General features: G+C 42.9%; 8 protein-coding genes across 11 annotated transcripts in view; 7 read left to right on the forward strand and 1 right to left on the reverse strand.

Moving 5' to 3' along the window:
• The first annotated feature begins 2,152 nt into the window (after positions 1 to 2,152).
• LOC118769242 (histone H2B) lies at positions 2,153 to 2,527 on the forward strand. The gene has a single exon (XM_036516285.1). The coding sequence runs from the start codon at positions 2,153 to 2,155 to the stop codon at positions 2,525 to 2,527; it is 375 nt and encodes a 124-aa protein (XP_036372178.1).
• Positions 2,528 to 12,569: 10,042 nt separating this feature from the next.
• On the forward strand, positions 12,570 to 13,160 carry LOC118769238 (histone H1-like). The gene has a single exon (XM_036516281.1). The coding sequence runs from the start codon at positions 12,570 to 12,572 to the stop codon at positions 13,158 to 13,160; it is 591 nt and encodes a 196-aa protein (XP_036372174.1).
• Positions 13,161 to 13,863: 703 nt separating this feature from the next.
• LOC118769241 (histone H2A-like) lies at positions 13,864 to 14,247 on the forward strand. Its single transcript, XM_036516284.1, has one exon. It carries the CDS (start codon positions 13,864 to 13,866, stop codon positions 14,245 to 14,247), a length of 384 nt encoding a protein of 127 aa, XP_036372177.1.
• A 646-nt stretch (positions 14,248 to 14,893) lies between these two features.
• LOC118769236 (histone H3-like) lies at positions 14,894 to 18,830 on the forward strand. Its single transcript, XM_036516278.1, has 2 exons — positions 14,894 to 15,237; positions 18,518 to 18,830. Exons 1-2 carry the CDS (start codon positions 14,894 to 14,896, stop codon positions 18,828 to 18,830), a joined length of 657 nt encoding a protein of 218 aa, XP_036372171.1.
• Positions 18,831 to 19,833: 1,003 nt separating this feature from the next.
• LOC118768748 (histone H2B) lies at positions 19,834 to 20,208 on the forward strand. The gene has a single exon (XM_036515636.1). The coding sequence runs from the start codon at positions 19,834 to 19,836 to the stop codon at positions 20,206 to 20,208; it is 375 nt and encodes a 124-aa protein (XP_036371529.1).
• Positions 20,209 to 32,019: 11,811 nt separating this feature from the next.
• Positions 32,020 to 82,108, forward strand: LOC118796498 (protein tyrosine phosphatase type IVA 3). Of its 3 annotated transcripts, XM_036555413.1 has the most exons (7): positions 32,020 to 32,089; positions 55,744 to 55,793; positions 73,196 to 73,782; positions 74,425 to 74,517; positions 78,507 to 78,637; positions 80,242 to 80,316; positions 81,107 to 82,108. In XM_036555413.1, exons 3-7 carry the CDS (start codon positions 73,678 to 73,680, stop codon positions 81,222 to 81,224), a joined length of 522 nt encoding a protein of 173 aa, XP_036411306.1. In that variant the 5' UTR covers positions 32,020 to 32,089; positions 55,744 to 55,793; positions 73,196 to 73,677; the 3' UTR covers positions 81,225 to 82,108. The 3 variants fall into 3 exon arrangements, with proteins under 3 accessions (XP_036411306.1, XP_036411304.1, XP_036411305.1); XM_036555411.1 differs by lacking the exons at positions 32,020 to 32,089; positions 55,744 to 55,793 and adding an exon at positions 71,747 to 72,008; XM_036555412.1 differs by lacking the exons at positions 32,020 to 32,089; positions 55,744 to 55,793 and adding an exon at positions 72,044 to 72,349.
• An 8,498-nt stretch (positions 82,109 to 90,606) lies between these two features.
• Positions 90,607 to 108,760, reverse strand: zgc:86598 (STKc_CK2_alpha domain-containing protein). The gene is made up of 13 exons (XM_036515808.1): positions 108,692 to 108,760; positions 99,760 to 99,900; positions 99,158 to 99,269; positions 97,863 to 97,964; positions 97,500 to 97,550; positions 97,302 to 97,361; positions 95,667 to 95,750; positions 94,781 to 94,891; positions 94,357 to 94,458; positions 94,019 to 94,119; positions 93,049 to 93,197; positions 91,603 to 91,692; positions 90,607 to 91,018 (listed from the first exon to the last, which is right to left on the reverse strand). The coding sequence occupies exons 2-13, from the start codon at positions 99,858 to 99,860 to the stop codon at positions 90,903 to 90,905; spliced, it is 1,179 nt and encodes a 392-aa protein (XP_036371701.1). The 5' UTR covers positions 99,861 to 99,900; positions 108,692 to 108,760; the 3' UTR covers positions 90,607 to 90,902.
• Positions 108,761 to 132,045: 23,285 nt separating this feature from the next.
• The window catches only part of stm (starmaker), a 16,866-nt gene continuing 4,732 nt past the window's right edge, over positions 132,046 to 144,179 (forward strand). Inside the window, exons 1-19 of one of the 2 annotated variants that reach the window (XM_036555084.1) lie at positions 132,046 to 132,425; positions 133,314 to 133,375; positions 134,046 to 134,063; positions 134,288 to 134,320; positions 134,988 to 135,038; positions 135,200 to 135,250; positions 137,464 to 137,511; positions 138,163 to 138,207; positions 139,359 to 139,403; positions 139,510 to 139,557; positions 139,645 to 139,686; positions 140,120 to 140,164; positions 140,477 to 140,521; positions 140,622 to 140,657; positions 141,175 to 141,213; positions 142,114 to 142,149; positions 142,299 to 142,364; positions 142,675 to 142,737; positions 142,891 to 143,853. In XM_036555084.1, the coding sequence (XP_036410977.1) occupies positions 132,415 to 132,425; positions 133,314 to 133,375; positions 134,046 to 134,063; positions 134,288 to 134,320; positions 134,988 to 135,038; positions 135,200 to 135,250; positions 137,464 to 137,511; positions 138,163 to 138,207; positions 139,359 to 139,403; positions 139,510 to 139,557; positions 139,645 to 139,686; positions 140,120 to 140,164; positions 140,477 to 140,521; positions 140,622 to 140,657; positions 141,175 to 141,213; positions 142,114 to 142,149; positions 142,299 to 142,364; positions 142,675 to 142,737; positions 142,891 to 143,853 (1,747 nt within the window). In that variant the 5' untranslated portion in view covers positions 132,046 to 132,414. The remainder of the gene's footprint in view (positions 132,426 to 133,313; positions 133,376 to 134,045; positions 134,064 to 134,287; positions 134,321 to 134,987; positions 135,039 to 135,199; positions 135,251 to 137,463; positions 137,512 to 138,162; positions 138,208 to 139,358; positions 139,404 to 139,509; positions 139,558 to 139,644; positions 139,687 to 140,119; positions 140,165 to 140,476; positions 140,522 to 140,621; positions 140,658 to 141,174; positions 141,214 to 142,113; positions 142,150 to 142,298; positions 142,365 to 142,674; positions 142,738 to 142,890; positions 143,854 to 144,179) is intronic. The other variant, XM_036555085.1, reaches the window with a different exon arrangement.

Here is a 144,179-nt window from a genome sequence, read left to right on the forward strand (position 1 = left end):
TTTATGACTTTTGTGCCCCCCAGTGGATTGAAATTGCACCCCTCTGTATTTTCTCCTGGTACCGGGCGTGTTTTCCACTATACTTTGATTGTCCAGGAATTATAGGGAAAGTGAATGAACAAGAACTTGAAAGAGTAGCAAGATGCCTTTAGCAATATTTTATTTCAATTTGGAGACTGTTCTCTACTTTGTCACTTTGAGAGCATTTCTGAATTACAGTACTCACTACTCAAGAAAACTGTTCACTGCTGTGGTGCTGTGGGACAGGATCTCTCCCCATCTCTCAGCTTCCTGACTCCTGTGCTCTGGGGCAGGACCTCTCTTCATGCATGTGTCTCTGACCTGCTGTGTCAGAGCTCTTGAGTGAAGGCTGGCTGTGGTCAGCTGCCTCCCCTCCTGTGGACAGGGGCTCGACCGAGATGGAATTTCTTGGAGTTGTTGTTATCAGAGGGGGACAGGGACGACCGTCTCATGCGATGTGTTTTGACACCTCTGAATTATAATGTTACTTTGACCGTGTACTGTCGCGGTAAACTGTTTTGAGGGTGCTCTTAGGGGGACAAGCAAAGGTAGGCACCATATTTCGATTTGAAAATGTTCGTGTCGAAAGCAACAGATATTCCATTATAGTAATTGTTGCTATGCTAACAATTCGCACGAGTATGACATGCTGGAAAAGCATCGTTGACTCCTTGATCCCTGCTTGAAGGAGGCGGGCTCTAACGCGAACCGCCTTTTCTTTGAGTGTGGGGCCTCAATGAGGTCGTCTTTCAGAGAATATGAGCGTGCACTTAAACTGCCAAACATTACTTCTGTTGCAGTCTGTAACAACCAAGGTGTTGGAAAATGTCTGGAAGAGGAAAAGGAGGAAAAGGTTTGGGGAAGGGTGGCGCCAAGCGTCACCGTAAGGTTCTTCGTGATAATATCCAGGGTATCACCAAGCCCGCAATTCGTCGCCTTGCTCGGCGAGGTGGTGTCAAGCGTATCTCTGGTCTGATTTACGAGGAGACGCGCGGTGTGCTGAAGGTGTTTTTGGAGAACGTTATTCGCGATGCCGTCACCTACACCGAGCATGCCAAGAGGAAGACTGTCACTGCCATGGATGTGGTGTACGCTTTGAAACGTCAGGGTCGCACTCTGTACGGTTTCGGAGGCTAAACGTCAACGTCAATCCTGCAGTGAGACCAGAACTAAAAACCAGTCCAAAGGCTCTTTTCAGAGCCGCCCACTTCCCCATACGAAAGAGTTCGACGTTCCATGTTCACTGACACATTTAAGAAAACATTGTTGCGCTTTACCGAAACGGGCTGCAGCAACCTTGGATTGTTACGTTGTATTTTCTCAAGCAGCGATGTAGCTGAGCGCGTGTTTGTTGCCCCCTTGCCGTCTAACGGGAGCGGATTGCCCGGAGCTTGCCTTTTCCCCCCAAAGACGGAGATCCACACCAGCCACCACAAGGCTTTTATGTCCTATTGCCTGACTGATGAACGCATGGAACGTTTTATGTGATTGCCGTTGGGTAAATGTTGAAATATTCTGTTGTACGAGTTGATAGTATCGAGGGATCGATTTTGATGAGGAAATCAGGTGAAAAAATGTTTTTGGGTTGTTGTGAATGTTGTAAAAATGAAGCTGTGGGGAAACTCACCAAAGAAGGACTTATATTTTTTGTACCAGCTGGTTTGGTTTTTAGACAAGTCCAGGCTTAATTGAATCGTAAACGAACTGTGGATGGTAGGAACGAGAGACCGCTGCCGTGGAATATGGTTTAATTGTAAATCATTAGGAGTGTTTTCTGTTGTATTCGATTGAATATGATTAATGTAAAGTTGAAATGTAAAAATTGTGCATATAATTATATATATATGAAATAATATACATACATACATACATACATACATACATACATACACACACACACACAAATGAAGTTCTTTGTTTCGATAGACGACTAACGTTTAGCCATGTGGTATTCCCGCCCAAGGATGTTAGCCAATCGAATTTGAATTTCATCGGATTCAGAAGAATCTGCCAATGATTTCCTGCGATAACTGGTTGGGCAAAGATCGTGGGCAAATTTGCATACACTTCACATATAGACCACGTATGGTGTGTGAGAGCATTCATTCGTGTCTGCGAAGAAACGAGCATTATGCCTGAACCAGCCAAGTCTGCTCCCAAGAAGGGATCGAAGAAAGCCGTCACTAAGACGGCCGGTAAGGGCGGCAAGAAGCGCAGAAAGTCCAGGAAGGAGAGCTACGCAATCTACGTGTACAAGGTGTTGAAACAAGTTCATCCTGATACCGGCATTTCCTCAAAGGCAATGGGCATCATGAATTCGTTTGTCAACGATATCTTTGAGCGCATCGCCGGTGAGTCGTCTCGTTTGGCTCACTACAACAAGCGCTCCACCATCACCTCCAGGGAGATCCAGACTGCCGTGCGCCTGCTGTTGCCCGGAGAGCTGGCGAAGCACGCAGTGTCCGAGGGTACCAAGGCCGTCACCAAGTATACTAGCTCCAAGTAGAAGGCACGTGATGACAAATCCAACCCAAAGGCTCTTTTCAGAGCCACCCACTCTTTCACATGAGAGACAAAAACCGTTTTACCTGGCCTTACACGTGGTCGATCGCGAATGGGTCAGTAATAAGACACATGTCGGAAATCCGGAATGCAGAGATTGTGAGATCAGGCAATGAATTACTAGCGTATACGCAATTCCATTAAAAAGTCACTGCTTTCGTACCAGTACCTCGCATAAACAGGCTACCATTGGTTAAAACTCATCCGGAAAACATCACGTCACTGTTCTTCTCCAGTCTGCAGCTAGTTTCAACTTTCTGTGAGGCGGTGACCGTAAGTATTTGCGGAGACTGTATCCGTCGATTACTGCACAATAGGCTAGCATGCATTGAAATGGATGGAGCACGGAAGCGAAAGTTGTGAAGGCTGGCGCAGACACAAGCGCAATAGAACGGGGGGTGAAGCAGATGGGCTCTCCCTCTGAGCCGGGTTCTGCTCAAGGTTTCTTCTTGGTAGGGAGTTTTTCCTTGCCACTGTTGCCTTAGGCATGCTTTCAGGGGGTCTCAGGCCTGGGAACAATGTAAGGCTGCTTTGTGACAACTTGTGTTGTAAAAAGCACTATTCAAAAATGAATTGAATGTCTGTTGTCTTAGATAAGTTTATTTGAAGACGTAACCAAAAGGTTGCCGGTTCAATCCCCGCTGGGACACTGATGCTGTACCCTTGGGCAAGGTACTTAACCCACAGTTGCCTCAGTAAATATCCAGCTTTATAAATAGATAACATTGTAAAGAACTGTAACCTATGTAGGATAAAAGTGTTTGCCAAATGAAGAAATGTAAATAAAAATGAATTGAATGTCTGTTGTCTTATAGGTTTACTTGAAGACAGGACTCCTCACACCACGAATGCACACATCCTTGTGGGGAGCCAGTGGAGGAGCAAACTTGGTCAGACAGAATTCCGTTTACCCTCACTCTTTGTGTCCTGTTATTTAAAAAGTCAAGAATCAAGCCGACAAGATTGTTACTCAATTCAAATTGTTCTAAAAGCCTACTAGTTAAATATACTGAGGTTGAATTGTGTTAAAAGCAGAGGAAAAAACAACAACTAGAAGTCTAGCATGAAACCTATTTCCTTCCAAGTGTTCAACAAGTAAATTAAGCAAAGTGACTGTGGCATCCTCTACTCCTCTATGTGGCCTATACGCAAACTGCATGGGATCAAGCGCATGCTCAGTTTACCTTAAGACTTCTGACCTTACCAGTGTTTCGAGGATTTTCATTAAAATTGATGTAAGAGCAACTAGTCTAAAATCATTAAGAGTTTTGGGGCAACTAGATTTAGGAACAGGGACTACCACAGCATCCTTCCAAACCTTAGGTACATGCTGTGCCTGTAGAGACTGATTAAAAATGTAGTGGAATACAGGACTCAGTTCTTTTGCGCAAGATTTAAGTAAACGACCGCAGATGTTATCTTTTGGTCCAGGACTTTTATTTACTCTTACCGAGAGGAAGGCCTTTTCCACATTCTTTTAGTCTATGTCAAAGTGCTGACTATCCTCAAGTTTGTAACTCACTTCCTGAATTTCATTACTAAAATCAAAAGTATCAAAATGATTATTTTTTGAATTGAAGCCATCCAGGGTAACCTGACTGCTGTTCTTTGGATTCTGAAGGCCTGTTACAGTTTTCATGCTAGACCAGGCTGAGCCAAGGTTATTTGCAGCCATCTTGTTCTCTAGTCCAGATTTATAATTCTGTTTTGCTTTTAAGATTTCTATTTTCAGCTCCTTAGTAGCTATATGCAGATCAGAGGATACTCCCTGTTTAAAACCAACTTTCTTGTTCTGTATGCTGGATTTAATGGATTTGGTCACCCATGGTTTGTTATTAGGGTAAATTTTAACTCGCTTACAGGGAATGATCATGTCCCTACAAAAGGCAACATATGAGCATGCTACATCAGCAGGTTTGTCCAAATCATCACCACAAGATTGTTTAAACATGTCCCAGTCTGTGCAGTCATAACATTCCTGCAGACAGAGCACAGATTCTTCAGTCCAGACCTTTATATCCTTATATCCTTTATATCCTTTGTCTGCACTTTCCTTAAATTCGTTTTATATATGGGCAGTAAATGCACACAGTTATGATCCACAGACTGCGCAGAGCCCAGTGGAGGTAGAGGGAGTGATTTATAAGTGTCCTTTACTGTCCCATAACAAAGATCTAATGTCTTATTCCGCCTAGTGGGACAGGAGACATACTGGTAAAAGTCAGTAAGTGTCTTTTTAAGGGACACATGGTTAAAATCACCCAGTATGAAGTTTGGTGCATCAGGTGAAATCGACTGCAGTTTTTGCACCACATCGAAGATAGCGATAGAGGCAGAGGCGGCATTTGCCTTCGGGTGGATGTACACTATTGTCATAAAAAGTTGTGGAAACTCACGGGGCAGGAAGAAAGGACGTAACGATACCGATAAAAGTTCGACATCTGGCGTACAAATGCGTTCTCTGACATTCACGGAGCTACAGTATCGTTTGTTAAAATATAAACATACCCCACCACCTTGTTTTTTCCTCGTCACTTCAGCCTTTCGATCCAGACGAAACGGCGCTCCAAAACCATGTCCTGGTAGTGCTCAGTGAGCCATGTCTCAGTGAAAGCCAAGACGCAGCAGTCTTTGAAGTCCTTCTGAAAACGGAAGTACCCCTGGAGTCCGTCCACTTTGTTCCTCAGGGACTGGACGTTCCCCGTGATCACCGAGGGCAGAGGAATCCTGGTGAGCCGTTGTTTCCTCAAGCGTAGTCTGACGCCTCCTCGTTTACCCCGCTTCCTCTTCTTATCCCTCGTTGCCCCACAGGTTTCATGAGAATCTCTCAGAATACAGTCCAGTAGCTGTAGCGTGATATCTGTCACACGAGCTAAACTCGCAAAGTTCAATTGCAGCAGTACATCTCTAGTGTACTGAGTCCGACCCCGGTAGACAGCCCCGTTGACATCGCAGGCAAGCAATAAATTGAACAGAATCCAGAAAACGGGATGATAGAGAAGATCCATTTTAAATTAGCAAAAATAGGAGCACTCAATCATAACATTCAGACAATTGATTTAAGAAAAGAAAGAACATGTAAAAACCTTTAAAACAAGTATAAAACACCAACATGAGGACGCCAAACTCTCACTGCCAGTCGCCCAATTCGCCTCCAGTAGCTACCATACATAATATTAAGATGTATACTTCTGTAGGCGTTTCTGAATCCCTCTCTGTGGCAGCAGACAACAATGTCTTCATCATCATCCTGTGATGAAGAGCATTTTGTTTCAGTATACATTAAACTACTATATTTGGCAAAATCTTTGGAGTATTGAGTACTTACAACTGCAAGGAGAGGTGTTGTGGCAGGGGAGGATCAGATGACACCATCAGTGACAGTTGGGAGAAATTAAAAACCCAAAAAAGGAATACGTATATATATATGTATAATATATATGTACATATGTATATGTAATATATATATATGTATAATAATATATGGACAAAAGTATCTGGCTACACCTGTTTTTCAGGGTTTCGGCTAGGCCCCTTATCTCCAGTGAAGGGCAATCTTAATGCTTCAGCATACCAAGCCATTTTGGACAATGCTATGCTTCCAACTTTGTGCCAATAGTTTGGGGAAGGCCCTTTTCTATTCCAGCATGACTGTGCCCCAGTGCACAAAACAAGGCCTATAAAGACATGGTTTGATGAGTTTGGTGTGGTAGAACTTGACTGGCCCACAGTATATATATATATATATATATATATATATATACCCACACTATATGGACAAAAGTATTCGGACACCTGACCATTACATTGTATATATATATACAGTATACACACATCTTATGTAGCAGTTGTGTCCTGGGGAATGATTGGCTCAGATGAGCTCCCTTCAGGGATGCCTTCAGCCACTGGTCGCCCAGTATTATGTCTCAGGGCCAGCTCTTTTGCCTTGGTGGTGGCCCTCCACCCATTTTGCGGCCCTCTGCCTTCTTTCTGTTAGCTGAATAGAACTCAAATGTTCATCTACTAAGTAGGATATTAGGCGAGAGGACATTTATGTGTTTTAAAACAGCATTCTGTTGGGGGTTAAAGCTGCTACAAGTTGATATAGCCACTGAATTATACTTACTTTGGCTTTAATCATATTTCAAAAGCCTAAGCCAAATATGGCTTACCTTTTTGAACTATGTTTTTATATTTCATCATTTATATTTCAACTGTTGCCAAGTGCACTTTGTGCACATGGGATTGCACCTAAATGACAACAGAATTTTATTCAATAACATTCCACCACTTTTTCACCTGTAATATTAAAAGGAAGTGTGGTTAAATGTTAAATGAAAAGAGTACTGCATTCAAACTTATGCATTGACTGAGGCAGCAATTCTATCCCGCGCCAATTGTCTCTCTTTTGCCACTGCAGCTGTGTCGCTTTTTTTTGAAAATGTGCTCATACTCGCCATAAGCACATATCACAGCTCCAACACTGTGATAAAGTTTGCTGACGACACCACCAATCATCGGCTGCATCATAGACGGAGACGAGTCTGCCTATAGAGCAGAGGTGAGAGCCCTGACATCATGGTATCAGGACAACAACCTCCTGCTCAACATCAGCAAGACCAAGGAGCTAATCATGGACTACAGGAGGCTGCAGGGAGGGGGGCACGCCCCCATCCACATTGAGGGAACAGCAGTGGAGAGGATCGGCTGCTTCAGATTCCTGGGGATAAATATGAGCGAGGATCTGAGCTGGTCACACCACATAGGTGTGGTCATGAAGGCAGCAAAGCAGTGACTCTTCTTCCTCCGTCAGCTGAGGAGGTTCGGCATGGACTCCAGGATATTATTTTAAGGACCTTCTTCATCCATACCTTCCACAAAGAGCCCTTCTTTCCCAAAATGCCAGGCTTCTCATCATTCCAAGAGTGGGCAAAACTGCTACAGGCGGTAGAGCCTTTTCCTATCGAGCCCCTCTCCTGTGGAACAGTGTACCTACCGAGGTTCGGGGAGCAGACTCTCTCTCCACCTTTAAGTCTTGGAGAAAAACATATCTATACAGTAAATCCTTTAGCTGAGGGACATGGCCTGGTGCTGGCATGGATCATAGAGTCTCTGGTGGACTAAGTGGTCATTGCTGTCATGACATGGACTCTGTGCAGTGAACTGGTGTTGACTGCCTTAGGGTAGCCCTCGTGACTATGCCAGTTCCTTGCCTCCCGTCCCCTAGTTATGCTGCCATAATGTTAGTCTGCCAGGGTTTTTTTTCCTTGTTGCACACTGGCACCTTTTTTCCCTGCCCCTCCTCTCCTAACTCTCTGCTGTACATTCATGTTGTTCTTACCATCCACTAATCATTGTTCTCTATTTGTTTCCTGTCCCTGCTCCGGGCTCCTGCCTGGAGCTGTAGTCCAAGCATCACACCCCGATCTCCAGTCCTGTTACTTCGCTGCCTTGCCTATCAAGCCAACTGCGTGCCAAGAACCGGACATTCTCTAGGATACATTTTATAATTACTGTTATTTACTACAGTCTATGAAAACTCAAATGTCTTAAAATACATTGTAAAATTTCAAGTATTCTATGTAATTCTATCTGCCCAGTGCCGGCTCCCCCTCTGAGCTGGGTTCTGCTCAAGGTTTATTCATGTAAATTAGGGAATTTTTCCTTGCCACTGTTGCCTTAGGCTTGCTCTCAGTGGGCCTCAGGCCTGGGAACAATGTAAAGCTGACTACGATATATACACCATTTCAGAGAAAATAAACTTGACATTTCTAGTACACAGGGAATGAGAAAGTGTGTGCTTACAATTGAACAACAACAGCCCCCCCCCCCCCCCCCCCACCTCAGTTTTCTACACCATTTCAAACCAAACATTTCTTGCAGGAGAGAATTGTTTTCTCACATGGAATGGAGTCAGGAGTGGTGTCATAGTGTTATAAAGGTGCTGCAGATGTCATCCACCTGAGGCCACAGCCGGGGCAGGTTTGCCAATTCAGCACACCCATAGACGAACCGTAAAACAAGCACAATGTGTTACAAATGTGAGAAATACATCTGTAAAGCCCATGCTTGCAGACTTGCATACATACATCTGCTAAACAGAGAAATACACAGCCATGTTCTTGGTGCTTACGCTTCCCAAAATAAGACTTAAATTAAGTCATTATGTTTGCCGAAAAGTTCAAGAATGTTATTGCTGTATTTCCTTTCAATAAAATTCACTGAAACTTCCATGGTCGTCATGTGCTATCTCTTGCTGAAAGAAAAGTGCAATCCATTTTTATACCTTTGCAGGGACTATATAAGAAATAAAGAACGAACATCGATTGTAGCAAAAACAAACAAACAAAAATCAATTATTGTGTGATTTGTAGTAAAACCAAGTAGCGTACAGATAACCATTGCAGTCTCTCCGCACTGTGAAGTACGAAAACAGTTCAAGCTGTTGATGAGTGACATGATGTTCTTCACGCAAAATAGATTTGGGTCTTAAATTTCAGTTAAGAGGCTTTATCATGCGGGTGTGGCGAAGGTGGATCATTTTTGACCCAAATGACAAGGGAAGTATACAGAATATTAAGATCGCACAAGTCCACGGATAGGGGGACGGATATCAGGAACTAGAACAATAGCGGCAGTGTGGTGTTGTGGTAAGGAACCAAAAGGTCGCTGAATCGAATCCCACCGGTGCACTCCTTGGGTAAGGTACTTAACCCACAGCTACCTCAGTAAATAGCCAGCTGTATAAACAAAACTGTGTATATGAGCCTCTGCTGGATGACAATAGTGTAATGGTATGCTGCTTCCTGCGCGATTTCTGGTTTCGACCACAGGCAATGTTGAAAAGGCAATCAGAAAAAAAGTTTGTGTTGCATGCATGTTCAGTTCAGTTCAATTCAGTTCAGTTTACTTTATTGGTACCCGTGGGTAAACTGGTTTTGCAGTTCAAGAGAGAGATGGGTGTCCGTAACATGTAAGCTACAAAAAACACATGACACATGTAACATGGAATTTAAAACATACAATATACACAAAAATAAATATTACAAAGACAGTGCTGACATATGACCTATAACATATATGACATGCACACACACACACACACATACACACACATAAAAAGGTTAAAAATGTTGGAGCGTGTAACTATGCATAACACTTGCCCTACATGACCTTACTGACTTGTTGTTTGCATAGTATAAGTACAATAAACATATCTTACAGTGCAAACTTAGGTGCAATTAAAGTGCTTAAGTGGTTACAGTACATACAGTAAACCTAAAGTGCATTATGCAATTGTAGAGGTAAACAGCAATCTAGATTTACATTTTGTTTAGCAGAATAGTTGCAGCAGGAACAAAGCTGTTTTCAAATCTATTTGTCCTGTAACCTGGTACTGCCAGCCTCTGTCCAAGGGGGAGGTATTGGAACTCACTGTGCAGGGGGTGTTGGCTATCATCTAGGATAGCCATTGCTATCCGCTGTAGTTGACTTGTGTATAGAGAAGAAGGGTGCAGCTGCGACTCACCAGTCAGTTTACTTGACCACTTAACAATTTGATATAGGCGATTCTTGTGTGTAAGGGGAACATTGCCAAACCATGATGCTAAACAGAAGGATATGACTGATTCAATAAAAGTGCGATAAAATAAAGTCATCATGGTCTTATCAACATTAAAGTGGAACAGCTTCCTCAGGCAATGTAACCGCTGTTGTCCTTTCTTGCAAACAGCTTCACAATTCTCCTGGAAGTTTAATTTGGAGTCAATGATTGTCCCTAAGTATTTATAGGATGTGACTTGTTCCACTGTTTCACCTTTCACAGTAGTGGCCTCATATCTTAGGTTTTTTCCAAAATCAATATTCATATCCTTCGTTTTGGATATGTTCAGCTGAAGGTGAGATTCCTCACACCACTGGACAAAATCTTCTATTATTGGCCCATGGCCTCTTTCATTCTTCTGCAGCAGGCTCACAATCACAGAGTCATCAGCATATTTCATAATAGTCCTATTGACATATTTGCTCTGACACATGTTCGTATACAGGATGAACAGAAGGGGTGAGAGGGCGCACCCTTGTGGTGAACCTGTGGAGGAGCAAAGCTGACCAGACATGACTCCACTTACCCTGACTTCCTGTGTCGTATTTGTTAAAAAGTCCAGAATCCAACCAATAAGGTTAAAACTTAAATCAAATTGTGCAAGAAGACGATTTACTAAAATGTGCGGTTGGATTGTGTTAAAAGCAGATGAAAAATCAATAAATAGAATTTGTGCATGAGACCCACTTCCTTCAAGATGTTTAAGAAGCACATGAAGTAGAGTAAGGGTGGCATCTTCTACTCCTCTGTTTGGCCTATAAGCAAACTGCATGGGGTCCAGTGCATGTTCAGTGTGCCTTAAAATTTGTGACCTTACCAACTTTTCAAAATTTGTCATTACAATTGAGGTTAAAGCGATGGGTCTAAAATCATTCAAAGTATTTGGCCTACTACATTTGGGGACAGGGACCACAGCAGCATGTTTCCAGACCTTGGGTACATGTTGTGTCTGTAGAGATTTGTTAAAGATGAAATGGAATATCGGGCTCAACTCTCTTGTACATAACTTAATTACACGCCCACATACATTATCTGGTCCATGACTTTTATTAATTTTTGTCTTAAGGAAGACATTTTCAACATCTGTACATGTAATGTTGGTGTACTGATTATTTTTGAGTTTATATTGAAGTTCTTCAACCTCCTGACTGAAATCAAACTTATCAAAACGGTTATAAAAACAATTCAATGCATTAGCAAGCTCATTATCAGATTTAAAACCCTCAAGGGAGCTATGGCTACTGTTACTCTGGTTCTGAATACCAGCTATAGTTTTCATACTGGACCAGGCAGAGCCAAGGTTGTTCTCAGCCATTCTTTGTTCAAGTTTGGATTTATATCTTTGTTTGGCTTTGGATATCTCAGTTTTCAGCTCTTTGGTGGCTGCATGTAAGTCAGTGGCAGTACCATGTTTCTGGGCCTGCCTTTTTTTCCGCAGACAGTTTTTTATAGACCCATTCACCCATGGTTTATTATTAGGATAAATCTTGATTTGTTTACATGGGATGATCATATCCCTACAAAAAGCCACATATGAACACACCACATCAGTGAGTTCATCCAAGTCATTACAGGATTCCTTAAAAGTGTCCCAGTCTGTGCAGTCATAACACTCCTGAAGGCACATAACTGATTCTTCCGTCCATTCCTTTACTTCCTTGATTTGCACTTGTTCCCTTCTCAAGACAGATCTGTACTTGGGGATGAGTTGAATACAGTTATGGTCCGCAGAGCCCAGCGGGGGCAGTGGAATTGATTTGAGAACCCCCGATAACATATGCGGTCAGGACGACAGAGAGGCAGACGACGGTAGTGATCAAAATCTCATCCACTGGCAGCGAAGAGGAAACGCTGTTTGATGTGTGCTTTAACTGGCACAGAAGGAGTCCGATTTAAAACTGACGTTGGGTTAAGAAACGACTGGCATCGTCTCTTCGAGCTGCACATGGGTCTTGAGCGAATGGATAACACGAAATGAGTGCAGCAAATGTTTTATCCGCTTTAAGTGTGAAAATCTGCACGAAAAGCAGTATGAGGGGTTCTGTCTCCCCGCAAAGTGGCTAGGTTTTGGGCATGTCGCACAAAAATATAGCGGAACTCCGTAACACGGAGTGGTGTGATGCGAGCGGAAAGGCTTTCCGTCAGTATTCCGTGCTATTTTCACCTGTACAACAGTGTCAGGGTTGATTTTTTTACTCTTTTGCACGAAGAGAAAACACAAGCGGACAGAGGTGACGGCAGCACCGAATTGTTGCCGATGAGTTGAGTCTACACGGTTCTCATGTGACGTTTAACATCAACCCCCTGCTTGGCGAACAGCTCTGAATCAGACTGTGCTACAGACTGCGCGCGTATTAGACAAGAGAACCGAGTGAAGAAAAAAATGGCTGAAGTCGCACCAGCTCCCGCCGCCCCCGCGCCGGCCAAGGCCCCCAGAAAGAAAGCAGCAAGCAAGCCCAAGAAATCGGGCCCCAGCGTTGGAGAACTGATCGTCAAGGCCGTGTCCGCTTCCAAGGAGAGGAGCGGAGTGTCCCTCGCCGCCCTGAAGAAAGCTCTGGCGGCCGGCGGCTACGATGTGGAGAAGAACAACTCCCGCGTCAAGCTGGCACTCAAGAGCCTGGTGAAGAAGGAGACCCTGTTACAGACCAAGGGAACCGGCGCTTCTGGTTCTTTCAAGCTCAACAAAAAGCAAGCCGAGGCTGCGAAAAAGAAACCCGCTAAGAAAGCGGCTCCTAAGGCTAAAAAGCCGGCCGCCAAGAAACCCGCTGCCGCCAAGAAGCCTAAGAAGGCAGCGGCGAAGAAGCCCGCCGCCAAGAAGTCACCCAAGAAGGCGACCAAGAGCCCCAAGAAAGCTAAGAAGCCAGTAGCAGCCAAGAAGGCGACCAAGAGTCCCAAGAAAGCCAAGGCCGCCAAGCCCAAGGTGGCCAAACCCAAGACCACCAAAGCCAAGAAGGCGGCTCCCAAGAAGAAGTGAACACTTGAAAGTTCATTTCTCGCACAGCAAAGGCTCTTTTAAGGGCCACCCAAAAGCTTCCTGAAAGCGCAAACACGTTCTGCTTAGCTCTCTTGCTTGTATGCCTGCAGTTGCGAGTGTGCTGTATAGCCAGCTCTATTTCTGTGAGTACGCGTGCAGCTCCCTTAAAGAGCTCTTGTTCAGATCTTCGTGCGCCTCTCCCTTCGTGCTAACTTGCCACTGCTCTCACGCTCTACTTAGCACCTCAGTAACAGCATTTAGTGAATCAATGCTGGATTGCCCCTGCATGTCATTTAGTAACAGTACGGATCCCACTAGTGAGAAACAGGTTTATCACTGTACACCACAAGTAATGCACAGACACGGGGAAAGAAACAGTGCAGAGGAGCAACACAGACTACTTAAAAAGTAAATAACGCATATTCAATAATTGTATCTCTATACATGTCGACTACACGTTTACAAGTGATGAATGGCTCAGTGTGGAGGCTGTTGTATCGATACATTTCAGTGACATGTTGAATTCTCCACCGGTAACATTGTAAAAGTTGAGCGCCCGCGCAAAAGGCCTGTTCCGATGTGATTGGATGGAATGCCATCGAAGCCTTATCCAATGAATGCGTTGCATGTGGCTATAAGGTAGGCTCGTGAGGGGGTAGATGCGTTATTTGACAGTTGTCGAGAGAACGTAGCAAGGCCAAACATGAGCGGAAGGGGTAAAACTGGTGGCAAAACTAGGGCTAAAGCCAAGACTCGTTCGTCCAGGGCTGGACTCCAGTTCCCGGTCGGTCGCGTTCACAGATTGCTGCGCAAAGGAAACTATGCCAAGCGCGTCGGCGCAGGTGCCCCTGTCTACTTGGCCGCCGTGCTCGAGTACCTTACGGCTGAGATCCTTGAACTGGCTGGCAATGCTGCTCGGGACAACAAGACCCGTATCATTCCCCGTCACCTGCAGCTTGCGGTGCGTAACGACGAAGAGCTGAACAAGCTTCTGGGCGGTGTCACTATCGCTCAGGGCGGAGTTTTGCCTAACATCCAGGCTGTGCTGCTTCCCAAGAAGACCGAGAAAGCTGTCAAGGCCAAGTAATTGTCGCAGTGACCACCTCTGGCCCCAGGCCCAAAGGCTCTTTTAAGAGCCACCCACTGGTGTCTTTAAAATGCGCAAAACAATTGACTTGACAACTTGAGTGTACCTGCGGTCAACGTTAAACCAGTTGCCACATATTTATCAACAATATATTTCAGCGGCATCGCGCACTCCGCAACGACTCCCCAACAGCTGCAAAATAAATGAGGTGGATGAAGGCTTCATTAAGTCATCATCCGAGTTGTTGATCTTGTTTAGTGACCTCTCTTGCCCATGATTAGGCGGAAGTGTAGCGTCATTGTGATCAAGTAACTGCAATGATTCGTTAGCTTGTGAAAGCGCATTTGGTACTGGTGAAAGAACGTTACAGGGAGGAGAGCAGTAAAATGGGATTTTATTTTAAAGGGCGTTGTATTTGAGGAAGGCTTGCGAGAAGGTTGGGAAAGAAGGCGGGAGTAGAGAGAAAGATGTTTGAATTTTAGGCGGCAGAAACGATGACCCAATGGCCACAGACAACGAAGTGAGGTGCAGACCAATGAGAGCTCCGTATGAGCTCATCCAATCAGCCTTTGACTGTTACGCGATATAACGATGTGCTGAGCGTATTACTGCTACTTTTCTGTCAACAGGCGAGTGTGGTGTCGAGATGGCTAGAACCAAGCAGACTGCCCGCAAATCTACTGGTGGCAAGGCCCCCAGGAAGCAGCTGGCCACTAAGGCTGCGCGTAAGAGCGCGCCTGCTACAGGCGGTGTGAAGAAACCTCACCGCTACAGGCCTGGCACAGTGGCTCTGCGAGAAATCCGCCGTTACCAGAAGTCCACCGAGCTTCTGATTCGCAAACTGCCTTTCCAGCGGCTGGTGAGAGAAATTGCCCAGGACTTCAAGACCGATCTGCGTTTCCAGAGCTCTGCCGTCATGGCTCTGCAGGAGGCCAGCGAGGCCTATCTGGTTGGCCTGTTTGAGGACACCAACCTCTGCGCCATCCACGCCAAGAGAGTGACCATCATGCCCAAGGACATTCAGCTGGCCCGCCGCATCCGAGGGGAGCGCGCTTGAAGTGCGCCAGTACACGGTCTAAACCGGATATCCAACGGCTCTTTTAAGAGCCACTTCAGTGTGTCTCAGAAGCGCAGATCTCTGTTGTCGTATTCCATGTTTTCATGTGGATTAAGGTGACGTGTAATTGTGTCCTTGGCTTGTGCTTGAAGCGCTACGGCCCCCTCGCCTACATTCCCCAAATACCAAGTGGGTTGAGTGAAGGCACAGGAGGATGATTATTCTCTTGGGTGTTTGGGACTTCCTGGGTCCTTTGTGGTGTTTTGTCCTCGTGACAAGAGAGCTGTTTCAGGTGCATGTTCCATAAGTGTTGCTTTTACTTGTTAACTTTACTTATTATTTAACATACAGCCTGCTGGTTTTCTCAGAACATCACAAATAAATCCTTCATATTCAGGTGGCGCTCCCCTTTGATTCTGAATAACCCAAGCACTGTTATAGTTGGCGGTGGTCCATCCCCTTTCACGGAGACTCCCGTGGACATAGTCATAATAGTCTGAAAAGATCTGCACTCTGAAAGTGTGTTCAGGGACAGGATCGATCCACTCATTTACTCAGAAGAAGTGCCGCTGGGACAGTATAGGTTCCTCAGACAAATTGTCTACTTTTGCAATTTTCTGGAGCCATTTCTAGTAAATGACACCTGCCACAGTTCATCACAAAGCATACCCCAAACCCTCTGCATTATGCTATGTTTTCTGCAAGGTGGTGCTTTTTTACACAGTTGGGAATACTGAACTCGACCATATGCTGGGCAGTACAGAAACAGCACCTTGCTTTGAAAAGATTTTTAAATGTTTAGATGTTACTTTAGACCTTTGTACTGCAAGTGAACTATGCTTCTTTTACAGTGATCAAAACAGGGAATAAGGCCCATGTCTAATTAAGACATTCCATATCTTTGTCAACTTTTAGTATCTTTACAGCTGTGTTCTTAATTTTTTCCATCAATACATTTTGTGTATACCATTCAGCTGGTCTGTTGTGGGAAGTGCAGGTTGTTTGGGGTGGGGGTCTTTTATACAAGGTCCTTCATCTCTGTAGAATATTTGTGTTGATAAACGTTTTTTTAAAAAAAAAAAAAAGTAATAATCACAAGAAAAACACTTTTACTGTCTTCGTCACATCCGCTATCAGCTAAGCAATACGGCACATGGACAATGGCTTTATATGACACTAGGTAAATCTCTGGCCTCCTGGTCAATTGAATTTCATTAGGGAAAACGGAGCATAAATCAAACAGTACACTAATCCAGCCTGGAGAAGTATGAGCAATAAGTGACTGCTTCTCCCATTTAACTGCCATAAATATTATTCATGTCATTATTTGTTATGGTATGTTTACATATATTGTTTATGTAATTTATTTTAATGAATATTGATTCGTTTTGTATTACTACGTCCACTACGCAGGACGTACGTTTGCACAGGGACACATTTAGTTGTTGCAGTCTCCTCCATGAAGAAATGTGAAGCGGGAGAAGTTTTTACACTCCGCTTAAATGTTTGAGTTTAAAATTGATATGGCATTGCCCGTTTGAAGATTTTATGTTTCTTCAAGTGGACTCATTCTCTCATGGTTGTGTGCAGCCAGCGATGTATGTTTATTTATGTTTTATGTTTCGTCGTGCATATTTATAGTTAGGTTTCCACACTTTGTGTGTGATATAAATGCGTGCTTATTCAGTACATTGTCGTGTATCTGAAGAGTTCGACAGTGGATTTGATGACGGTGATGTTGAAGAACCACGGTGTCGTATATTTCCTGGAGGGAGTGAAATCCCAGTTACCTCGTAGTCATGCTGTGCGTGATTTTCATCATGTTGCGACATGCGAGTTTAGCTGTTTGATATTGTGACAGAGGAAAGGTGATGTAGGGCCAGTGCTTCCCCCACTAGTGGCTCCAGCCCTTCCCCACTTCACAGCATGCCCAGTGGCAGCCTGCTTAATCCTATTGGGTCCTTGCCATTTTCCGGGTCCCTTCTTCCCATGGTTTGTTTGCAGCTTGTAGTTCCATTAAGGTGAGGGTAGCTTCCGTTTGTTCGCTACGGTGTCCGTGCTAAAATGTATCATCGGTGGTGTCTTTAGGCTATTGGTGTTATGAGGTGACAACGTACTATTGTTTAAGTGAATCTGAAGAGAAGACGGAATACATGGCTGGATAAAGCATGTATGTATCTACCTGCAGACCGGCGACGTAACTCACAAGAGGGAGTCACCATTGCATTGTTTTACTTATGTTTTCACAGTAGGACATGACCGTGTGTAGCAGTTTTTTTTAGCAGCGGAGTGCTGTAGATCACGTTCCTATCAATGCATGGGGTGGGTGAGTAGGGGTGCATTGCACCCCCAGAAGGACCTCAGTGCACCCCCAGTGCTCTCCTTATATCCCCGTGTCTACGTAGTATTTGACTTTTTGTGCCCCCCAGTGGATTGAAATTGCACCCCTCTGTATTTTTTCCTGGTACCGGGCGTGTTTTCTGCTATATTTTGATTGTCCAGGAATTATAGGGAAAGTGAATGAACAAGAAGAACTCAATTTGGAGACTGTTCTCTACTTTGTCACTTTGAGAGCATTTCTGAATTACAGTACTCACTACTCAAGAAAACTGTTCACTGCTGTGGTGTTGTGGGACAGGATCTCTCCCCATCTCTCAGCTTCCTGACTCCTGTGCTCTGGGGCAGAACCTCTCTTCATGCATGCGTCTCTGACCTGCTGTGTCAGAGCTCTTGAGTGAAGGCTGGCTGTGGTCAGCTGCCTCCCCTCCTGTGGACAGGGGCTCGACCGAGATGGAATTTCTTGGAGTTGTTGTTAGAGGGGAACAGGGACGACCGTCTCATGCGACGTGTTTTGACACCTCTGAATTATAATGTTACTTTGACCGTGTACTGTCGCGGTAAACTGTTTTGTGGGTGCTCTTAGGGGGACAAGCAAAGGTAGGCACCATATTTCGATTTGAAAATGTTCGTGTCGAAAGCAACAGATATTCCATTATAGTAATTGTTGCTATGCTAACAATTCGCACGAGTATGACATGCTGGAAAAGCATCGTTGACTCTTTGATCCCTGCTTGAAGGAGGCGGGCTCTAACGCGAACCGCCTTTTCTTTGAGTATGGGGCCTCAATGAGGTCGTCTTTCAGAGAATATGAGCGTGCACTTCAACTGCCAAACATTACTTCTGTTGCAGGCTGTAACAACGAAGGTGTTGGAAAATGTCTGGAAGAGGAAAAGGTGGAAAAGGTTTGGGGAAGGGAGGCGCCAAGCGTCATCGTAAGGTTCTTCGTGATAACATCCAGGGTATCACCAAGCCCGCAATTCGTCGCCTTGCTCGGCGAGGTGGTGTCAAGCGTATCTCTGGTCTGATTTACGAGGAGACGCGCGGTGTGCTGAAGGTGTTTTTGGAGAACGTTATTCGCGATGCCGTCACCTACACCGAGCATGCTAAGAGGAAGACTGTCACTGCCATGGATGTGGTGTACGCTTTGAAACGTCAGGGTCGCACTCTGTACGGTTTCGGAGGCTAAACGTCAATCCTACAGTGAAACCAGAACTAAAAACCAGTCCAAAGGCTCTTTTCAGAGCCGCCCACTTCCCCAGTCTAAAGAGTTAGACGTTCCACGTTCACTGACACATTTAAGAAAACATTGTTGCGCTTTACCGAAACGGGCTGCAGCAACCTTGGATTGTTACGTTGTATTTTTCCCTCAAGCGGCGATGTAGCTGAGCGCGTGTGTTGCCCCCTTCGCCGTCCACGGGAGCGGATTTCCCGGAGCTTGCCCTTTCCCACAAAGATTGAGATCTACAGCAGCCTTCGCAAGGCTTTTATGTCTTATTGCCTGACTGATGAAAGCATGGAGCGTTTTGAGATTGCCGTTGGATAAATGTTGAAATATTTTGTTGTACGAGTTGATAGTAACGAGGGATTTTGAAGGCGTTTTTGATGAGAAACTGTCCAAAAACATGCTTTATTTTGCATTGTTGAAAAATAAAGAAAAATGAAGCTGTGGGATATTGCCAAAGAAGGACAACTGATATTTTTGTACCAGCTGATTTAGTTTTTAGGCAAGCCCAGACTTGGAACATGCTTTCATTGTAACTGTATACAGTTACATACATTTGTGGCATATCAGTTTGGTGTGTATGAGATGTTTATAGTTTAATCATACACGATAATGTATGCTATGCAGATTTTTGTTTGTCGCTTTTTCATATGCGTCTTGAAAGTATTTCTTGACTAATGTCACCTACTTAATGTAAATTGTCTTGCAAAAAATAAAGATTAATAAATAATGCGAAAGAAAGTCGTAGTCGAAGTGCTTTGTTTCGATAGATGTGCAACTTGTGGTTTTCCCGCCCAAGAAAATCAGCCAATCGAATTTGAATGTCATCCGTTTTAGAAGAATCTGCCAACGAGATCCTGTTTAAACTGATTGGGCAAAGATCGTGGGCAAATTTGCATACACTCTATATGTAGGCCAGGTATGGGAGGTGAGCGCATTCATTCGTGTCTGCGAAGAAACGAGCGTTATGCCTGAACCAGCCAAGTCTGCTCCCAAGAAGGGATCGAAGAAAGCCGTCACCAAGACGGCTGGTAAAGGCGGCAAGAAGCGCAGAAAGTCTAGGAAGGAGAGCTACGCAATCTACGTGTATAAGGTGTTGAAACAAGTTCATCCTGACACTGGCATTTCCTCAAAGGCAATGGGCATCATGAATTCGTTTGTCAACGATATCTTCGAGCGCATTGCCGGTGAGTCGTCTCGTTTGGCTCACTACAACAAGCGCTCCACCATCACCTCCAGGGAGATCCAGACTGCCGTGCGCCTGCTGTTGCCCGGAGAGCTGGCCAAACACGCCGTGTCCGAGGGTACCAAGGCCGTCACCAAGTACACCAGCTCCAAGTAAAGTTACTTGTCACCTACTGTAACACCAAAGGCTCTTTTCAGAGCCACTTACTGTCTCGGTTTAAGATGCAAAAGACCGTTTTATTTCGTCGTGACAGCTGCACCATGAAAGGTTCTGTTTATGTGCTCAGGGATAAAATCAAAACCCTATTTTCGATAAAGGACATCATAGGGGTGTAGGAACCCACGGCGATGGGGATGAATATCAGGATCTAGAGGCACGTAATTGCAGCAGCGTGGTGGAGTGGTAAGTACTCGTCACCAAATGGTCGCTGGTTCGATTCACTGCTAGGGTACTGCAGTTGTACCATGGGCCAGTGGTTTTAACCCATGCACAATTGCCTCAGTAAATATCCGGCTGTATAAACAGATTAATCTGTTTTGTCGCTCTAGTTAAGAGCGTCTGCTAAATGATAGTAATGCAATCCAATGCTGCTTCTTGCACGACCTGATTTCAACCATGATCAACGTTCCCATGAGAAATTGTTGTCAAGAGTTGAATTGCCCAGCAACTCTGCAGTGCTTACCCAGGGCCAGACCTAGACCAATGCTGGCGGCACGAGAGAACAAACACACACCAGCATCGCTCCGACTGAAATCAACCCAGAATAAGAGAAACTTTATTAACACATGCACACTGTTTTATACACGCAGGTCAGCGCAACTCATTGGCTGTTATTTGTCCATCATACAGTACCTGCATTTACTCATTAAGTTTGCCTATGTGATAACACAAAAATAAAGACTTTTACAATTGGCATATATACAATAAGTGTGCTCTCAACACCCCCACTTGCTCTCACATTGTTAGGTTCTTCAAACATCATATGGTTTTCTACCTTGCATCATGTAAACTTTCACTTACATGGTTAATCTCCAAACATAAACTTTGCAAACTTAATCAACTTAAATTTCGTTGCAGGTTTCGCATTACATCTGCTACCATCTGATCTGTTGGGCAACACTCCTGACTTATTTTTCCATCATTCACAGTTGACCTTACGAAGTGATACTTTGTCAACATGCTTACACCTCAGTCTGCTTAAAGGATTCTTTGCTAATGCTATTGTACCTTGGTTGTCCTCACAGGCTTTAGGTCGTGCATACTGACGTCCATCAATACCTTCCAGTAATTGTACTAGGTACATACACTGTTGTATAGTTGCGGCTAACGCCATATACTCTGCCTCACAGGTGGACAGTGCGACAGTGGGCTGCTTTTTGGTTTTCCATGAAATCAAAGGGTCATTTTTATTTAGACTTATACAATAACCAGTTGTACTGCGTCTGTCAGTCACATCAGCTGCCCAATTTGCATCACTGTACACCTGTAGCTGCAGTTCCTCATTGTCACATTCCCTGTAACACAACTTCTTGTCAATTGTGCCTTTCAGATATCTCAGTACGTTTTACAGTAATCCATTGCTCCTCCGTTGGCTTAGCAAATAACTGTGACAGTTTACTTACTACAAAACTTAGACCGGGTCTTGTACACGTAGGCTACCTACTACCTCTCTGTATTTTCTGGCATAACTCATCATTTCTGCATCATCAGTGTAGCTCAATTTTTGTTCGCAAGGTGTTGCCCAAGGTTTACAATCTTGCATGTTAAACCCTTGTAGCATTTTCTCCACATACCTTTTCTGTGACATTTTCACACATTTATCACACTGGTCAAAATCGATACCAAGTAAATGTTTCAATTTACCCAAGTCTTTCATCTTGAATTTTGCTGTGAGCATCTCTTTCACAACTTTCAGTGCATTTTCATCACTGGCAGCAATAATCAAGTCATCAATCCATATTATCATGATCACTTTCTCATTTTCTGTTTCTCTTGTGTAAACACAATGATCAGCTGGGTTTTGCACAAACTTGTTTTCACTCAGATACTCATGCAACATTTTGTTCCAGTTTCTGCCTGACTGTTTTATAGTGCCATATAGTGACTTTTCTAGCTTATACACCAACCTCTCATTTGTACTAGATTTCACCTCATAACCCTCTGGTTGTTCCATGAAAATCTCGCAATCTATTGGTGCATGTAGGTAGGCAGTTTTGACATCCATCTGATGTAAAATCAGGTTTTCCTGTGCTGCTTTTTGCATCAACAGTCTGATACTGGTCAAGTTAGCAGTAGGAGAAAATGTTTCCTCATAGTCTACACCCATCTTTTGACTGTATCCTTTAGCTACATACTGTGCCTTGTATGTGTCAGATCCATCAGCATTGTTCTTAATTGCATATACCCATCTACCCCCCAATGCATTTTTATCCTCAGGTAAGTTGGTCAGGGTAAATGTGTCATTTTCTCTTAACTTTTGCATTTCGTCTTCCATCGCATTAATCCATTCCTTCCAGTTAGTTGAGGTTACAGCTTCTCTGAATGGGGTACATTACACATCAATCTGTGACAGTAATCTATGTTAGTCAGTACCTGATCATCACTCTCCTCATCAGATATACATTCACTTAAATAACTTGTTTTCTTTCTCACTCTAGAGGGGTATCGCTTAGGTTCATGGCTGGTCTCGCCCGTCTGAGCTTGGCTGTTCACCTCAGGCCTAGTTACTGGAACCTGGCCCTGAGTGTGTCCTGGACTCACATCAGTATCTTGCCTGGTCCTGCTAGCCCTATTCTGCACCTCAAAGTCATCGTCATCAGGCGTCACGTCAGTCTGTGTCTGCCGCTCTACAATTGTTTTGGACACAAATTTCACCAGTTTGTGCTTCTGCACTTTCCCATTGTCAAGATAGTAAATCATGTAGGCTGGGCTATTTTTGTCATACCCGACAAAGATTCCTTTCTCTAGCTTTCTTTTGTCTTGTTATAGGCATAACACACTGACCCAAACCTTTGCATCCTAGAAATGTTAGGCCGTCTTCCTGTCAACATTAAGTAAGGCGTCTGTTTTGTGTGATTGTTAAAGCATCTGTTCCTCACTACAGCTGCTGTCTGCACTGCATAGGTCCATTTGGCAACTCACTTTCTATTAGCATACACCAGCCATGTCAAACAAGGTTTGCCAATTTCGTTCATCAGTACCATTCTGGTGTGGTGAGTATGGTGCTGAGGTCTCATGTCTAATTCCACTTCAGACCTGATACACTTAATCTTCCCGTATGGGGCCGTGCCATCAAGAAACCTCTCCGTTGCTTGCACTGTGTCACTCTTATTTTTTAGAAAGTACACAAACACTGCGCTGGAATAATCATCAGTGAATGATAACGCAAACCTATACCCGTCTCTGGACTCCGGGTCTATTGGCCCTGCTAGATCTGTGTGTACCAACTCTAGAGCTGCTTTGGCTCTCACATCAGGTTCCCTGTTCCTAGTTTGTACAAACTTTCCATGAGTGCACACTTCACATTGTAGGGTGGGCTTGTCTACTTTACCCTTGATCGTCATACCATCAACAACATTCTGTGACTTCTGAACATCGTCATAATTACAGTGCCCTAGAATCTCATGCCATGTCTGTATATCATAACACCCCTTACATTGGTCATCACATTCATCATTTACAGTGTGTAAGTAGTATAGTCTATTATGCTCATGAATGTAGAATTGGGTACCGTCTCTGTCTTGTAGGATGTCTTTCCCTTCTTTGAAGATTACGGTCGCTCTGCTGGCAGAAGCTGCTTTCACAGAAAAGATGTCCCGCGGGTATGAGGGGATGTACAACGCCTGTCTCAGCGTCGTGCTGTGGCGTCGCCCTCTGCTGTCGATCAAGCACACCTCCGTGTCTCCTCTGTGGTTCGCGATCCTGTTGCTTCTTGTGCCATCAGCCAACTCCACGCAGTGAGTTCTGGCCTGGAAACTGTCGTCGAGCTTCTTTAACTTTGCTATATCCGTGATGATATGCGAGGTTGCCCCCGTATCAACCATCAGACCTTTCATCTTGATACCGCGTCCTGGCTGGATCTCCGCGTTCCCGTCGCTCATCAGGAATGTATACGCCTTGTTGCTCGCCTCCTCGGGAACTTGTCGCGTGTCGTCCTGCCGCTGTCTCCGTCTGCAGGTTGCGTCCCGATGTTTGGTGCTTTTACGTTGACTACACCACTGTTTGCGCTGACATGTTCTGGCTTTGTGTCCTTTCAGGCCACATCTGAAAGCACATTATGTCCGCACTCTCGGCTCCCCGATCACTTGCACTTGCCTTAGAAGGTCTGGCACTCGGCTGTACTCGCGCTTTCATGATGTTGTCGTCGGATGCTGTTGCGCGCATCTTCTCAGTGTCCTCGTAGCTCCGTAATTTCGTTTTGAATTCGGCAAAAGGCATTGTCTCATCACTTTGCGTGACCTGGATAGCGAACGGATTGAATGATTCTGGCAGTCCTTTCAAAACCATTGCTACTAACAGCCCATCACTTAATGTCACAATTTACCATTTACGGAAAGCCCTGAGAGGATATAAAACATTCATTTCACTCTAATCTCCCTATACTCACCTGATATATAGCCTAACCACGTCTATACGCCCCCCCCCCCCCCTCAAGTTTAAACATCCGCGTTTATAACAAAACACAAAACACCTACCAACAGGGCAAGAAAAAACAATTCAGTGTAACCCCACACTTCCAGGTAAGGCACATACATACACATAGGCTACATTTTGAGTTTGTATTGACATGTTCTTGTCAGGATGGCCGAGTGGTCTCATACCACCAATGGGAATTTGGACTCAGCTGCTTGAATCACTGATACCTTACTGGTGGAACAAAATCATTTACAACTACTCGAAAGTACCATTTGATAGCGTGCCCCTACCTAATGCAGCAGAGTCAAAAGGAAACACAAGGATGTTAATACATTTCACACACCAGTCCATCACCAAACTCTTTATGAGATGCAGACACGTCTATCAAAAAAAGAACCATTAGTGTTTAAGTTACAGTTGTGACATGTGTTTTAGCACATTAAACGTTTTTCTCACCCATCATCTAATCCATTTTACCTAAACTTATCACTAGGAAAACATTTTTATTACCATATTTTTATTAACATATTTTATTACTCCTAGAAAAGTGCATTTCCTGAAGAAAATGCAGAGTGTGCTTGCAACCCGGCAGCAAAAACATGGTAATGTATATGAGACGATCACTAGAATGTGGCTAAGTGGTTCCTAGGGTTTTGCTAGGTGGTTGCTAGGATGTTGCTAAGTGGTTTCTAGCCTGTTGCTGGATGGTTGCTAGGCTGCATCACATGACCCAAAGCACCAAATCAGGTCCCGTGGCTATTGGGCAAATGGTGACCGAGTGGTAAGACTTTGAAAAATGAACTGAAGTGAACGGGAGGATGGAGGGATGAGTGGACAACAAAAAGACGAGTGTGGGTCAGTATGGCTTCAATGAATGTTGGGTGATTTGACCTCAGCCAGCATATGAGGTACTGTGACCATAGGTTGAAAGGTGACCGAGCGGCAAGACCTTAAAAGTGAGCTGAGGTGAAGGAGAAGATGGAGGAATGAGTGAACGACAAAAAGACGAGTGCGGGTCAGTATGGCTTTCAATGAGTGTTGGGTGATTTGACCCGAGGCAGCATATGTGGTACGGTGACTGTTGGGCCAAAGGTGACCGAGCGGTAAGACTTTGAAAAATGAATTGAAGTCAATGGGAGGATGGAGGGATGAATAAACGAGTAAAAGATGAGTGCGGGTCAGTATGGGTTTCAATGATTGTTTGGTGGCATGACCTGAGGCAGCATATGAGGTAGCTTTGCTGACGGCCTAAGTGTGACCGTGTGATAGAGCTTTTACATTTACATTTACATTTATTTATTTAGCAGACGCTTTTATCCAAAGCGACTTACAAAAGTGCATACAGTAGGTACAGCGACAGTACGGGGACAGGATGTGTACAGTTCCACAATGAGACAGTTCTCAGCTGAGAGCAAGGTCTGTTTGAGGACGCAGTACTATCAGATTTTTACAATTACAGCCTAAAGGGCAACTAGTACGATATACTTTCGAACGGCAAACTTCAACAACTTCAAACGGCACAATGAGCGTCAGGGTTAAGGCGGCAACAAGAGACAAAATTTAAAAGCACAATTTAAAAAGCACAGCAATTTACGACAGCATTGATGGGCGGGGGGGGGGGGGGGGGGGGGGGGCAGCAATTGTGTGCTGGGTCAGTCCAGGTAGAGTCTGAAGAGGTGCGTCTTCAGGCCCCGTCTGAAGGACTGGGGTGAAGGAGCTGTCCGTAGCGAGACCGGGAGTTCGTTCCACCACTGGGGAGCGATGTAGGCGAAACGCCGATGTCTGGCAGAACGAGCACCTCCTGCCTTGACCATGCAGGGAGCAAGGCGTCCAGTTGCTGCTGAGCGTAGGGGTCGGGCTGGTGTGTAGGGCTGGATGAGTTCTTGGAGGTAGGCAGGGGCTGTCCTGTTGACTGCAGAGAAGGCGAGGGTCAGGGTCTTGAATCTGATCCTGGCAGCGACAGGAAGCCAGTGGAGGGATTTCAGCAGGGGAGTAACATGGGAGAATTTGGGGAGGTTGAAGATCAGTCGGGCAGCTGCATTCTGGATGAGCTGGAGAGGGTGGGTGGTGCATGCTGGGAGGCCTGCAAGGAGAGCGTTGCAGTAGTCCAGTCGAGGGAGAACTGTGGCCTGGATAAGGAGCTGCGTCGCGTATGTGGTTAGGAACGGGCGAATCCTCCTGATGTTGTGGAGGAGGAATCGGCAGGTCCGTGACGTGCGAGCAATGTACTCCTTGAAGTCCAGGTTACTGTCGAGGGTGATGCCCAAGCTCTTTTAAAAATGAATTGAATGACAGGATGGAGAGATGAATAAATGAGTAAAGAAAATGATTAAAAAAATGACAAAAAGACAAGTGCGGGTCAAGACAGTCTTGGATGAGTGTTGGGACATTTGTCCCGAGGCAACGTGTGAGGTATGGGGGCTATGGGGTGAAAAGTGAAGGGAAGGCCATGAAGTGTGAGGGGGTGATTTTGAAAATGAATGAGAGTCTCTGGGAAAAAAGGGATGAAAAAATGACAAAAAGCGGAGAACGAGTGCGGGTATGGCTTAGCTGTATACAAGCACACCGATCGAGGTCAGACCGGACGGATTACAGTTGGTTTGGGGTCGATATCTCGAAAACTGTGGAAGGAGAAGCGGTACAAAATTTGGTGGAATAAGAAGAAGAAGAAAAAGAAGAAGAAGAAGAAAAAGAATAAAACTATCGGATAACAATAGGCTGCAAGCACACTAATTAATAGACTGTTTTTGAGCCTAAACCATGTTGCTAAATTAATTCTTCTATTGCAATTACAATGTCGACTGACGACATACTGCAATTAGTGCATACCGCACTAATTAAAAAACCCACTCTCAGCAACTATAGACTGGTCTCCCTACTCCCATACCTCTCTAAAGCTATAGAATATGCTGTGTCTAGGGCTGTGCGATATGACGATATATATAGTGTGACAACAGAAAAACTTTTATCGTTTCATATTATGCCCTATCGTTTATTGTGTTGTGTCGTAAATCACACACTTGACAGCAATATTTTTCGTCATTTGGATGACGCTTTGCGTTCTTCCACACCGTATGGATGCAGGCAGAAAATTTTGAAGGCAACACAATCAAACATGGAGGAGAGTAAACGTGACACAGAACTGTAGTTGAAAAGTGTTTTCTATTTACCTTTTTATATTTCCTACATTAATATTTAATATTTTTTTACATGCGTAACCCTTTTGCACATAACTTATTTTTATGCTATGTAGTGCGGGTGTTACATTACATGGTTTGTTATGTTTTCATTGGCATTATTAAGCTTCTCATAGTTTTCAGTTAGCATTTGCTATATTTTTAACGTTAAATCGCTGTTTCCTCAAAGATAAAATTAGCTAGAATTTTCCCAATCTAGTGTTTTAATCGCACCGGTTTTAGCATACTACTAGACGGCTAATCACACCGGTGTGACCTTATGCGCAAAAGGGTTAATTGAAAATTTGCAGGTTCTAAATAAAAGGAGAAAAATAATCAAATATGAGTAAGTACCTTTTATTTGTCGAGTATATAATTCAAAGTGTAATAAGAAATAGGCCTTTCCATGTGGTCATTTTATATAAGCTAATTATTCAATGAATTTACAGAAATTGTGCTATATCGTGATGTGTATCGTAATTGGGATATGAAATGAACTATATCGGGATATGAGATTTTGGTCATATCGCACAGCCCTAGCTGTGTCTAACCAAATCTCCCACTTCCTCACTGTTAATGATTTACTTGACCCTAACCAATCTGGTTTCAAAGGCAATCACTCCATGGAAATCACTCCATGTAACTAACGCACTGCAAGCTGCAAAAGCTGCCTCTCTCTCTTCTGTCCTTATCTTTCTACATCTATCAGCTGCCTTCGACACTGTTAACCAGCAGATCCTCCTGAGCTGCTGGCCCTGGGAATCACTGGAACGGCCCTGGAATGGTTCTCCTCCTACCTCAGAGGCTGCTCCTAAGAGGTCTCCTGGCAGAACTCCACTTCCTCGCCCTGATTCCTGAAGACAGTCGTTCCACAGGAACAGGTTGGACCACTCCTGTTCTCCCTCTGCACCAGAATACTTGGGAAGGTCATAACAGCACATAGCCTGTCGTATCATTCATATGCAGATGATACCCAACTGTACATTACCTTCCCTTCCAGACTTCACCCCCAAAGTCTCAGCATGTCTCCCTGACATCTTGGGTTGGACGAACAAACAACAGCTCGAGCTGAACATTGACAAGACTGAGACAGTCTACGTCCCAGCATTAATGAGCCCTCCAAGGAGCCTCTCAATTTGCGTGGACAACGCAAAGGTAATGGCAACCACAGCTGCCGAAAACCTAGGGGTAACTTTGGACAGTAAACTATCTTTCAAAGAGCATATTGCAGCCACAACCAGGATCTGCAGTTTCCTGTTATTCAACATAAGGAAGATCAGACCTTACCTCTCTGAATACTCAACCTAAGTGGTGATCCAGACCCTCATCCTGTCACGTCTGGACTACTGCAACTTGCTGCTTGCTGGCCTCCCGGCCTATGTCATCTGACCGCTGCAGCTTATCCAGAACGCAGCAGCCCGATTAACTTTCAACCTCCCCAAGCAGGTCCGTGTGACACCTCTCCTTGAGTCCCTCCACTGGCTACCGCCGCCCAAAACATACAGGACATGATAAAATCCTACAAGCCTGCAAGAGTGCTGCACTCTGCTACCTCAGGTCGCCTCTGTGTCTAGACAGGGATCCTATAATAATTTCAGACTCCATATATATGTTGGACTTTGTTTTATCATTGGAAATTTGGTATGAGGTGCATTTTACATTACATTATTGTCATTTTCATTTTAGCAGACGCCCTTATCCAGAGCGACCGCAGTGGGGCAATTGCTCTGTCGTTAGCTTAGCTGCGGTTTAGAGTTTAACACGGTTTTCAACGCGCATGTTGCGTCAAGTCACGTGGCCTCTTAAGCCCCACTGCTGTGTTATCGGTACCTGTGGTTTAACCTACTGCTGAGGTTTAGCTTGATCTCAGTTGCTGTGTCTTCAAGAAATCTCATATCAGCCACTAGAGGTCACTTTTGTGCGTATTTGCTTCAACCTGATACTGAGGTGGTTTAAGGTGAGACTAAACCATCTCATCTGCATCCTACACACAAACTGTAGTAATATTTTGTTAGCCTGATATCTGCCCCCATGTAGGCGTATGTCGTCACTTACTTTGACTGTGTGAAATAAAAGCTATACAGGCATATCTCTTTATTTAGTCCTATAATTAAGGTTTGCGGAGACAACTCTTTACATCTTCTTCGAAAAAATATAGGCTGTTTTTTTTCTAATCGCAAAGACAGACAACAAAACACGCTTAATCTAAATAGTGCATTCTTTATTCATCACCAGGATTTTTGCGCCGTGCAGCACCGTCAATTTTCAACAAAAGGAAATATACAGACGGTCCCCGACTTACGATGGCCTGACTTTTCGATTTTTCGACTTTACGATGGTGGAAAAGTGATACACATTGAGTAGAAACCGTACTTCGAATTTTGAATTTTGATCTTTTCCCGGGCTAGCGATACGCGGTACGATAGCCTACTCTCTCGCGAGGCTGGGCAGCGGAGCTGCAGCTCCCAGTCAGCCACGCGATCACGAGGGTAAACAACCGATATATACTGCCAGCGTACTGTACACAGTATTCCTGTGCCTACAGTATTCAATAAATTAGACTACATGAGATATTCAACACTTTATTATAAAACAGGTTGTGTGTTAGATGATTTTGCCCAACTGTAGGCTTCTGAGCACGTTTAAGGTAGGCTAGGCTAAGCTATGATGTTCGGTAGGTTGGTAGGCTATTAAATGCATTTTCAGTTTAGGCTACGATGGGTTTACCGGGACGTAGCCCCATCGTAAGTCGAGGAGCATCTATATACAACAAACAATTTAGGGATCGAACACATTTATTTAATGTCTATGCACGTCCCTGAGTAATGATAACAATTCAAACACGATCCAGACCAAAATGCCTATAAATAGAGGGTTACAATGAAGTCGTCACTTTAGTTCCTTTTCAGACACTTCAATGACGACAGGATCCAGGAAGGGTCTTAGGCCTATTATTTATTTATTGCAGGGAAATAAACTTTGTTTTTGGCGGATGTGAAGTCAATTGTATAAGAAATATATAAGCCTAATAACAATTACAATAGCCTATAATATTTATATTACATCGAGGATACAACTCGCAAAGAATCCTAAATTATGTCATTAAGTGGCATTCCTGTTAACTCTTAATTCTGGCAGAAAATATCTATATAGACGAGCTCTGGTTCTGGGTAGATCTCCAACTTCCGGTTTCCAGACGGTTTAACTGCGAATCAGCGGAACCGGTGCGTGTTATTACACGTAAATCACGGTTAGCCTAATTAATACACAGCTGCGAGTTAAACTCATGATACTTCCGTTTTAAGTAGGCTACGGTTCTAAAGCGCGGTTAAACTAGCTGACAGAGCAATTGCCCCAACAATTTCTTGAAACATTTTCCCCGATTTCACACTAGATGGAGCACAATGACAGAGTAATCCAGTACGAAAGAAACCTAAATGTTATTCGTCTTTCTGCATAAGTGCTGTTTTTATTTTCGTTAGGGTTTTTAAATTATTATTATTTGACCAAAAATTGACTGGAATTGAGTCTGCAAATTTGCCTTCTGTCTTGCTCTCAAAGGCAATATTTATTTGTACATATAACGTAAAAGATTTTGATCCTTCAGTATCTACATCAGAACAAAGAGTAATGTAACTAGACATGTAACATAGGGCACTGCAAACATACAGCGATTCAAATGAGTTGGCGCGAAATGTAAACTAAACGAATACTAAAGTCGTAAACTTCGCCTTCGTTAAGTAGCAGTGGCGCCACAATGCTCTTTCAACAGTTGTGTGTTCTTGGTGAGGTAGAGATGATGGCTAGATGGCCGCTGAATTCGGATCTTCTAAAAAAAAAAAACAGCGTGCCTGATCCCTACCTGCTAGTAGTGAAACATGTCACTTTGTAGTGTGCCGTAATTGCCAAGGGCTAACACCAGACCAAAATTACCACAAAATATTTGTCATGCACTTTGCTGATTCTTTAACATATACTCCTGTTCGACCTTTCGAACCCTTTTCGATTCCTAGATCTCCATCCTGGCGCGGAGTGATTGTAAGGGGGAGTCACCATGGAGACAGTGGGTGGGATAAAAATGTCATTTTGGTCCAGAAATCACATGTACCGAGTTTGATTCTCAGAGGCAGAGAGACAGCCACATGTTAAAAGGATAAAAAAGTTATACATCTGAAAGCTCGGCGGCTGTGTGCGGAAAAACGAAATCAGTGCATGTTTAGGAATCGGTAAGTAGCCTGCAAACGTTTCATAGTGATAAGTAGGCTATAGCCAGAGCGATTGCCAAACAGATGCTACATGTTAGTTAACCTTAGCTAACTGGATGTTAACGCCAATAATGATTTCGATCGAACGTGAATAGCAAACAACTATGCGAATTTTGGCTTTTTGTAGCAACGTTTCGCGTTCCAAGGCATGGCTAGAAGAAATGTTGATTCTAGCTAGCTACTGGGCTAACGCTAACATCATCATGGAACCCTGCTAACATAATATGGACAGCATGCAGCATACACAGTTCACGAAGGTACGGCTTGGTTTGGCAATAGATAAGGCGAGGGCAACAGGTTTAAGAGACCAGCTAGCTCACTAACCGATAGTTGGCGCGCTAACTAGCCCTTCATTAATCGTTTATCTATGGCTGCAAAGGCTGACTATCTTATCACTTAACAAATCAAGGTGGGACTTGTGACTATGTGGCAAAACTAGCCACATCCCCAAGTGTTTAGCGACAGTAGCTATTGCCAAAAAGGAATTTGATACTGAGAGGTTTTCCAGTTGCCATACCGTTGCTTGCAATTATGTCATTGGTCATAATGTCAGATAGGAAAAATAAGGGTCGTCCCCGTTATTGCATCGATTGTTTTGACATCTTTATCGTTTGCAATTCGGCAATGTTAACATAAATGTTAGCTGTTGTTATTATTAGGTACTTTACAACTTCACACTGCGGTGTGTATTGTGATTATCTATACTTGTTTAGTGCGGTATCCGAGTCTTTGTTCGTAGATATAACTGCTTGTCTTAGCTACCTAACATTAGCTAGCCCCTGCGTGAATCGTGGATAATTGTACATTTACAGTTATTCATTTGGCAGACGCTTTTATCCGAAGCGACTTACATAGGTTACAGTTCTTTACAATGTTATCCATTTATACTGCTGGATATTTACTGAGGTAATTGTGGGTTAACTACCTTGCCCAAGGGTACAGCAGCAGTGTCCCAGCGGATATCGAACCGGCAACCTTTTGGTTACGAGTCCTGCTCCTTAACCTGGGAAACTTGATCACTGGAATTTACATTTTTCTGTATCCATAATTAGTGCCATATATACACTAGGCTAAATCAGAGAATTAAAATCCATTATGTTAACCTTTAGAGCTGTCATAGCAGTACTATCCAGAGGAAAAGTGAAAATTCGGTGCTTCGTGTATTCAGAAACTACTGTACAGATAAAACATCACAGTGTCTTTGTGCACTTTCCTGCTGACCCTGACATGAATGTCAGTGTGAATTTTAAAGGAAAGCAATGGAAGATCACCCCCACCTGTCTAATAACTACAGGCCAAAGTCATTTCATTTGACCCACATGGTAGTTTGAAATCACAAGTCAGATACAGGTTTTGATGGGCGATTTGTGTTAGCAGTTCACATACTGTTTTTTGGCTGATCAGCTCATAGTGATTAAAATTAGGCATTTCACTTTTCAAAAGGCTCACTGCCTGAGAAACTACACATTTTCAAGAACCACATCCTGTTTTGCACAGAGCATAAGACAAATGCCAGTCTCTGCTTATGGTGTTATTTTGTTGTCTGGCAGCTGTTGGACCACGTTTGCGGACGAAAATAAACAAACCTGTGGACACGCCCCATGAAAGTTCAGTCAAGCATGTTTGTTTGGTTCACACCAGTAACAACAGGGGATGCATTTGTTTGTTCATAAAAATGCACAAATTCTATTTACAGACTTCACAATTTCGCCTCATCCCCTCTGAAGTTCTGGGATCCTTTCTTATGAACTGCTTGCCTCCCTAGGGTTCGAGCTTTTGTGTCCCTTCTGGGGTTTGAACCAGTGACCCTCTGGTCAGGAATCCAGAACCACATCTCGCTGTGGACCCATGAGAACAGAGAGTGCTTGGGAGAGACCGTCTGTGGGAATTTCTGTACTATTATCTTGTTCTTTTTTGGATGTTGGTGCAGCACCAACAGATGCATTTTGTCAGCCCCTGGAATCATATTGTATGCGTAAGTGGGTGCGTGGGCTTCTGGATGAACCCCGCAGGGCCCTGGTTTCAGTGTTGTTCCAGGGGTTCCTCAGCAAATATGGCAGTTTGTTTTTCATCCATGAAACAGTACCAAAGTGATATCCCCAGTGGAGAGCGGGAGCACTACAATTTAATCACATTACCTCTATTAGAACCTCACAACATTTGTTGGACTATTATGTCTCTTTGTAACCACTGCATGTGGTTATTACATTTTGCCTACACCATGGAAAACAGCTTATTACTAGTTCGCCCTGGTTCATTTGTGAATGTTTCATTTGTCAATGTATCACTCTAATTATGTCGGTCATATGCATGCTTAATGTTGGCTTGAGGTGCCACACTATGGGCACCTATATATGGATGTGTGGGAAATCTGTGCTCTGTGACCACTGGCTGCAGAAGGCTGTCACCTTGCCATTGTGATTTCTATGCATGCTTAGGGAGGTGTCTCAGGCATTTCACATGGAAATATTATGAGCAGGCATCCACTAAAGCTTCTCTATCCCATTGGGCCTCTTAATTAAAAATGGATTGTAGACTGAGACAAGGCCAGTGTTTTTGGCATATGTATACCAGTAAACTGTTTACCTGACCTAAAGCCCAATGCAAACACTGGGCTAATAGAGTTAATTCGTAAGAGCCAGTTTGAGCTGTAAGGTCTGGGGATTGAGCCCTTGTGTGCTGGGAACGCACTGTAGCCGTCACATGAATACCCAGACAGGCTTTGACTGGCTGGGTGCCACTCACACGATAAGCAGCTTTGCAATCTGACTACCAGTGCTTCGAGTTCAGTACAGCTGTGGGAATAAAATACATCTAACCTATGTCATCATGTGTACAGAAAGCTCCAGATGCTTTCTGCCTCTGGTAACAGACCTGAGATCAGCTTTCATGCCACGCAGTTCTAACCCCACTCATGTAATGTAAAATTTGTTTGTGGCCTGGATGAAAGTGGAAGAAAGTGCCTGAATGGCACAGAAAGCTTTCCATTGGAAACGATTCCGGTTATCTGATGTAAATGAAAATGAATTCATTTCCATTTTATTTCTCTTGGACCCTCAATATGGATAGCTCAGTGGAATAAGAAATTAGAATAAGGGGAATCTACCTGCAAACACACAGATGTGGTATGCAGGCTCAGTACAAACATAACCCCTAATTTTACACAATGTCACCTTGTGCTTGTGCTTTTACCAACAAAAAAGTAGCTACAAATGAATTTGAACCCAGCAGGCACATAAAGAAAAGAAATATTGACAAAACCTTGCATGGCATTTTGCACGTTAATGCTTTATTTTGTTCCAAAAAATGTTCATAGTAAAGGACCAGAGTGATTAACTTAGTCTATATTCAGACAGTAATGATGGGTAGGATGATTGTTTCTTTTGGATGACTAACGGGCAAAATGTGTTACATTACATTGTCATTTAGCAGACACTCTATCCAGAGCGACCTATCCTATTTTCACACGTTATCCATTTATACAGCTGGATATTAACTGAGGCAATTCCACATTAAGTACCTTGCCCAAGGGTACAGCAGCAGTGCCCTAGCAGGGAATCAAACCAGCAACCATTTGGTTATGAGCACTGCTCCTTACCACTACACTGCAGCTCAAGAAGAGATTGCAGCTTCACAAATTCAATGCCATTCTGTCATTCCATGATGTCAATACTCATGCACTGCGTATCCCTTTTCAGAATACAATTGTTGCTTGGTGATATTGTGTAACAGGTCCCTACTGGTTTTAAAACAGTGAATCCTTGGCTTTTGGCTGTTCTCTGAAAATCTGTGCTTTGCCTGAGCTTTACCATGAACATGAATATTCAGGTAAAAAGTAAAAATAAGGTTTATTAATAATGCAAAGAAGTATTTGAAACTGAATGCCAGGCACACTACAGTTCAGTGACACTTAAAAAGATTAGGCTATACAGGCTTGGCACATCTAGGCAAACATTTCTGCAGGGTTTTGTTTTCATGTTGAGCTTGTTATGAAGGAAATCTGAACTCTTGTGCCTTCATGTAAAATCAACTACTTTCAAAAAGCACATGAACAGGGCTGTAATATTGCTGCTGTTGTGTTATGGTATTTTTGAGCTCTCTTTTCAAAGTTTCAGAAAGGTTACGCAGTTCTCCTCCAACTCTGGTCACAGATCAGGAGCTGCCTCTCAATTTCCTCCACTTTGCATTTCCATCCCCATAGTGGGGTTGCTGATTCAGGTTAATTAACTACTGATGAATTATGATGGATGGATACTAACAGGTTCAAGTTGAATGTGTGTCGCGCAATTAATTCTTTCCTGTGCCTGAAAATCTATTTGTTTGTTAATGTCAGCTTTGTCATGACTAAACTCGCATGCAACTACCCATGTTCAGCGGGCTTACCTGAGAGGTTCCTGTGTATTTATGGAAGATGCAGCTTGAATGGCCTTAAAATGATGTGTTCTGCAACAGTATAATTCAGACTTACTATGTTCTCATTGAAAAAAATGCAATGGAATATAATCAATGATTCCTTGGGTGTTGTCTTAAATAGCCACCATGTATAACATTTGCTTCTGAATCAGTTGCCTTAAGGTGTAAAAAGTCCGTTTGGCTGATAACTTTTTAAATAAAGGACAGTGTTTGTCATTTAAACAGGAGCCTTTCCACAGAACTTTGAAATACATTGCCCATTTTCAACCTTTTGCCGCCCAATGATTTATGTAAAATGGTGATAAAGCAGCCTGTTTATTGTATGAATATCAATAGACCTCAGTCACATTCCAGGCATTCCTGAGTCAGAGGTGTGTCAGGTTGGAGTCTTGCTGCTCATCAGGTCTGTGCAGTGGTAGAGTAATGTTTCTGGGAGATGGTAGGACAGGGTCCCTCTTTCAGTGTCCCTCTACCCAAAATTTAATTTCTCATGGTTTCAGTTTACATATCTTCTGGTGTCTGGTGCTCCTCGACCCTGACTTATTGACTCATTGTCTGCTTAAATTTCCATCTTGTCTGATGACACCCATTTTTACTTCACTTTATACTTTATTCTTTAAGGAGCGGAAGACTTTCGTATTTATATTTATTTGGCCAAGCAGCAAACCTCTCATTGTTTGATGTGCTGAGGAATTGGCCGCTGTGGGTGTTTACTGCTGTTGTATGGCATTCATATCGATCACAATCCTCAATCATGTGCCGTTTAGTAGCCTGTCACATGGTGTAAGAGCCCTCCATTCTCAAGTGATTCAAAAATAGAGGCCTATCCCTACGTTGAATATGACTTCCACTTTCTACATCTCTAAAAGACTCTTTTGTGTTTCAGAACGTAGTCCACAGTGGTGTAGTTAGATGTATGTTGAAGTGGCACCAGCTTCTTGGAGGCATCCTCTTCAGTAAGGTCACCCAAGTGTTACCAGTTTATGGAGCCAGCGGAACCTCTTCCCTTCGATGTTTGGCCAGCCCAATGTGTGTGATGCCATGGTGAGGATGTTGACAATTAGCCCTGCCCCCCTTCCCCCATTTCTCAGCAGTCTTCTGCAGGTCCCTTACCCAGACACACCCATTTCAGGCTCTCCCAGCCCCAGGGGTAGAGTGTTTGCAAAGAGGGCCCTTCTGGGAGCAATTAGCACTGTGCTCTGGATGCTGTACGCAATGCTTTGCATCAGCCAAAATTGTGGTTCTGTGCGGTCCAAGCTTTTTTTATTTTTAAGGTTGTGTTTGTATTAGTATGGCTGCCTTTTGCAGCAGGATCAGACTCTGCCAGCAAATGGCTATCTTGTGACATGCAGGCAAATCACAATTAAAGGAAACTGTTAACAGAGTCAAACAGACTCTCTTTTAGATATTTTTAGAGTTTCTAAAAGGAAACCATTACACATGCTAAGATCCAAGGCAGAACTGAATTTAATTTGCTGTTTTAAGGTGTTATAGCTGAAGTAACTGAATCAATTACAGAATCATTTAAATAAGGTGTGATTTAAATACTTTATTTAAATATTGTGTGATTTTGCAGTTCTTTGGTATCTGGGCATTTACACATTTGCCAGGCTAAACAGTTGGTTCACTGTACATGACAGCATCAGTAATTTTGTCCGATGATTATAAAAAATGCTGTAGTGTAGTCAGATTCATTCCAAAATTATTACCAAATTTCCATAACACAGTGCATGCATTATAAAAGCCTCTATACCCAAACCCAACAACCCCTAACGAGCATTCAGAACTCATTATGATTCTGTTAGTGTGAAACATGCCAAGTCATCTGAAACAGTTTGTGTTTTTGGTCATTTCTTTTGAAAAAATCTTGTACCAATCTCATAACAAGACAAGGTGCTTGTCTTGAGTGCAGGCTGGGTCTTATGGTCTGGGTTCAAAAGTAGCTATCTGCAGATTGTGACTGGGAGCCCACGTTCGTGGAATAAATTAGCTTTACTCTGCTAGGGATAGGGGTGGGTATGTTGCCAGGATTTCCTTGTCTCACCATTCTCCCTGCCATTTGTCAAATGCTTGTGAGTTGTTTGGATGACATCACTGAAGTCATGACTATCCTGAAATTGGTGCCTGCTTCTTTGTAGTGCACTGTGGGACGTGGAGTGCAAAAATTAAGTTTTGGCAGTGTGCAAGTGAATCAGAGGATTACATTTTGCAGTGGTGAGATGAGCCTAAAGTACAATTGTCATATCCAAAACGGGGTTGCACGAAGGGGGAACAGATAAGCAAAATACAAAAGTATGATCCCATAACATCAAGCAAGGTGCGACGAGCTAGCAAGATTTATCACATTCTCTCTGTAAAGCAAAAGTTTTTCGTGATGAAAATATATCCATACAACAAAATTGTGCTATGCATTGAACATTGTATATTTGCAAACATTTTCCACGTGGGAGACTTCGTCTGAATTGCTAGATGCACATCATGCTGTCATAGATCTGTGGTAAGTGGAAGCCATGCATTGCTCTTCATTAGCCTCCATTTTGTTGTCTTAACTCTGGCTTGAAAACACACTCAGGCTTCTCTCTCTTTTATAGCGAGCACATTTGTGCAGAAACAATGTTTAATTACACTACCCCTTCTTTCTTTTACTTGCACAGTTATGCATATAGCTGTAGAATATCATTATTTTCAGACCATGATATGGCTGGAATAGTGGTGACCAGGCTTGTTAGTCTCCCTCCATCAGAAATTCTCTGTCAGATTCTCGCAGATTAATAACTGGGCGCTCAGGAGTGGTCGTCTCTCCGAGCGTTCACCTTTGTGAAAATCGAGGGCATTTTTTCAGAGCTGATGAGAATTCTGCAGAATCTCCCTAAAGAGGACTAGAAGCCCTAAATAAATACTTCCACATGACCTCCTTTTCTGCGCCAGACTGCATGGTTCCCCAGCAGATAGTGACATTCGTAAGATTCCTCACAGTCCTCTATGTGGTTGGGGGGTTTGGCCGCGATGCCTGTGCAGTTTTTGATATTCCTGCTTGTTTCTGTGTTTCATGCTGTGGCAGAGGCACCCGAAAGAAAAGTGTGGCTTAGCCACGGTTCCAGAGAGCTTATCAGAAAACATCAAGCCCCTGTGCTGAGAAAACCAAAAATCTTACTGGGTGCTTTATGGAAGTCTCTCAGTATTAAAAAAGGAATGGGGAATATTAGATGAGAACTTGCATCAAAAATAGCTGTGATACAATAAATCAAACAATGTCCTTTAATTATGATGTTTTCATTGTTAGCATTATTGACAGATAATCATAAGAAAATTCCACACATTTTTTTTAATTCCTGCATAGCCCGGTTTCATTGTAAGAAGTCTGAGTAAGGAGTAGTGTTGGTAAAATTCTGATTACCTTGTAATGTCTGTGAAACAGCTTCTAAAGAAGAAGTGGAATTCCCACATGCCATATTTATACAGACCACCTCATGGCTTTAGCTACATTTTATTGTGGGTGATGATTAAGTTAAGATTGGGTCACCGTGGTAATTTCTTTGTACAGTCTGACCTTCATCAGAACATTTTCTTCTTTTGAAGCTGGTTTTATGGTTCTAGTCTGTGACTTAAAGGAGAGCACCCACATAACAAACTCTTCTAACTGTGAAGTTTTTCTTCTGCGCTACTGGCATTTTTAGAGATAGAAGATCACAGGAATATGGTTTCTGAGGGAAATGACAGTGTCATGTATGTATTTTAATGCTACAGCCGTACATAGAGTGCACAACATTGCTACGTTTGGCATTGAGATGGGTTTTGCCACCAAAATGATCAACAAACAGCGCAGCCATTATCATTGGATACACTAATACAATCACACCATGGTGGGAGGGCCCCACCTACCTTTTCTAATACCTTTCCTGGTATTTTCTAGATTCATTGATCCACAGCCTTGAACTAATGGAAAATGTCAACATTTCTCAAGGCAGTCATTCACAGTGTTAATGCACATGCTGAGAGTTTTAATCAAAACCTAAGAGTGGTAAGTCCTCGGTCCAGCTTGCTATCAATTTGAAATTCAGTTACATGGATCCATTTATTTTAACTGGTAAAATGCTGATTTACATAGGTTGCATTTCTTTACAATGTTATCCAATTATACAGCTGGATATTTTCCGAGGCAATTGTGGGCTAAGTACCTTGCCCAAGGGTTTAGCATCAGTGCTCTAGCAGGGATTGAACCGGCAACCTTTTTTCGGTTACAAGTCCTGTTCCTTAACCACTACACTACACTGCCGCCCCTGTCTTGGGGTCATGGTCAAAAAAAATTATTTGAATAAGATCCAGTCTTTCCAAGTTGTCCCAAGAAAAGTGTGGCAGCCAGGCACCCCAGTGTCAGAAGACCAGGCTGCAAGAGGGTCAAAGCGCCCTTGCGCAAGGACAAGATTTCAGCAAATAAGCAGTGTAATTTGGTTTGGATTTCCTTCCCGTGCATGTGATCTTTATCTGTGTCCCTCGAAAAAGCATGAATAAACAATGTCCTGCCACTGACTTTCAAGAGAGCCACTCTTGCAGCAGTTGACCTATAAATGCTTTAGGTCAAATGATCAGTGCCGATAAAGGGTAATTAGCCACACAAGTGTAAGCTACCATGATGTGTAGCGGTAGAGCTGCAGTGTCATGAGAGGTTGCAACCTCTCACCACCTCTCTCTAATTGGTGGATGTGTCTCCTGGATGTTTCTCTGCTTTCCTGGAACTCCCATCACCTGACAAACAAATATTAAATGAAATGTCCCTGTCCCAGCATGTTTTTCACTGGCTGTTGTACTTCATTGCTGATTTTCACTTTTCCTGTCATATATAAATCCTTGAAGTAACATATAGTCCTGTAATGATGCTTGTTTGTAAATGGGCTTGAATGTATTGCTCCACTACCTCTAAATCATCAGTAACACTGAAAAAATGCTCTACTGGCTATGTGAAATACTAACTTCTGACTGTGAAAAAGCTGGGCTTACTGAATTGAGCCTTACCATAATATAACACATTTTATTTAACGCTCAAAATGGCTGCTGCAACGCACACAAAACATATTTGGAGGTGGAACCGGGAGGATTTATTGTTCCCCACCGTTTTTTTCTCAAAGTTTCATTGTTTATTTTAATCATTACTTTTTTCAGCAAACCAGATTGGAAACTTTGGTCCCGAGAGATCAGAATGATGTAAAATGCTAATAAATTTGATCATGTTGCATGTGCAAACCTACACCTGCAGCAGTGTGGTGTAGTAGTCAGTGGCAACCCAGAGGTTGTCAGTTTTTCCCCACGCAACCCAAATTACTGCAATAAATATCAAGCTGTATAAATGGATGAAACTTCTAAGCTATGGAAGTGACTCTGCATGACAGCGTCTGCTAACCAACTGTAATGTGATGCATCCGCCTCTCTGAGCAACATCCACTAGCACTTACAGCAGTCATCTCCTCACTTGCATGGTAATGGTAATCTCGGTTTCACTTGACGTTGTGCGGACCCACATGTGCTGCGAGTGACTGTGTATCAGGTGCACAGATACACCATTTGGAGGCCAAGGTCAGGTTCCAGTCACGCATGCAGCACCGGTGCAGAACATATGTAACAAAAGCATGAGGTGGAGCATGCGGTGGAGCTTGCGTTGGTCACCGCATCTCTGCAGTAGAAGGAAACATCAGGGAGCACGAGCCATGCGCTCCTCCTCCAGGCTATGGGAAGGCTTCTGCAATAAGAAAAGGCCCATAATGAATAGTGTGCTTATTTTTAGATCTCTTGCCTGTAATTTTTACTATATATCCTCAAGTCCTAGCCTGCCTCTATTCCTCTCCGATGCTGTGGAGGGATTGTGTATATGCAGGGATGCAGGGAACATCAGAAGTGTTGTATGGGTTCTAAAGGAGAGATACTTCATTCCATAATACGCCAGAAGTAATTTCTGTCATCTGTGGACTGATGTGTAAGTAAATGGCCTTTGTTTGGAATGCCTTGAAGATCATGATTACTAGCTAAAGATATAAAATGGTGTGGGTCCCCCCCCCCACAATTTAATTGCATTTTAGTATGTATTTTAGTGTGTTTGGTCTGCATTTGGGAGTTGCAGTAATTAGTGGGATTATGTGCAGTTTGTTGGAACCTCAGCACCAGTCACTGGATTGTTTAGGGAGTTTGTGCAACTTTTGCTTGCTTTGCTGGGTACAAAGCAAAACATTTCATTCGGAATTAGCATGCATCCATTGAAAATTTACATCAGGGCTATTCAATTAGTTTGGAATGGGGATAGAGTATGAAAATGATCCCAAATGAGAGACCAGGGAAATATGGCTGAGTCATCACAGTAACGGTTACAAGATACTCTTGTACTGTAGCAAGACACATATGGGAAATGCATGGATCTGTAACAACAACATTTGAATGCATATTGCACTGTAGTTTGTAAAAGCATAGAAAACGACACATGAGTGCATAGTATGGCATTGTATCAAGACACATAAATCATTTGTATATTCAAAGGAGGTAGAACAAATAAGGTTAATAATTGCCATGACAGGGTACATGGTCTGTTTTAACTCGCCACTAAGTTTGGCACACAACAGGCTTTGGTGGTTAAGGCAATGTACCAATCTCAGCTGTGGAGCCACAGCAGCCAACCTAGCAGACAGGCCCTGTGTCTGTTACCCGCTTATCAGTACATTCCAAATCCAACTTGTTCTCCTCAAAGAATGACACAATTATATTAAAAATTGTCTACCTGGCCGTGTGTCCCTCCAAATGAATTAGTCCAAGTAGATCTTCTCGAAAGCATTCATGGTCAAAGAATCTAACATGGAGGGACAACTGTGCTACATCACAGCTATCGGTTGATTCATCCATGGCGAGGGACATCACCTCCGCCTTTCACAGTCTGTCCAAAAGAGTCTTGAAGACATCTTACACAAGGACTTCCACTTTCCTTATGGCTGACGTGTCTGATAATGGAATTTTTTTTAATTGAATCAATCACACTGTTTCAGGTTTTCTCATCAGTAAGCACCTTCTCGATTGATGCCAGCATGCACTCCTTTACAGCCTTCGTGCCCATAAACAGCCTTTTCTTTATGGCTAATATCTATGCCACTTGTGGCAATGAAGATGTAGCTCTCTCTTGCTCTGTAAAAGCCTGAAACATAGCACTGTGACTTTGCTCATAACAGGAGGTTAGCCCCTGAATCTTATGCCCGGTGGGAATGTCATGTAAAAGTTACCATGGTTTGTCTTGAAATGCCTCCAAAAGTTATATTTTTTTGTCACCAACACACACTTATTGCATAGTAAACACACAGGCCCCGTACTGATATAAAAACATACTTCTCTGTCCATTGGCTATTATATTGCCTGTTTTCTGTGTCAACTTTTTGCTTTTTTAAAGTAGAAAGTAACATTTTGGCATGAAACTAGCTAGCAAAAGGTGCCAAGAGAGCGTTGTGCGGGCGACAGAGGTCAGAATGTTTTGAATGTTTAGAGGTGAGACATTAGACGAGAGCAGAACATGGAAACTTGTGTCAGCCAGGGATGACTTGTTTACATTGATTGGGGTGGGACAAACAGGAATAATACTGATGCAGGACCATATAGAAATTATGAACCAGAATTATTTTATTTTACCTCATAGGCAAAAGATCGCAGTAGGAGTGCAAATTAATTATTTACAGTACCATGCTCCTGTATATCCTGCAACAATCACAAGAAATCTGCAAACAAAACCTGCAACATAAGACAAGGCTAATACAAAAGATTTTTTTGACATTTTATACCATGAAATATAAAAACATAGCATAACAGGAAGGTTACACAATAGGGGACAGGTGGATTCTGAAAAGGTGGGTTTTCAGGCTCCTGCGGAAGATGGCAAGTGATTCTGCAGTTCTGATTGGGTGAGGAAGGTCATTCCACCACTGCGGAACAAGGGCAGAAAAAAGACGAGGCCGAGTGGAACGGCTGCCAGGTTCCCGAAGTGAGGGGAGCGCCAGCTGCCCAGAGGAGGTTGAGTGGAGAGATCTGGTTGGAGTGTATGGAGTGATCAGAGACTGAAGGTAGGACGGGGCAGAGCCTCTTGTGGCCTGGTAAGCCAGCACCAGTGTCTTAAACTGGATGCGGGCTGCTACCGGAAGCCAGTGAAGGGCAGTGAGTAGTGGAGTGACATGAGAGTGTTTTGGGAGGTTGAATATGAGGCGCGCAGCAGCATTCTGAACCAGCTGAAGTGACCTGACAGCGCAGTCTGGTAAGCCAGCCAGTAAGGCGCTGCACTAGTCAAGGCGGGAGATGACTAGTGCTGGAGCTGGGCTGCTTCTTGGGTCAGGAAAGGGCGGATCGTCCTGATGTTGTAGAGGGAGAATCTGCAGGACCGGGTGACCGCCACGATGTGGCTTGAGAAGTTTAGCTGGTCGTCCAGGGTCACGCCCAGGTTTTTGGCTGACCTGGAGGGGGTCACCACAGAACCCTCAATGGTGATCAGAGCATCGATTGTTGGGGAGCTCTTAGCTAGAAAAAAGAGAAGCTCAGTCTTCTCTAGACTGAGCTTAAGATGGTTAGTGGACATCCAGGAAGCAATGTCGTTTAGGCAGGCTGCAATGCGTGGCTGGACCTGAGAGTCAGAGGGGGGAAAGAGAAGAACAACTGTGTGTGATCTGCGTAGCAGTGGTAGGAAAGACTGTGGGCAGAGATAATCTGTCCAAGTGATTAAGCGTAAAGGGAGAAAAGGAGTGGGCCAAGTACGGAACCTTGTGGGACCCCGGTCTGGAAAGGGCGGGGACAGGAGACTGATTCCCTCCAAGAGACCTGATAGGAAAAGTCAGACAGGTAGGATTTAAATCATGTGAGCGCAGATCCTGAGAAGCCCATCCCAGCAAGAGACGAGAGAAGAATCTGCTGATTCACGGTGTCAAACACTGTGGAGAGGTCAAGTAATATGAGGACAGAGCTGAGTGACTTCGCTCTGACCAAGTGAAGCTCTTCTGTGACTGCGAGGAGGGCAGTCTCAGTGGAGTGGCCGGCTTTGAATCCTGTCTGGTTCAGGTCCAGGAGGTTATTCTCGAGGGGACAGGGAGAAAGTTGGTTATAGACTGCTTGTTCGAGGGGTTTGGAGAGAAATGGTAGAAGAGATACTAGATGGTAGCTTCTGACATCAGATGGATTTAAAGTGGGTTTCTTTAGCAGTGGCATGACCCATGCCCTCTTCAGAGCAGAGGGAACTACACCGGTAGACAGGCTATTGATTAAGGAAGAAAGAAAGGGAAGAATGTGCTCAGAGATGGACTGAAAGAGAGGCGAAGGGATAGGATCAAGAAGACGGCTAGTGGAACGGTGGGATTTTATTAGTTGTAGAACATCAGAGTCAGTTAGGGGGAGAAGGAGGAGAAGGTAGTGGGAGTGACAGCGGGTGCGGAAATGACAGGACACGACAGAAAAGAGCCGCAGTTGTCTTTTACCTTCTTCCGGAGAAGGAGAAAAAGTTATCAGCAGAAAGGGATGAGGGAGGAAGAGGAGGAGGGGAGAGGAGGGAGGAGAATGTAGAGAAGAGTCTGCGAGGGTTAGAGGAGGCAGAGTGCATCCTGGAGTGGAAGAAGGCAGACGTAGCGGAGGATAGGGTAGATGAGAAGGAAATGTGAAGAGAGTGGAAATGGAAATGGGATAGGTCATCTACTTAAAGGGACAAATTACTTTGCGGGCCAGACCCTGCCCCAGGCTTCTATTTGAATAGGCCGGCTATAAGTGTTTACTCTTACAAGATGTTATGTTGTATTGTTTAATTCCACTTACCCACTGTAATAAATAGTCTTGGTGTTATCTGTGAGCAGCAGTCTCTGTCCTGTGGCCCCAGAAGGCTCAGTCTCGTATAAGGCAGTCACATGGAGCCGCCTGCGAGGTGACTGAGAGCTCACAGCAGAACTTCGAACACAAATGTGGCACAACCAGCAGGCCTGACAGTGAGCTCCCAGATTCCCCTGCCTCCCCCTCTGACTGGCAGCCTGTAATTTCGAGCTCTGCTTAAATGCCTGCAAGATTGCTTTTGAAAATTTCCTGGAAATGCATCCCAGTGGATATAATTCACTGCTGCACAGCCCCAAGAAAGAATATTTTTGGACTTTACTTCTCTGAAACTGTCATCTAACCTTCAGCAGGCTGTCTGGCCGGGGAGAGAGGCATCGTTTGTGACAAGAAATACAGGCAAATCACAATCAAAAGCTGTATGCATCTGCATTCTACCATTAAGAAACAATATCTAATTAAACCGGTACAGATATATGACAATCTGATTGGTTTCACCTTTGCTCACTCAAAATAATGACAAATGAAATTTTAAGAGAAAAATTAATTTGACTTAATCTAAGACCATGTAGCAATCTGAGCAATCAGAGAGGCTCACACTAACAAGACTTGAGAGAATTTAAAAAGGGAAAACCATCATGACAATATTAACAAATGATTTATATCCAAGAACCCATATAAGTAAACTCAACATCTGTCCAGTTCTTCAAAAAGATCTACCAAATGTGACACAATACAGATTTTCTGAGCTGCTTCCTCAGCACCATCAGTTTTGGAAAACTTCTACAGAGAAAATTACAATAGAAAAGGGATTACCTTTCCGAGAAGTAACATGAATCATGCCATTTTCTGGGTAAAATGAAATCCCCTATCCCACATAGATTCACTTTCACAAATACCAAACATGTCAGTTAGTCCTTTCTCCATTGCTACAAAACATGTGATAAAATATAGTCAGTGAACTACTGTCCTTTCTCATTTAAGGAACCTTTAATTTCCTTCATATGCACAATGGTATGGAAACAGTATAACTAGCAGATAGACAACAGAACTGTAGAGATAAGTATTATCTCACAGATTAACACAGGTACCTCCAAAATGAATTCATGCAAACCAGACCGACTTTGGGAAATATTTACTCCTCCAAAAACACAAGAAAATCGCTAAACCTTTTGAATCGAAACAAGCACACACAATCTTAACCTGCAATCCTTTCACCACACACAATGGGGTCACATATATCAGAAATATAATCCATTTGGCTTTGGACCAAACCTCTCAAAATGGGTATTGATCCTATATAACACTACACATACCTCAACATCAGCCTACAGATATGCTGCTAAAACTTCTCAGCTCCAACAAGGAACAAAGTAAGGATGTAGCCCCACCCAATAAGTCTAGCAACAGAACACCTGTATATGCAGAATTCGCCAAAAATGGCCAAGGTCTTCTAAGGTTTTCTGAAGGAACAAAAAGGTTCGCTGTTCATATATGATGCAGTTAATGAATTAATAAATGAGTACTAAATCTGCCACCTTTTGCTGCTGTTAGGAGCATTGCAGATTAGTCATTTTTTCACAAGTTCAAAATCCAAAGACTGGAAATAGACACAGATACTCAATTATGGCAAGATATTCCGCTCCTGTCTTGCCCCCGCCATCTTTCAAGGATAGAGACCAAAACTCGTCATGAATGTTCAGAATGAGTGAGCAAATCACAAGACTTAAGCTTAAACAGTGGCAGAGACAGACCTTTCATTGTGATGTGCACTCAGACGACTATCTGGTCCATGTATAAAGAATCTGAGGTACAGTAGATCTACACAGAGGGCACAAGAATCAAAATGTAAAGCTTAAACTACAGCCAGACCTGTACTAAACTAATAAGAGATTCCAATTCACACAAAATTGTATTTATGTACAAAATATTCCATCAATAAAACCAACAGCCATCAAACTGCTGGTTTGGGAAAACCTTACATTCACAATACTACAAAACCGCTGGAACAACTGGAAATCACTGTGTGATTTAACACCGAAGGATCATGTTAATAAGTACATACCATTTGTAGATAGGGTTAGAAGACAGCTTTGTACAAAGAATTCCAATCACGGCACATTTAAATGAGTAATTATGACAGTGATTCCAACACTTTTCTGTCGAATAGTTAATGCAAATTTAAATATATATTGACAGATACACAGTTACACTTTTTTAAATATCGTAAATAGATAAATAAACAACTAGTTTTATCCCCAAAAATAGGCAGCTGACCTTGAAATTCTTCCTTAAGTCATCTTAACTAGGCAAATATTTATCAGATATGATAATCATTTAGATTAACAACCAACAATCTTATACAATATGACCAGCTTCTTACAGAGCTGATGAGCTTTACAAGATCCTTCACACATTGGTCCTAAATGCACCAACGAGAACAATATACTGTTTCAGAATGTTAAAATTCTAGAAGGTCACAGCAAAGTAAATATTAACCTAGATGAACAGTACCATTGTTAAACCCTGAAAACCCCAAAAACATTAGACTGTCTCACATGCAGGGGAATCTCTTTCTCACAACTTATATCACAACAAACAAAAGACATATTGAGATACTAGATGGACTTTAATTCCTCATTACATTACTTCATTTAGCAGACACACTTACCCAGATCGACTTCCGAATAAGTGCATCACTATGCTAAGAGTAGTTATCACAAAATATTACAAGAGGACAGTAAGATACAAAGTTAAGTGCTAATTAAGTGCTAGGCTAGTGTACAGTAGTTTTTTGTTTTTTTTTTTTTTTTTTACTGAAAATAGCAATCGGTAAGCTAGATAGACATAGATAGGGAGGACAGTAGGCAAGGGTGTAGGTTTGATTTGGAAAGTGGTGGGGACATAAATTTGGCAGGGAGTCTGGAGTCCTACCCCAGAAAATTTAGGAATTTTTCATTGCATTTCCTGAAATTCTACATAGTATATTATGACTATATAGTACTTTCTTGAACACAATAAAAGGTGAGAAATTATCAGTACAATCACAGCATTTTAACTTTTAAACAATGAAATTCATAATATAATTGGTGTTGATACAAACATGCACATCACTTAGCTTTGATAAATTTTGTGTCATGGCCATTTCATAATTTTTTCTACCAGATGGAAAAGCAACAGCACAATAAATGAAGGTTTACTCTATACAGTAGCTTTAAATCAACACATACTGTATTTCTTTGACTACCTTAGCTTGTAGGATTTTATCATGTCCTGTATGCATTGGGGGGCTGATCCGTTAAGTCCCTTAAAGGTTAGTAACAAGGTCTTGAACTTGATCCTTGCTGCAACCGGTATCAGAACCTGCTGTCGCACAATGCACTAATGAGGTAATCCCAGAGGTGAAAATGGATGAAATATATCAGGGGTCAGACAGACAGATGCTATCTGTAGGTCATTGTCATGGTTATTTCTTAGTGCCAGTATTAACACAACAGAGTTACATAATAAGAGCCATCAGCAGTGTCCAAAAAATTAACAAATAAACTAAATTAACAAATAAACAGTCATCTTTTGAGAGGTGGATTCCCACATAATTTTCAGTAATGTAATACTGTCAATCTTCCTTAAAGTGAAATAAGGCAAAATGATGTCTGCACAGATCAGTGGGACTAAAGTGACTTGGCAAGCTTCATACCATTCCTAGTGTTTTTTTCTGTTTTTTAATGGGTCTTGTTCATTGCTGCAGGCTGTTCATTTTAAGATGTATTTTGAAGATGGTTGAAGCCAAATTGCTAATCATTGCTGAGGACCCTGCTTTGAATTTCCCATAACTTTAAAGGCTAAGGCTAATTGTGGGTGGGCGAGCGGCATGGACCTTGTGCGACCTTGAAGGATGTGCTTATATGATGGGTTGAGATAGAGTCTGAATCTGGCTGAGAGGCAACCTCCAACCTCACGTTTATTCCGTACTCATTTCACTGATCGCCGCCAAAAATTGAAAATGCCAACATAAGAGAATCCCAGTGTGACAGTGATTGGATAAGGTTTTTTGCTCCAAATCAGGCTTCAATGTTCAAGTTGCTTCAATGATATTAATACTTCAGAACCCGATGTGTTGTTTAGGGACTCAGTATAGTTGTTTTTGTCGTCTCGAAAGTAGAACTCGGGTGTAATCAGTTTTTGTTCTTCGGTTAGTTTGACTGCAGTATGAAGGCTGAAAGAGTTTATCAGAGGATGATCCAGTCTCAATTCATACCTTAGGCCCTATATGTCTCTCTCTCACCACAAAATAGTTTATTCATAGCCTCACATTCATTCTGAGATGTACTGAAGGCTTTAGATCCTGACATAATGGGTGTGCAGCCCCACAGGCTGGTGCCTCTGACCATCCTATTACTAATGAAGAGTGCAACTTGTAAGTAGGATTTTGCCTAATTTGTGTATTTCTTTTTATACTTGTATTTGTGTCGATGCTTTGATGAAAGACCCATTGCTCTCCCTAATCCTCTGCCCAATCTATAGATGATTAGGTAAAAAATGAAGAACCCAGCCATCTGTCATATAACCTTTACTGGAAACTCCATAAAATCTAGAAGTATAAAACCAGATATGAAGTTTGAAAGTTAAGGTACCCTGCTTCCTCTCTGACTTAATGATGCTCACAGTATGGCAAACACATCAGCCCAAAACTCACCTGTGCATTAATTAAGTAGCTTCAGCAGGACATTCACGGTGGGGGAACACTCTTAGAATGTTATTAGGATCAGAGAGGTGCTTTTAATTATATTTGGTGCATGGAAAGTGCCAGTATTTTTCAGATGGTTTTTACATTTCATACATCATTACCACCTTTTCCATGGAGCTGGTTGGGGTTTCCATGATAATTCAACCTCACAAACATAATGCCTTTGTTGAGACAGTTTGTCTTTTGTGTGTATGAAAAATGATTGAAGCTCAAAGGGGTACTTCAGATTTGTAACCATTTATGGACCATAGTTTTGTCCAGTACTGCACAGAAGAATGAGGTTTTCGGAGCCTCAACTCTGTGTTTATTCGTTTGTGGGAGAATTACCTATGAGGAAAAATGTACAATAAATAAATCATTAAAAACAATCTGAGGTTGGAAGTTTGGAATGGTGGATGGTGAGAAAAATCATTCTTCATATATTTTCTTATTTTTTAGTATTCCTATTTATTATTCCCACTCTCATACCTCAAATAGAGGTTGGTATTCCAACACCAAAACTTGTCCTTGTGATGTCCTCATGTGTCATCTGGATGGAAACTTTACAGCAGGTGTGGGGAGCCTTTTTCTTTTCAAGGGCCATTTCAATTTTTATAACATCCTTCAAGGGCCATACTAAATTATTGAACACATATATCACAATAACCTCTCTAATGCGATGGCTGGAACTGCTTCTCTTTGGCGAGGCATCTGATGTCAGATGGTCGTGATGATGATGCTACTTGCAGCTGGTTTTCCAGGTTGGGCCAGTCATTCTTGAGCGGAATCGAGTCTTTGCAAGAGTCAGTTTTGAAAAGAACTGCTCACAGCAGTAGGTTGTCCCAAACAGAAATGCAAACTTGTTGTACCTAGCTTTGAGCTTGTCGTTGCTCTGCAGCTCAATGATTTTGTGGTGTAGGTTGTCAGGCACATCAGCTGGTTCCACATTAAACGGCGTATCAAATATGTTCTGTTTACTTTTCATGTCGTGAAACCTCTCGCCAAATGCCTGAAGGAGTTTTGCACACTCACCAGCATATTCGGATGTCATAGCAGGCTTGTGTTCTTGCAGAGTAGGAAAATGCACAGTGTTATCTTTTTCCAGTTGCACTTGCCACAGCTTTAATTTCGCTTCAAATGATTTCACGTTTGAAAGCAGATAGCGGAGAAGCTGGTTGGGACCTTGGAGCTTGACGTTCAGCTCTGAGAGGTACTTGGTAATGTCCACCATGAAGGCCAAATCACACAGCCACTTGCTATCACTGAGTTCCACGACAGGTTTTCCCTTCATCTCCATGAATTGTTTTACTTCTTCCCTCAGTTTGTAAAACGGTGTGAGCATATCTGCGTGACTCAGCCATCGCACCTCACAATGGTAAACCAGATCTCCATACTCCGACTCAAGCTCACTCACTAGCTCCTTGAACTGGCAGCTGTTTAGCCCTCTGCTTTTGATGAAATTTATGGTGGAAACGATAGAAACATTGTTGAGTCTTAGGGAATGTGCACATGTATGATACAGTGGCATACAACTAAATCACTTGGATTGAAACTGAGACAACTCATTTCTTTTTTGACCAATGCAGTTAATCCCTTTTCCGGGCCAGCCATGGCTGGGACTCCATCTGTGGCAAGGCCACTTAACTTTTCAAAAAACTTGCTCAAAATAATCCTCACCTTTGGTACTGCCATGCATGACTTTCAAAGACAGCAATTCCTCCCTCGTATCAAACTCAGCAGTAATCCCACACAAAAATGGCTAGTTGGGTGGTATTTGTTATGTCTTGTTTCATCGCAGGCCAGAGAGAAAAACTGGAAATTTCTTGCAGTTGCCTTGCAGTGTTTTTTTCAATATCTTGTGCCATATCAGTAATCCGCTCTGTGATGGTTCTTCGAGACAAACTGACACTTTGGAACAATTTTACTTTGTCCGGTGCTAGCAGCTCCGCAGCGGCAACAAGGCACTCTTTCACGGATTCTCCTTCTGAATGAGGTTTCAGCTTCTTAGCTATTAGCTCGCTCACCACAAAACTTGCCTGCATAACATTGTCTTTGTCAGAATGCGGTCTTGTGAAAGCTGCTTGTTGGGCACCCAAACTCTGCCGAAGAGTGTTAACTTCATCCAAGCGCATTTGTCCTTGCAACTCATCCAGTTTAGCATGTTTCGAGCTGTAATGAAGCTCAAGATTGGCCTTTTTCATCACTGCGAACGCGTCCCCACAAACTAGGCACACTGGCTTGCCTTTTAACAACTTCAACAAAAAAATAATCGTTTGTCCATTTCTCTTGGAAAGTGCACATCTACTTTTCTTGACAGTCACTATCATGCGTGTCAGTGATGACACCTAACCGCCAGAGATCTTAAAATCTTTGTAACCGCTATGTGCGTGTTGTGTTCACCCTGACCGTGACCCGGACAGGCATACAGTCGGAAGGGACCATCCAGACACCTGACTCTACTATTTTATGTTTTTTTCTTTTATCGGAGGAAAAAAGTAATTTTATTAGTATTTCTGTGTTGCTTTTTTGTATTTATGAATTGCCTTGTGGGCCGGATCAAACTGTCTTGCGGGCCGCATACGGCCCGGAGGTTAGAAGCCCCCCACCCCTGCTTTACAGCATTCTTTTTTTGGGGGCTGAAAGTTTGTCTCAGTTTCAGAGATTACAGTGAATGTTTCGTGGGTCTCTAATGCCTTAATACCTGTCAAGCTCCATAGTGCACCCGATGCTAAATCAGTGTAGTCTGTGAACAGCTTGCTCCTGGGGGGGGGGTGCATGTTTGCTGTTGTGTTATTGTAGTTGATTGGGAACCACTGCGTCAGTGGCCCTGTTTGATCAGGCAGAGGGTCGCAGTGTTCCCCACCTCTATATTATGACCATGGGCCCGGGGTGGGGTGGGGGTCCCGCAGGGTCGCGGTCTCTAATCAGCTGCGCAGGAAATGGCACCGAGGGCTGGGTTTCCCCCTCCGGCTGCGTGGCGTATGGGCCGCAGTCCGAGCCGCAGGTAACGCGCGAGCGGTGTCAGCAAGGAGCAGGCCCTGACGTCAGCGGCCGCTGCGGGGGCACGGGGGCAGCTTCCTCCCCAGAGAGCCGGCCACTCCCCTCTTATTGGGAAAATGTGAGCGAGGGGGGTCTGGTGGAGTCCTGCGCTCGGCACCGATCGAGGCCAAAAGCGGGTGGAGGAGGAAGGGAGTGGGGCGACCACTTACAGAGCGCCAGCAGAGGCAGCGGAACCCTTCCGAAACCGCCCCGGGCCGGAAATGGAGACAAACAGAAACAACACACGCACGCATGCCCGCATGCGCACACACACACACACACACGCTTACAGAACAGATTTCCCCAAGCAGTTGCTGGTTTCAGAGCTTCAAACTACTGGCCCAGGAGGTCTCCTCATTTTGGCATTGTCCACTGTTTCCCTTCAAGCTGTTTGCTTTTTTCATGTTGCCTTTTTCCTCCAGAGTAAAGCTTTCTTTTGTCAAAGTTTAAAACCATTAGATTTTATAGGTGATTTTGTAACTTGCATCTTGAGTAGTGTTTATAATAAAATTGTGCTAATTAATCCATTCGAGGAATGAGAACCGTGATTGGTTGCCCTATGCAGCTCTGACGCAGATCGGGGATTTAATGAAACAATGTTTTTTTTTTTCTGTTTTGTTTTGTCGTTCCTTTTTTTAACATGCGGTGTAATTTGCGCTGCATGTGGGTGTTTTCAGGCGTCTTGTCAGACCTGCTCAGTGAACTGTACCTGTCAGAAGAGCTAAAAGAGACAGTTTACATGGACAGTGTCGGGCCCATTACCCTGTGGTAGTCCCCGCTGACCCGGGTTCAGTGCAGAAACAGTGCAGTTGGTCCGAGTAAAACTCAGCACTAAATCTCCTCTCTTTAAAAGACCCTTCCCAGACTATCGCAGATTGCTCCAGATCCTGGCACGTTGCCCAAAACCCGATAAAAAAGTTTGAAAAATAACTAGTGAAGCTTTCAGATTTGTATGGAAGCCAAACGAATGGCCCTGTTTGGCCTCCCAGAGGATCTGGCCTCCCCTGTTCTTTCAGGCTGGCATTTTGGGTCACTAATTGAACACAGACATCATAGCACTTGTGAGCTCAATGCTGCACACAACACTCTCTCTCTCTCTCTCACACACACACACATACACACTCACACACATACACACATTCACACACATACACACACACACGCACGCACACACATACACATACGCGCGCATAAACACACACACGCACGCACACACACACACACACAGAAGCAGGAAGCAAATCGTTTTATAAAGCAGTGCTTTATCTGAACGATTGAGGAGAGCCCTGTCTCATTTGGACTGGCTAGCATCCGACGGTGAGGTCTGGTCTTAATTACAGACAAGCGCAGGAGTATGTGTGTGTGAATGTGTGTGAGTGTGTATGCACGCAAATGTGAGAGATGGAGATTCTGTCTCTTGTGTTGAAAGTGGTTGAGGTTTCCTTTTTTTCCTTTTTTTCTCTTCTTGCTCTGAAAGATTTTAGGTCAAGCTGCGGGTCTTGAGCAGGAAAGCCTTTGACGTTAGCGCGCCAGTGTGAGAGCTCCCAGCTGCATATTCGCGGATTTCCCAAAAATAAAAACAGGATTTTGCTTATTTTTCCCCTTCTTCCTTTCATTGCAGAATTGGTGAGGGGCACATGGTTATGGTCGTCTCCATGGGTTGTCCACAGGGTAAGCTTAAATCTTTTGCCATTTTATAACTCTGGCTGTTGTTGACGTACATGCATTCTTTGATAAATGACCATAATAATAGAAATGGTTTTACTTGGAATCGTTGACGAAAAATCTAAGCAGTAATGTCAGACAGTTGTGTACACAAACTTAATAGATTAACTATGTTGTAACAGTGTGCCGTACATCTCCATTTTTCATTGGGCGTATTGAAAAACGCATTTCATTGCATTATTATTTAGACATTCGTAGTGCAGTGCAGACATTTGAATGCGTCTTTTGGACACAAATCATGTTTGCCTAATTTACATTTGGAGGATTGTGTAGCTTAATATTAATATATATATTATATATATATATATATCCCATTATGTGCCCATTTTCGTTTATGCTATTGTTATTTGTGCTGTCAGTTGCTGAGTCCTTACAGAAGAATCTCATATCATTCCATTCATAGCAAGGGAATGTACTTGCAATTGTATGTCTGTAACTTGATTTTATGGATATGAACCGATTTGAGTTGATCTCAATGTATTTATGAATATGTGTTTGTATACTAATGTGTACATAAATGTTGACATTCAAATTTAAGGTCATATTTCAGTTTAATGTTTGGACCACCAACAGCAGCACAGTAGTAAATATTAATATTACTACTCTCATGCAAGTAATACTTTTCCATATATTCACATATAGCAGTAATGCTAGTTTTAAACCATTCAATATAAGTAATACAAAATAATACATGACCATTCAATTCACTAAGAACACATGTGTGACTAAACTATCACTTAAAAAATGAAATGGGTTGTTCTGTTTCAAATTAGTCCCCTCATTAGTATCTCATGGTATTGGTTGCATTTTCATGAATGACACTTTGCCATCTGCCCTATCCACCAGTGGGTCAAATCTCTAATAGTAGCTAAAAGATCTCACAGTAAAGTGATGTTGTGCAGCAACAATAATCTGTAGAACATTCTACCAAAAAGAAAATTATGTATTTTTCAAATATGGATGTTCATGTTTTTGAAAGTTGCTGCTATAAAGAGCTTTACATTGTCACTGAGGTTGTGTCTGTGTCAGGTGCTGATCTGATGGTTGAGGTTTAAAGGATACCTTTGCAAAAAATAGTTAATCATTTTGAAGTGCAAAGGATTTGTATGGCAACTTTCACTCGAACCTGACAGGGTCCAGCCGGAATGACCCTCTTTTTACACAAATGAACCAAGTGTGTTTCCCCAACCATTTTCTCCAATGACGTCAGAAGTTTCAAGAGAAGCTTCCGTAGGGGATTATGTTGCATCAACTCTCCGTCAATTACATAAATATATTTGACCCCACATTCTTCTCTCTCACGCATATTAGCTTGTGCATGGAATATAAGCCAACATGGACAAACAACTATTTTAAAGGAGACAGGAGACCCTCAGGGGCGGTTCCGGGGCACTTGGCATCATCCGTGACCCGTCATCCTTGGGGTCGGGGGAGCAGGCTTACAGAGACGCGCTGGACGAAGGGGGCCCGGCCTCAGGAGATCCCCAGGCCGAGCGGAGACACAATGAGGGGAAACGCTTCCTGTGGGGGTTCCCGCCAAGTCCTGACGCTCTTTGACTTATGAGTGTGGTGGGAATATTGCCACAGCACAAAAAAAGAGAGAGAGAGAGAGAGAAATAATAATGAACTCAGAGCAATGTCAGGAAAACAAACAAATCTTTCTGGGGTTTTTTCCTTTTTTTGAGGAGGTTTTTTAGTGCCAGTTAAGCCTGCAGCTTTGCTCTCTGAGGAGAGGCAACCGCTGTTGCGGGATGTCAGCTAAGGCCGGTAGGGGTCACAAGAGGTCACGCCAGATGCTTCACCTGTTTACACCTTCTTCATTTTCTCATCTCTTTCATAATCAAGTGGTTTTACTCATTACTCGTTAAAAGTTCAGATTTAGTTCAGTGAACTATGGCACCAAGAGAATTTGCCTTGGCATATTGCATGCACATTTGAAATTCTCTACATTAATTCTGCATCTGAATACTTCCTGCTTTATTTTTAGATGTTGCTGCTGAGAAAGCTTAAGCAGGGTTTGTATCAGTGGATGATGGTGGTCCAGAAGCACAAGTTTTGGGATTTGTCAGTCAGTGGTCTAGGATGAATTTTTCTGTGTGTTGTTTTCTTGAGAAAAAAACTATTTTTCTTGCATGTGATTGTTTTTCTCTCTTTTTTTATTTTGAAGATTCAGTGTCCTTCATGCATCAAGGAGAGACCAGAATATATCATCCTGAATTCAAACCTCTCAAGCATTTGAAAATTTTTGGTTGATTTAGATGATCCTCTGATAAATAAGTCAACAATTAGTATTAGATCTCTTTTCTTAAATGGGTGTGGGAGATCCAAAACACAATGATACAGTTATGAATCTATTGTCACTTCTACCTAATGGTGCAGCAAAGGCCTGGTTACCTTTTCCTCTCCCTCGGATGTTTTGATTTAGAGAGAGGTGAAATCCAAGCAAGCACCCTCGCCCCCAGAAAACGGCATTTATGGACCAGCCTGTTGCAGCTGCTGTGTCCAGAAATCGTATACTGGTGTACTGATTTGGAATGCCCCCTGGAGCCCTGATGGGGGGAAGAGGGGCAAGTGTGCACGGATGCCAGCGTGTATGGCTATCACAGGAGCGCGAGAATGCCGCACATGTTTGGCCCAACATTGAATCCCGGAGACCAGCGCAGTTGACAGGGGGTTCATTGCCATTGCCTATTATAGGGTTGTCTTGGTCAGGTGTGTGTTCAGAGTGGAAGGCCTCAGTAAGCGGGCCCAACAGGTAATGTCTCTTGCGTTTTATTGACGCCACCATAATGAACATGCGTAAGGAACGGCTCACGTCACGAAGAAGGAAACCGATCATTACAGGTCCCCCGTGGGCTGAAACGCGGTGTACCGGGAAGGCTGGTTCCTGCAAACAGGCGTCAGCTGCTGCAAGAGGACCAGTGCAGGCTTGCAGACATGCCCAGGCCGCACCTGACCCCCGGCCTGAATGTGCGTCAGCATGCGTTCATTGCGGCCAGCTCCGAGGCATTCCTGCAGGTGTTTGAGTGACAGAGAGCAGGTGGACTCGACACAGGATCTCTGAACTTGAGTTTAGCTGGAAGGGGAGGCGTGGGACCCACTCCAAAGTGTTCAAAGCATGCTCAAGAGTGGGGGATTCCTCGCTGACGGGTGTGATGACTTTGGTTATCTTATGGGCTGGATGGACCACCTCACTCTTGTGTTTTGGCTGTGGAGAGAAGTGCACAGGGCTCTGCTGTGGGTGTCCAATTTTGTGGTTAGGACCACAGGACGCCGGTCTCACTTTGCGTCTTAATCCCGCGGTAAACTCTGGACACTACCTCACCCTCATCTGTTTGCCTAACGCCATACCTCGTGTGTGGGGCTGTAATGGTTTCGGGTTCGGGCACACCCGTGTGGGTGATTTTGGGATTGAGGGGGGATCCTTTGTCCAGGGTTCATTGGCTTTTATTCCACAATTTTAGAGTGACTTTCCTCTAAATGGATAGTTACCATGCCTCTGGAACCCTCAAAGTAACGGCACTGTGGTAAAACTGCATGACACTACCATGTGCTGTCCTGTGGTGGAATTCGGGGAACTGGAAGAAAGAGAAATGGTTTGTCTAATTTAATAGCCTGCTGCCTCAAAGGCCTAGCATTTTGACTCTTTCCATACGTGTCTGAGAATATAAAATGCAGCCCAGCATCTGGTGGTACAATATGGGAGTCGTATGGTACATTAAGGCAGAAAACGTATTTATATTTATTTTTCTTCTCTCTCTTTTCCTTCTTCTTGCATTTGAATTTCTGTCAGTAACTCCGCAAACAGTTTTTTTAGCTTCACTTACACCCTCAGCTAGTTATGGAATTGCATTGCTCATGCTTTTTGTGTCAATACCTAAAATATTTTTTGGGATATTTATGATTTTACACAAAAGAAATTTCCCATTGACTAATGGGGATAGAACATTCACAATCTGAATCTAATACATGCAACTGTCACAATGCGCCTGCTACAGCAGCCACAGATCCAGACCATCTCTCCAGCAAATTTTGTAGCTAGTAGCTACTACCATGCTACATTTCAAGACAACTTAGTTTTTCATAAAATTTCCTTTCTAGTTTGTATTATATGTTTAAAATATAAAGTCCAGCCCGATGTCCAGTGGTGCACTATAGGAATAATCGTGTGGCAAGCACAAGTCTGTGGGACAACAGTTTAATTCTTTCATTTCATTTTATTGTTTTTACTGGCAGTTTACTGGCAGTCAGTGATGACTAGCCTGTTTTCCCTCTAAATCCAAGTTAGTCATTTGTCTGCAGTTACCACACCTGATGGCCCTCTACCTGAAGTGTATAAGAAGGTGCTTTGCTTCTCAGCCTCACCCAGTTAAAATGCTATGTATAGGTTTATGGTCCCAGTGATAGGGTAACCACAATGTCATGTTGAAGGTGTAATTTGTGGCTTTTTGTGTGGAGTGTAATGTGGGTAATTATAAGAAAGCAGGTGAAGTCACCATTTGGGAGACTCACTGCTGTAAATGAACAGCTACTGAAAATGGTCACACCTTCTAGGTGTTGCTGTCAAGATAATTGTTAGTGCAGGTAGTCAGCAGGATTTCAGACTTTGACTAACAGACACAGGCTGATAGGCTCACCAATTACCAGCTTGTGTCATTGAGAGACTGCAAATTAAACTGAAATGCTACCTCTGTTTGCCTGCACTCTGGAGTAGTTGTTGGAGAACTTGGAATAGGTTGAACACAGCTGATGAAACAGGGATCTACCCTCAAGGGCTTGATGGCTGATGGTGCTGCTGTATAAATGGATAATAGATTAGATGTTAGCAACGTGAGACACCATCCAAAAGGGGGAGATAAAGTAGATTAATGATGTAATTTAATCATAACAAACATTTATGGCCGATAACTCTCAGACTTCAAAAGCTTCTGCATGTGTCAGGAGGAGATGAGGGTGGCCAAGCAGCCAGTGAGGTCACTTCCTGTTTGCCAGCGCAGGGCCCTTCCTGCTGCTGTGCCGGGTCTCTGTTCTCAGAGGTGACCCAGCAAGAGGGTGGTGATCCATTGTGTGGTGTAGGAGGAGGGGGCTGGACTCATCCGGCGGGGCGTGACCTTGCCTGTCCAAGGTCAGGGGTGAAGTATTGGGGCCTATCATGGATTTTAACTGGAGTACACATGACGTCTCGGGGTCATCAAAACTGCATTTAATCCCAGTGGTCAAAGTTTAAAAGCAGCCACGATTTTTCCTAAGATAATCTTGGAAACCTCACATATCATTAACAGTACTGTGAGTTGGATGCCTTTTGCAGTCACACTACACTAGCACACTAGCAAGCAGAACCTGGGGTTACGCAGAAAGGTCAGTGGCATTTTGATACCTGACCTTTCAGGGTGTTCGAATGGAAACATTGACCATAAGATTGAGAAACATGACCCCATTTCCCTCTGTCCCTGGCCCATTGCCCTCCAGTACTGTCAGTGCTTTGAGCCTCCCTGCTCTTTAAAAGTGCCTTGGGTGTGCCTGCATGATGCACACGTATAATAACTGATTTAGCAGGCACAGAGCCCTTAGAAGTCAGAGTCCTGCAATGACAGAGCAGTATGCTGTGGAGTACTTCCTTGAGATTTTAATTGAGGTTTTAAGAGTGTGGTTTATTAAATCACATGTCTGTGCAGCATATTGGTGAAACTCAAAAGAAATGAAAGAGGGTAATGCAGGCCAGCTGCAGTCTGCTGCAAAAATGCAGCATTCGCGATTTCCTCACAAACCTCTACAGGGCAGTCCCGCAAGGCCCATTTTCCACAATTTCTTTGGTTCAGTGCCAATTTGGAACAAATCCCTGGATCATTTACACTTCTAGTGATGTCAGCTTGCATTCTTTCCTTTCATTTGTTTGTTTATTCCACCACTATATTGTGTAATTTGTGTATATTAACTGCAATAAGGCTGAGAGTGATTTGCATGCTCCAGAGTTAGTATGTGTTTAAAGGCTGATATGAAAATGATTTTATGAGTTTCTATACATTGATCTTTAAACTCCCATGTCTGCTGGGTTATGGGATAAGCATTTACTCTTTAAAGGTGGCCATTAATGAAGTACAGCTGGAAGCAGTGGCGCACCATGGATGCCATAGAGTAGGCGTCCTTGTACTTCTTAACTGGTCAGGCTTCCTGACAGTTGCACCTGTGCTGTTTTGGCATAAATTGGATTCCAGTTTAAAACTGATTAGTACCATATAAAACATTTTTATATCATTTTTATTTATTGTTTGTCCTATTTTCCTATTTAAACCTACAAAACATTTTATTCAAACACCGCACTCTGTTCACACTGGAGATTGCTCATCTGACCAATACCATTCAAAATCTGTGCAACTTTTTTACTAAATCAGTTTTCGTCCACTGAACTGTTTAGTTGTAGTGCAATTTGCATGAAAAAGTTAAGCTTTCATTAGATAATCATTACAGCTGTCATATGAACAGCTAGCAGACTGAAATAACACTACTGAAATTAGATGCGATAGCATTCCGCTATTTGGAGATGCACTTGGCCAAGGTCCAGAAGGGGCTCTGAAGGTTTGAACCCTTCAGGTCAGCCCTCAACCTCCTCTTTGTTTTAAGGGCTTGGATAAATGCAGGTTATTTATAAAGGGAGAACCCAACATCCAATGTAAGTATGGAGGTTTTTGGTCGCGGTGGCCTCCTGCCTGTGTGGCAGGGACATGTGGCTGGCTATGTGGAAGTTGTGCCGGATGTGTGCTCAATCCTTTGCAGACTGCTGAAGTAGCCTATGCTGAGGCAGGAAGTAAAGGGTTAAATTACAGCAGCCGGTCATTCAAGACAGGAAGCACAATCAGAAGGAAGTGGGGATGACAGGAAAAATACACCAAAATATGCATGGGTCTCATGTGGGAGAAGGAAATATGTTATCCGTATGTGTGTGTGTGCGTGTGTGCATGTGTGTGAGAGAGAGAGAGAGAGAAATTGAAGCCTGGGTCAAGTCAAGTGTTAGCCACTGATTTCATCCCCAGTGATTTCTGACAGATCGTCAACCTGCAGTTATTTTGTGTCTGTGTCTGTGTGTGTGTGTGTGTGTGTGTGTGTGTGTCTGTGTGTATGTATGTGTCTGTGTGTGTATGTATGCGCAGTGTATAGGATAATTGCTCAGCCATGTATCGCAGGCAAAAATCTCTGCTTGGATGTTCAGTGGATCCATTATCCTTCATTTCTGCTGGGAGCGTGCTCCAGGTGGCGTTTGAGTTTATAGCTGTTGAATGGGCTCTGTTTAATTGGTTAAATATCGTTATTTTGGTAAATGTTTTTTTTCCTGTTTAAACAGTGTTACTTTCAAATTGGAGGGTGGTTGATTCACAGGAGTGAGTTCAAATAAATGATTCATCACAAGGAACAGCCGACAGGCATCAACTGCAGACCAGGCCTCTGTTGAAAATACAAGTGAATAGTAGGGATCATTCATCACATACCGATTCTAGTATTTTATTGCATAGGCCTACTACTGTCATTTACATATTGATTAATTTCCTTGTTTAGCAGATGCCTTTATCATGGGTGAGCCCCACAGCATTTGTGCAACTCATCTTCCTACAATGGCACACTAATGCCCTGTTGCTGTAAAAGTGTGTTTAACATATGTATTGCTTTGTTGAAATAAATTTAAGATGTTTAAGGAAAAAAAAAATGCCGTACCGTAAATTATTCAGTACATTCTCAGTGTGTTTTGGAAATCTCTGGTAAAATATTGTGGACTAGTCTCTTGCAGTGGTTTGGTGGAGTGGTATAAATAGCAGGATGTGGGGATGGGGACACAGCACAGATATCCTGTGAGACTCTGTGCAGTGCGCTGGCTGTTTGGAACACAGTGAGATGAATACTCCAGACTGTTTTACCATTTGCACTCAACTCTGCTCGGTCTGGGAGGACGTTCCCTTTCAAGCTGGCAAAGAGGGCCTCCCAAATTAAACACAGAAGTTAAAGCAGAAGCTGGTTGGAAGTAGGTTGTGCAAAATTAGAGGGACAGCATTGCAGCGGAATTAATTATCATATTACTCCACAACAGGAAAACGCCTAAATATTGTACATTTTTATAGAACATATACTTAATAGAAATATTGTACAGTTTTATAGAACTTTTTATACATTTTACTAGGACTCTCCTGAGCTGTCCCTGAGACATAGGAAATGTTGTCAGACCTCACAGAGTGGGGGAGGTGAGTAGGACCATTTCCTTTATAAACATTCTGCATAATCTACAGGAAATGAAGCAGGGGGCCATCAATATGAAAGTGCCTTCTGCTGGTGGTCTTTTCATCCTGACATTTCTATATTTGCACTCCAGTGCGGCGGCAGCTTCAGAGCTGTCAAAACCTCATAGCGCAGGCGCAACAGCCTGGCTCCTGTTTCCTCTACATGGCAAAATCAGTGGAGCCTGCGGGGTTCCTTCCAGTTCAGCCCGATTAACCAGCCGTGCCCCTCTGGCTCGAGTTTGCTACGAGAGTCAATTCCGCTAGAAAGAGAAAAAAAAACCAAAACAAACAAAACAGCACGTGATTCCGTCCATGTTTTTCCACGGAGTTCCCCTGAAGGGAAGCCCTGTTTGGGCAGTGAATCGTGTCCCTGTGGTCTCAACTCCAGCCACATTGGTGATCATAGGAAATATGTGTGGTACAGACTGGCATCTGAAACACTGTAGGAGGTCAGGGTGCTGCCACTGGTGCATTTGGGTGCAGTCAGTAATGGTATTTTCTTTGAATACCCTGAGGAGACATCCACTGAGGTCTTTGGCTATGAGCTACTATACAGTTTCCCCCAGTAAATAAATAAGAGGTTCAAAATAGGTGAACTGGCACCTGTGAAAATCATTTTAAAAAGAACCAAAATGATTCTAATCCAAGGTACAGACATCCCTTATCAGCCCTTGCTCTGGTCTTCTCATTTATACCAGCTTGGTCTTCCCAGTTGAGTGGTGCGGCCAATTGCCTCAATATCCAATCATCCGATGGCTGCACAGACTCACATTTTCATGCTTCCAAAAACTGCAAGAGGTGAAATTTGTGACAAAACTAATTCATGCTAATTCATGGTTTATCAAATATTCAAATGCAGAGTCCTCATACATACATATGTACACAGTAAATAACTTTCTAAGATGGAGGAAATTGTCCATGTTAGTGAAGATTTCATCATCTTTACACAGAAGGAAAAGGCGCAGGGATGACCTCAGGGCAGCGGCAGTGATTAGAGTAATGTCATGGCTGTTGTGGGCAGAAAAGATGAACTCATTCTGTCTGTTCTGAGGGCAAGCAGAATTTGTGTTGCCATTTGCTTTTGAAGGAAAATATCAGATGCAACAGAGAGGTCTATAGCAATGCTGGGGGTGAGCACTCAATACAGGGAAATGGAAAGGGAAAGAACCAACAGCCTGGAGCTTTGTGAGCCCATACTGAAAATTGATCTCATTTAAAAAGATGTAATATAGATAGTTACTTGAGGTGCAGTTGAAATCAACCGTACACATAAGGTTTAAATCGGTGGTGGTGGTGGTGGGGGGGGGGGGGGTGGTGGTCCTGCTCTTTTGTCTCTCATGGCTTGTCCAAACAAAGTGGAGGCCCCAATGTTGAATTACTCTAATTTATCATGTAAAACATTTTGATGACATTCAAGCCATCTCTTGACTGGTGGCTGGACCGGGCGGACCATTTAGTATTCAGCTTCAATGGGACCAAAGCTGTTTACATTTTAAAAGGTTCATTTAGGATTTGATTGCTTGGTCTCATCCTGTAGCTCCTGGTTGTCTGCATAATCACAATCCTGTAGTGATGTGCTTCAGATCAGAGTATGGAGAAGCACTCTGATTGGTCAGATTCAGATGGGCCCTTGATCCACTGAATGTACAATGCTGTATCAAATCAATGGTTTTATTGGGTATAGCTGTAAAGTGTTTCAAAAAAAATTAAACACATGGCATATCTGCTTGCAAATATTTCTGGAGGTAAAGTTTCTTTTTGTCTGTGGTCGATCTTAGTTAAGGTTGAACAGGGCAATCTTCCTGTGCAGCTCTCATTTTACAAGCAGCCATTCATATTGTTTGTCTCCAACCTTCAGCTAATCAACGAGTATGTTCTACTGCTGCAGTAATGTTTGAAGTGGCATTTTTTCCCCCTTGAGCATTTGTGAAATGTGTTTTGTTTTGTTTTCAAACTTAAAGAAGTTGAGTGTTTACAGTGTCTCTCGAGCAGTCATGACTAATCATGCATCCAGAGTCTTCCACACACAAGAAGCAGGAGGCGAAGCAGCAGGTGGCTTGTTTGTCTGGTGGCATTTGGGGTATGGTGCTTCAGAAAGGTTCTGTTCAAAGGTCAGGTTATGTAAGTTTTAATCAATCCAGTAACTTCCCAGCCAACTCAAGATGGCGAAAGAGAATTTGTGTTATCTTAAGGGCTCTTATTTGGGGTATAACATAACCAGCTATGTCAAAAAGGCATGTTTGGCACAAAGACCACTGCGTACATGAATATTGCCCATTCGCCAAGCGGACCCTGTGGCCTTTGCGAAAGGCATGTGGTAAATAAACTGCATTCTCCCAGCCGTAAGGACCAGGGGGAGACAATCACTTGCCACACAGTGGTGTGTATGTGTGTGTGTGTGTGTGTGTGTGTGTGTGCACAGCAGAAGGAATGGGGGGGGGGTGCTCAGCTGCCGTGTCCCTTCAGGAATTCCTGTTGCGCTGGCATTCCCACCTCTGGGCCTGTCTGGGGACCCTGGCCTTTTCACACATATCAGAATGACTCGACGCCATCCGTCACCCGAAAAACCACGTTCAGGCGTTGCGTAACTCCTCCGCAAGGCCATGTCCCCCCCACCCCTGCCCCCCGGGACGGATCGTCCCGCCATACCCCAGCCTTACACTTCCGCCAGCCTGACCTTCTAGCTGCTTGACGCCCCTCCAAGCCGCCATGAAAAGGTCTTGTCACTCATTGTTACTGCCACTCGTCAAACTGTGAATAAACAGCCTCTCTGATGGAAGACAACCTTATATGTCTCCATGCTGTTTTTTTTTTTTTAAATAAGAAATGAGGGCATCTACCAGTGCCATCATGCTCGCCACCACTTTCATGGAATTTGAACAATGCATTGTCTGCTCTCCAGTACATTGGTGTCGAGCAACCCGTGGTATATCATAATGAACATGTAATGTCTTGATTGATGTCTGTATTCCTTTTGTGGAACATCCTCTTAATGGTGCATTCAAAGCCACTGAGATGTTGCTCTGCTTTGCCTGGTAGCTTTTGAGATGTGGCACACCATGTTCTTATGAGAGTTATAGCTGGTTGCCTTGTTGGGTTCATTTTCCAACTGAATTTACATGGTGCGTTTCCAGGCCCTTAAATTAAGTCCCCATGGAATCAATGTATTTAATAAATGCCTGTCGAAATAGCCCTCAGCCTGGGTGTCCTCCTTTATCAAGGGTACTCGGGTTTCAAAACAAGCCCCCCCCCAGACACAGTGGGTCTGCTTATTATCTTGGACCCTGTTCATTTGAAGCCAGGCTAAATGTGCGAGAAAGCAGCTGGTACTGGTAAATATAGAAAGCAGGTGCGAGAGAGAGTCACATCCCTTTGCTCTTTTTGTGGTGAAGGGGTTTAAGAGGGCTGTGTCAAAACAATTCTGTCTGAGCTGTCCAGCACAGACCCCTCGACCTGACACACGCAGGTCCAGCAGCACCCTCAAATATGAGCATCACTCCTGAGTGCCACAGCCCTTCTGTATTTACAGGTCATGTCCTTTGGCTTCTCCTTTTAGATACTGCCCCTCAGCGCAGTTTAGGCTACTTGGTATGAGTGGATGGCAATGCAGGCTTATTTGATGACACCTCACACCTCTTAATTTCCAAAGTTTGGAGGAGTGAGCAAGCCCCCTGTTTTCTCTGTCTCTCTCCCCCACAACGTGACCATGACTGTTGATGCTCAGAAATAAATCTCTTTAAATACCCATCAGGCGCGTTGTGTCCCACGGGGGTCCATGTGACAGAGAGCTCTAGCGTGGCGAGGCAGCAGCTCCCCCACCCCCATCACCCCCCCCCCCACACACACACACACACACACACACACACACACCCCCCACCCCAGGGTGTTCTGGTCTCGAATTTCCTTGTCTTATAACGAGGTACCCAACAGCGCTGTCCACCCCCATGTTCTAGTGGGCCTCGAGAGATCCCCCCAGAAAGCTGTCCGTCTCCCTCCCCTGTCTCAAACTCAACGCTACAACGCCCTCTCCTCTCCCCGGCCCTCCACAAACCGCTGTCACGCGCAGGTTCCCCGAAGCTCACAGCCTCTCAGAAACCGTCAGCCCGAGCTTGTGTTTACCCGTGCCCGTGGGGAGAAGTTACTTAATTGCACTTTGGGGAATGGGGTACAATTTGATCGTGCGGTCTCCGTCAAACTTTTCAGAAAGTGTAAAGACCAGGCTCCTGCCAGATAAACACACGAGGGTGCTACAGGGGCCCTCGGAAACTGTCATGTCCCTCTGCAGGTTGCCATGCGTGAGCTGAAAGGGAGATATAGAAAGGGCCATGGCTGTCTGCTCCTGTACTTACAGGGCCTTTCCACTACAACACCATACAAGCCCAAAAAGGTGTAGCTGTCCAGCAACAATTCTATTGCCAGAGTCCCACAGCAATATCAGGCTGTAGATCACATACAGGGTTATGGATACTTAAGAGAGAGAGAATGAATGACATAATCTTTGACCACATCAAATTGAGTATTTTCAAAATAAATATCACATCATTTAAATACCAACCTATCTGTGAACATTTAACATGGATACTCAGCCATAAAGGATTTAACTGACTGTATGATAATCAAAATTGCCCTTTCTTTGTATGTTTGTATATATGTGGTTGACAAAAGAAAGACATTACGGTATTTGATAAAATAACAAACTGTACGTGAATGCACCTTGCAATAGGAAACAGAGACCTCTAAAATGAGCAAAGTCTACTTTAACTGTAATACCGCTCACAAACGAGTACCCTTTTAGTCAAGCCTCATTCAGAATAAGGCCTGACACTTGAGTGAGCTGTCTGAACATCAACCTAAATGGCAAACTGCATGTAGTTCAAGAATATGAAAACAAAATGAAAAAAAAGACCGATCAGAATATGCTGCTGATTTTCTTAAGCACTAACTTAGAGGTTAGGTGCCGGTAGCATGTCAGTACCATTGCTAGTCCATCTGAAGTTGTTTACTAATCTGTTGGGGTGCAAAACACGCTTATCTCTCTGTGATCAATCATGTCCCCTGTGCCCTAGAGACCACTCAGTACATGCTCTACCAATTAACACCCTGCTTTAAAGGCAGAGCCAGTACTTCTGAGGACCGTCTCCGGAGGCTCTTGTGTGATAGTCTACCGCTGTTCATCTCTTCTTGCAGTATATTCATTTGTGCATCACTCAGAAGTTTTCTTTATGAAATTGTTCCCACTCCTCTGAAGTATAGCATCAATCAGCTGTGACAGTATTGCCCTTTGTAATTTGTATCAATCTAAAAACTTTGTTGATCTTTCCCTCCTGCTGCATTTTCACATCAAACATAGACAGAGTTCATTTCCAGGAGGGAACAGGTCAAACAGCAGCAAACAGCTAATGCCTCTGAGCCTCATTCAAATCTGGAAGCGAAGCACATTGTAACAGATCAGGGCGACATGCTGGTGTCATGGCACACTGCCGTTTGAATGTTTGCCCATGTTTGTATGAGGGAAACCTAATGGAAACTAAGGAGAAACGGGCCCGCGGGCCTGTAAGCACAACAGCCCCAGTGTTTGTGAAGTGTGGCTGGTATCGCAGGAAGAACGTCACAGTCCCACGCTATAAGAGGTTAGTGTGCGGTGGCTCAAGGATGCTATTGTGCTGCAAATAAAAGCTCACAATTTAAGCGTGTATGGGAGGCTTTGAGGAAAAATCCTTGTTGCTGATGTAGAGGAGCAAGCTGACCACTCTCTGGTCCAGGTCAATGCCAGTGTGCCTGTTCTGTAATGGAAACCGTGCTAGTGGATGTGTCCTTTTTACAGAGAGCAGATGCAGTGCGTTGTGTTGAAATTTCAAGTCTGCGTCTAATCCATCTTGTAATGCCCATCTTAATTGGCTAATTAAGCTAATGGGTTGAATGTAGGTGACGCAGGTATCAGTGTTCTGGTGTGAAATGGCTGCCCTGCAGCTCAGGGGCAAATGTGTTGCCTTATAACCATGGTACCTGAGGTCATGTGGCTCTCTAAAGCATTTTGATGCCTGATAAACAGCACTAGTCAAACTCCAGTGAGTTATGATTGAAGCTCATGCATTTGTTGGCCAGTATGAAGTTTGTATTTACAGACTTGCAACAGAATGAAAGGTTCACTTTCCAGGATCTCTGGATTAGCAAACCATCAGCAGGTCCCATACACTGTTATCTCCGGCTACTTTTGGGCATGTGTGTATCTATGTGGTGTTTTCTCAGTTTAAGTCCTGGTAATTAGGTAAATTAGAGTGCATTTGTGAAATATATGTGTCGCCTTGCATTTTAAACTCATATTGCTCAGTTTGCTACTTTAACTAACAAAATCAGAAAATCAGTTGTGTCATTTCAGCAAAGACCTTAGTATGTAATGGAAGCAGTACGATTTCCAAACCCAAGATGACAGGGGGAAAACGAAGTTAAATTTTGGTACAGAAAAAGAGCCTTTAACTCATTTTAATCTTATTGACAGTTTTAGAATAGCCTGCTCCCCTGACGTCATGTGCCATGGCTTACAGTGCATATGTCTGCTCGGCAGGATCGTTTTAGAGCGTCTCTGAAATTAATTACGTCGAGAACAGCTCAGAGCAAGGGCAATAACATGGACGTCTTAAAGATACTTGATGTCATCTGTTTCCATTATTCATTGTATAATGTCATCAGTTTCCATTAAGCCATATAAATAGATCTTAAACTGACTAATTTAACTGCTTTCGTTTCCATTATGATATGATCTACGATAGCTATTTCGCCCTGCCCGTGGTGTCATGTTAGGCGGCTGTGAAGAAGATGCTTTTCAGGAGTGCTCCCGCCAGCCCGCTAACTGGTTTCTTTTAAGAAAAATCTTTTAAGATTTGCAATTATATGAAACCAGTTAGCGGGCTGGCGGTAGCACTCCTGAAAAGCATCTTCTTCACAACCGCCTAAGAAGTGCGCTTGAAAAATAAGTTTCTATACTGAAGATTAATATCCTTCATTTTTCTCATGAGAAAAATGTTTTTTCTCCACTACAGTTGTTTTTATGCTGATGGTTCTTTTTCTGAAGTTTTTGTCAACTTTAAGAGGGAAAAGGGGTCTGTTGCAACAGAAAAAAATAGCAACCATGTAACAAATTTCATGAGAAAACGAGTGCCTAGACTCTTACGTTCAATATATTTGTGTAATTGCTCTTTGTTGTTACAGATCCACCGCAAATTCGATTCAGTTAGATTATGTAAGTGTGGAGATGTACTGTGCTGTCAGCGTGTTCGTCCAGGTCCTTACTTGTTCAATGGGAAACTTGCACATTGGGATCTGTACCAAGAACACCGAACCTGTGACGTTTCACACGCAGAAAACGTTTTCCATGGTTCCCGTTGCAACCAGAAATGTTCCGCTACTTTTCAGTCTCATTTTCAGAACGACACGTTATATTAAAGTGGTTGAATTAAAAGTTTTTATTTCTAACAAAAAAAGGAAAAAAAAATGCGGTTACAGGAAGATTAAAATCACCAGATCATTATGCCCTTCCTGCTGGTGGGGTCTATTTTGTTCTTGCGAGGATTGTTTGTCATCCGACACTTTTAGCGGCAGAAACAACGCTGCGGAGGAGAAGTGAGCGAACTTCCCCAGTAAGCTCACAACGAAACAGCATTGCGCAGCGGATCAGCGCGGGGGGGGTGGGCTCTGCGCGCTCCTACGAGCATTAAGGGTGCATTTGTTTGTGACACGAGCGGTCGTGCACTGTCAGTGTCATATGGCAAGCTGGGGCAGCCTCAACTGGTTCAGAGCAGAGAGAGTTATTAGTGTCAGCGGTAGAGGCTGTTTACTTCGCGCAATTCCCCCCAGGGCCACGGACTTAATTCTGAGCGGAGCGCAGCGTTCCACAAAGGTAAGAGTGGTGGGGGGCAGAGCACCAAAGGCGGAGGGGTGTGTGTGTCTGGAGAAAGGGGCTAATCGAGCTGGGATCGTCTCCGTTTGTTGAATGCCGCGTCCGTCTCATCTAGCAGTCGCTGGAATCGCGCAGCTCCCCCCGTGCTGCAGAGCGTGTCGCGGACTTTGAGCGGAGAGAGCTGCCGGTGCCGCTGCAGCCACGCGGCCGGCTCCTCCGGGTTGCTCCGGTCGCTTCGCGCCGCCTTGCCCTGGAACGCGTTCATTTCACTTTTCGAAGCAATACGCTGGAGTACCGCTACCGTGCCCCCAGCGCTTTGCGGTCGCGAAAGGTCACCAGAGGTGAGCCTCAGTGGTTATCAGGGTTTCTGTCTGCTGTTTTCCTCCCTGGGAAAGTTTGTAATGCGGGCACTGTGAGTGGGAATCTAAATTTATGGCCAATTCTTTCTACAGTACTTCTCATTTCCTGCAGCAGAGATCTATTCCATATACATCAAACAGATCTATTACTCTAATGTAACAGAAGTACATGATTATTGTTTGTCCTTCTGCTTTTTGTTACAGGGGACTCACTGTAGCATGTATGTGTAGTGGTTTTGTTGTTTTTAGTGAACAAATGGATGGCATTCATTTGGCATTGTTATTTTTGGTATTTTCTGTGAACCTCGCTTTGTGATCCCAGTCTAAAACAATGCGAATCAAAACAAGACCATTAACCAGTAATATAAGTAGCTTTGTTCTTGTCATGAAGATCCTTCTTGAAACTAAATTTCACTTATTTACAGGTACTGTTCCACCCAACTGAGGCTACACATCTTTCTGCTGTTTCATTTCACTCAGTTTTTCATTATTAGTAATAGCGTAAGGGTCACATCTTTTGTTTGGAAACATGTTTCTTTGATTTCACCTAGAACTAATGCTTTGAAGTTGTCATAAAAAAGAAATTAAATGCACAGTGCTGTTTTTGTTTTTCTTGAGATTGAACAGAGAACGTTAAGCCGTCATTTGCGGTTGCTTAATCTCTGGACTCTGCCTTCGGTGTCATTTGCTGAGGATGGTGGGAACAAGGTCCTTTTTAGCCAGGTGGCAGGAGAGTGGACAGAATTTCATGCCCTCTAGGGGTCTCTTCCTCTGCCAAAATCGGCATGGCAAACTCCCTCTCACTGCGTTCTCTCCCTCTCTCTCCAGTGTTGTACCCGGACCAGCAGGACGTTGATGGCGTTCCTGCAGAGCAACGGTGACTACTGCCGTGCCCAACATCCTCACTCCTGAGTCAGGGGAGTATGACCGTCCTGCACTGACACCCCTGGAGGCACCCGCCGCCCCGCCACTCAGAGACCGCCCTCTCCGAACATGCCAATGGGGTAACTTTCACTGGACTAGGCCAGTGCTAGCCACCTGAGAGCGAGCCCTTCCTCTGACCCAGCTGTGAACAGGGATTTAAGAGAGGACCAGGGTGTTAACGACAGAAGAAGTCTGCTGCACTTTCATTCATTGGAGGGGGGGTTGGAAAAGACTGAAAGGAGGCTGACTTTGGCGTGGGGTGAACCCGAGCCGCGAGCAACCCAAGATTTTCTGGGGTTCCGGGTTCTCTTTTGGGGCTGGTTCTACTGGTGTGTGATTTTCCCCCCCTTCTCGGTGTGAGTGGACACACTCACGTACCCCCCACCATGGCCCGGATGAACCGGCCTGCTCCTGTGGAGGTGTGCTACAAGAACATGCGCTTCCTCATTACGCACAACCCCACCAACTCCACCCTCAGCACCTTCATTGAGGTGAGCACCCGCCTGCCCGCGCCTCCACCGTGACTGCTAATCCCACCCACCTGTTCACACAGGTGGGTCCCAGCATTTCCCCCACTGTCGCTGCTAATGGAGAATGTGTTCATTTCTGACAGGTGCTGCTGACAGGGCCATCATTGTTTGCCCTGTCTGCCTGCCTGTCTGTCCGTCTGCTTGCTTGTCTGTCTGGCTGCCTATCTGTCTGCCTGTTTGCCTGTCTGTTTGCATGTCTGTCTGTCTGCTTGTCTGTCTGGCTGTGCTTGAGCCCGCCAAATGCATTATTTTCTAGGCAGTCTACCTTATGCAACAGGTGACAACTGAGTGGAAGCACTCCACATCTGCACATAGCTCCCGCAGGCTGTTTCCATGAAAAAGGGCCTGTTTCAGGAAAAGGCTTGATAACCACTACCACAAATCTCCTGTTGCCATGGACACCAGTCCTAGCACCACTGTCAGATGGCAGGCTGGTGAGAGAGAGGCGCGCGGGATGAAGCCGAGCCTGCTCCGGTGCGTTGCAGGGACGCACGACTCCGGCTGTGAACGGCGAGGGCACACACGCCTCGCCAGCGTTCCCCAGGCTCCCCCAGAATGCCACACTCATGTGCACTGCCACGGCTCCTCTTCTCTCCCCCGCAGGACCTGAAGAAGTACGGAGCCACGACGGTGGTGAGGGTGTGTGAAATCACCTACGACAAGACCCCGCTGGAGAAGGACGGGATCACGGTGGTGGTAAGTGGGGAGCGTCGCACCCCTCGTGTTCCACGGCAGACACTCGTGAGCAGACTGTCGAGGCTCTGCGTTCAGGCATTTTACACACCCTATAAGATGGCGATCCTGAATGTGCGGCCAGCTCGGCACAGAGGTGCGACCCATTTGACATGCTGCAATAGGGAAAAATTGCCAAAAAATAGCCGCCTGCCATTTGGTAGTAAAATGAAGGGGGGAATGAGGAATTGTTTTTAAGAGTAAGGAGGAGGACATGCTTTCATGAAAAGGCAATCACAAACATCTTTGCTAGATGCATCATATGAAGGGGTGGGAGCCCTGCACAAGGTATTCTGGGACAAATATGCTTCCCAGTTGGGTAACTGAGTCAAGAACCGCTTGTAGAAACTACTCCTGACTGCTGAACGGTAGGAAGTGTTGGCCTCAGAGGCCAGTCTAACTTCTTAGAGCACTGGGTAAGGGGGTCATTTGAGTTAGTCTGACTGAAGGCATAGGCAATGGTCATTTGAGTTATTGAGTCTTCGGCCATGGGCAGTGGTCATTTGAGTCAGTCTGGCTTCAGCCATGAGCAGTGGTCATTTGAGCCTCCCTGGCTCAGAGCGTTGGGCAGTGGTCATTTCCAGATGTAATTCATCAATTGGTGCAAGTGTCGAGGGGAAAAGGGTAGGGGCTATATTTTTACACTCTGGGGTGCTTGTCCACCCCCACTACCACACACACACACACACATGCACGCACGCATAGAAAGAAACCCCAGGGGGACAGCCTTTCCCTCTCCCCCCATGCTTTTTCTGATAAGCCTCATCCCCATCCCACAGACAGCGTGGTAAAGGGAGCGTGTGTCAGGCAGGTGTGTTTTGGCAGGGCACGGGGGCATTGTTAAATGTGGGCCGACGCGGAGGGCGCATGACGGCAGCAGAGGGACCCACCCAGCATATGAGCGCCGCTCGCCTACAAGGAACCGCACATGTTTCCAATTTTTTTTTTGTTTTTTTTGCCGTCAACGTTTTGCCCGTTGCCATGGGAGCTAGAAGGTCTCCCGGCAAACGGGCTCTGAGCCAGGGGGCCGTCTCCCGCTGCGGCCCCCACTCTTTTTTGGTTTTCGTTCCTCCTCCTAACTGCGCTGAAGGAGAAGTGCGTTCTCTTGGGGGCGGGGCATGTGAAAAGGGGTGATAGAGGGGGTTATTGTTTGCCTCGATCTGACCTGTTACCCGATGTTATCTGAAGGACGTGGTTTGCCTGCCCTCCTGTTCGAGAGCCGAGCCGAAGAGCCCTCTGATTTCTGTCTTAACTCAGTTCATCTTGGCTGCAGTGACACCTCTAAAACCGTCAAGGCAGTGTTACTGTCTACAGACTGTATGCACAGTTTGTTTTTCAGACTGAAATTAGACAAAACGTGGTATTATAAAATACTTCCCCGTATGCTAGTGGTTCACATATTGCTGTTGGGTTAGATTTAATTGATCCCTGAGTCTCATAGTGGAGTAGATTTTGTGGTCTGGTTGCACATGAATCCCTCTGCTTTACCCAGAACAAGGTCTTATCTGAAAGGTATTAAAGAGAGGCCTGCTCCAAGCAGAACCAGCAACACAGGTTAGCTTTTGTAGGGACAGAGGGATAGATGTGTACGGCTGAATCTGGAAAATGTCTGCACCATCAGATTTTGGCCCGTCATAATCGTAGATGGATGAGTAAATGTAACCAGTCGTTTTGTTTTGTAGTTTTGCATGCATGTCTTTTTGAGTACATTGTTTTCATGATACGTTGCTACTATGCAGTGTGGCATCATGTTTAAAGAGCTGGGCTTGCAACCTCAAACTCCTGGCTTGATTCCCGAACTGTGGTTGTTCACTAAACAAGGTGCTTAACCTAAATTGCAGCAGTAAATATAAGGCTAAATGGAGGATATATAAGGGAACTTATAGCTGCAGCCATCTGCTAAACAAATTAATACTGTCACCAAGTGAAGCTGGAGAGCTCTTAGTTTCTACATTGGACGAGTTTGGACAGAAATGCATTGCAACTGACCCTGTGCAGTATAGACCATAACACCATTATCCATGTGAAGTGGGAGTGTCCTTTGGTGAAACCCGGTAAGATTACAGCATTCAAACACTCTGTGTCTAATGGCACACTCTTGTTTAGTGTCCTCTTGAGGGAAATGTCATATGTCCTACTCGCATTTTCTCAGTGTTGGGGGAGGAAAATTCGTGACGCACTTTGACAGCGGGGCATTTGAGGAGACCCGTTGCCCTGTATGAAGGTGCCGGCGTGAGAAGGGAAAAAATGCGCACGCGCTGACATGAGACAGGTGTAGCGGATGTCTCTCCCGCCAACGAGCATCGAGTTGCCGAAATGTACACGGCGCTGGACTCCGAGAAAAGCTGAGGCATTCGCCGCGGTTAGACCTCCGTGTTGGATCTCCCACGTCAGCCTCCGCACCAAGCACGTCTTGGAACCGCCTCGCGGATTTAATAGTTTACTGATGACATTCCAGACTCGGGGGAGGGGTTTTGTTAACCTCTTAGTGCAGTGGATTTAAATGTTATTTGTTACCAAATAGATGCCCAATCGAAAGCTCTTGCTTTGCTAAATTGGAAAAGCTTCATAACTTATTAACCAATCAAACATTTTGTTTTTTTTAATGAGGGAGTTCCCACTAGAATTTAGATTCCTCGTTTTAAAAAATGTATCCAAGGATTGATGATGATGAAAATTCTGAAACGACTCTAAAACGACTCTGACATAAAATTTTATGTTACCTTGTGTCCTGGGGGGCAGAATCCTTTGTGTTGGTTGCATTGAGCTCTCTAGGGTATGTCTGTTTATCTCAGCTCTGATGTTTGCTGAGAAGCCAGGGCCTCGGAGGAGCTAAACTAAATCTGTTGCTTTGGTTGCAGTGTCGGTGTTCACAAGGTACAATCCCTGAAGAGAACATGAATACTGCAGGGGTAACATGCAGATACATATGTGTATGGACAAAAACTGTTTTCAGTCCATTAGACGCAGTAGAAAATCTGAACGATAGTTTTGCAGAGCAGAGTGCTGTCCAGGGGCAGTCTGACAAGAAGCTGTTGCTCGCATACGCCCAGGCCTTGGACCCAGGCCACCCCTCGGAGGTGTGTGTGTGTGTGTGTGTGTGAGGGGGGGGGCTCTAGCTGTGTGCAGGAGAACATCCAAAAATGATAAGGATCTGCACTGCCCATGGTCCCTGGGATGACCTAAGCGGAGTCAGACTGCGATTCATTCTGACGTTCCCCCTTTGTGGCCTTCAACATCAAACGGCTGTGACACAACCCCAGGCCCTCAAAAGGCGTTGGCATGGCAACGTCCTGCTGTTTGAGGTAAATGATGGACGCCTGTTTGAGTTGTGCGCCAGGGAGGGGGGGGGGGGGGGGGGGGGGGGAGTGACTTATCTCGCGGCAGCAGGGCCTTGGCCCTCTGGCTCGCTTTCCGAGGCCGCCACTAGCCTTCCGATGAGCAGCGATGGCAAAAAAAAATGTGGAGGTCCTGCCTTTGCAAACAGCTTCGTTGTCATGGCAGCACCCAAGCCTGACGTGTCTCAGTGCGGACACAGGGAACCTGACGATGGCTTTCACAGATAGGGAAAAGGGCACAAATGCCTCTATTGTTTCATGACTGTCTCTGTTTATGTGGTGTGTTGTCGTGGGTCAGAATGGAAAGCATTCTGTGAAACAAGGAATGTCTTAGTACACTAAAATGAAAGTATACGTGTATGTGTACGTGCATGTGTGTGTGCGCGTGTGATTGGGTTTATGCACGTGTTTGTGTGCCTGTGTGTGTGTGTGTGTATGCGCTTGTTTGCCTGTGTGTTTGTGTTTATGTGTGCGCGCACAACTGGCCAGGCCACAGGCAAAGCGCCCCCCTACTGGGCAGCTCCGACGGTAACGTTCCCTTACTGCTGGCCCTCAACATGCTTCTGAAATGACAACGGAACTGACAAACACCATTCGTTTTCTCTCCACACCCAGGACTGGCCGTTCGATGATGGTGCACCCCCTCCCACCAAGATTGTGGAGGACTGGCTCAGCCTGCTGAAGAGCAAGTTCTGCGACGACCCAGGCAGCTGCGTGGCTGTGCACTGCGTGGCAGGGCTAGGCCGGTGAGTGGCCTCTCTGTCACACCAGGCGCCAGGAACAAGGCCCACCATTTCAAATACAGATACACATTGCAACCTTTCAGAAGTTTTAAAATGAAACTCTAGAAAATTCTAGCTGTTTAATTAGGAAACCGAATCCAATAATTTGGAAGTGCTGAGCGGCCATGAATAAGAGTGTCATGCAGCAAATTAATGATGTGAAACGCACCTTGCTGGGTATCCCACCAACCTGAAAGCATGCAGCTGTCACTAGACTCCGCCGGACAAGTCGAACCCTAAGCCAAAATACATTCCTCCTGGAGGTACACTCAGACAGTAGCGGTAACAAACCCTGTTTGTTATCAGAAGAGCAGAGGGCGAACTCACAAGACAAAACAGGAAAAAAGGTTTATAAGCATTTATTTTTATTTCCCTCTTAACTCTCTGGCCAGGTCCAGCCCGCTCCCTTCGGAGCAGTATAATGTCTTTTAATTGAATCTGGTGTTCCTTATTGAAATGTATTTATATGTGGAGGAACCCCTCCTTTCTGGGGCGAGTGGTAATCAGAGGAGACTGCCTCAGTGTCCAGTTGAGCTGTGCCGTCCATTTAAATCTTGGCTCGGCGGTTGTGGTGTGAGCAGGAGGTTGGCCCCGGGTTGGTAAACCATCTCTGACGCACTTCAGCCCCATCCTCAGGGACTTCGCAGTGCTCGCTCAACTCTGTTTGTTTTGATATTGTTCAGATGGGAAACATTCACTTGCCGTTGGTCCCCCCCCACCACAACTACCAAAAGGGGAGGGGGTTTTAAAGGCGGCTGTGTGAGGGGTTTTACGTTGGACTCTGGGACTGAAACCTCTGCACATCGGTATGTTTTGACATGTTCCCGAACCCCCCCACCCCCCGTCCTAGAACTTCGGTGTTTATGGTTTTCTAAGGCTCTGGGTTTCCATCCCAGAGGAGATCCCAAACCAAACAATGAAACAACTCAAGAGTTTATAACAAAATAGCGCTGCGCTCCCACTCCTTATTAGGCAGCAGAAGCTAGCGAAAGCTGCCACGATCGAGCCCCTGTCTGACCGAATTCACATGCTCTCCTTAGCCCCTGATGGCCGTTTCAGCTGTCGGTGTTTTGCAAGAGTTAGCGGGCAGCCTTGGTCATTTGTAAGCGTACAGCTGAAGGCGGACGTGCAGGACTGGATGAATCTGGTTCTTGAGCCTGACAGAGTCTGTTCTGGGGTCAGTGTCCCGAGTCCACAGCTTTCACTCTTCTGACACTTTTATCGCAGAGAGATTATAAGACCACTGCCGGCAATCTCCGCTCATACTTTCTGCACTCTCTTCAGGTGCATGTTATTCTTCAGACACAGGAATTACCATGCTACAGGCTTCACATGAAGAGGAAACAAAATCCGTTTTGTGTGCACCAGATGTCACTGTATTCCCAAAATGCAAAAAACGAGAACCGTTCTGAGCTCACCCCAAAAGAACGGTGCGCCTTGTCACAGAGGGAGTGAACCAAATGACTGCAGGGGCAAGGCAGGGACGCGACCCTTGAAATGAAGATCTGGACCCATGTGTAAATTTTCTTTTTTTTGGGAAGTTGACTTCCTGGTTGATGTGTCCACAGGGCTCCCGTGCTGGTGGCGTTGGCGCTCATCGAGAGCGGGATGAAGTACGAGGATGCCATTCAGTTCATCAGGCAGTAAGTACCTGTAGCTCTCCCCTCGCTGGTCTATCCACATGTGCCATCAAGCCCCTCCAGCTCATACAGAATGCTACCATTCGTCTTCTCTGTAGCCAGCCCAAATACTTGCATGTTATGCCTCTCCTCATCTCCATCTTCTAGTTACCAGTTGCAGCCAGAATGAAATACAAATCTCTGGTCTGAGCCTATGGGGTAGCAATAGCAACTGCACCCTCTTACCTTAAATACATTATCAAACAAGCATTCACTCCTGCCAGACCCCTCCATTACACAATCTCGGGTCACCTTACCATTCTTTCTGGAAAGGGTCTATCTTAGTGAGGGTTCCTTTCTGCTCTGGCCCCCCAGTGGTGGACTGAGCTCCCCACAAGAGTCAGGAGAGCCAAGTAACTGTCTGCCTTCCACCACAGACTGGAAACTCATCTGCTTAAACTGCATTTGTTTCAGCTAACTCTGCAATCTAATCATTCATGATATATACTCAGATATATTTGGCAAGTAAAAGTACAATATCCTCCAGCTTCTTCTTGCAGCTACTGTGACACTTACCAGAATGCTGTGTGTTATGTAATGACTCCTACTGTTGATTGTTACGCTCTTGATGTGGTATCGTCTCTTAGTCTAACCTTTTTGTATGCACTTTGGTAAGCCGCTCTGGTTAAGCTAAATGACTAAACATAAATTTAAGTGTCTAAATGTAAATGTCACATTTAGAAACGGGGTAGGCCCCAGTGCCCAAGCCCATGAGTTTCCTTTCCCTGTGCTTGAGCCATTCTTCCTCTTGCAGGAAGCGCCGGGGGGCGATCAACAGCAAGCAGCTGACCTACCTGGAGAAGTACCGTCCGAAACAGCGGCTGCGCTACAAAGACCCGCACCACCTCAAGAACAAGTGCTGTATCATGTGACTGCCTCAGCGCCCACGGACTGAACATGTCGGTTAATTTGGGCGAATGGACCCACCACAACCCCCCTCCCACCATGACGCGCGTTGTCCCCAGCGCGCATTTTGTCCTGCCTTTTGTCACGCTGAACAGGCCACCCCATCCCCCCTGGTTTGGGAGCGTTTAGCCCTCATTGTGTGAATTAGCCGTGATCGCTGGCCGGGAGGTGACCTGGACAGCCGTGCATCATTGAGGCATCTCCAGAGCCCTGACCCTGCCTGCGTCTGCCTGACAGTGCCCTCTAGAGGACGGTCACCCCACCTGTGCCACGGAGCAGCTATCCACAGAGACAGCCAACACGGACTCGAGTGAAACTGTGGGACATTCCTACCTTTCTGTTCTCTTTTTTTGTCATCTGTGTGTTTTTGCTCTTTGTCTCGGCCTCAGGATCGCGCAGTATCTATCCATGAACTTTTTTTGCACCACAGCACAGGACTCCTCTGTCTCCAGTTTTCTGTATCCCAGAACATTTTGTAGTTGAACCCCTTCCTCATGGGAGTGGGGTAGTGATCACCAGGGACAGTGGAGGCAGATGGGGGCATGGGTGGAGTGTGCATTTCTAGTGAATTTTTCTCACATCTTTCTTGTGAAGTACTCCAGGATCAGGATAGCGTTCTCAGTGTGGCTTGCACATTAGGTAGGATGGTTTCGGGGCGGGGACGTGTGTTTTGGCACACACAGGACAGGCACAGAGCCACAAAGCTGTCCTGACATCACTATGACACCCCTGTTGTCTGTGTCAATGTGGTTTAGTTGTCACCTGTGACCAGGTACTGACTGAGACGGGAGGGTCTTAGATTGCTTTTTCTCTACATTGGAAGCAAGCCACTACAGATATAAGAAATTAATAAAGAACGTACTTAAATTGTGGACCGTGTGTGGCTGTGTTGGGAAACAACGAAGAAGTAGAGGGATTTTTAATGCTGTAGTCCTATTATCAGGAGCTTCTTGGTTGAATGTGGTCAGCGTGTGCCTAGAATGAGTAAGTGCTGCCATCTAGTGGACGTTGGTGAACTGTACAGCATTGTCCTCAACTGCTGCTCAGTGCATAGTCTTCACATTTGTCCTTGTATTACATTCCATTTAAATCCAATTTGTTTTTCAAGTCTCTTTCCACTGGAGTTGGATTCGCCTACAGTCAGGGATCACCCCAGATGATATGACCAAACAGCTGGCAGCTGAACAATGTGTCCTACAATCTGAACAAATGCATAAAAGTTATTTTAATGCAGTTTGTCCTGTGTAATCAGATGCTCATGTTGCCTAATGCAATACTTTTTAATCACATTATAAAGGAGAAGGGAAAATAGCATTCTCTCCAATCAGGCCTTCGCCTGCGAGTGGCCTCGCTCTGCAGATCAGCCTCCAGGCCTGCTCGTTACAAACTGATCACCTGACGTGCCCTCATCGTTGCCACAGACCGCCGCCAGACTCGTGGCAGGACAATGTGATAGAGCTTTGAAATGCTATTCATAAAGAAAAGTCCAGGGGAGGCTAGGAAGTATGCAAGGAATTGTAAATTCTAATGAGTCAGAAACAGGAGTGTCTGCAAATACGGCTGGGGTCAGGATTTAGCAATCTGCACCTATTTGGCCTTTTGAAAGTACAGTGTAGTAAACATGTTTTGTTAAAAACAGTAGCGCTCAGTGCATCTGTGATGCTGCTCCTTAGAGTGTGAGAGTGTAAGACAGATGAGATGTAAAATAACTGTCGATGAGCGGGAATGTAAGTTGTGCTCGCACAGAGCTGACCACAGGGGTTTTTGTTTTTGTTTTGTTCTTTGTCTCTCTGTGGCCTGAAATGCCCCCCTCCCAGGCTCAAATCTCCAGACGTCCCTGTCCTGCAAAGTCCCTGGCCATTAAAAGGTGGGGGGTGGGGGTAGGAGGATCAACTTGCCGTTGGAGGAGGCCCGCATCGCCCTGGCAAGCGGTGCTGACTTTCATCTCGGGCGCGACGGTTTTCTCTGTGTTGGACTCCCATCCTCTTCTGGCGGCCATTGTTCTTTATTCCCCCCTCGAAACAGTGTCATGGCTGCCCACAGAGGAACTGAGCAGCCGGAGAGCTAATTCTCACCGGTGTCCACCTGTGTAACATCAAAACAGCCCTAAATACCTTCAGAATTTTACAAGAACAAGTACAGGAGCCTGTAAGCATTCCTACAACACCCTACTGTGATACCCATGCTCATCTACATTTATTCACAGCTAAATAACTAACCTTAGCAGTCAAATGGAGCCAGAGGCTGCATGCTAACAGAGAGATCGCACACAGCACAGGCTAGCATGCTAACAGAGAGATCACACACAGCACAGGCTAGCATGCTAAGAAGAGATCGCATGCAGCACAGGCTAGCATGCTAACAAGAGATCATGCCAAACAGGCTAGCATGCTAACAGAAAGATCACACAGCACAGACCAGCATGCTAACAAGAGATTGCACGCAGTGTAAGGTAGCATGCTAACATCACACTCAGCACAAGATAGCATTCTAACAGAAATTGCACACAGCTCAGGCTAGCATGCTAACAGAGAGATCACACACACCACAGGGTGGCATGGTAACAGAGAGCTCTCACACAGCACAAGATAGCATGCTAATAGGGAGATAACACACAGCACATGTTAGCAAGCTAGCAGAGATTGCACACAGTGGGCAGGGAATAACGAGGGGCTGGACACACTGGCTACTGGTGTGGTGTTAAGGAACAGTGCAATAGTGTGGTGTGATGCAGTGGTAAGCAGCAGGGCTGTGGTGTGGTGTAGTGGTAAGGGGCAGCACAGGATTAGAGTGTCTGGGGAAACTGCCAGTGTAATGCGATGTAACACTGTCTCCATCTCAGAATCTCATAAGAAAATAACTATTCTCCAGCAGGTCTTCTCTAAATATCATCCTTTCCAGAATTCCCAGAGTCAAAAAAAGATGGCACATTTTGACACGTTTTAGTGCTGGATCTCTGACTGTGCCAAGAATGAGGGAGCAGAGGACACAAACACACAGGTAGAACCTGGACCAGCATGTGGGGGTGTCTCACTGGTTCCAACCCCTGGTTAAGGAGGTGAAAGGCTCAACCCTGGATCTGACAGGTACTCAAAAACAAGGCCCCAGATGAGGTACTGTCACCCGCAGAGACACTAGAGGAAGACCGGCCTGGGATGGGGTGAACTGAGGACATTGGCCACTTGGTGCCAGCGCATCGTGAACTACGTACAGAATCTGATCTGGTTCTCCTGGGCTGAGTGAGAATGAACCCCTGAAACGATGACGTGGGACTGCCTTTGAGAGCGTGCAACTGGAGGCGTTTCCGCTCGAGAGTGGTACTGATTCTGTGAATCCCTTCCCCCGTCTCCGGCCGTGAGCCACAGTGGCAGATTGTTTATTGTGACGGGGCAGTGGTGCGGTGGCCGCCCCTTCCCCCGAGAGCTCACATTCCGGTCATGGAGTGTGGGACTTTCCGCCGCACCTGCGTGAGTTGGTTTGGGCAGATCTGAGCCCCATTCATCTCGGTGCTCGGGCACAGCCGGAGTAGGGTTTCTGCTTGCTGCGTTTCGACCACCACGCCTCAGCCAAGGGGAGCCCACTGGAGGATACCCATCCCCCATTCTTCATCCCTCATCCGCCAAATAAAGGTCTCACATATTGAATTAAAGGACTTTCCTTGCAACTATGTCGCCTTTGTGACTTAGCGAGGGCAGGGAAATTCCCCCATTATAGCACAGAGCAACAGCTGGCACGAAACAGTCCCATAGTCCCACAGCCCCTGCATGTTAGTGTCGTCATTGTGTGTGCCAGCAGCCCTCTCAACACTAGGCTTCAAGAGTAACCTTGCTGCAATGCCTTGGTCGGGCGGCTTTAAGGGGAGTTAAAATAGCTATATTAAACCCCCTGCAGTTGTCTCTTTCAGTGGCTTCCCAGGGGAAGCCCATTCTTGCAGCCACTAATTTCGGAAATAGAAATGCGTTATTGGATGCAAAGGGCAAATGCAGACCAATCAGAATTGGGCGGATACACCCTCAGAAATAAGAGATAGTCTTATGAATGTCTCACCTGAATGTCTCACTCCTAGAGTCTGGTGAAAGGCGGGATGACCCTGGTGTGCAAGTGGCTTCATTGAGTTTGTAGCTGTTTTGGGGCCAGAGAGAGACTGCAAGGCCCGGCACTTCACCATCTTCTGAGGATGTTGATTCGTACACACAGCTGAGGTGTGAGGTGGCTCCTGACAACATGCTGTTTCAGACAGTAATCTGCTTACTTTAAAATGAGATATAAGTTTGCATATCACCCCACCACACACACACACACACACAAATTCCCTTCAACAGTTTACTAATATCAATGGCACTCTAAAATACCACCCTTAGCTGCCTTGCCAGCCTACAGATCCTCTTGTCTTGTGCAACCTACTTGTATTAATGCCATGAGTTAGGGATATTACATACTTTAGTGGCATTGTGACATATAGTAGTGTCTGTACTTAAAGTCTTCCCATGGCTTCTATGCTGTCTTATTTCCAGAGCAAAAGTTAACTTGTGATGCTTGAATGCTGTTGTGCATGCACTCGCTTGTCTGGGAGTGTTGTTAATCTGGTTTGTCACCTTTGCTCATATAACTTGGATGGATACACTTCTGTTTTCTCATGCCGGAAGTCGCTCTCGATAAGAGTGTCTGCTAAACGCTTGTGTAATGTAATATAATGTCTTCTATCTGCGTGAACCAGGGCACTCTAGAGTAAGCCTGACACATGGACATGGTCAAAGAAACACTGCCCTGATTTTAGATCAGGTGATCAGGAGTGCAGAGAGGAGGCTCACACCCATAAGTTAGCAGTGGGTGGTGTCCACAGGATGGGAATGGGGAGGGAGGGTGGCTACGCCCGGCAGGTGTTGCTTCCTGTTTTGCCAAAGCGTACATAAGACCTGCGCTGGCCTCTGCACACTTCCTGTTTCCACCGTGGCCTTCCGCCGACCCCTGCGTCCTCCAAACTTCCCGTCCTGTGACAAATACCCTGCACAGGAGAGGGGTATGGTGAACCCCCCCAGCTCCCCAGCTGGCCCTCAGGTTGTCTTCAAACAGTCACTTCCTGTCACGGAGGGTTCACTGCACAGCACTCAGAGCCAAATCATGCTGTTTTTATTCCTTTTTAACTAATTACAGGCCCTAATACTTACATATACATATGTATAACTTATAAGTTAAATATAATCACATAATCATAATCATGAAAGAATACACACCGCAATTACATTAAAAGTTATTTTATAATAGTGAGTCTTAAGCTTAGCTTTAAAAGAGGACACAGACACATGTCCAAAAGAGGATTGTCCTAGAGCCTACAGGCTACAACTGAGTAAACACAATCTTAGTTCATCTTCATGTATTAGTATAATACATCGTTTTATCTACCATACTGTTTGTGCACGTTTGTGCACATCAGCATGGCCTTTGTGGTTATGGCTGGATTGGAAATTCCACTGAAAGAATGAGTACAGTAGGACAATATTCAGTCAGCCTGCAGATATTTCTATAATGCGTCAATGGGCTCTCCATTCCTTTCCTTGTAAGACTTAATTGCATTACACGACTAGTTGCAGAATTTGTTGTGAGGGGCTCCCAGGGTTGACAGCGAGGGACACTGAGGACTGTGGAAGCCGCTCTGTGTGGTAGCGAAGGCAGAGCAGGCTTGCTCCAACAGGCTTCTGGGCTTCCAGGGAAACTGGGCTGTTGTCTAGTTGAACAAAGGCCCGCTTTCTCCCAGAAATCCTCTTCCCTTGCCTCCCCAAAGTGGACAGGCATTAGCCGCATTTCCCCTCACAGGAAGACGCAGACAGGGCATCAGCAGGGACGGCCACACACGCGGCGGTCCCAACACGCCGGTTTCCGTTACACATCGCTGTCGCCGCCACAGAGGGGTGCAGGCCACACCCACCCAATCCCTGCTTTGTCTTCGAGCAGGACGGCTATGCTGTCGCTCCCCCTCCCCAATCCTGAATTTGCATTCATTCAAAAGCAGCAACGTAAAGCAATAGAAGAAAGTAAAGCTTTAGTAAAGTAGCAATAGGAAGCCTCTACTGGAATACCCACTGAAACACAGAGTGGCTACAAAGAAGATAAGGGCATTATTTTTTCAATACCTTGATTGTCAGTAGAAGTTTTATGTGTGCTGGTACATTTCCAAAGGTTAACAACCAAGAAAAATTCACAGGCCATGGTCTGCACACTGACCCATCATGCAGCGCTGCTGATGCAGGAAGGAGACTCCCTCCTGCTTTTGGACCCAGCACAGCTGAAAGAGGGAAGGATTTAGACGCTTTCATGTTTGGTCAGTCAGGTACAAGGATAAAGGACATGATTTTTATTTTTCTAGGCTATCACCCAATCAGCTGGAAGCAATTCAGATCAGATTCGCAGACCGGTTCGCGCGCTTGAGTTTATACACCCCTGATTCTATGGAGGGGGAGGAATTAAAAAACAGTGGATTCTTGTTTCACAAATATGCCCGCTTTTCCCCAAGTCATAACAAACACCCTATTGTTCCCACTTCAAATTAATCGGACTAGTCCCTCTCGACACCAAACTGATTGGACTGTTTTCAATTACTTTTGCTGCCAGCAGGAGTAGGGCTTCAAATGAAAGATGCATCTTAGAGCAGGTTTGATAAAGGTCCGGCATTGCATTGCTTTGATTGCGCTTGCCAGGCTGGCGGAATGGGAGCCCGTAGGGTGGCCACCTCGGATACGGTGACCATAGTTGGCTGGGTGGACACGAGCAGACTTGGCAGGGAGTCGTGCCTGCTGTTCCGAGCCCGACTGGAGACAGCAGCTAATCCATCCTTGTGTCACCTGCATTCTTTGCCGGGACCGCAAATTCTTACCTGGAAGAATGGCGTTATTGTTGTCTGTAAGGGGGCATGCTGCAGTTTTAAATCTAGTAATGTACAATCATGCAACAAATACACTATATGGACAAAAGTTTTCGGACGCCTGACCATTACATTGTAATGACATTGTATTCAAATACATATACTTTAATATGGAGTTGGTCCCCCTTTTGCAGCTATAACAGCTTCCACTCTTCTTGGAAGGCTTTCCACAAGATTTTGGAGTGTTTCTGTGGGAATTTGTGCCCATTCATTCCGTAGAGCATTTATGAGGTCAGGCACTGATGTTGGACGAGAAGGCCTGGCTCGCAATCTCCGTTCCAGTTCATCCCAAAGGTGCTCGATGGGGTTGAGGCCAGGGCTCTGTGGGGGCCAGTCAAGTTCTTCCACACCGAACTCACCAAACCATTTCTTTATAGTCCTTGCTTTGTGCACTGGGGCACAGTCATGTTGGAATAGAAAAGGGCCTTCCCCAAACTTTTGCCACAAAGTTGGAAGCATAGCATTGTCCAAAATGTCTTGGTATGCTGAAGCATTAAGATTGCCCTTCACTGGAGATAAGGGGCCTAACTCAAACCTTGAAAAACAGGTGTGGCCAAATACTTTTGTCCATATAGTGTAGTTAGAATATACTCTGAAAAAATCTGCTCCCTGGTAATGCTGATTATCTTCTCTGGTTGGTTGCATTTGAATGACTCAATGCTTGAATGCAACGATTCCTGCGCGATTGATGTAATGGTCGACATCCTAGCATTTACCCGAAATTACCCGAAAAGTGTACTGTCTCTTTATAACAAACTATTTGTGATGAATGCTGCTTGCAAAGCATGGCAGTAGTGAGAACACTGGGGTATCTGTAAGATGTGCTGTGAAGTACACCTGCCTGTCTGTCCATCTTGGTCCCGGGAGGAGCCACATTCACTCCATCATGAAGCAGCATGCTCCAGATTGACAGTATGCCCCAAGTTGGCTCTATCAACACAAATGCACTTTTGCCTTTTAAGGTGTATTAAAGCCCTAGAAACCACAACACATTAAGCAGTCAGAGGCCTCCATCTTAAATAGCTACTTCAGTATTAAACTGTGCTTTAATGAAAGACACCATCGGCCAGTTGAAGGTCTGCACAAAGAAACTGATTTTGAGACTAAATAGATTGAGGTTTCACCACCTTTTCAGACTTGCAGACTAAAAAAAAAATTGTGTGCACACAATACTGTTGCAGCTCATGTAACTGTAAGATCCATGTTGATCATCTCTTCAATAATTCAGCTGAACAAAACAGCCGATTGAATCATTTAAGAGTGTTCCTTACTCTTTTTTGAGTTGAACAGCAGCATCACTGGAACCTTTCCTGTGTCACAGAATTTCACAACACTGCTTCGGGAGTTTGCCCACCATGATTCAGGAAGGGGGAGGCTAGCATACATTTTCAATCAATAAACAACATATTGGAGAGAATAAACTGCAAATGGTTTTGTACACTGCTACACTGTTTGAGTATAAATATCTTATACTTTGCAAACACCTTGAGAAAGGTTTTGAGGGAAAGGTATGATATTTTATGCCATACATTCTTCATTAATGCAGCACTGTGGTTAAAAGTAGGCTGGGTTTGGATGCTGGATCAGAGCATGTATGTATGTGTCTGTGTGCGCTATAGTTCTGTTAATAACTCCAGTCCAATAATCTCAGTAGTGCAGCAAACAGGAATAATCTTAAAAATTAAGAATCCTAAGGTTTAAGAATCAATTAGGAAGACATCTTCCTAGACATGCATGGAATATGAATTTTCTGTGTGAGTGAAATGGATCTAAAAAAAATAAATGTCTAAAATGGGCAATTTAATGTACAACACTAAAGAGATATTGCTTAACATTAGCAATCCTGCTCCTGCTACAATCTTGGGCAGCGAAGACGTACATATGTTCAGTCCATTTAAAGCAGTAATTGCCAAAATGACTGGCAAACGCAAAGCATGTGGTCCATAAACATGTTAATATAAAAGCAAGGCTGCTTTCACAGAAGTCCATAGCATCAGAACTAACCCTACCACAGCAGCTAATGGTAAAATCGTCTCAGAAGTCAATTTTGTTCCAGAATGTATAGGTATTGTAGAAATTACAAAAAGCCTACAGGGCAAGTGACCTTGAAAAGCATTGATACCCTTCCTCTTTTCAGCAAAACTCAGCCACATTTCATACTATCAAATAGAAACTTCAGTAGTTTTTTTTTCCACAAACAAAATCGACTAGAGTGAAATCAAGCGTTACCAATTGGTTATTTGATGCTGAAATGTTTGCTACAAACAGCATAGGTAACTGCTGTGTGCTGAGGAGTAAGTACTGAGCACCATCCTCAAAAATAAGCACCATATATGGAATCATATTGAAGGGAAACCCATAACACACTGGAATAAAGCAAGCCAACCCCACCACCACCCTTCATAAAACTGCTTCAATAAAAAATGAACTTTAGGGACATACAAAATAAATTTTATTATGCATTTTTCTCATTGATTTCTACATTGTAGTTGCATTTCTAGACACAGTCATCATGAGAACGCAGCTACGTTTCATCCAGACACAGACGCAACATAAAATTTCTGTTGTGTGTCCGAATCTCAATATAGAATTATTGTACGGAAAAAAACAAGGAACCTAATTTCATCTTCTTTTTAATACTCAACATAAAAACAAAGCCCTGATGGGCCGCCCCAGTCCCTTCCCGGACTGCGAGCCAGTGAAAAAGAGGGGGGCGGAGCTCCATTCAGGGCTGTGCCCCAGTGGCAGCTGGGATCGGTGTGCCCAAGGTGTTGGGGGAGGAGATGACAGGTGATCCGGCGATGTTACCCAGAGGCTGTGATGAGGACATTGACGTGATACCTGCCAAAAGAAAAGTAATGGTTATCAGGTAATGCTATCTGAATGGCTGGTAGGAGAACAGCTGTTCAACACATAGGCTGTTGAAGCATGAAGAATGATCACTGACTTCTAGGTTTGTTAAAATGATGTACCCTACTCAAAGGGAACATGGAGTAATCCCTTGGCAGTTCAAACCCTGCACAAACCCAATGCTAAATCTGCTGATCTTGACCCACAACTGAAGTGTATTCAATCCAATAAAGCCTGGCCTGATTTGTGGGTATCTATGGATCAGACAGGCCTGAAAACCAAGCAAAACACACTGGTACATCCATGTCGAAATGTAAGCAATATGACTTGACTGAGACGGCCGGTGGCTACGAGGTGACATGACTGCAGTTTTCACTTGAGACCCTGGTCTAATCACACCCTGTCATTCCCACCGTTCATGCGAAAGGTCCATCACCTCCACAGCTGAAAAGTATGTGAGCAGTCTTAGTCGTGCGCGCACACACAGAATGAGCACTTTTACCAACCTAAAAGATGTGTGGGTCATTAGTGAACGGCTGCAGCCGAGGCCTGAGGGGAAGCTGCGGGGTACGTACCGCTCATCATGCTGGACGAGCTCACTGGGGTACAGCTGGCAGCCATGCCTGGCGTGGAGCCCATCCTCACCTGTTCTTTCACGATGGGATCTGTCAGAGAGGGGCGGAGATGGACCGATGACTGATCGGACATGCTCTGGCAGGCAGGGCCAACTGGCGGCCTGGCCTGGGGGGTGCGTGTGTGTAACGGGCAGCGCAGTTTCAGTCGGGACCTAAGTTGCGGGGCTTGAGCTGTGCCTCCTGCTCCGAGAGCCCTCCTCCTGGCCCTGAGAAGAGCAGGCGCCCACAGACTGACAAACACACTAACCCGCTTACCTGCTGGCGTGCCCCACCCTGACCGGGAATGTGCACCTTACGCAGTTCCCTGCAGGGGGGAAACTGCTCTTTGCAAACAACAAACAGTTTTCTATTCAGACCTGTCCCTGCCATGGGACATCCATGAAAACAGAAGAATGTCACCAGCTGTCCCACATGCTACAGTCCCCCAGTAACACAAGTTAATACGATCTAGCTCAAGCTGCCTTTCCTGACTCATCCTAACAGATCAGGCTCCAGCTATAATAACAGGCTAGTTTAACATTTTTCTCAAGCAGACGTTACATTATCTAAAGGTGGCATCGTTTTTCAAGCGTGACTCCAAGCAGTTGTGGCTGGCAGAAGAATTCCTCAAATAAGTGCTTTCGTAGCGTTCAGTGAGACTAATTCCTGGGCTAATCTGTAAAACTGGAATTCAGCAGGGAATGCTGGAAGACAACAGTTGCAGTTAGACAAGTCAAGCTGGTACAAAGCAGAATGACAGCTACAAAGCAACCTCCACACCGGAAACATTCAGGAATTAATACATAAATACACTGCACAACGGCAGCAGCACATCATAACTTCACTATAACTGTTTGCCACCAGAATCCAGGGCTCTTGTGCTCTGACTTGTCTGTGGTGGTGGTCAATGTAAAGGAATGTGTTCCAAGCTTCAGAGTTCAGTGTGTGAAGAATGCAGCCATAGTCTGAAGCTCTCTGAACCTCTGCTGGTTCTGCTTAGCCTGTCCGGGGCTCCTTCCCCATGGCTGCTGCTGTTGGGAGGTGATCTTAGGTGGAAGTGTGTCACAGCTATTTGCATGCTGTTTGTCAGCTATTTGAGCCCCGTGTACAGGGTGTGTGTGTGTGTGTGTGTGACTGTAGAATGGCGTATGTATGTCAGTATGTAGTGTGGGTGGGTGTTTCTATGTGGCATGATATGTGTGTAAGTTTATGTGTGTGTGTTCATGCACATGCAGTCTGTGTGGTGTAGTGTAGTGTGTGTATGTGTGTGTGGTGTGGTATGTGTGTGTCTTGGTGTCTGTATGCTATGTGTGTGGTGTGTGTGTGTGTGTGTATGTGTGTATGGGGTGTAGAGTGGTGTGTGTCTGTGTTGTGTGGTACGTACGAAGGCGTCTGCGTGTGCCTTACAGAAGTAGGGGTGCTCCATGGCCTCTCTGGCGGTGAGCCGGGCCTGGTGGTCGTAGCGCAGCAGCTTGTCCAGGAAGTCCAGCGCCTCGGTGCTGACCAGGTGCTGGTTCTCACTGTGCACAAAGCGCTCCCACCTCTTCCGGGAATGCCTGCCACAGACAGCAACATTCATTACATTACAGTAATCTTCCCATCTCGGCCTGAGAAACAGCACGTCCATGCACCATTTTACCCATCAACTGAAAGCCTTCAATGACACGTGTGCATTTTCTCCAGACACTGGAGCACATTTGTGTTAGTTACATGCTGCTGATAAGGGTTTGCTAGTCAGCTACTAATGAGAGCTCTGAGAACAGAGTATGTGCTCCTGGGTATGCCTGTACATACACAACAAGCTAGTTTCCAGCCAATGGGAGTCATGACTGGCCTTGTGGTCACAATTTAAATGGGAGTTTAGCTTAGCTGTTTTGTCACCCAGGGTTACTAACTAACTAAAGGGAGTTGTGTCTGGACATGTGGTGACCCAGGATTTATGGTCAGTAGTAGCACTGCTAAGCCATGTCGTCACGCAGCCTTTCTAGACCAGATGTAAAGTAATGGAGGCGGCATTGTAAGGAGCAGGACTCATGACCAAAAGGTTGCTGGTTCGATGCCCCAGGGGCACCGCTGTTGTACCATCGGGCAAGGTAACTAACCCAGAACTGCCTCAGTAAAATATACAGTAAAAAACTATAACCTAGGTAAGTCACTCTGGATAAGACCATCTGCTAAATGTCAATAATGTAATGTGTGAGGCAAGGATAAAACCCACACAGTTCCATAATTATCTTAGAAACAGTTCTTACAGCACTTTCACTGACTCTCCTGATCTTATGAGGGGTTTTCCGAAGGATTACATTAACAACAAAAAAGTGTGGAGTCTTTTTCTTTTTAACCCAAATGTAACCCTTTTGTCTTGGAATACACATACCTGCCCAAAATATCATTGAACCGAGGGTCTAGCTCAATGTTGTATTTGTCGATGTAGTCATACAGGTCTTCGGTACCCAGTACTTTAGCAATTCGTACAAGCTGCAAGCAAGAAATTACATACATTATATACAGAGAGTACCAGACAGGACACCAACATTTGAACGAACAGAAGCCAGCTTTCCTGTGAACACTTAAAGATTATTTAAAGAGTATTTCACACAAGATTCCTCAATGAAAATTAATGTCTTTTCACTTCTGAGTAAGTCCTTCATTTTTAGGATGCGATTATGTACTCAATTGGAGGATGTTTGCAAATTAACACAAGTGATCTCTTACCTGATCATAGTTGTCATGTCCATGGAAGAAGGGCTCCTTTCTGAAGATCATACTAGCCAGCATGCAACCTAAACTCCACATGTCTAAACTGTAGTCATACATCTACACAGGAAAAGGAAAACAGAACACATTGCAACACATTTTTAAACCTGTAACAGGCATAGATATTGGCAATGTAAAGAGTGAACAATCTTCACTGTGATTTAACAAGAGAAGGCATCAACCTGCTCTATGCTTGGCACACTCAAAGCACTTTACCTGCGGTTTGTTGTGTATTGTGTATAAATTAGAAATACTGAGTGAAAAAGAATTACGAGGTCAACTACTTATATTTTTTTGACACAAACTCTAGGTGGCATGTGACAATATTCAGTAAAAGACTAAAGTGAGCGTATGAGCTCAGAAGCAGAGGAGGAAGATCCACCTGGTAGTCTACCAGCAGCTCAGGTCCCTTGAAGTATCTGGATGCGACTCTGACATTGTACTCCTGGCTCGGGTGGTAAAACTCTGCCAAGCCCCAGTCTATCAGGCGAAGCTGTGAACACCACAAGAACCACATCGAGGTTAACATCAAAATCCTACTCCTTTGCCCCCTTCACTTACTGTGATAGTTACTGTGTTTGTATGTGGTACATTGCTGGCAGTTATGAAGGCAATGCTTGTTCACTTATATAAATTACAGACATCTACATCATATTCTTCTTGAGAATTGTACAGACAACTCAAGATGCCAGTATTTAAGACAATTAACTAACAGGAAATAATCCAAAACCTAAAGCCATCTTATGTTATATCGAAATAACTTCACATTAGTAATATTTCTGTAACAAATATAGTAGATATGCAAGATATGAAAATGCTATAGATGTAGTAAATAAAATTTTGACATAAGTCAGAACAAGAGCTATAAACAAATAGCAAAAATTCAATGAAGATTTACATTAAGACTTTGAGTTGGATCAATATTAAATTAAAAGACATTCATATATTATTAATTATACACAGCTCAGCAGCTACAAGAACAATCCTTAGTTTGAGATATTAATGTGTTATCGCTTGTCAGCTGAATGTATTTGCACATTAGCAGAACAAAAAACTTCAACACTCCTTAAATGTCTTACCTCAAGAGGGCAACATGTCTTACCTAATTAACTGAATAAAAAGGTAAAATTAGACTGAAGTAGGGAGCCTTGCTCCCTGTATAGGTAAGACATTAACACACTTCACAAGCGACTCCTTGCCCTTCTTGTTTACTGATCCACAGCTGCAAAAAAACAATCTTTCAAAGTCCAAGGCAGGAGGTTCAATACCTTTCTGTGTTCGTGGTCAATCATTACGTTGTGTGGTTTGACATCTCTGTGCATGATTCCCATACTGTGACAGTAGTCCAGTGCCTGTAGAGGGCAAAGGGAAAACTCTCAAAAAGCTGGTGACCGGGCTCACCGGAGGAACCACATCATCCAAGGGGGGGGAAAAAAAAGCTGGGACAAATTTGTTGCGAAACCTGGCTTCTCCTTCCAAGTTAAGAAGACTAGGACTGACTAAACACAGACCTGCTCCACTGTCGCGTGTGCGTAAAGTGTCTTCTGCACCACAGACTACGCAGTCCAGGTCTGCACACCTGAGCCTTTAAACTAGCCCAGCCCTTTCCAAAACAGGCAAACAATAGGAGATAGGGGCCACCCTGGCAGAGGGATGTCTCTGGTGACTGCCAACACTCAAACCCTCCAATGTATGTCCTACAGCTCCAATAAACTAAATGTGGAAATTCCTGTGAATGTACAAAGCACTAAAGTAGGCATGTATTTGCCCTAGCTGCCCATGCTACGTCGCCCTAGATAATCGAGCTGTGTTTAGATATGACATGAAGCTTTACATCACAAAATTGAGCAGCAGGGTGGTGTATCTGGTCCAAATGCAAACCACTTCAGCCAGTCACAGTCACTACTGGTGGTTTAAGTAACTCCTTGTGGCTTAAACATGTTGCCTCCATACGTATCAGATTCCCTGGCATTGCAGTATGTGAAATCTTGGTCAAACACAGCAAAATGTAAGAGCACTACATGTAAGTGAGTTTACACACAACAAAACGCATACCCTCAAAAGCATGTGTTCAATGCAATACATCATTCTGAGCATGTAAACTAGTAAAACATTTGGGAACTGATGCATATGCATGAATTCAACTGTTGGTTGTATGCTTGTGTTATTTAAGTTAAAATTCTGACAGATTCAGACATAAGAGATGACATCTTTGGCGTAAAAAGATCTTAAGGAACTTGGCCAGCGCTGTGACAGACCTAACAAGCATTCAGGTAGGAGGTTCTCTGGTAAGAGGAGACACTGAACAGAGGCAGATTTTCACAGACAAAAGACCTAAAACCCTGTCTGTTACACCATTGTAATTTAAGTCTATTAGGATTTATATTAAATGTGAAGTAGGCTTTTAGAGGAAGAAACAAAATGCTACAGATAAAGATGTGTCCTTTTACATGGCTTTTTCCGTCACTTCACGTCTGTCAACAACAACAAAAGCATTTAGCCCCCCTGAAACAGCCTTATAGTGAATCCCTTCACACTGGGCATGCAAATCGCCCTCTCCACTCATCCCCCTTGCAAGGCTCCTCTGTCTGACATTCCCAATTGGTCAGAGCACTTTTCTCGCTTTAAATTATTAATAGCAGCGGGGAAAGGTGATATTACCATTGATACACAAGCACATTCCCGCGTTATTTTCTTCCGGAACAATCTGAACTACACCGGCCTACATCAAAGCCCAGTGCTGTAAGGCAATCTTACTCCAGTCTGTGGTGTCGTAGCAGCTGACGCATTCTGCCTATTCAACCGCAATAGGGTTACACAGTTAAACACTGTAAATTAACACCAGGGGGGTGCAGTTCAGTCTGAACTGCAAGTGCTAAAACACAGACATGCACAAGCCTTACCTTCAAGATTTCATACATGTAGAACCGAATGTCGTAGTCTGATAGCGTTTGATACAATTGCTGCAAAAAAAAAACAGAAGAACTTGTTCTTTCAACACTTAGAATTTCAAAGCAGCCCATAAATTAAGAATTATGTACACTGGGAGGACAAAAAGACAAAGCTTGGGCAGTCCTTTTGTGAAGAGTTAATTATCCTACCTTGAAGTCTGTGTTGTTTACATGTTCAAAAACTAGGGCAGGTGTCCGAGACTGATGAATGTGAAAAGGAGAGAGAGAATATTATTTCAATCATCCCTGCTATTGCATGCAACTAAGGACCATACAAGATGGCATCATAAACTTAAGAATAAAGAATAAAGAATAGTGCAGATAAGTACGCCTTTTTAATGACCATCTCATTGTTTAAAATAAATGAGTGGCATATTGTTTAATTTCTTTCAGGCTAATAAACCCCCTTGAGGTGCCTGATCTCATTTTCAGGTGGGTTCAGTAATAGCAGTACATGAATGCGTTTGACGTGAGGTCTAACATTAGCTGCATATTTTGTTTCAGGAAACTGACCACAGGATCCTTGACAATGTCTAGAAGTGTGATGATGTTGGGCCCTCCTCGAAGGTTCTCTAGAATCTTAATTTCTCGCTTGATTTTCTTCTTTTTGACTGGCTGTGGGAAAAGGACGAAAAAAAAAATCAGACATATAGAACAACACACAACTGGCTGGCAGCCAGCGCCTCCTGAGGCAAAATGCATCAGATAAGTGCAGCACCAGCTGGGTGTTTAAAACAAGGTAAACTGGGGTGAAGACTAAAATCTGTATCTAATCAACAAAACACAAACACCACTTTTCAAAAAGGCCCAAAACTGTACGAGGACCTAAATTAAAAAATACAGTAGTTAAAATACTCCACTGTTCTCAAAACATGTTGACAAAATGGTTGCAGTAGCCTTTAACTTTCTAGCAATAAAAGACTCGAGATTCCAGCACATGCTGGCACGATCAGCACTTTGCCAGCATCAGACGGAGAGCTAATGAACCTGTCTTTACGGAGAATGGAGCCTCCAAATAAATCGCAGCTTTCGCCCGGTTTAAGAAAAAACAAAGGGAGAAAGAAAAGTCTATCTTTGGAACTGCATGATTCTAAGTAATACCCCTCAATGCCCAGAATGTTACCAAAAATGTCTATTGTAAGAGACGTAACAGGCCTACTAACCATCTATATTTGTTTAAAGTAGAATTTTTACAGAAAAACACATTTTAGAAAATTTGATTAAAAAAAAACAAAAAAACGAAAAACAAATAGTTTGTACAAAAAACAACCACTGAGAGAAGTGGTGGGGACAGCTGTGAGAAAAACTTCTGATTTATTTCCCATTTATTTCATTACGGCATACGTGTGTGTTTGGCAAAAAGAAAGACCTACAAGAAATTATGAACGTTTTTGATATTTTCAAAAGCATTTTGTTCAGAACAAAACTATTGGACACATGCAAGTATCAAAGTATTTTTTTTTTTTTTCAAAATGACACCAGATAGTCCAAGTAGATAGGCATTCTCCTAAATCATGCCCTTCCCATTCAGGTTCAGTTGAGAAAGCAGCGGCATGACAATTAATACCATAATTTACAACACAGGTTTGTTGAATTTGAACAATTGCATGGAATATAGCTATCTTGACATTTAAAAAAAGGGATTTGATGCGCGCCTGCGGTTCCCCAAGCTCCATGGACAGGTGCAGCTATGCGGCGTTAGCTACAGCCCATCCCCGCAGCCGACAGCTGAGCGCGCCTCCCTTCCAGGAATGTAACATGACCACGCCTCTCCACAAACCCGTGAGCGAGGGAGGGAGACACCATACCTTGAGTATTTTGACGACTACTTTCTCGTTGTTTGTGATGTTTATGGCCTCAAACACTTCACTGTATTTGCCTCTGCCGAGTTTCCGCACCAGCTGGTAATCATCTTGATTCCTGAGGCACAGGGAAAAAAAAAGGTGGGTGTGGGGAGTGGCACATAAAACGTGCATTTCACACAGCTGACGCATTTAACACAAACACTGTAAAAGTTTTCCAAACTAGAACATTTAAAAAAATAATAATAATAATAATGTATACTATATACAATACATACATGTGTATTTTGTATCATTAAAAATAAACACACACTTTATATATAAAAATCTAAAATGCATACAAGCGTATATGTACATATATACATATAAATAAATAAAACGTGTATTATATACATACATACCTACACAAATTTGTGTTTACATATATATATATATATACACACAAATACAGAAACGTGTTCACAATACCATCATTTTAACAGCAAATGACTCAAGGAGCATGCATCTCTCTGAGGATGTGGGGAGATCTGAGGAAAATAGCCTTTTAAATGTCCCTTCGAGGAGGGTGTCAGCAGGCATTACAATCTCAGACACGGGTTCAAGCTCACCCCCACTCAACGACATGTGACTCATAGTCCCAATACTCCCGGGGCCTCTGTGTGTTCACATCGGGGTAAACTCGGGATCGACTTGTGACTGGACCTGACATAGTCTGGGCGTGGAGGTGACAGTGCTGTTTTCAGGATCACCTGGAAGAGGGTGGGAGGGACATGAATTATGACACAAGAACTTATCCCAATTTTCCACAATATGTATACACGCACATTTCGCTTTTGAGTCATCAATGGTCAGAAAATGCTGTGTCCCACTACATAACCTCTGGAATCTACATCTGCTGCTTCAGCTAGATAAAACTGAACATGCCTCAACATCAGAATTTCATTCAGCATACAACAATCAATTTTTTCACAAGCCATCTCAAGGCCGATTTTAAAACACATTGGCATCTGGCTTGCTCCAATGGAGCTTCAATAAAGCAGACTGTAACAGAGGCTCTAGAAAACAGTGCTAAGTGCATGCTAAACATTCTAAACAAACATGGCTATGGCACTGTAGTAACAAGAAAATGTGATTACAGAGTTCCCAGACATGGCGAGAACATAGTGTTAACCTATGCAATTAGCACAATTCAATACAGAAAATAGGTCAATGAAAACGCAGCAGCCCACACTGAATCAGCTTGTTTGTTACACAAGTTTGTCCAACAGTTCAATTTCACATACAGCTGTATATATGTAGTTCAAATAACTAACTACCTGCACAGTACTCCTTTCAAAAGAACACATAATTAAAAGGTATAACTTCACACTTTGAGCATTTGTATCATCTTAGTCAGTGCAAATTCTGAATCTGTTCAAAGAAAAAAAAATCTTGCATATTCACTTTGCATAGACAGATCTTTGTCTCAGCCCTACAAGAGTCATAACCTAATGTTCCCTCAAAGTTGCGACACCATGAAAATAGGAATACACTGCACTGACATGCACAAAGGGATGCTGAAGTGTACTGTTGTGTTAGCTTGGTGCAATTTTAAAAACACGCAGGGGAGGTTGAACAGATTTAAAATATATTTTGAAAAGAAAGTCTAGGAAGAGGGGGAATGAGGCAATTTCTCCCAGAGATCTGTATTGCGTTAACACCAATTTTGATTAGAATCTCTACTGAAACGTCACAACACGCTCTGCAGGTGAACATGCAAGAACTACAGGAATTCAGTCCCACATTGTGACAATATCACATATTTCTTGGAAGAACTCCTTTTCTACAAACTACCAGGGAGGGTTCTTAGAGGTAAGCAGTTCAAACAGCTGGGAGGGACAGGGATATAGGACAGGAAGGAACAAAGATATAGGACAGCTATCTAGCAAATAAAGTCAACTCAGACAAAAATGATTGCTTCCATGTGTAGATAAAGATTGATTTCATTTGCATCTATATCAATACTAAAAGTCAATGCTAAAATGAATTGGCGCATTTATGGCACATTCATGACCTTGAAGAGGTCATTCACCTTTAACCACCTGAGACAAAAATTCCAAATCAGATCAAATAATACAATCATGTAATTAACTCCTTTTCTTATTGTTTAATGTAATGTACAGTGCTGACAAAATCTGAATATAGTCAAATGTAGATTTTTCAAAATAAGCGATGCAAACGAGGACCTTGCTATGCTGACATCTGCTTTCTGGTCTTGCGGATTTGTTGACTGACCACATAAATTAAACCAATAAGAAAACATAGTGAAACATAGCATGAAAAGTGGCATGTATACTAAAAAAATACAGATGCACGATGATATCGGCCCGACATCGGTATCAGGCGCTAAATTAAGAAGTTAATTATCAGCATCGGCAGATATGAAAATTTCTGCCGATGTGCCTGGCCGATAAGGTGATGCGTTAACTATGCGCACGCGATGACGCTATGAGTGCCAACAACAAGCTTCAACATGTCATGGAAGTATTTCCAAGTATCTGAAACAGATAACAAAGTTGCTAGTTGCAATGCTTGTAAAGCACCAGTGATGCGAGGAGGGGTAAAAAACTTAGTTAAGTTTCTCACTCTGGGAGGATGCTAGCTGTGTGCTGCTAAGCTTTTCTCTGCTTCTGGAGGGGTGTGAGACCATTTTTAAATAACGCGTGTCTGTAAGGAGAGAATGCAATTTGAAATGAAATAAGACAGCCCGTGATCGCCGAGCTCGTGCTTTGGGACTCGAACGGAGGGCCTAATAGTTTCGACCGACCCCCAGCTAAGCTCTCACCCTGGGAAGATGCTAGCTGTGTGCTGCTGTGTGCTATATATATATATATATATATATATATATCACACACACACTAACACACACAATATCGGTATCGGCATTGGCCATGGGCCAAAATGAGTTTGAAAATATCGGCATATCGAATATCGGCAAAAATCCAATATCGTGCATCCCTACTAAAAAAATATAAAACAATACACAAAGACAGCTTGTGTGTCTACTCACTTCTAGATATTCCTGTTTTCTTTTCCTAATAGTCTTCCATCTTGTGAAAACACCATGAGTGAACTTTCATGCTTGGGACACAGAACCCCAGCCAGAAGACCTGGTTTAATTCCAAAGGAACAAGGCTGTGTTTGCTGGGGCCCAGCCCCAAACAGTGATAAGAACTATATCACAAAACCTGACCACATTCCAATTACAGCAAGCCAAACACTTCATGTATTCTGCACTGGATTTAATTTTAGTGCTGTGTGCATTTATCACAAACCTAACTCTGAACTTTACTGACCACTAGCCCAAGTCAGAACTTTCAATCAAACTGTTAATCCAAACAGTTCGCCAGAGCACTACTGGCAGCAGAGCAATCAGACATGGACACTTTCCACATTTAAAAATCTACTTTACATTTTTTGATAGGTTAACTATTGTAACATTAAGTCAGCTGCTGCAGATTGCGGAATCGCTCCAACAAAGGATCTTTCTCTCTGGTAACAACTCAATTTTGTTATGAGCCACTCAGGTTTTCCAAGATTTTGGCATGTAAGGTCACCTTGATGACATAACTACCCAGCCAAATTCTTTTAATACACTGAAGTTTTGCCTCAGCAATAAGTCTCTGGATGAACCAAAGAAAACCCAAAAGTCTACACACACATAACTAGTTATCCTGAGGCATGTAAGACATTTGCCGGCTTTCTGCTCAACCCCTTCCGTGCAGTCTTAAAGAGTGAGAGACTTTGCCTCATTAACCCAGAAATGTGAGCCATGGACAATCATTTGGGCAGCCATGCTTCTGTTTAAAGTGAGGCAAATTCCATACTGCATGTTTTCCAACTGCAATGTCATTGTTTTGCTGCCATCTCATCTTGTTTTTTCTCTACTTTCCCCTATTCACTACTATCAGTGTGCGTTTTAAGATAACAATTGTTCAAAACCTCCAACAGAGACAAACCTTTGGTAATGAATGCAAATTTTTAACAAGTAACCATTATCATACAGTACTTAATGAGCGTGCTGCCGTCTCCTGAGTGTAAACTTCTATGTTCTGTTTGAGGGAGCGAAGACAGCATTTCTCATGACTGCCCAGCTGCTTCTTCTCATAGCGCTTAAGCTGGCATCCATTCAGAAAATGAAACTCATTTTTACAAGCAGAATGATAATTTTTAAGCAGGATGATATGGAACAAATCCAAACACTGCAAGTTTATTCCTGCTTCCTGTGCAGTGTGGCTAAATATCAATTAATATGCATACCCCTTCCCCCTTACCTTATTGATCAAAACAGTCACCATCCCACTGAACTCACGTTCTGGCAATCACTAGGCAGTAAATTATAGAAGCATGGAAAGATTCTGATTTTAACAGGCAAACCTGTCAGTGGCTGGATGATCACATAAAAAGGGTAGGACAACTCACACTGTTGTGTCACGGGCATCACTGAGCTCTGTACTGTAACTATCACAGGTAGACAAAGTCATTACAAGACACTGGAACTCACCTTAAAATTTATTTCAATTAGGCCTAAATTATGTTTAATAAATTCTCGTAACATGCTTCATTTGCATGAACCTTCAAGTCAACCTAATTTCTTTTAAAGTCATGTGAGGCAGCAGCAACCAGCAGCAAGTTATCAATCATTAAAGTGATTTGATAATGAATCAGTTCTTAGAATGCTTAAGTCCAGTGTTTCTGATAACCACAGTGCGGTTAATCACAATGTTGCCATAATTACCTTTGACCAACAGCCCTGGACTGGTCATCATACAAAATCAAGAAGGTAAGACAGAGTCACTCAGAAAGACAGACAAAAAAGGTCATCAGTACAACCTGTCCATCCATATATTATTTTTATGCTTGTGACTATTTATCATGCAGAGTCAGACCAATGTGCCACACTACAGAACTAGTGAAAACCACAGCACTCACATTCTGACTAGGTTTATAAAGGAGAACTGGGGCCTCTGAATAGGAGACAGGGGATGGCGGGTTAGGACAGATTTGAATAGTAAGACAGCTAAAAATGTTTTACCGTGAGTGCTGGGTGCTTGTGTGGACAAATGAAAGTTCTGTTCAAAGGAGCATGCATGTGTGAAGAGGACATTAACATGCTGAATGTGACAGTTCTGCTCCAAGTTCATTTTATAGAAAGTAGTGCATTTGCCTGACTGGCGCACAACATGAACCAGCCACAGTGTTCTGTTTTCGCTTGCTGTCTGTCGACATTGAGACAATCAGTTCTGCAGCAAAATAATGATGCAGAAAACTGAAAAATAAAAAATCTTTTGTCTTTGACTAACTGGCCAAGGATGCTATTATATTTGTGCATCAGTCCAACTTCAAAACCATGCAAACAGTTCAAAAAGATTAAACAAAAATGACTTTGATGTTAATCGTCAATCAGCAGGACCCATTTCTGCTGTTTTTTATAATTATTCCTTGATAGCAATTATGTACACCACAAGCACACAAACGGCCCTGTAAGTGTGCCAAAATAGCTTTGTCACCAGTTTCCAGCAAGGCACAGAAAACACAGTCAATACTGCTAGCTGCAGTGCTAGTTAGATGTAAACAGCAGAGTTACACAGTTGAACACATTTATGGACACCACTGCAGGCAACACTTGAGCAAATTTCACTTGGCTATTTATAATGCACAGCTGTAACATATCTAAATCCTTTCTGTAAAGATGGACTCTAAAGAAGGTGGGGGAGGGTGGGGGGAGGGCTGAAGCTGAGAAGTCTTCGGAATCACAGAAACACACAGGGGGTGTTTAGTTTATTAAATTCTACACAGCACAACAACACCACTTGGTACGACACAGAACTGCCCAATCCGTGGCAACTGTCAATGCATCCCTAAAATTAAATAGTGTCTTTGCTGGTGCAAAAGCAACAATTCTACCATGTTCAATTAAAATCTCTTCATTAGGTTTTCAATTATTTTGTTCACAGGAAGACTAACAAACATACCTACACTCCTCAGGAGTGACCACACAACTGCCACCACTTAGCAGCTGTAAAAGGAATTTTTTGTTTTCCTTTATGAGGTTAACTTATATGGATACCACATGCAATTGCTGGACGTTATCCAGTGTGCCTGCAATCAAACCTGGCCAACGATGACAATGAGCAGCGAGGGAACCTGAACACATGCACCACTGTCCTATCGCTTTCCTGCAGACCATCCATTCCGAACCCCCAGGGCACGGACAGACACCCTTCACTCTCTATTGGACTCTTTGGCACACACTGAATGTCACTTACACATCACATGATAACTCACGGGTATGTACCTTTCCACCACATTTTTCCTGCGGTTGAGGGTCAGGAAATAAAGTCTTTTTAATAAAGTTTTTTTCTGATAAGTTAATTATTTTCCTAGTATTTTTCTACTCAGATTAGGATTTCACCGCTACTGACCAACGCTACTGTTTTTAAGAACTGGCGAACAACACCTTTGGGTTGCTAGCCTGTCAAGCGCGTGAGCTCTGTATTAGCCTCGTAAAAAGGCGGGACAGATAAAAATGCGGTTTTCTTGACGTGATGTGCATGCTTATAAACACAGCTTCCCTACTGCTTTAAACCTTCGCAGCACATTAACTTGAGGTCTTTGTGAAATAGCTACGCAAATTTACAACGATTCAGTAGCATAAATGATGACGAGCCCATCCCAGTTGCAATTAGACGCAGAACGCACGGCTTGACTCCAGCTCAGAACCAGTACTCAATCACCCGTCGGTGCCGTACAGCAAAGTTGTTCTCTTATATACATTTTTAGAAATTATAAATAAATGAAAATGAGAACTCCTCAGATCAGTATACTATAGCAGTACTGCAGCGTACTATAGCAATAATTATTCCTTCGATACAAATTATTGGGTAGTCTTATGCTGAGAATAGAACAGATCTTTATATAATCCACAGATGCAAGGTTTGTATTGCCAATACCAATTTCTCATCAGAACTGAACTAAATCCAAATAACCAGTACTTCTGCTACAGAGATGTCCTCATGTTAAAATGCCTTCAACAGCGATGCTGGTCTCCAAGGGGGGGGGGGGTGTCGGTGCAAGATTAAAAAGGATTATATAATAATACAGACAAAAGGATCCGGATACCTAAAAGCATGACCAAGGGCCATATATTTAACTTCCAGACTCACGTGATCAAAATTTACAGACTTTTGAATTACAGGACTTAATCCCTAACCGAAATCACTCAACCTTCACCCTAACCAGTAACTAAAGCCTTTCAAACAGCAACCTGTTGGAAGTTAAGAGATTAAACATAATGTTTTCTCGGTGAAGAATTGTGTCTTCATCCTGAAATGGTTCTTAAAGCAAACAATCATAAAACTTTAGTTACAAAATGCATGGACTGCTTTCTTTTAGCATGTTAAATATTTTGTTAACAGTGGCTAGACAGCAATTATATATAGTACCGGAACTCTTTATTATCGACACAATTTTTGTTGAATAGCGACTGCCATGTCCTTTTTGTTGATTTTGTAGAATGAATTTAACTGTTCAACGCTGCGCCTGTACTTCTTCGCTGTTAGCGACACAAAGATTTCTGTTTAGACACTTGCTCTTAAATTGCAACTGCAAAATGCGTGAAATCTCCTAAATTTCCATCCAATTTTAATGGCAATATTTTTGTCTTATTAAATAATTGATAGCTGGATGTCGATTTGCCTTAATTAAAAGCTCGCCTGCCAGGCCTGCCAGCAATTCACAAAACACCCAGACCAAACTGAGACAACAAACTGAGGGCGAGTGTGATAGAACAGCTTTTTGTCTTAAATTTGGAATCGAAGAACACTCCGTTGTATTCCCTTGTAGCCAAGACAGCGTGAAGCAAGAAGATTAGCATGCTACAGTAAAAATGCTTTAAGGCTAGCTAGTAACTGCATTGGTCAAGTCATCCCATCGATACCATAAGCTTCTCCGGCATAGAAATGTTTTAGGTATTATAATCGCCATCACGGTAGGTAGTAGGTAGCTTGCTTGCAACAATCTAAGAGCACAAATTGTATTAGCTACTAGATTTCACAGTGGGAGCATTGCTGTCATGATGCTAACAAACAAGTGATTGGGCTATTTTACGCATTTGTATGGCTAGCTTGCGTTAGTTCTAATATGGACCTAGCTAGGACAATTATGTTGTCTCGCTAACTAACGTTAGATACTTATCAGCTATGATACCTGCCCCACAGCTATGTAGGTAGCTAGAAAGACCCACAAGGCCACAATTAAGCCTGGGAAATTTCCTTACTCGCAAATGAGTTGTAGGGTTACCGGGATCAGCCAAGGGGTTAGCGAGCTACAGCCACTGGGTACCCAACGTTTCATTCAAACAGAATATAACTTAGCAGGCCAAGTGTAGATAGTTAGCAAGCAGAGTAGATAAGGTTAACTAGTATGACAACTACTCGATGAAACTATGACACCTTTGCTAAACGTCATAACTCGATTACTGGCCAACATTAGCCGCGCGCTTATGGGAATCAAATTAGTCATTTCAAACTGGTGAGTTATGGGTAGCTAGAAATAACTACCACACTAGCTAACTAGACATACTAAGGTTAGCCACCACTTAAGTTGTAGCTACGAAGTAGTCAGCTACCTAACTGGATGTTAATGTGTCTATATGTAACATTAGCTAGAGTAAAACAGACTGAACCATCCAAGGCATCGTTTCATTTAGCTAGCTAGCTACATTGATTTACCAGAGGAGAAAGGACAAGCGGCCGGCTAGGTAATTAACACAGCCGGTAATGTGTGGAAAACGAAGCCTTCTGATAGCCGGCCAATTTCCAACTTCACTGTATCCAGCGTTAACCACTGGCTACCCCGACACTGCATATCCGTGGACAACTGCAGACTTATTTTGACAGAGGACGTAAAGCTGGTAGCTGACTAGTCTTGCTCATCGGCCTTGATATTCTGTTATAGCTTGAGCTCGCTTGTCCAGTGATGCTGCTTGCCAGCCATCACCATTTTCACCAAGTTAGCTCGCTGGCTAGCAAGACAGGCAGCCAATCAGTCCTCCTGTGTGCGCTTCGCAACCATGCAACTTAGATCAACGCAGCATATCTGTAACACTAACTAGGCAGCTTCCTCGATTGTGAAATTTACTCAACATTTAAACCACGCACCGACTTGGCACACAACAGAAGAATAAACCCAATCGTCTCATCTTCGGAAAATATTTAAACCAACCAACGGCAATTACAATATCCCCAATTTCAAGGAAGAAGCTATGGAAGCGATGCTTCCACCCTGCCCATGATCTGGTGAAGCTAGCTATGTAGCCAGCTAGCCAGCTACAGAATTGTCGGGAGTCGCAGAATTTTCAAGATCATAAATCTATGTACGCTAGGATCCCTGTTTTAGAGTGTGAACGCCTATTATTCATTCTAACAATATGTATAACACCATAAAACGAACGATACATTATTGTGATATATTTTACGCAAATTATGTACAGTTTATTACCTCCCAGCGCTTCTAGGATGACAATATGGCGGTTCCTGCAGACACTGGACTCCGGCAAACAGCTTTGAGATAAAAGGGTATGTGTACCTCCGAACCTCGAGGGGGCGCAATTGTTCAGTTTGGGGGGAAAAATAGGGTGGAGCACTGACCTTTACTTACGAAGATGAAGTGAGGTAGAGCTGAGGATGTGTGGATGGTGTGGTTTGGCTGTAGCCTTCTACGAATTGTGAGAAATTACATCGTTTTTGTTACGTCAGAAGTCAAGTGAAATATTTTGAGAAGTGTTTCAGAAGATAATAAATTGAGATAATGCTGTTGATGATGAATACAGGAGAGATATTGTAAGGCACATACTGGCTTGCTGTCTCCTGTTAGCATTCATGGTAAATCACACTTTGACTGTGAACAATGACATCGCTTAACAAACTTGATATATATATATATATATATATATATATATATATATATATATATATAATATTTGCTCAATTTGCAAGAGTTTGCCCTACAAGAGTGCTTTTGAGCCTGTTAATGCTGTTGGTTCAAGAACATTCCACATGTTACCTCGGGAGTAAGGCTAAGGCATCAAAACAATATATTTATCAAGCCAACAGCTACTTAGACTGGCATCAGTGGTATTTTGTTTGATCTGGAAGGGATATTTACCTTGGAGGGCTCCTACAGTTGACTGCCACGGCCAATAAGTACAGGGTTAACAATCAACATGTGTGATGAATATAAACAGTCACCAGATCTGCAGATGTGCTGTTGATACCTTTCATTGGAAAAATTCCTGAGTTATCAATGCTGCTTTTGTAAGAAGTTTTCCATAGAAGCGAAAACCAGGAAAGTAGCTTCCAAACGTGATGACGCTCCCAGTGTATAAGCATATCACAGTAGTACTGCGAGCTGCATCACACAAAGGAGTGAAGTCCAATATGGCTAAAGAGATCCCAAAAGCAGGGTGCTCGCCAGGGTAAATATATAAAGTGTCTTTATTTTAATGGGCAGAGCACACAAACCGATGCATTTCAGCAATAGCCATCATAAGGATAAACACGCTAGCCAGCTGGCCTCTTTAGTGGAACAGGAAGTACTTAAACACAGTAGTGCTCACTGTCATCTCAAATATCACACAAAATCTAAGACTATCTAAATTAGCTGTTTCTAGTAATGCTTCTGAAGTTTGTCTTTCTGTATGCAATCATTTTGAAAATTTAAAAAAAAAATTATTTGTATTTACAAAATATATTGTGAATATGTTCCTGTGCACATTGTAAGCGTTCTTCTACACTAATATTTTGACTCTAATATATGAAATCCTTTGTGTTTTCTCTTTCTTGGTAATTCTGTTACATAATGTACATTATAAAAAAGTAGAAAATGGCAAGAGCTTCAAAAATGAGCAGCTATATCTTACAAGCATTGTGTTGTTATGGTACTTATAGCACTAGGTTTGTATGTAAATTATATTCTCTCATTTCATACCCCCAGGATCAAATTCCATTGGGCAGTACCTGCTCTCTGTATCACCCAGATAAAACCTACTGGATCTGCCCCTAACACTAACAGAAGCACATTTGCTTTCTAATGTGTGCTGCAGAGATGCAGAGACATGATAAATGTCATTTCAATTACTCTTGTTAAAACTCTGTTAAAAATATGAGGTTGACTGAGAGTTGTGTGTTTTCTTTTCTCTGCACATTTCTGCATGAAACTGGAGATGGTCCCCATTGGCCACCACTGATACTGAGTGAGCTGACTCTGTTCCGTCCAATCAGATGTACATGCTATATGATAATGTGAAGGGAGTGTGCTGATCATTTTTCAGAGAGCAACTGCAGACCCCTGTTAATAAACCCAGAAAGAGTGCATAATGATAGAAAAGTGCCTGAATGTCAAACCAGACATATCATTTAGGCTTCTCTTTCAGAGAATGACTCTTGATGGCCCTTTTCAAATGCAATGTTAGAAGCTGCTGCTCAATATTGAAGGGGGAGCTTTGTGGAGGTTCTGGAAACACAGTGAGTTCCAGGTGTATGGGTCATGTGACTCATACAGTCTACTTCTGATGCTGTTCTTTGTCAAAACACTGTGTCTGATGCGAAATCTGCCACCCCTCACTAAGCTGACAGAGCGATGAACCCGTCTGCAGATCTGCAGAGCAGCTACATTTGGGTTAATCACAGACAGTCCATGAGAAGAGAACTGGATGCAATTGCTGTTTTAGCAGCCGTGCATAGATTAACCCTCCCTTCGACCTCAATAAAGGACACGTTTAGTGTCAGGTTCATAGGAGTCCAATGTGTGATGTGCTATATTAAAAAGCCATCTAATTCTATCTCCACTTAAATAAATCCTGTCTGGTATGTTCTAGCCGCGGGGTATAATTTTTCACGATGATGGAAAATTGTGGAGATGTTTTCTCTGAATAGTTATAATTTGCCAAGCAAGCAAAGCTGCTCTGACTTGCCACCGGTCACAAGCATGCCAGTTCCCTCAGCACGTCGCATGTCCATGTCATCACATTATATTTGAACCATGGATTCAAGTGGTTTGCATGCAATATGAGTACAGTTTGGAGCATGGCTCTTTGCAGTCTGGAAAAATAATACCGTTCTTAATAAAGGAATTTTTGTCTGCCCTCAAAAAGGTTTCATTTTCTCATGCATGTGACACCACACTGATGAAAAAATTCTCCAACGGCAACATATTTGTTTACAGAATAACTACTGAATAATAAATAAAAATCTTTCTGTAAAGCATTGTTTTGTTTACAATCCCATGATCCCTGTCAGGGAAGGTCACAGGCATTAGCATTGCAAATCTCTTGGTTACTGTACATTGTATACCCCTGTATTAATACAGTATAGTAAAAAGTAATTGTAATACAGTACACTGTTATTAAAAGTTGCCCTACTTTGAAATCCAGAGTCACGTCCTCCACAAAGAAACTTCAGTAAAAGAATTGTACCACTGGCCCATGCTCATGAAAAGCTAACCTTACCAGCTTCGGGTCTTTCGGTGCAAATGTTTTCACCGAGAAAGCTCTAAAACCATGTCGCTCTGCCTCTTTTAGTGAAAAAGCTAGGGGATCCTCACCGGTTGATTATCCTTTACACTTTTCAGAGTGAAACCCTTTTAGCAGACACACAGTGGGTCCCTTTGATTGGGGCCCGGGATTATTCTGAAAATGTCCAGGCCGAGAAGTGTGAGACGTAACCCTATTACCGCGGGCTTCTTACTTCCTTTATCATTGTGCTAACCTCTGTACTGTACAGGAGAGGAGACTCTCCTTTTTACAGTAGGACTCCATACAAACTGGAGAAACATAACACCAAGATAGGTAGACTTCCTGTCTTGTCTAAAGACAGTCCATTCATTTGCACTGGCAGTTGTTCAGCCTGATAAAAAAAGACAAAAAACAAACCAACAGATCGAATGACAGCCATAGCTGAGATTCAGGGGGACTTACAAGGGCATTAGTCTTAGCAGCATTAGCCTGTGAAATCGACCATGTCTGCAGAGTTAGGGCCAGATTTTTTTTTTTTCTTTTTCAAGATATTCTTAACACAAGAAATCCCATTCCGGCTCCTAACTAAAATCAGTATTATATTGTTTGTGTGTTAACAGTGTTTCAAATAAAATTTGCAAGGGCTGAAGATAATAATAAGGCTGATTCACAGGAATGTAAATGAACATGAATCATTTTCATCTAAACCACAATGCAACTAGCACAATGTGCCAGCAATAACAGCAGCCTGATTGTAGACAGATAGCAACAGAATATAATCATTACAAACTGAGAAGATACAAGCGGAGCTGTACACCAGGATGGAGCCCCTGTAAATGAAAGGTCCCCTCATCAAAACTCTATAGCCGCTGTCCTCTATCCTGATCCTGGAGGTACATAATGTCCTCAGGTATTTGTTCCATCCAAGGACTCGATCAATTTGACTCATCTCTCCAGGTGTGGGATTGGTGCTGATGGGGCTGCGGGACTACAAGGGAGATCTGCTCTCAATATTGCTCTTGCATTCATTACAGCTTTGGAATGACTACCTGCTAAACAGAATGACATGAATGAGATTTCTGCAACTTGTGAGCTAACGCTGGCTAATTGCAAAACACTTATAAGAACTGTTAGTCTATTTGTTGTAATTTGACAAGGCAGGTAAAATATATGCTCTAAAAAGGGGATTTTTTGTCCTCAGACTGTAGCTCACCATGAAGCCCTTTCAGACCTGTGCAAATCCTTCAGGTGAGGGCCATTCTGAGTTGGTTTACAGGTAATTGACTTAGCATTTTGCAACTGAATTTCCCATTCCATTGCGGGGATTCCCCCTTGAGGCAGCGACGCATTTGCAAAGAGCAGGGTGGAATACTTTCTTTCCCCAAAGCCCAGTACGGGTCCTGCTTGGCCTGCCGATCGAGTTTCGGCAGTCAAAGGCCGGCTGTCATCGGTGCGGCTGATCAGCCTAGCGTGAGCTGTGACCTCGCTCACCGGCAGCTGCTTTGAGCACCGCTTGAGCCGCTGTAGCGTAGAAACTGAACTTTGAAGAGGGATGCCTTCTCCTTTCCCTCCGCAAAAAGCCCCCAAAAAAAGAAGGGACATTTGGGCGTGGAGAAAAAACATATGATGTGAGAAATGCCCCAGGTAACAAAAGGTTTTCTGTGGTGTTAGGGTGTGCGTAGGGGGGATAAGAGATTCCTTTGAGAAAGTGTACGTAGGAGACACAAGAATCCTTACATTAAGCACGCAATTAATGTAATCCAAGATGGCCCTGTTTTTTCTCATTCACAGCTCTGCTACAAAGACAGGCCAGCCCCCCTTCCCATTAGAGACAGTATAAAAAGCTGGGCATCTGCCCTGGCTTTGAAGACCAGAACAAGTGCAATATCCAGCAATCTACTGTACGATTCAGGATCCGTTAACCCATCCCCAAAGATGCTGTGTAGGTAAGATCCTAGACTATTTGTCAGACTTTTTCCTCTTCTGGACTTTGTGTTGGACAGCTTTTTCATATACATCTATTGTATATTCCTCATCTGTGTCTTTATTTTTCTGTCATATTTTCAAGTTATTGCATGATTGAGCACTCAGGTATCCTCCTTTCAGAATATAAGAGGACATTTCCAATTCAATTTCTGCATTCAAGCATATTTTCATTTGTTTGGCGAATTTTGTCTAACTGTCTTCAATTTTACTGGTTATCACAGTCATAATTTAGGTTTATTTTAATGTTTGGACACACAGGTCATGTTTCGGTCAAAAGAATACCTCATTCGTCAAGTCAGTGAAGAAGTTAGGTAAATGCGTTTGTTTAGTTTCAGTTATTATTCAGCTTTTTAAAATTCATACTTCACATTATTATTTTTGATTATAAACAAGATTAACAAATGAGTTTATGATATATCACATAAAGACCCATTTTTTTAAAGAGCACTCGGTAACTTTCTCCAAAAGCCACACATGAAAATAAAGATGGATTTAATTAATATAAGAACATTGCATCACACATTGAAACAATTCACAGAATTTTGTAAAGTGTTGCAAACATCTGCATTTATATTAACCCAACGAAAAACTTGCTGACCTTGCTGAAAGTTGCTGACCTCATGTTCTCATCAGAGAACCCATTACATCGTTGGTCCAAAACCAACCAATTTTTTGTTGCCTCAGGTTGACTGTTCAAATATATGCTGATCATTTTTACACAAGCATGAGGTCAGAAAGTATTAGACAGGATCAGGTAGGATGATCCCGAAACATTTCCTATGGAAAAGGGTTTACGCACATAAAAAATCAGTGTAATTGTAATTGCTGAATGTTAAAGGATTATCTGCAACATCAGTCTACTACGCTATACCAATGTATCTCGCGTCACCCGAAACTGAATGCAGCCAGTCTTCTACGCTGCGACGTAACAGGTCCTGCTCATCATTGAATGACATGAGGAGAAATTGCAGCGGTAGCATTTTGCTTATTGGCGCTCAACCGATCCCGCCCACGTGAAGCTATGGAACTGCCTGGCTAAATAGTGGGGTTGGCTGGGGTCACAGACACTTATCACCCCAGAAGAGCAGCAGGGTTTAGCTGAGGACGGGCACTTGCTTCCGCGGGAAGGCTTTTCCTGAAATACCATATAGTCAGCATGCCGTTCTTCATCTGGGGGGTCGAATCCAATACACAACAGTCGCTCCATCACGCTGCAGTCAGATTGGTTTATCCAAGGACACAGGAGCAAATAGACATAGGCTCAATATGTTCATGTATAACATAAATGTAATATGTATAACAGCACACTGACGCAACGATATTCTTGCTTGAAACAAAATAAGTACTGCGCAGTATTCAAGACAGAACAATTTAATCATTTTAATGGCACAAATTGTAATCTCCGAACGTACCATGATGTCTTTGATGATTCTGGTAACATTTTATTCCAAGAATAGATTACATGGCCATCGCATTAACCTGAATGTATCATTCATAATAATAAGGACGCTGCATGTTCATATGGACCCATCGCACTGTGGGGCATTTCTTAAGCAACTGACTGTTAAATTAGTCACCCCTAAATAAAGGTTTTCCTAATGTAAAAATTACACGTTTGCATTTGAAAAGGATGAATTAAAGCAATATTTTTTCCCCAAATAACTCTTCCCCAGGGATATTCTCATCCTCTGTTCCCTGGCAGTTCTCCTGGTGAAAGCCGACCTTGACACAGGTAAGCATTTGGCGGGGATTTGAACAATGCAGGAATGGGGTTGCTTAGGAGTAAAGCAACTTGTCCTGTGTGAATCAAAGGCAGCACAGATCTGTTAGATGTCAGCAGTGGTTTCCTAACAGCTATACACTGACAGTGTTTATTTTACAGGCCAGCACTGGAGGACAGCTCGTTACACTGTCCTAATTATTGATTTATTAAAGAAGTAAACTGAATGCTGAATTGCACTTGTATGAAAGACCCACCTCCTTGTCATAATCGACCCACCTATACCTTCTGTGCCAATGGCAATGTCTGACTCGGTGCAGAACACTGCAAAGCAGGTTGAGAGGAAGCTCTGGTGGCCTTGCATGATAACCCTTCTGTTTTAAGGGAGCTTAGGTGGTGACAATGCAGCATTGTAAAGATCCTGACTTGGCTTGTCTGACTACATAAGCATAAGGTGTAAGCATTTAAACTAGTACACCTTACAGTTGTAATGCCATTGAGCTCCTAGGTAAAATAAGGTCCACATTGATGATGAGAAATTAAACAGCTGATTTGATGGTATAAACATCATTAACAAAATATACCACACCATTCTGTGAGCTACAGGACAAGATGTATTAATGAATCATTTTCAGAAGCAATGAAATAATTATGTATTATGTGACTGTGTGTGTTTCAGATGGAGACACTCAAGCCATGTCCACAGGTAAAGTAATAATAATAATATATTAAGGCTGTTGTAGAAGATGTAAGTCATAAGTAACACACACACACACATATATATATATATATATATATATATTCTATGGCACATTGCCCTAGCCGTCACCCTGTAATATTTCTTAATTATTTCAAGTCATATTTCACCATGTCTCTTCCATAGACCAAGATTCCACCTCTGATGAAGTGCCTACAGGTAAAGGTATTTCCTGACAAAATCATGTCACATATGAAATTTGTTTAAACCAAAAGTAGACTCTGAAAAGGATGAAAAAGTTAACCATGCTTCTAAAGGCTGTGCTTGTTTTCCTAGAGAGCATGAACTCCATTTCCTCTGACCAGCCCAATGGTGAGTGCAGTAGCAGAAAGTAGGTATTATAACATTACATTATTGCCATTTAGCTGACACTATATGGTGTCTGTTCTCCTATTAATCTCAGTGTGATTTCTGAGTCACATCTCTATGTTTTGTTTTTTTTTTATTTTATTAAAAAGCTTTTTATGAAATTTGTAAGACTGTAGTGAGGACAGGTTTATACGCCAAGGATCCAGTAAGCTGCTGTGATGTGATATTGGTCTATATTTCTAGCAAAGTTAGGACAGTGTGTATTGCCAACAGCTTTTTTTCTAGATTAGTGGCAAAACCTTTTTCCTTTAAAACTGTTAATGACATCATCAGGGAAAATTATATACACTTCTGAGACTGGAAATCTGTCACTCATGTCTTGTCTTAAAAAACATCAATGTAAGCCTTTCTCACAATGTCTGCAGTAGTGTAGCATAGTGGTTAAGGAGCAGGACCCATGGGCAAAGTACTTAGCCCAAAATTGCCTTAGCAAATATCAACAAAACAAAACTGTAACCGATGTAAGTCGCTCTGGATAAGAGCGTCTGCTAAATGCCAATAGCGTAATGTGCTGTAATCTGAATCCTCCAGTTTACCATGCATTACCATGGCTCAGCTGTTTGAAAATTCTCTCCTGCCACCTAGTGGGAAATTGAAATAAATGGATCTAAAGGAAGAAGAAAGAAGGAAAAATTGAATATAATATCCGAGAACCTCAAGCTAAGGGACACCTGTTACCATACCAACATTAAAATCATATTAATAAATATCAAACAGTAACTGGTTCATTACAACTTCCAGAAATATGTAAAGATAGTGACAGATAATAATTATTATTTGAAATCTATTCATAACTGATCCACAGTATGACCTTGGAGGATATGGATGTGAGGGGTATCATTTTTTTGAATAATTGTTAGTTACTTTCATCTTTAGGATATATTATTTAAACATAAATACAGGAATTTGGTCCCCTTGCTTTGAAATTTGGTCTCAACTGAGAATTTCAAAAATTACAGAAACATTGGTGGTTCTCATGATTAACTCTATATTTCAGACTGAAACAGCTGAAAATGTATTAGTAATTAAAACACACACAATGATAAAAGGTTAATTTCTTTTTTCAACAGTACAACACCATGTTGTGAATATCTTTATTTAGGGATAATCTCAGGTAATCTCTAATTATGCAACATTTTTAACATTGTTAATGGTTGCCCTTTATTATAAAAGGTAATGGTTTAGATGACAGTGGTCCCAAACCTGTTTCTCATCACCACCACACTCTCCAATTCAGTAAAGATCACCCACCAACAGTTTATTTACTTATTTAATATTGCAGCATTACCACAATTGCCATTACATAATCAAAATAATTAATTTAAACCAATTATAACATTTATGATAGTAATATTAGCATTATTAGTAGTATTATTAGTATTGCTATCATTAATGACCAATGAAAATTATAAAATGATGGTAAATTCTCTGGGTCTTGTTGTAGTTGAGTTAACTGGTCGCCACTGATTGCAGCTTTTTCACATTCTGGACTTTACATTGTGTGATTTAGTATAACAAATAAATAAATGCTTGTTTTCTTTCAGACACAAGCAGCACAAGTGCTGAGGCGGATCAAGGCGGTGAGTTTCCACACATGATAATTAGACATTTGAAAACTGGGAATCTAAACCATCTGTACTGGAGAAGGTGGACTGTTGCTTTTCTCGTAGCACAATGTACACTTGTAAATGATTTGCTCAGATGTGTCACATGACATGTTTTTACCAATCAGAAAGAAAGTACCCATTCTTTATGATGAGAACAGCAAGATGCCAATAGTGTAACGTCAATAGCAATTCAACAATCAATCAATCAATAAATAATTTATTAGGCAAACTAGAATTAACAAGTGATTAACAAGTGAATAATCAAGTGATATTTTTTGTTTATGGCTTATTTCTATGAAGGCCATCAATCCAGCAATGATGTGAATGGGAGTTCAGGTAAGTGTCTTTTAGTTCATCTGGATTCAGCAAATTTTACAAGTGAGTGTAAGATCACAGAGTGTTGAGTGGAGCAACAGAGCAGAGATCAAAAATGTTGATGCGTGGGCACTAAGCAACATGAGTGCTGGGTTATCTCATTGAAAGCTTCACAGCTTCGTAGCTTCATTTTCATTGTTGTGTTTATTATGAATAGGCCTTTATAGAACTAAAGAGGCATTATATTGTTGATGCAAAAGAGAAAAACATAATCCGATGCTCATTCAATACATGTATCATGTGTGAATGTGTATGAAATACAACTCTGGGTGTGGTTTTTCCCAGTTTTCACACATTTTTCATTTACAGTTCTGTATTTTGTTCTTTATTGACATGAATAAGAGATATACAGGCACATATAACAGAAGGGTGTCTCTACCTTTTTGGACAGAGGAAATTCTCAGTGCTGTTTTTTGACCACAAGATTTTTATTTATCTCTCCTCTAGATGGCACTAAAAACAGTATTGAGGAGCAGGATGGTAAGCAATTCTCTTCCTTGTACCTCTCTGTAAAAGTTCCTTTTAACCTTTACCCTTTTGCCTAAAATGTGTAACTAATTTGAAAAATTACTTCCTCATGCTGTGTGATGGTAAATGCATTTTGTTGTCTTAATAAGTTTTAAAAATGAAAACCAATACTGTGCATAGTGTCCTGCAAGACATGTGATGTCTTGATTTGAGCAATGCTGGCATGATGAGGGAATGCTCTAATGACTGAAGTGTACCCAGAACATTGCTTAACAATTGAGGCTTAACCATGAGCTATATATTAACTCTGCTATATAGCTATGAGCTATATATTAACCATAATGTTTTTTTTTTAAAGTTATTTATTGTTCTTACTTTTCAGAGGAAGCCCCTGACTCAGAGGAAGGTATGGCCCACAAATTCATCATCTTTCACCACAGGAGATACTTGAAATATCAAACAAGATGGTTTACACGAATAAACTAAAAGCCCTATCCTAATGAAATTATAACCTGTGACACAGACACATGCCATGAGGTTTGACAGTGAATGAGGCAGAGTAAAACCACAGTGTATTCACCTCATCCTCACCTTGCCTACTCCACAGCATCATTAATACATTTAGCCCAGTTTACTATGGCTCATATATTGCACTCAATTTGACATTAGTCAGGATTTGATCACCTTTGTATTTACATTTTCCATTTCTTCACATCTTGCTTGGAGTACTGTCTACATGTTTCTTAAAGCTCACCAGTTATTAAACTCTTGTTCAACTCAAAATCCAAGATATGGTATTTTTTAGCAGCTGGATCAAATGTAAGTCCAGTGACAAGCCAGATGGGGGCAGCATAGAGCTGTCATCATCTTTTGGCTGCAAAGAAAATCAGATTCTAGCATTTCAGAATAGACACCTTTGACATGTTTTGCATGCCAGCATAACTGAATAACAAGAGTCATATTTGAATTAGATTCCATTTGTTGTAAGTGCCTAACAATGCCTAACAACATATATATTTATTTAATTCTCTACAGGAAAACGCTAAAGGAAGCTCAGAATGTCAGACTTGATGAATCTGTCTTCAACTGGTGCTGTCTACCCCAAGACTGTGTTATTATATTGAAAGCCTTGGCATAGATCATAGTGAATAGTCATAAAAAATCTGCTGTTGACAAAAAACTCAGTGTTTAAATCAAAAGTGTTTCTTCTTTCTTTTTTGATGATCTTTTTATTTGTGCACAGTATTTTACATTTTTAAGAATATCACTTTATAAAAAGGAGAAACTTTAAAATGAAACCAACATAAAATGTACTTCTTTCTAATATCATTCCTTACTCAATAAACATCTCCATGCAAACCTATAATTTTCTCTCCCTGGTTTATGTCACACCCTTTAACAAGGTTGTCTTAGATATAATTGCAGAAATTAAATATGTATGAATGTTGAGATTTTTATGCCTATTTAAATGGGAAGTCACTAAAGTGGGAAGTTACTGCATGCAAAAGCTGTTCTTCCCTTCTCTGACTCCATGTAAGTTTTCTCCATATTATATATAATAATTAAGAGAATATATATAATTGGTCAAATATGAAGGTCCTTTCCCTGTTTTTGGCATAATAATATCTGAACTGCAAAGCAATACAATGTATTCTCTTAAAACCTGGGAGCAGAGCATGGTATTTGCAGGTACATCATCCTTTGATGTCATTGCTTAAGTTTTTGTTGGCGAACTCTCCTCCTCTGTTTCAGACACTTGCTAAAAGAGTCTAAATATGTCTATTCAGTGGGTACATTAATAAAACCTAGTCAACATAAAACATATTCTGGAATTCACTAACACTTTAAAGTTACTTTTAAGCAGAAACATCACAATTCTCCATGTCATTTACACAATAATGCGCCACAAGGACTTTCCTGGAAAACTAGAAAAACCACGTAACATTGATATGAGGCGGAAATGGGGTTTTCAAAGTCCCCTTAGCTATGTAATTTAGTTAATTTTCTGTTTGTTGTTTACTGGGTAAAACAGTCAGGTCCTTTTCAGAATGACTGTCCTTTTGGGTTAACCTTTTTAAAAATGAAAATGTGACACACACCTTAACACACAACGTAACAAGGACCAACTGGAAGCTTTTGGTTAATTATACTGTTGTTACCCGATGTGCTTGCACAACCTCATCCTTTCATAAAAACCTCACAGTCATCTACCATCATCTGGCATTTCCAATGAATGTTACTAATCACAGAGAAATGAACACCTGAGCAAGATGAATCCTTTCATAAATTTTCAACTTTTACATTTAGACAGAGCATTATGCATTGAATTCTGGAATAACATCAAACAAATGTGTTTTTAGATTGGCTGGATGTGGAGGGATTGAGAAAAAACATATCTGATTTCCAGCAAATGCACTTTGCCAGAACTGATACATATGATATTGGCAAGCCATGCCTCTGAGATCAAAACAAACTCACACAAAGTCTCCCCGGCACTCAATGGATCCCTTTGAGAATGTGCAATTCTGTGAAGCAGGCATCGCTGGATTCAGAAACACTCTATACCCCATTCATCACACCTCCAGAATTATGACCCATCATCACAATGCCATTACCCCAGAGCGTGGAAAGGTCAGGCCATTCTCCCACACTGAAGCTGATACCCCGCTGGCTATTGGAAACCCCCCTTCCATTGAGTTTTGACATCAGCAAATACATTACACTTCTTGTGCGGAGCTCTTATCGGACGCTTAAGCCTTGAGATCCGGCGCTGGGAGAAGTCGGTCTGTTTTCCATTTTAACAAAATCCCATGTTTGCAAAAGGTTGAAAGTGACCTTCCCCCACCACTACCACCCCATGACAACCACCACCACTCCAGTTTATGGAGTCTCACCTTATTATAAGTGCCAGTCTTATATTTTCTGCAAGCTTTACTTTTTGTCTGATTCTTGGCCACCAGCAGAGGAGACACTTTTCAGGCCTAATCCCAGGATTCAGTCAACCCTGTTTCTTACAGCTCATTCAGGGCTGGTTTAATGCTCCTTAGTGTCTCCGTTCTTCAAACCTCAGAGCTGCAGTCAATCCCAAATCACAATGAAAATAGCTGGAGTTTCAGTGAATCATTATCATGTTTACTGTAACAACATTCCGCATTGTTGGCAGTTGCATAACAAAGGACTGGCCTGAGAGTAAAACATTAAATGCTCATTGAAATGTGAATGTGTCCTGGATCAGTTTTCTGCCACAGCTTTGGTCACTGCGAGTGTGGTTCTTTGGGGGATTTGGGGTGTAAGATTTTTCAGCTTGATTGTCATTGCATGTCAGTGTATAGTATGTGCACACACACAAGTCAGAAGGTGAGTCCAGCTTTTTAACCAGACTGACTGTGAAGTCACCCTGTGGGTACACAATACCTGGCTGATCTCGTAACATGGCAACATTATGGCATCTCCATGACAACAGCCCTCAAGGCCACTGCCCCACTATGCCAAACCATAAACTTATTGGACAAATGGTTGGACAGGGTGTTCAATTTATTGTGTGTTTTTCACTCCTCTGCTGACAGGGTTGTCACCTTGTTGTGTAATCAGAACTGTGGCTGCTCATCATGCGTGTATGTCTGTGCTCTCAGGTGAGTGGCTGTTTCCCTAAATAGCCCTTTGCCCCGGTGTTAATTGAAGGCTGGAAGATGTCCTCAAAATCGAGGTGAGCCTGCCCGCCCCTCTGTAAGGGGGGTCCCCTGGTGTAAACCCCGTTGGAATTGCTAATGCAGACTGCCTGAACCTGAATCCAAGAAAATGCATGGGGAAATCTCCCAGCTCCCCTGAAAGAATGGCCTCATTCTAAATCCTCCTTCGCTCCTATTGGCTTCTGTCGACTAAAATGGCTTTAAGGGGAAGCCAACGGCTAGGATTTCAGCAGTGCCCCCTTAGCCCATTGGACCGGGCTGAACATGGCCATTTAACAGTGGTTCAGAACGCTCTCATCCTGGAGGTGCTGTCTTTAATTAATGAAGCCCGCTGAGGCCGGCTGCACCCGCAAACAAAGCTGCTCTGTAAGCAAGCGGTGCTTCCCCTGTATCTGTTTCACTGTGTACTGTATCAGGATCAAAAAGCACCAGCGCCTGGGCCAGTCATTCAGCCCACTGTGCAACAGGGTATACTTCGAGCTCCAGACAGCAAACTCATTTTGGAGCATTTGCTCCTACTTAATTTTAACCGATGTCAGGTCTAGGGTTGCCTCCACTAGGGGATTTCTAAGATCACCCTGCACTCATTCAGGCTGTTTTGGGCAGGACAGGCTCATTGGGCTTTCACTCTTTGCGCATGCTCCTTAAACTTTTCTCATTTATGTGGTGTGAACTGTTTTGTTCAAACTGACCTGTAAAGGACCTGTCTTAAAATTTACTCAGAATTCTGAAAAATAATCCAGATGCTAGTCTACCATGTGAAATGAACCTTGAAAATAGGGCAAACAAGTACTTTGATAACGTGACATGAGACGAAGCACAGAAAGTAGGGGTATAAAATTCAGCATGAAGTTATCTGTAATCTTTATGCTTTACTTTCCAAAATCAGCTCACCTTTATCTGCAGAGGGTGAACAGATGTCCTAAAGTTCCACAGAAAATCCCAGATGTCAGTGCTCTGTACCCATTAATAACTGCTCCCCTCTCAGACTGGTCACAACACAGTTGTATCACACCAAACCCCATGACTCCCACACAAAAACCTTTCACAAATGTTTTGTATGAACCTGACAAGGCCAAGAAACAAGAACACAAGTGTGGGTGAAAAGAAGACCAACATTTCAATGAGCAGGGACATAAAATATACAACACATTACTTTAAAATCTAAACCCATTACTGTTTTTTTTTTTTTTTCATTTGAGCTTTCAAGCTTCCTAGCAAATGTTATTGTGGAATGCCAGTATACTTTGTTTGACAATATTTCTGAGAAGCAATACATTTTTCGATAATACCAACAAACACATATACGCAGATTTCGTAAACTCAGAATTCTTAGCAGCCAGGGAAGTAAGACTTGAAATAAAGGCCTAACTGAATGAACAATGAACAACCTACTTATCATACAAAAATTCCTTAAAATTACTGTTAAGATGTCAGGTGGGCTCTTTGCAATATTTGGGACATGCATTGTTTTGAATACGCAGTCAAGGTTTTAGGTCCACCTAAAAAGGGAAGGTTTCCCCTCAAGTGACATCAACATCATTAGGCACAAATAGGTTAGGTACCTTGGACGGACACATTTGTCAGAGAACAAAGTGCTAACAATGTCTTTCACTGTGTCAGGAAGCACTCTGTATAGCCCAGACACTGCCGCTTTTGACTCCCCACAAAAGCAGGGCTGCTCTCTGCCAGCCTGCTGGCAGCAAAAACCAGCTGGCTGGAGGGAGCGGAGTGGCTGGCATTGTCTAAGATGGAGCTGCGTGGGATCCTGACTGAACCTACAAATGGCCCCCTTATGTCAGAGGACACCTTTGTGGGCCAAACAACGGAGTCCTGACACCGTGAACTTTTCTCTGTGACGTACATGAATGTTCCCCTCGCCCCGTCTCCAAAAAAAAAAAAATATATATCATTGACTCTGGTTTTGTGTAAAAAATGTCACACTCAAAATCTGAGACATGTTTGCTATGTGATATGCTATTGTATTATGAATGAATGTTAGATTACTGTTACATCTGATCATCTGCAAGGAATAATATGGCAGCCTGAGTGCATCCATCAGTTACTTTGTTTTTGCATGTGCGCAGTTCATATTCAGTTGAAAGTCAACAGTATTTTGGTTTGGAAACCGGTGGCAGGCTGAGTGCTTTCAACAATCCTGAAATTATGTCCAGGGGTCACTGAGGTGCAAAGCACTAAAATGTGCACTATTTTCCACGGTGTCCTTTAGAAACCTTATTATGCTTTCTCTTTGTTTTTTTGTGAGTTGTTTTGATTCTGTGTGTGTCTGTTTGGAAGGCAGAGAACCGGGGTGTTCTGGTTGCAGTAATGCACATTAAAAGCTGTGAATAGGAGTCAGTCGGTCTGTAAGGTCTGAGAGTGTGATCAGCGTTTTCAAAGAGCGAGGCATTATCTCTGTGAGACATCCACCTCCCATTCATGAGCCACTGCGATCTTAATCACTACCCAGAAAGCTTTGTGCCTGCGCTAACCTGACAAATGTTTCTCTTTTTTTTCCTTTGGCTGAGAAGGACCCGCCCCAATCTAATTCCCTCCCTCCCCATTCTAAGAATAGTATTCTAAGAAGCCATAAATGTCATTAGGTTTGTGAAATGAGAATATGCGCTAAAGTAGCACATGTCTGGAAAAAAGGAAAGCTGAGATTCACCGTAGGTCCATTCATGTGGTGTTGTCATGACTAGGTCAGTGAAAAAGAGGCTTTGTGAGGACAGCGAACCTTTTACGCAGGCAAAGTGCATTAAGACGTAAAGGGACATGGCATTTTATTTGAAAAAAAAAAGAGACGTGCATACTTAAAGAAAAAGGATAAGTTACCAATGAACCAGCAGCTTGCCTTACAAAGTTAATAAGTATGTAAAATGGGAGAAACATAATAGTTTGCTGGAGGAAAGGTACTGTCTCTGTATTTATCTCTGTATACTGTCTACTGTATTTGCCGCACTTCTCAGTACCCTCTGCTGCTCCCCTCCCTTTGGGACATGCTGCAAGGGCAAGAGTGAGCCCCGGTACACTTGCTCACTCGTGCACCCTGGTCACATGATGCAGGCAGACATTGTGTCCTGATCAGATACTCCATTTTGGGTAGATGGGGTCTTCAGTTATCTGTAGTTGCACTCTGCAATAAGACTGTGAAAGGTAAAGAATGATGTTGCGTCATCATCATCATCATCATCATAATTATTATACTACTTCTACAAATGACAAATGATCAAATCAATGGTAATAATATTATACTTGTTATTATTATTGTCATTGCATGATGCTACTGTACTAGTATAGTGTGTAACAACGGTCTGTCAGACAAACCTGTATTACACTACAAGGTGTAGTCTGGACAGATGTGTTTTTGACCAGTGTCAGTACAAAGTGAGTGATTCATCATCATCAGACAACTACTGCCAATAATAACTATAATTGTTATTATTAGCGATAATGATAACAATGACTATGTGTACATGTTTTTTGTGTATGTATTTGAGTGGTAAATGTATTGTTGCACATGTTGTTATCTTGCTGTGCGTGTCTCATTAGGCTTAAGCACAGTGGCAATTGCTCTATGGGGGCATATGTTGTATTGTGTTATTATTATAACGGTGGTCCCCACTTTAACAACATTATGAATTCCCAACAAATTCATTATAAATTAGGTCATTGACAACTGAATCCAATTTTTCCAAAGATGAAAACAAAACCAAATTGAGGCTTGATAAATATGGGATGAAGCCAAATATTCATGCTATAGTTGTACAGTATGATTACATACTTATAAATACTTTCATATAAATCATAGATATAAATCATAGTTTTAACATTCAGTATTGTGCCCATTGGTTCAGGAGTGACAGGATATGGAAAACATTCAGGATGCAAATCAGACCAGTGATTTCCTTTCTCTTAAGAACAGTGTGTATTTATGGAGTAAGGGAGACAGCAAGCACAAAGGCTAAAATGCATAAATCTTCTGATCCCCTTCATGGCTTCACAGAATGAAGACCTTAGAAGGGGAGCTGAAGAGGGACTACTCAACAAACTTGTCTTGGGAAAACTGACCATGCCTTTGCTTTTAGCCACTCAAACAAACTTTTTTTCTAGTCTGACAAGGGCTTTCCCTTGTCAATCCATGTTTTAAAAGCTTCCTTGCTTCTGCAAAAAGATCAGAACCCTTGTCTGTTGTATGTATGTATGTCTGTTGTAATATCTTGGCCCTTAATCTCTGTCAGCAGCTATGCTACCCTGTAACTCAATGTTTCTCAACCCTCTCCTGGAGTACCCCCTGCCCTGCATGTTTTAGATCTCTCCCTGCTCCAACACAGCTGATTCAAATGATCAACTCGTTATGAACTCCTGAAGCTGCTTAATAACAAACTGATCATTTGAATCAGCTGTGTTGGAGCAGGGAGAGATCTAAAACATGCAGCGCAGGGGGTACTCCAGGAGAGGGTTGAGAAACACTGCTATAACTCTCTCATGGCTGAGGCCAGGGTGCAAAATATGGGCGGTCTCGGGGGGGCTTGATTGACACTTAAGTCCCCCTGAAAGCCTCAACAGCAAATTTTTGGGGGGCCTCTGGAAAAATCTTGTTTTTATTTGTCACTGGCAATTGTCCCTAAAAATGTCTTTTATTCCTTAAAGCCTGACAGACGCAGCCTGTGTCCAAATTCACATCCCTTCTTCTCGGTTGAATTGCTCACGAAGTATTCATCACTAATGATGCTAGTTGCTTGTCTATGTGACAAAGTGTTGACGAGAATAATAGTTTTGAATTTACATCCAATTTAATCATAGTTACAATCTGCATACAGCTCTGTGTCCATCTCCACACCCATTACTCTTGTTTGAATTAGTCATGAACTCATCATTGCATAGATATGGAACACATATCATAAGAAAGAACAGAACCGGAGCTTTGTAATGATGGTAGTCACATATTTGTAGATACCGAAGTAATCACATTATGAAGACAAATCAAACTTCTGCAAAGTAAAATCTTTACTAATTTCTTCACCCATTTTCACGTTCCTGCTTCTCGGTTGGATAAGTCACAAAGTCCCTATCACTTCACAACATACCACAAATGAAAATAAACAGCCGAACTTACCCTTTCCGATGATAGCCTACTAGTTGTTTCTCTGTGCGACATATTGTTGTCAAGTAATCCAGTTTTTAAATCACAGCAATTTTTTGCGTTATCTCCAACATAGGGCTGACATTACATCCCACTTTGTATGAAAAATAAACACAAAATAATGTCCAGCGCCCTCCCGTTTTGTTGTTTCTCTCAGGAAACTCCCATAATTTGCATGGCAAACTTTATTATGAATAATCTTCATACATGGATCCAAGTTTTGTCTGTTTGTCTGACGTTACCCAAGTTGCCAGATCGCCTTTGAAACACAATCTACACACACAATCCACACACTACATACAATTATTTATTTACTTATTTATTTACTATCCACCCCCCCCCCCCCCCCCGAAAACCTGGGGACCACCAGGTACCTCACACACTGGCTGAGGCTAAGCAGACTTGGCTTTGATTACTATTTGGATGGGAGACCTCCTACTATAAGTGATATTGGTGGGCCAGCTGAGGACACTCTTCCCTCTGGACTCTACATGAAAATAATGCCCCTGTGTAGTGGTGGGACACTGGGCTGTAGGAGGTCCTGACTCTCTAAAAAGGATTAAAGATCCTGCAGCACTTAGAGGAGGGGGTTCTGCAATGTTCTCGGTAATTTTCAATGTTGCCATGTTAAAATGCTCCATATTTTCTACATGGAACTTCATAGGATCCTGACTGAACTTACAAATAGCCCTCTTACAAAGTCAGAGGACACCTTTGTTGGCTGAACAATGGAGTCCTGACGGAGTGCCCTTTTTTCCATGACGCACATGTATTTGTGCTCTTGCCCTGCTCCAAAAAAATCATTGTTTCTGATATCGGATAAAAAGAGTCACACTCAAAATCGGAGACATATCAGTTATGTGATATGCTATTGTACCAGGAATTGATGTCACATTACTGATCATCCTCAAAGGGCACCCATACAAAAAATATATTCAGAATATATTTCAGAGAATATATTTATTAGCTCAACAAATATCTTTAAAATAAGTCAATTATTGTCATTTACTGCATTTTTGCATGTGTGCAGTTCATATCTAGAGGACAGGGTACACTCAAAAGCAAAGCATTAAAGTGTGCACCATTTGCCATGGTGTCCTTTAGAGACCTAGTTATGCTCTCTTTGTGTTTTGTGGGTTGTTCTGATTCTTTGGGTGTCCGTTTGGAAGGCAGAGGACCGCGGCACTCCGGTTGCTGTAATGCACATTAAAAGCTGTGGACAGGAGGAGTAAGCCACTAACATCTGAGAGTGTGAACAGCATATTCAATAATAGTAGCTTGTATAAGAAAGTAACTCAGCCCAATCTCCTTCAGTATCCTGGGCTTATCTTTCAAAAGTGTAACTACAGTTGTGTTGAACAGTTGCAGTTGTTCTTTACTTTCGTTTTTGTATCTGCCAATGTCTGTCGATTGAATTATTTTTTCCCCTCCAAATCTAAGGGCTTCCTGTGACGTAACAGTGTGGCATCACTCACTGATGTGGTGTTCTTTTTTATTTGCCATTTAATTTAGCTTATTTGCAAACAAATTTAAAAACCTTTAAAATCTGCCTAAAGATGGCAAGTGCAAATGCATGTTGACCCAAAAGAGTCAGCTTGTGCAGTTTTGTGTGGAGCTTCATTAAAGCATGTTGCAAGCATCTATATTTTGTGTAGTGAAACAATTATTGGTGACATTAAAAGAAAATTAATTGTGTAAATGTGGATCGTCATACACCTAATCGTCTTAAGGAGGGACCCCCTGTCCATTTACAGCACCCTCCACTTGTATGTAGCTGAACATTCGAAACCAAACACTGTGTGCTGAGGGGGAAAGTCATGACATGGCACTGTGACCCTAAGGGCTGACAGTTCCAGCAATCAAAGACACTTGCCAGGAGGAGTGGGTGTGAGCTGCACCCTAAAGCCAGCTTTGCCCCATAGGGTCAGCTCTTTGGAACTGCTGAGCCCGCCGAAGTGATCCGCCTCTTGCTCTACTGGAACGTCAACTCTGAGTTCAGACTCTGGGCTACCACCAGTGATACCAGACTGTGCACCATGAACTGCAGTTCCTGTCTGTTTTTACAGCCTGTGATGAATGCATATTTTCCCCTCAAGTGGAAGAAAATACTCTAGCTATTGTGTTAATAATCTAAAATGTATCACTAATAAATAATCTGTCCAGTATTTAGTAAAGTAAAGAAAGAGGTTTGTTTATGCTTTTTGTAATTATTCATGACGACTGTCACCATAGTTGGTATGAATGATTAAAGCGGTCACCATGCCGTCTGCAAACCAGACAGTTAGGGAATGGAAAATCAATGGGAGCTGGATTGCTGCAGGCCCACATAGTGAATGTGGATGTCCTTAGCCTCATGCATATTCATTCATTAGCTCCATTGTCTGTAAATCACATGGTGGTTATCTCATGGAGCCATCACTGAAATCCACAGTCTCCACCTGTATCCCTATCCCCCCTGCTTCCTCACTCTTCTTGGAGGTAAGAATTGCTACCTGTGAGATATCTCTGAGTTCAGACAGGTTCCAATCAAGTGATAATCACAATGTACAAGTACACCAGATACTCCAAGACAGGGCAAATGACAAGAAATGGTGCAGAGTCTTTATACTTCTCAGAACCATCCAGGATAATCCAACCACAGTCCAAGAACAAAGAGGCTGATAAAGCTAATCACTCCACCACAAGAATAGTGGTGACTGGTATGCTATTGCGTGGAGCAGTTTACCTGTAGACGGCACCTCCTGCAGACATGAAAATGAGCCTTCCTGAGACGCCAGACTCCATTATCTGTAAACCAGTTAAATTTACAACAATGCCTTAGAAGGTTCAGCAAATCACATGGCCAATAAACCTTGCATAGAAATACATATGGATGGGTGCAAGATGTACAGTCTGTATGATAAAATAATAATATTGATGCTTAACACCTTAATTCCTTAATCTTGGTCTGTCTGCAGAGTGTTTTTGGAGCTCAATCCAGGTTTTGATCTGTGACTGTCAATCTGTCTGTGGACCTGTGGACTGATTAATATGTGACCGTAGATTAATATATAACCCTATTAACACTTTGTCAGCCCTTCCAGTCCTATCACTCTCGATTGCTGAGGACAACCTGTTAGACCAGGAGAAATAATATACTTCATTTATTGATTAAATGAATGTATTGAGCTTGTGGGTAAACTGAGGTAGACACAGTTGTGAATAGTATAATCTACAAAGGAATTGCATTTGGACAAGCTAAATTTATGCATTAATGCAGGAGTTTAGTGTAAAAACAAAAGACTTTATACACACAATGAGATTAATATTGCTCAGAGATGACTTGCTCTGATTGTCTTTAGCTATTATCATATTGGTGTTGAGATCCTTACAGAATGGATTTTTAATTTTTAATTTTTCTTTTTTTTTTTTTGCTGTATTTTCATTTAACTTTATTATGCTTCCAGGGAATGCAACTAAAAATATTCTTCATGAGTGGAACTGTATGTAGGTGTACAGGAATCTATGGACATTGTGACCTAAGCATGACAAGACAATGAGGTTTTGCTTTAGAGTATGGGCATCAAATATCTCACCCGAATGAAAGCATAGCCTACTTTAAATAAATGTACAAAGGTTTGGTCAAAGTTTTTTCCACAAAAAAGATCTGGAAGAGGACAAAATCAAATATAAGTAACATTACAATTCCTGATGAGCTGTGTTAAATTTTTTTTTTTCCTGTTTATAAAATCAGGTCTCCATTAAACATGATACAATCAGTAGTATAACAATAAAAAAATGCAGGGGAATGTAGGGAACTGTGGTGGCATCAACAAGGAGATGAGTGGATGCAGTAAATACTTGATAATTACAGAGTAATCAGGGCCATGCAGACTGCACAATAAGATGCCTTTGAGATAATTGACTCCCATCATTTTTTTCCTAGTACTAATTGAAGGAGCTGCATTGGATATTTTGTTTCGACATGCTTGCACAGTTTTCTGAATTCAAGCTGCAAGTTTTGAAATGTGCATTCTTTCTGCAATCCACTGTTTATGCAACCCATCACTCCAGCACGCCTGTGTCACCGGCCCATTTCACATTGAGGTAAAACCTTCAGGAAGTGCACAGGGGTTAAAAGTGCCACACGACAGGAATGTCACCGAGCACAGGCAGATTGGAACACTCAGACATAGGAACACTTCCTGTTCTGCAGCTTTTTTTTTTTTTAGTTCCCAGAACAGCACCACAAATTCTGACATGCATTTCAGAAGATCAATGTGTTGAAATTACGGTCGGAAAGCTAATTTGATGACACTCGTGAGTTGAGCAAAAGGAAGGTGCGAGGGAGGGACACCCGGACCCCACCTTTGAAGGCTATTTGAAAACACAAACAAAGGCGGTAAGCCCCGCTCTTAACCCTATTTTAATTAACTGTAATTTTAGAAGGTCCCTTGCAACGCCTCTGTGGCACTGGCTCAGCCCCCTTGCAGTGCAGGGAGCGGGGCCAGTATAAAACCCCTTGGGCTCAATCCAGTGCAGCTTTTAGACCTACAGGAGACGTGAAAGACACCTGTGTGTCCCTCTTCTTCGGTCACCCACATCTCTCTCGCAATGCAGTCACGGTAAGTGGATAAAGGCTCACCTCGGTCATGTTGTTGCACGTGTGGGATTTTCTAAGTAGACTGGCTCAAACGATTTCCAGTACTGGGACACCTGGCAGAAGTGGATCTGTGAACTTTCACACCTGAGGTCTTAGCACAGCCACGTAAACCATGATTCTACATGACATATTTGCCTGTGGTATTGTGGAAAATTGTTGCTGATATGTAACTATTTAGATATTTACATAGTTGTATGTATGTATATCTATCAATCATTTGGAGATATTTTGATTGTTTATATTTTTCCCTATAAAAACATAAAACATCTTTGATCTCTGTTGATTGTGCGGTAATTACTTGGAGTAAGGATAAGGTATTTAATTTCTTGTAAATACCTTGTTGGTCTCTTTCAAGATCCTTTCAGCAAGGCCAAGACTATCGTGTCAGATGTGGCACCCTGAATACTAGCTTGTTTTTGTAATTTGTATTATTAAAAATAAACAGTTTTCAGGGATAGCAAAATACATACACAATAGGCAATACAAAAACAATTAAACAGTTTGGGAATTTTCTAAAATAAAGCATAATTTGAAAATCTTTACTATTTTTATTGGTTTTATTTAATAAATCATGTTGATTCTAGTTCAATGAATTCTTGATCCAAGTTTTATAAATGGCTACCTCTAACAAAATGGTAATAAAATTTACTCTTGTAAGAGCCAGACTCACCAGGCCAACATTTATATTTAGTAATGTTTACTTAGTTTAGAGTTTGGGGTGAGATTATAACAACCATGTAATCTGATAATAACGAAGTTATAATGCTGTCTGTGGGTTAATTTGGTTCCCTCTATGAGCTATGTATCTTATTTCCTATTTGATATTAATTTTTTGTCTTCACTATTGTAGAGTCCTGATTACTCTCACAGTTTTGGCACTGGTGGGTGCAGTGTTATCAGCACCAGTAAGTGGTAAGGAAACCATTAAATATATATTTCAAATGTTTTGGTGATTTTTCAGCAGTAGTACCAAAACAAATTTCCTAACATTTGTTGACAATAATTTTAAATGTTATTTTATGATTTCAAGACATTGGTTAATCAAAATACAGCATTAAAAACAAAGGTTTCAATTCAATAAAATGAGAACAAAGCAAAGCTTCATCAAAAGCAATGACCTGTTCTATTTTTGAATTCCTGATTCAATTAAAATGAAATAAGTCAAAAATGAAACAAAATATAATATTGTTCTATTCTGAATTATGAATTCCCAAAGCTGTTAGCAAGGCCAAATGTCCAATCAGAGGTGTACCCATGCATTAAAGGATCCCAAAAAACAGTCAACATCAGGTGCCCCCTTACCATATGCTGCACAGCAAAATACCTGCAATTTGTATCAATCCAACCTTTCAGCTTCAAAGGGAGCACTCCAGTAGTTTCTGTGCTCAGTGCGTAACAGGACCCCAGGCCTGCTGTTAGAACTCAGTGGCTTTTTGTTCAGTTTTACCTACCTGGCTAGAGAAACGCAGTATGGGACTGTTATTCAAGTCCTGCCGCTCGCTCTCCTCTGTTTAAGCTGTCTTAATGCCAAAGGCTGCTCACACAAACTCATCTCATTATTATCTCTTTGTTTTTTCCATAGATGGAACAGATCCTGATGGTAATAACACTTTTGTATGCAAATAGCGATTGTTGGTCAGTTTTGATGAAAAGATGGAGTAGAAGAAGTGATTAATGTGATTCATTGACCAAAAATCAATAGCAATGTGTAAGAGTAATGTGTCATTATAGTAGTTTTTAAAATAAATATGGATATTTGTTGGACAACCATTTCTGACTTTAACTTGGTTATCTGTGCAGTAATGAGATTATTGTTTCTTTCAGACAGAGCTACAGCCTTGCTAGACTTCTTAAATGGTGGGTATACCCTGGATCCCAATAGAATGATCTTATCATTTCCCTTTATTATTATTATTATTATTATTATTATTATTACCAACAGTGTTTGTTCCATGGTTACGTATGCAGACTATTTTATTCAATCAATTTATCTCTGCTGTGAAAAAATCAGTTTTTCCAGCTAATGCCCTAGTTGCATCAAATGATAGTGCTAGAATGAAGAAGGGCTCTGTGTGTGTTTTCTGGTAGAGGTATCTCCTTTATAAAGTTGGTATAGGTGAAAAACACTCTCTGTCAGGGATGCCAAGATTGGAAATTTGTGAGATGGGTGACAATATCTTAATGCCCATTATTATTATTATTGCCCATTTGATGGTTACAAAGGGCCATTTTTAGAAATAAACATCTTCACTTTAATTTAGAGACACTATTTTCTAGTTACCAATAAAAAGCCCTTACAAGACAGATTTATAAATTTATAGTTTGTCACATCTAACCATACCTTTTCACTGGGTTTTATATTCTTGCAGATCTGCCCTAGTTTCTTTTTAAGCAACATTCAGAGGTCATATGCTAATGAAACTCCCAGGAGCTGTGAAAATACAGATCCTGCGGGGAGATGGACATGTGTTAAACGGCTTTGTTTAAGGTCACTGGATGTGACAGTGCTTGTTCTTTCCCCTAGGTGGCACTGACACAGGTTCCTCAACGGGTGGCACCAACTCAGACTCCCCAGGTACTGACTGCCCCCCTGCCACCAACTCCCCCTGGGGTGCCCTAAATTAGCCTTTACTAGCACTTCTTGGTATCCTCAGTCATTGCAGCAGTAACATGCACTGATGTCATGAAGTACAGAAGGCTACTGTTAGAGTGCTAAGAGGCTGCCGTGTTCCGCAGGTACCCCAGATGGAGCGGACTCGTCTGAGCAACCTGGCAAAGGCGCTGGAGGTACGCAGGTCAACTCCTGGCACTACACCTTAACAAGGAAGAGAGACACATTAGTGTGTCATACTTCATAAAACGCCTAGGGCATTAGTGGAAGAATGAGGAAGTAGATTCCCACACAGGTTCTTGTGGTGTTTCTTCTCTGGCTGTTGAGAGGCACAGATAATGACTTGCTGACTTTTAGATACTATGTACACCTTCCCTGACAATACAGACACAATGGGCCAGTGTGTACACACATATTATTATGTTTGTGTGTGTCAGTGCATGCTTGCCTGTGTTTTCTTCATGGGTGTGAATGTCTTGGGGTCAGCAAAAAAGAAAATTTTGCCTTGCCTCAGGTCTTCAGTTAATCCTCAGGACAAATATTACAATCTCTATTCAGCTGCTTCAGTCTCTGTGGGTGTGGATGGACTCCTCACAGAATACATTGCTCCTTTTGAAACCTGTACTCTGGGTGTTGTAACAACACGGCAAGGCCAACAGCAAGGCCAATCCAAAAAGGGAATCTTCAGCTCAAGACAAGTCATACTGATTTGGGCATTTTGACAGATTTTGTCTGTTTGACAGATTTGTGAGTTTGCATGTGCACCCACATGACAGAGTGTGATACAAAATACTTGAGTCTCTGGCATAAGCTATTGCCCTCTAAAAATGGGTTTACATTTGATTAGTTCCTTAAAAACAAAACTCACCTTCACGTTCTCTGTGGCTGCCTGTATACCATGCATACTGAATTTTGCCCAGTCATTCATGAGATGCTGGTTCCCATCATGACCACAGTGACTTTTTAAATGTTAAAACAAAACATGAAAAAGTAGAGTGGAAAGAACTTTGTATGATGTTTTTTCCATGTCTGAGCACAGTCATATGTAAGGCAATATGTAGTGTTACTACTATGTTTACCTCCATGTGATCTCCCCCGTCACAGATGAGTCTCTTTGAATATCAGTTTGAATATAACTGTAGCAGTGAAGGCAATGCCCCCTTTTACCAAGGGAGTTTCAGTCTGGTGAAACATCAGCTTTGGCAGAACATTTTGCAATGACTTTTAAAGACCCTGATTGTGAAAGCATTTTGGCGTCTAAGCAAATAGTTGCAACTTAGGAGCCAGGCGCTATGGACACACTTAGAAGCTATGCCCACAGACACTTGCCTCACCAACAATAGAATAGTGGCTTTCAGTGCTAACATTTGTGGGATCTACCCCAAATGGTCTGCACTTTCAATCTGTGCACACCCAAGGTGAGGGACCGACAAAATGGCCTCCAGGGGGCCTTACGATTAACCGATAGTAACCCCCCTCCCATATGCTGTAAAGACAGTGTCTACCAAATTTAACTTATCCTCTGTAAAGTGCCTCAGAGGGACATTTTGTTCTAAAACACCTGCCCTACAGATATGTGTATTGTCAGGACATTGTGAGGTAATGGAAATGATGTCACGTACAGCTCAGTAGACAGAGAGAAATGGAGCAGAACTGGTTTTGACGGTAATGAATGAGGAATGCTGCTGTAAAGTCAGGAACTCGCATAATCTGTCTCTTTTTCTGATCTTGTATTAAGCTGTTGAAAGTTATTACATTTTTATGATTTTTGCGTACAATTGTAAGTGATTGTAATGTCTGCATACCTGACTCGATGGAAACTTGAAAGCTTCCATGCCGTGTGCCTCCTGAAAATGATCACATATAAATATATAGTATCAGTCAAAAGTTTGGACACACTCTTCTTTCTTCATTTTTACTATTTTCCACATTTTAGAATAATAGTAAAGCTATCAAAATTAATGGAATGTGAACAAATGGAATTATGCAATGACCAAAAAAAAGTGTTAAAAACAAAACAAAACAAATCAATCAATTACTTTAGATTATTTAAAAGAGGGCATAAACTTCACTATTTATATTTGTCTAAAAAACAAATTTCAAGCATTTAAGCATAAGTCTTTGAATGCACATTTCCCATTATCTTAATGTAAGTCCAAACTTTTGGGTGGTTCTGTATGCGTAGGAAAATCTTATTGCAGATCATTTCTAGAGGATATATCAGTCAAATACTGATTTTAGTTTTCCATGCAATTGTCAGATGCTGGTAATAGTGTTGTCTCCACAGATACAAACAGTAGGCCTCCTTAGATATTGTTCAATAGTGGTCTTCTTAGGTTCATTCATACATGTTAAAGAAGAAAGTAACATACTGGCTCTTCTCTCATAGATGGAGACGCAAGCATGGATGAAAGCACCAGCGGACCCAGTACCCAAGGTGAAGTCTTTAATAAATAAAATGTAGTGATATAAAAGAAAAATAAGTAAAAATAGGAGCTGAAAAACAGGAGAAATTATGTGTGGTCTGTATAAAGGGTACCCCCGGGCAACGCCTGAGGGAAACGGTAGCTCCAGTGGGATGTTCCAGCCCAGTCACTGAGCACTTACTATCCCTATGCTATCTGCATTATTTCCATAAATGCAGCAGAATCTGTCATGGGACAATATGAAAAGTTCCTATCAATAATAATAAATCCTTGTGTCTTAACAAGGACAGCATTGGATGGTAGCTAAAAATGTATTTCTAATGTATTACAATGGACAAAGCTTTAATGTTAAATTTTAGTGCTATAGACTATCGACTTCGTGTGTTAATTAACAATAAGATTTTTTTCTCCTAGACATTTTAAATGTTTTGGTCTCAGTTTTACATATTTAAAGAGAGAGACCTGAAATGGATCAGCTTATTTATACATTTTTCAGAAACTTAACATGTATGAACACACATGCACACACAGTATGCAGACATAATACAGAGATAAGCTCACTTGAAAAGCATACATAAATGCCATTCTGAAGGTACCTTGGACTTTATTGACATTTGTAACATTAATTAACACAACACTCTATATTTTTACTTTTCATGTAGATACGGATGCAGACAGTAAAGAAACTGATCCTGCCGATTTGGGTGGTAAGTATATTTAAAAAAAAAAATAAAGTGGATGCCCAGTTCCTCCAGTAAAAGGCAGTACCTTAAACAGACATTCCTTTGAATTATATGCAATGAAACAAATATACATTATTGGATTTAGTGAACAATTCAACAATTCAATCCCATCAGTGCTGGGGTTGTAGTGCTGCAGTGGCCTTCAAAATGTCAAACCAGCTCACCAGAGTCTTGAAGTAAAAAATAGTGATATATTTGATTGTAATGTAATATAACACACTCAGCTATGATTGAAAAACAATCTTTGCCATGACCGTGCAACAAAAGTTGCATCCAATAACCTAATACCTGTGTAATACAGATATTGATGTTAGCTTGCTTGTTTTATCAGGCAACAATGATACTTTTCTTTCTAGTTACATAGGGATTTTTTTTTCAATTTATGTACCATTTGCCTCAGTTTTTAGTTAGCTAGGTAGCTAGTTTAATTATGGATAACTATGTATCTATGTTTACATAGTCCCAATATTTAGTGGCTGGCAAGGAATGGCCCAATTACCTGTAATCAATTGACTAGCCAAACACCAATTGCTCTTATTTTTAGCCAATCTGGAGTGATTCATTTACTATCAAGAGTTGCTCATTGAGAAAGTATTCACAGTCATGGCAGGGGGCACCAGTCATGCCACAGAGTAATTCAAAATGTTCCACACTTTTGTGAACACTTGCTGGTTTACTTAAGTAAAATAACACACATACAAAAGAGTTTAAAATTCAATAGCTATATTTCACATTGTATTCATAGCCTGGTAGCTTTATATATCCCATTTGACAGTCTAGTCACACCGGTATAGAGCTCACACTAGGTGTACCTTTCAGCCATTATCTTTCTTCGCTTCAGCCATGCTATCCACAGAAAAGCTGTCAAAACATATGACAGAAGTGACTTAATTGTTATGTTAATTCATGCAGCACTAAGTCCATCCCTGAACATTTATGACTTGAGAGATACAGTATTATGATAACAGTACATAGAAAACTATGAGAAATTTAACTGCTGTTAATTAATAAAATACTTCAATAAAATTTTGACATTATGTACAATGTCTCTCATTAAGCCACACAGCAGGGCAAGGGCTGATCCCTAACGAGGTGTTATAATGCTTGTGTTTCAGATACCTCAAGTGCGACAGAGAGCCCAGACTCCTTGGACCTAACAGGTCAGTGAAGGGAGCAATTTTTTGGTGTGAAGTAGGCTTGATGTTAGTATAAAAATAAACAGCATTGTTAGCCAGAGACTGAGTGTCAGTGTGTGTTTGTTTCCAGACTTCAGAGAGCCTGTGGAAGACACTAAGGACTCTGTGGATCTCACCGGTCAGTAGAGAGACTCCATTTTGCACTCGAGACTCACCATGGTAAAAATGTGATCCATGTAACACCTCTGTTTTTGTTACCCCACAGCTGGTAACTTCAGGGAGCCCACATCAGCAGAGGACAGCAAAGGTAAAGCTTTGATTTCCCAACTGATCTCAATTGTTCATTCAGACATGCATTCTTATGATGTGGTTATCCAGGTCTAAGACAAGGCCATCCCCACATATTTTGTATCATAATCATCCATGAATTACTCCTCTCTGCTTTCTCCCATGAGCAATTGGAATGAAGAAATCAAAATATAAACGGCAACAGACTCATCTCAAATAATTCCGAGTTAATTATTTGCCCTTCTGGGAAAATAAGGGGGAAAACACTTGTATAAGCACTGGTAATATAATGCTGTGCTTGCATATCTGCTTTAGCCGGTGAATTTAACAATGGATGGAGTCTATTAATGATTTCAATGCAGAAGGAATAGTTTTTCTCCAATACTGAGTGCAAAGGGAAGAGGGTTGATGTTTCAACACAGTGTGAGTCACATAACATCTCTTCTTCTTAGACAATGAGGATGACGAGGGGTCAGAGAACAAGAGTCAATCAGATGGTATGTTTCAGACAGAGCTGAATATGACACCGGGTTCTGTTGGGGGCGGGCTTTAGCACATGGTTAAGAACTTCCTGGCCCCTGTGGCTAAGCTTTGTCCTACTTGAATTCTGTCCTTGTTAAGTTACTGTTAGGAGATATCAAAAACATTTCATGTGGTAAATTGAAGCATGTAGTAGAACAGGATTGTGTTGAGATTAGTCCCTGCTGTTTAAGTACCTGAACATTACAAGCTGTATTTTTGACCTGTGTGTCTTGCTAAGGGTTGAGTTACAGAAAGAGCTAAAGACATATTACTGTATTTTATTACAGACAGTGACAATGTGGACAAAGACTCATCAGAGAAGGATTCCAAAGGTATGATGGGTAATATTGCAATCCATAATCCTTTGCAGATCCCATTGAACATTTTAGCTGTGGTAACGTTGCAGACTTCATAATTTTTTTGTTTTTGCAGATGAAGATGCCGATGCCCCAGACACTGCTTCTGAAGGTTAGTACTACAGTTAGAATGAAGTGAAGATGTACAATGCAGTTCGGTACTCTGTGCATCAGGTTACATTGCATGATTTAATGGACTGGGCATCACCCATCCAAGTCGATTTATCTGGTTAACACATTCTGAGAAGAGACACAATGGACACGATGACACAACATCTACCATTACGGTTGGCTCTGCCACTAACCCTTGTCTCTGTGTTTCATGAATGCAAACAGTGAATAGGCATTGTCATTAGCCCGCTACACAGCTGTCTGAAGGGAGCTGTATAGTGTGGACAAGTGGCAAAGTTAACATGCAAGACTGGTTTGCAGACAAGTGTAATTTACCTGTAGGCTGTATTTCTGAGAATGGTGTGTCTCTTCCTTGGTCGCGGGCTTCTCAGTAAGTCTGCAGGTGCAATCGTGAGGTTCTATTACATTGTAAGGGCTGGTGAGCTGAGCTGATTGGAGCATCCCTTGGTGAGGAGAACCGTGACTACATCCATAAACTCTGTTCTGTTCCCTGGCAGATGCTGGTGACTCCTCGGAATCAGATGATGATGGCAAAGGTAGTGTGTTTCCCATCATAAAGCACTTTCATGAACACAGCAATTTGACAGAATGACCCCCACTCTTACATCTCTCTCATGGTGCTCACTGAAAGCAACAGAGCTCCTGAGCCAGACCAGTGCAGCCATTGGGACCCGTAACAGAATTAAGAGAGGGTTTGTGATGAAACTAAACATTATGTGGGGACCAGAATTCTAAATCCAAATGTGTTCCAGGTTTTCTGCCCTAGTATGCCAGCAGGTCTGATGGGAAATGTAGTTTCATAAAACAGTTTCACTCACTGTTCATAGAGCGAAAAGGTGTGGTGTTTATATCCTCTAACAGAATGATACACTCATGTTTAAAAACATATATTTAATATATGTGTCTTGTTTCTCGTGAGTAAGAAAAAATGCCATTTTGCCTTGTTAATCCAGTTTATAAGAAGTGACACATGAGAAGCCATGATCGGTCATTAACAGTGCATGGTTTGTTGGTTGCAGGCAGTCGGCTTCCTTGTGCCTAGTAGCGACAAATGCCTGAGTGGCGTTCATGACAAATGTTAGCCACTTGTACTTTCTTGCTTAGATTGTTCAAAGACTGAAAAGCCTCAGCCAACATTAGCCTTGAAATGCTGCTCCTGCACACCTTTTAGAATGAGATCTCTGAGTTACATTCTGAAAAGGGTTGACATAGTGACATAACTCACATTTTGAAGTACTTTTTCTGTCTCTAATGTCAAGCATTAGCATACAGAACACATTCACAAGTCCCCTAGCAGCAGTCTGAAGTCAGTCTGTCTTGTGTTTTTTGTTTGTTTGACTGTTTGATGTTTTTTTTGGGGGGGGGGGGGGATGTGCGCGCTATGTATAACATAACTGTATACGGTGTTACTTATCTGACCCGTTTTCTCTGATTAGATGGAGTCATGAAGGCCATCCAGGCAGACTCTGCTGGTAAGTAGGGAGACTTCTGCCTTTGCACATTTTTCCCATACTTCGTTAGAGGTGAAGAAAGAGCATAGAGATACAGGCACAGGTTTGTGTCTTAATGCCAACCTTGTGAATACATGTACATGACAGCAGCCGGGTTTGTGTTTCTGTAGATACCAACAGTGCAGATGAGACTGATGTGGACTCTACTGCGGAAAAGAGCTCCAGTGAAACATCAGGTATTCAAACCCACATGTTGCCCAGGTGCTTCTCTCACTCAGGGGTTGGGAGAATGCATTGATTTCAGCCTTCACCTTCAGTCTCACCTGAGATTTAAATGCTATTATTTTTGTTATTATTGTTCACCCTATATTATTATGCTATTATGCACTTTTCAGCGCTTTGTGACAATCGGTTTGTAAGCAGTTCTATACCAAATCGATTAAATCTGTGTAATTCTACTGAGGGCCAGAGGTGGTCACACCGTAGTCCTGGCCTGTTTCTTTTGACAGACTTGTATTCATTAATATGCTATTATGTTTACTCAAGATGCAGATGATAGCAACACTAAGTCTGAGAGTGATGAGGATGCGGCTTCTCAGTCCTCTGATGGTAAGTCAACGTCACAAACTCGACCTGTGTAAAAGGCTTAATTAGCCATGGTTGATAGGAAAAATCATGCTGTGCTTCTTTGGTGGTTGTACTTTGCTGTGGTGTATTTTTTTTTATCCAGTACTTTCTTTTTCCTCATTATTTCTGTTTCAGCCTCTGACAAGGATAGTGAGGAGACTGACAGTGACAGCCAATCAGACACTGACAGCGTCAGTGACAGTAAAGAGTCCAAATCTGACAGCAAACAAGATGAGCCTGAAACAGCGGCCCAAGCAGCCGACAGCCAATCAGATTCGGACAGTGACAGTGCACAGGAGTCTGACAGTGACAGTGGCAGCCAATCGGATTCTGACAGTGACAGCAAATCGGAGGCTGGCAGCAAATCGGATGGTGACAGTGACAGCGAACAGGAAGCAGATAGCGACAGTGAACAGGAAGCAGACAGTGACAGCGCGCAGGATTCTGACAGTGACAGCGGCAGCCAATCGGATTCTGACAGTGACAGCGGCAGCCAATCGGATTCTGACAGTGACAGTCAACCAGAGGCTGACAGCCAAACAGCCAGCGACAGCAACAGCAAACAGGAAGCTGACAGCGACAGTGATAGCCAATCAGACGGAGACAGCGACAGCGACAGCGACAGCGAACAGGAAGCTGACAGCGACAGTGATAGCCAATCAGATAGTGACAGTGACAGCAAACAGGAATCTGACAGCGGCAGCCAATCAGATAGTGACAGTGACAGCAAACAGGAGTCTGGCAGTAACAGTGAGCAGACCACAGAGAGTGACAGTGATGAGGGAGACTCCGCCGGCAGCCAGGACACCTCACCAGCCAGTATTGAGGAGGGGTCTATGGTCGGCAGCCAGGAAGTGGGATCAGCCAAGTTAGAGGAGGGAGGCCCCGTCGGTAGTCAGGATGTTAGCACTGAGGAAAGTGACAGCACTGACAGTGACAGTCAGGACACAGACAGTGACAGCAAAGAGGACAGTCAGGATACTGATAAGAGTGCTGAAACCACCAAGGCCAGTGACCTGGACTCCGATGCCAGCCAGGAGACTGAGAGCACCAGCAAGGAGGACAGTGACAGCAGCAAGGAGGGCTCTGACTCTGCAGGTACATTTCCCTACTATAGCACAGGATACAGTCACCATCAGGGCTAATGGCACACATTTGTCATTAAGTCAACCTGGATATCATCCTAAGCAATAGAAACATCTGTATGTAACATTTCATCAAGAACTTAAGTATATATATATATATACTTCATATATATATATCCACCACAGTATTTTAATGGTCTCTTAGATTTTTATTTTGAAAATGATATGACTTCAGGGGAAATAAATACATAAATTAAATTATTATTTACTCATTTCCATGCTAGAAAAGACCAATAAAGATTTATAACAGAAAAATATTCTAATAGAGGAATCTATTCA

This window comes from Megalops cyprinoides, chromosome 21 (assembly GCF_013368585.1).
Source record: "Megalops cyprinoides isolate fMegCyp1 chromosome 21, fMegCyp1.pri, whole genome shotgun sequence".
NCBI lineage: Eukaryota > Metazoa > Chordata > Actinopteri > Elopiformes > Megalopidae > Megalops > Megalops cyprinoides.

Excerpts from the sequence above, each read along its gene's own strand:
- zgc:86598 (XM_036515808.1), bottom strand. The coding sequence starts at position 99,860 with ATGTCAGGTCCAGTCACAAGTCGATCCCGAGTTTACCCCGATGTGAAC. Across the intron at positions 97,551-97,862 it reads ACATTGTCAAGGATCCTGTG|TCTCGGACACCTGCCCTAGT; the intron begins GTCAGTTTCCTG and ends CACATTCATCAG. Across the intron at positions 94,459-94,780 it reads AGCTGCTGGTAGACTACCAG|ATGTATGACTACAGTTTAGA; the intron begins GTGGATCTTCCT and ends TTTCCTGTGTAG.
- LOC118769236 (XM_036516278.1), top strand. The coding sequence starts at position 14,894 with ATGGCTAGAACCAAGCAGACTGCCCGCAAATCTACTGGTGGCAAGGCC. Across the intron at positions 15,238-18,517 it reads AACCTCTGCGCCATCCACGC|AATGTCTGGAAGAGGAAAAG; the intron begins CAAGAGAGTGAC and ends AAGGTGTTGGAA.
- LOC118769242 (XM_036516285.1), top strand. The coding sequence starts at position 2,153 with ATGCCTGAACCAGCCAAGTCTGCTCCCAAGAAGGGATCGAAGAAAGCC.
- LOC118769241 (XM_036516284.1), top strand. The coding sequence starts at position 13,864 with ATGAGCGGAAGGGGTAAAACTGGTGGCAAAACTAGGGCTAAAGCCAAG.
- LOC118796498 (XM_036555413.1), top strand. The coding sequence starts at position 73,678 with ATGGCCCGGATGAACCGGCCTGCTCCTGTGGAGGTGTGCTACAAGAAC. Across the intron at positions 73,783-74,424 it reads CCCTCAGCACCTTCATTGAG|GACCTGAAGAAGTACGGAGC; the intron begins GTGAGCACCCGC and ends TCTCCCCCGCAG. Across the intron at positions 80,317-81,106 it reads GCCATTCAGTTCATCAGGCA|GAAGCGCCGGGGGGCGATCA; the intron begins GTAAGTACCTGT and ends TTCCTCTTGCAG.
- LOC118768748 (XM_036515636.1), top strand. The coding sequence starts at position 19,834 with ATGCCTGAACCAGCCAAGTCTGCTCCCAAGAAGGGATCGAAGAAAGCC.
- LOC118769238 (XM_036516281.1), top strand. The coding sequence starts at position 12,570 with ATGGCTGAAGTCGCACCAGCTCCCGCCGCCCCCGCGCCGGCCAAGGCC.